General features: G+C 46.6%; 2 protein-coding genes across 3 annotated transcripts; one reads left to right on the top strand and one right to left on the bottom strand.

Annotated features, from left to right (window-relative positions):
- The first annotated feature begins 5,936 nt into the window (after nucleotides 1-5,936).
- SVOP (SV2 related protein) lies at nucleotides 5,937-71,141 on the top strand. The gene is made up of 16 exons (XM_014867806.3): nucleotides 5,937-6,217; nucleotides 24,827-24,987; nucleotides 27,491-27,576; nucleotides 28,651-28,749; nucleotides 32,163-32,234; nucleotides 39,052-39,176; nucleotides 47,040-47,103; nucleotides 48,944-49,069; nucleotides 51,176-51,304; nucleotides 53,509-53,582; nucleotides 55,595-55,671; nucleotides 59,279-59,386; nucleotides 61,951-62,062; nucleotides 62,973-63,054; nucleotides 68,019-68,108; nucleotides 69,504-71,141. The coding sequence occupies exons 1-16, from the start codon at nucleotides 6,183-6,185 to the stop codon at nucleotides 69,708-69,710; spliced, it is 1,647 nt and encodes a 548-aa protein (XP_014723292.1). The 5' UTR covers nucleotides 5,937-6,182; the 3' UTR covers nucleotides 69,711-71,141.
- A 5,195-nt stretch (nucleotides 71,142-76,336) lies between these two features.
- DAO (D-amino acid oxidase) lies at nucleotides 76,337-93,622 on the bottom strand. Of its 2 annotated transcripts, none has more exons than XM_014867804.3 (11): nucleotides 92,943-93,622; nucleotides 88,330-88,531; nucleotides 87,131-87,245; nucleotides 85,788-85,864; nucleotides 85,059-85,124; nucleotides 83,310-83,364; nucleotides 81,984-82,088; nucleotides 81,011-81,093; nucleotides 79,636-79,753; nucleotides 78,426-78,524; nucleotides 76,337-77,241 (listed from the first exon to the last, which is right to left on the bottom strand). In XM_014867804.3, exons 2-11 carry the CDS (start codon nucleotides 88,521-88,523, stop codon nucleotides 77,110-77,112), a joined length of 1,044 nt encoding a protein of 347 aa, XP_014723290.3. In that variant the 5' UTR covers nucleotides 88,524-88,531; nucleotides 92,943-93,622; the 3' UTR covers nucleotides 76,337-77,109. The 2 variants fall into 2 exon arrangements, with proteins under 2 accessions (XP_014723290.3, XP_070372334.1); XM_070516233.1 differs by having other exon boundaries at nucleotides 78,426-78,521; nucleotides 92,943-93,352.
- Nucleotides 93,623-107,872: the final 14,250 nt, after the last annotated feature.

The following is a 107,872-nucleotide window of genomic DNA, read 5'->3' as shown; positions in this document are numbered from 1 at the left end:
AGATTGGCAACAGATGTTAGCTCAAGACCAATCGTCAAAAAAAAAAAAAAGGAAAAGAAGAATGAATGGAGAACCTCAGAGATCAGTGGGACGCCATCAAACATACCAACATATGCATAATAGGAATCCCCGAAGAGAGGAGAAAGAAAAGGCAGAAAGAATATTTGAAAAAGTAATGGCTAAAAACTACCAAAATTTGATGGGAAACAATAATCTATACATCCAAGAAGCTTGGTGAACTCTAAGGAGGATAAATTCAGAGATCCACACTCCAACACATCATAATTAAATAGTTGAAAGACAAAGACAATTCTGAAAGCAGAGAGAGAGAGGTGACTCTCACAGGAAAGAAATCTCAATAAGGCTAACAGCTGATTCATCAGCAGAAACCACAGGGGTCAGAGGAAATAGGATGACATATTCAAAGTTCTAAAATGAAAAAAACCTGTCAACCAAGAATTCTATATCTGGCAAAACTGTCCTTCAAGAATGAAAGAGAAATTAAGCCACTCCCAGATAAGCAAAAACTGAGATTTGTCCCTAGCAGCCTTGCCCTACGATAAATACTAAAGGGAATCCTTCAGATTATGATGAAAGCACACTAGACAGTAACTCATACCCACATGAAGAAATGAAGAGTATGAGTAAAAGTGTGTATATAGGTAAATATAAAAGATGGAAAAAAAATGCATATTTTGTTTGTAACTCCTTTTTGCCTCCTGCCTGATTTAAAAGATAACTACATAAAGCAATAATTATAAATCTATGTTGGGATGGGCACACAATGCATAAAGATGTAATTTGTGACAATAACAGCTTAACAGAGGAAAAACAGAGAGATACCGAAGTAAAGTTTTTGTCTACTACTGAAACTAAGTTGGTATTAATCCAAATTAGATTGTTATAAATGAGATGTTAATGGTAATCTCCAGGGCAACCACTAGGAAAATAGCTAAAAAATAGATAGTAAAAGAAATGACAAGGCAGTGGTGGGGGGAAGCCCCAGTAGTGCAATGGTTAAGTTTGCATGTTCTGCTTTGGTGGCCCGGGGTTTGCCAGTTCCGATCCTGGGTGCAGACATGGCACCACTTGTCAAGCCATGCTCTGGTAAGCATCCTACATATAAAATAGAGGAAGATAGTCATGGATGTTAGCTCAGGGCCAGTCTTCCTCAGCAAAAAAGAGAAGGATTGGTGGCACATGTTAGCTCAGGGCTAATCTTCCTTAAAAAAATAAATAAGAAAAAAGAAATGTGAAGGGAATTAAAACGATACACTAGAAAATATATATTTAACACCAAACAAGGCAGTAATGGAGGAATTGAGGAAGAAAATAGACATAAAATATATTGAAAACAAATAGCAATTTTTTTTCTACGTGATCTGTGATTATACTAAATTTAAATGGATTAAACTCTTTGATTAAAAGTCAGAGATTGGCAAAATGGAAAAAACAACATTATCCAACTATATGCTGTCTACAAGAGTCTCATTTTAGATTCAAAGACACAAATAGGTTGAAAGTAAAAGGATGGAAAAAGCCCTGCCAGGCAAACAGTAACTGAAAGAAAGCTAGAGTAACTATGCTAATATCAGACAAAATAGACTTTAAGACAAAAACTGTTACAAGAGACAAGGAAAGGCATTTTATAAAGACAAAGAGTTGAGCCATCAAGAAGACATAACAATTGTAAGCACACATGCACTTAACAAGAGAGCCCCAAAATACATAAAGAAAAGTAGGACAGAAGTGAAGAGAGAAATAGACAATTCGAGAATAGTGTTGGAGACTTCAATACGCCACTTTCATTAGTGGATGGAACAACCAGACAGAAGATCAGCAAAGATGGAGAAGACTTGAGCGACTCTGCAAACCAACTAGGTCTAACAGACATCCGTAGAGCGCTCTACCCAACGACAGCGGAACACACTTTCTTCTCAAGGGCACATGGAACATTCTCCAAGATAGACCACATGTTAGGCCATCAAACAAATCTCAGAAAATGTTAAAAGATTGAAGTCATATCAAGTATGCTCTCCAACCACAATAGAATAAAATTAGAAACCAATAACAGAAGCAATTTTGCAAAATTCGTAAATATGTGGAAATTAACACATTCTGAAATAGTCAAGGGTAAAAGGAAAATTAAGGAGGGAAATTGGGAAATGCTTTGAACGAATGAAAGTGAAAACGCAGCCATGAGTCATAATATTCTGGAGAGAAGACCACCTTTCTTCGGTGACTACTCAGACGCCTTGAACTGCTTCTGCTTGATAACCTCTGCCCTAGGTCTGGACGGGTGTTTTGGCTGCTGATTCACCTCTCCCTCTAGTTTATTTTACATCCCTCTGGAAACACATCATCTGAGGACTGACGGTTGTATTAGGAGAGTTTCAGAGTTTGCGTTTCGAGCCAGCTGCACAGATGTTCTCTCTGCGCTCTTCAGACCTCTCTAGTCCTAGATTAGACTACCTTGTATTTCATGGCAGAATGGGACATGTGACCAAGGAACTCTTTGAAGTTGCAAACCTTTATATTTTTTAACAAGGGCTTAACTTCCTAGCCAACCCTCCCCTTTCTGATGACTCCTATGACAAAGGCAGGAGGTACTTAGTGCCTCCCAGCATGATGCCAGGGACCTGGGAGTGACTCCAGGTGAAGGTGCCATCCCACAGGCATGGTAGGCAGAGCAGGGGTCTACCATCAAAGGTTTATTTTCCTCTTTCAGTTTTTTATCCAATTTCAGTTTCCAAGAAAAAAAAAAGACAAATATCTTTGTGAATTTAAACCCATGGACTTCCTTTTTTAAATTAAGTGCCATTTTTATAACTAGTAGAATATCGTCTTGATAAAAATAGAGTTTAGAACACAGTTGATTAGAGAACCACTCATATATAGCACATTCCTTTTATATTCAGGCTAACGGGCAGCTTGTCAGTCCCTATTACAGCGTCTATTTTAAAATAAGCACTTTTGTTTTAATAATCTGTGGAAGGAAATCATGATGTATTACTGTGATGTGAAATACAACCCATGTGGCTTTTGGCATGCCCCCATTTCCCAGACAGATGGATAATGTGGTTAGCTGGAGGCAACTGCCTTTATAATATTCCTAACTGCCCAAGGATGTCTCAAAGATCAGAGGTAGAAACATATATGAGCCATATTTGTCTTGGCTGATAATCTCATCCAGATACAACTTCATAACAGGGATTCTCAGTGTGGTCCCCATACCAGCAGGATCGGCATCACCTGGGAACCTGTTAGAAATGCAAACGGTCAAGCATCACCCCAGATCTGCTGAATTAGAAACACTGGGGGTGGGGCCCAGCCATCTGTGTGTTAAAGAGCCTCCTGGGGGATGGTGACCATCACACAAAGGTGAAAACCACTGCTTTAGAAAAAGATATCCATATTTCTAAGAAAGAAGAGAAAGCATGAGAGCAATTAATTAATTCTCTAAGATTTTTTTTCAATGCCTGTTATGTACTAAGTACTGTTCTCCTAGTTTTTAGGGGGTGCACCTCAAAAGTCTCAAGAAAGCAGCCAGGGAATAGAAATGTGTGAAGCATGCTATGGCCTGGCTGCGTCCCGGACAGCACCAAGCAGACTGCTTTGTGACCCCACTTGCTGGTGGCGCGAGAGAAAGTTAGACCTAATGGAGGCACACTGCCCCTTCCTCTTCCCAAGCTGATAATCCTATTATGTGAAATCTCTCTATTTAAATGTTGGAAAAAATTGGAAACCAATTTTAAAGTAATTATTTTTTAAAAAAGAACTTTGAGATATAATTCACATACCACACAATTTGCCCTTTTAAAGTATACAATTCAATGTTTTTTAGTGTATTCACAGGGTTGTGTAACTATCACATCTAATTTTAGAACATTTTTGTCCTCCCTAAAAGAAAGCTCATGTGTAGTCAATCCCCAGTCCTTGCTCCCCACTCTTACTCCTAGACAACCACTGATCTCCTCTCTGTCTCTATAGATTTACCTATTCCGGATATTTCATATAAATGAAGTTATACAGTATGTGGCCTTTTGTGTCTGGATTGTTTCAGTCAGCATAAGTTTTCAAAGTTCTTTCATATTATATGTGAATCAGCACTTCATTTCTTTTTGTTGCTGAATATTATTCCATCGTATGGATAGACCACATTTTGCTTATCTACTCATCAGTTGATGGACTTTTAGGTTGTTTCCACTTTTGAGCTATTACGAATAACGTTGCTATGAATACTGATGCACAAGTTTTTGTGTGCATGTATATTTTCAGTTCTCTTGGGTGGATATCTCGGAATAGTATTGCTGGGTCATGTGGTAACTCTGTTTAAATTTTTAAGGAACTGCCAAAAAGTTTCCCACAGTGGCTGCACCATTTTACATTCCCACCAACATTGCATGAGGGTTCCAATTTCTCCACATCCTCGCCAACACTAGTTATTGCATCTTTTTGATTCTAGCCCTTCTGGTGGGTGTGAAATGGTACCTCGTTGTAGTTTTGCTTTGCATTTCCCTAACAGCTAGTGATGTTGAGCATCTTTTCAAGTACTTATTGGCTATTTATATGTCTTCTTTGAAGAAATGTCTATTCATATCCTTTGACTATTTTAAAATTGGGTTGTCTTTGTATTATTGAGTTGTAAGAGCTCTTTATATTTTTTGAATGTAAGTCTCTTATTAGATATATGATTTGCAAATATTTTCTCCCATTCAGTGGGCCTTGACTTTTCGCTTTCTTGATAGTATCATTTGCAACATAGAAGCTTTTAACTTTGATACAGTCCAATGTATGTATTTTTTTCTTTTGTCACTTGAGCTTTTGATGTCATGTCTAAGAAACCATTGCCTCAAGGCTGTCATGAAGATTTACTCCTACACTTTGTTCTAAGAGTTTTATAGTTTTAAATGTTACTCTTTAAAGTATTCTTTTTAACCCTTCAGGCTACTCAAAACACATCTCTGTGTTGGGTCTGGCTTATGGTTGTAGAGTAATCAACTGTCAAGTCTTGCTTGGGACTCATGACTTCCCAGGGCATGGAACTTTCAGTGCTAAAACTCAAAGTCCTGGGCAAATCAGGATGAGCTGGACATCCTACCAACAGACCTCCAACCTGCCACTTCTGATATAAACCATTGTCTCCGCTCTCCATTTAAAATAGATATCGAATCTCTCCTCACGTGAATGGAAGATCAGTTTGTTTTCAGTCTAACAAGCATTTATGGAGTGGCCACAATGCAAAGCCCTGGCGATGAGTATAGTGAGAGACGTTAGACTCCAATTTCAGTGTCTGTAAACAAAGTTTTATTGTTCTAGGCCCTGAGGGCACATCCACAAACCTTTGTGGAGCTTAAGTTGTAAGGGGGGCAGACATTCTAGTGGGAGGTGGATGGGGGAACTGTTGAACTAGATGAGGAGGATTTTGAAGGCAGGGATATGTGGTTTTACTAATCCTTGATTCCCCAGCATCGGGGCTGTAGAAATCAGTCAGTAATGCTTGCTGAATGAATGAATGACTGATCTTTGGCTTTCTCACACTTACATTTTTTCTTGATTCATTCCACTAGACCTTCAGCTCTGTGATGACAATGACATGTCTGACTTGTTCTCTGTCCTATGCCCAATGCCTGTGACAGTGCCTGGCACACAGTAGGTACTCCGTAAACAGTACTTTAGTGCATGATTACATTCTTAAATTTTTCATTCCCTGCATTTGTTAGAGCAGCCTGGGTTTCAAGACTATTATACCCATAACAACATTAATGATTCCCTACAGATAAGCATTTAGAGAGGCATCTTCAAGCCAAGAGCGCTCATTGGTACCTCGACAGCCATTTCACAGGCTGGTGTGCCCTTACAGGCGTCCCAGTAAAACACCACCAGCCACAGAGAGCCTGTGAGTTCCTCTAACCAGAAGGGCTCTCCCCGCCCCCTCTCCCGCGCAGCTTGCTCTGCCCTCCGCCTCCTCCTCTCCGCCCACTCTCGCCGCGGTCTCCTGGCGGCGGCGGCTTTGTCTCGTGGGCTGGTCCCTGGCGGCTGCCTCCCCCGAGCAGCTGCCGCCGGAGGGAGGACTCGGCGCGGGAGCTGTCCAGCACCCCGGTGCTGAAACCCCCAGAGCTCGTCTTCCACCACCACCATGTAAGGGCCATGAAAAGGGCTCGTCCTGGCGCAGCGCGGACATGGAGGAGGACTTATTCCAGCTAAGGCAGCTGCCGTGAGTATTATGGGGGCGAGTGAAAGGCAGACAGGCTTTCCTTTAAAAAAAAAAATGAAACCCGCAGGAAGGCATCTCTGCATGGCTTCTTGAATTTAACGGGAACTGTTTCGGAGGAGAGAATTGGGCCTGGAGGAGACAAGCCATTTTCTTACCCCAGCAGCCCAGCCTCTGTATCTCCGACTCAGTTCGATTTTTCAGATCTGTCAGAATCTTATGGGGACCGACCCGTGTTATGTTTTCCCTTTTAATTGCTCTCAATCCTAAAGGGATTTTGTGGTCTGTGTTTTAAGAAAGCATTAGCTGCTGTTTTGAAATGTGGACTGAATTCATGAGTCCATGCGATGACATTGGTCCTTTCCAGCTCTTCTCCTATGCTGTGAAATTCCTAATTTTTCTGCAAGGTCTTTTGGAAGGGAATGATACTGATGTTGCAAATTGATTTCTAAAAAGTCGGGATTCCTGCCTAGAGGGGAGGCTTGGGCAAAGTCCTGTTGTTTATGAAGTGTGTGAATGAGAGGGCCGTGCATCATCACTGAAGCCTCTTGCCTTCTTCTGAATGAAAGATTTTTGTAACAGCTGGCTAGAGTGAGACTCACTGTCAACAGCCATCCTTGGGAATAGCAGGAATACACTGCTTAGAAGATGGGAATTTTTGAGGGATACTAAATTGGCTTTGAGAATCTTGGGGGAATACAACCAAGCAATGGAAAGGACAGAGGCCCTATGGAGGGGTTTACAAATTTCTCCTACCACAAGCCAATGCTGATTTGTCAAGCAAATTCCAAGAGTATGAGATGGGGCATTAAAAAGAACATTAATGGGGATTTTTGTTTTAATTTTTAGAAGCACTAGCCATTTGGGTGGTAAAAGGAGACACCATTTGGATTTGTTGGAAAGGGTACCTTACTGTTAGTATGTGTGTATTTTCTTGCCTTAATTTTTTTCTCTAAGCTACTAAGGAATTCTCCCAAGTGACTTTTAGTGTGACTGATAGAGCTCTCTGAGGCTCTGAGTACTGAAGGGTATTGTAATGTTCACTTCTTGATCACTGTAGAATGAATTTTCATTGAAAAATTTAATTAATTTAAAGTTTACTTTTAAGCTTTTATTAATTGATCAACAAATAGCATATCTTATGTAAGAGAGCACTATTTCACAAATGCAAAAGGATGCTCGGTTGTAATATCCAGAGGTCGATGCATGAGTACATAAAAATGTAAATATCTGAATGTAAATCTCTCAGGGAAGACATACCACTTTCCTTGAAAGCAAATATGTTCAAACACCAACCTATTATTTAAAAATAAAAAATAATTCAGAAACTGAAGTATAAAATTTGGTACTTAGAATAAGAATACAATACATATTGGAATTGCGGTTTTGCTTGGATAAATTTTCAAATAATGTCAGAGCATGTGAACTTTGCAAATTACTCAAAGATTCATGTATATTTAATCCACCTATATATGGACATGACACTATTGTGACAATTCCTTCTTTAATTAAAAAAAAGTAAAAATAATAAGAGGTTTTTGCTTACTTAAATTTAAAAATTGATTTATTTTTCTCACTAAATATATAATATAATGTTTTCATGTAATATATATATAGGGTAAATAAGTTCAAAAAGAAGGACAAGAATGAAAATTGTCTCTCTCTTTCCAAACCTCAGTGTTAAGTTTCTTGATCATTCTCTCTGATGTTTTAAACACATAAATACATATAATATCTATTAGAGAGTCCAAATTGTGTACTGGTTAGCATTGAGTAAGACAAACTTGAGTTCAAATCTTGACTTTGCCACTTCCTGGCTGTGTGATTTTGAGCAAGTAACTTACCCTTTCTGAGACTCAATCTCTCTAGCCATAAAATGGGGATTATGATAGTACTTAATTCATAGGCTTATTGTGAAGATCAAATGAGATAACGCATGCCAAATGGCTGGCAGATCAAAAGTGCTCAACACGTATAAGCTATTATTATTACATCTGAAAAATCATTTATAAAAACAGAATATGTAGGCTTCCTATGCTGGGCTCCCCAATATTGTAATCTACAAACCCAAAATTACATTTAAATGAAGTCAAAATTAGCCCTGTAACGTGATGACCTCGATTTATAAAAGCAAGTAAAGTAAAAGAAACAGCCACGTGAATCTGAGTGGGTTACAAATCACGACTTAGATGTTTTTTAAACCACACTCTGCATATATATGCACAGATTGCAGGCAGCAGACTTCCTGAGAGCAATATGGTTTAAAAAATATCAGAGTGCCGTGGAGAGGGTTGGCAAGAGCAGACTTTGGAACAGGCTCAGACCCGTGGGAGGTCAAGTGTTAATAGATTGTAAGCCACTAAGTCGTTTCCAGGGTCAGGGAAGGGGGAAAGGGCATGAGCGTGCCTAAGAAAACAGTCTTTCCTTGCACTTGGGGGCACCTTCACACAGCTCTAGGATGGTTCATTTGAGACCACAGACACGCTCTGCCTTTCACCTGCTGTGCACTCAGGCACGGCAATGATGCAGGAGGCTGAGATTTTGTATCTAGTTCTGTCTTATTGTGCGACTTGGCGCAGGTCAGACTTTTCTGGGTCTCTCCTTTCTAGGATGATTTCTTGAAACTAAGTTTTGCAGCCACATTGATTGATTGATTCATTCATTCATTGATTCTTTGAATCATTCATTCACTGATTTACTTGGGCACCATTCTAGGTACAAGTGATCCTCAAGTGAATAAGATGGCCGTGGTCCTCGTTCTCAAGGATCTCACAATCTAGAGCTGAAGTGTCCAATCAGTAGCCACCAGCCACTTGTGGCTAGTTAAATTTAAACTTAAATTATGTAATTTGTATATGGAATAATTTATATAGTATGAGATAGAATAAAAATATAACATAAGTTAAAATATGTCAAATTTGAAAAGCCAGTTGCACTAACCACATTTCAAGGGCTCACTAGCTACATGTGGCTAGCGGCTACCACACCAGACAGCCTAGATCTAAGACATTGCCATCACTGCAGAAAGTTCTCTTGGACAGCCCTGGTCTGGTGGAGGAGGTGGACATTGAGCAGATATTTGCACAATAATTGGGAGAATTGTCTTAAGGGCTGCAAAGGACATGTGCAGGGTATGACGTGACTAGTTCTAGATGAGGGAGGAAGAGGATCAGAGAAGCTTCCTTGAGGAAATGACATTGGAGCTGAGCCCCCGGAGATGCGTAAGAGTCGCCCAGGAAAAGAGACGGGATGAGAGCATTCCAGGCAGAGGCGACTGTGTGGTTAAAAGCCCCAAAGTGGACAAAAGCTTGGTGTGTCTCCAAATCAGGCTAGTGGAGCATAATGAACAAGAGGCTCAAGGGAGGGATGCAGAGGATGGCAGGGACCAGGCCATACAGAGCCCTGTAGTATGTGACAAGGAGGTGGAATTCATCCTGTGTTTGCTCAATCTGCTCTCTCTCTCCTTTCTTACAAACCCTGTCTTTCTTTTCTCTTTTTTTTTCCCCCGAGGAAGATTAGCCCTGCTGCTGCCAATCCTCCTCTTTTTGCTGAGGAAGACTGGCCCTGAGCTAACATCCATGCCCATCTTCTTCTACTTTATATGTGGGACGCCTACCACAACATGGCTTGCCAAGCGGTGCCATGTCTGCAACCCGGGATCTGAACCGGGGAACCCCAGGCCGCCGAAGCAGAACGTGTGCACTTAACCACTGCGCCACGGGGCAGGCCCCCAAAACCCTATCTTTCAAGATTGAGCTTGAGTCCATCATCTCAGTGACTCTTCCCCTGACTTCTCCTAGGCTTGATCAGCGGCAGGGGTGAAAGTGTAGGCTCTGAGTGAGGCAGACCTGAGTTCAAACATCTGGGCGGCCTTAGGCCGGTGACTTCATCTCCCCAAGGCTGGTGCTCATCTGGAAAGTTGGAATAATGACAGTACCTGCATGGCAGGGCTGTCGTGAGGATCAGAGGGATCATCATTGGGATGATCAGCTCAGCGCCGGGTTCCAAGTAAGGGCTCAGTTAAGGGGGCTGGTGGTGTTTGTCTTCCTCCCCTCTGGGTTCGTTTCCCTTATCCTCCAACTTGTTCAGACAGCAAAGCACTTTGAAGCCGTGGTCTCCTTTCGAGAACACTAAGAAAATGTCCATAATGAAAGCACGTGTCCTGATCTTTCCCCCACTCTGCTCCTCTTCCAGCCTCACCCATCTCGGTTAATGGCACCTCCATCCATCCTATTGGGCCCAAAACTTTGGAGTCAACTTTGACTCCTCTTTCTCTCGTATTTCGCTTCAACCCATCAGAAAATCCTAGCGGTCCTACCTTTAAGCTACATCCAGACTCCATCCACTTCTCTCCCCTCCACTGCTGCTACCCCCTGGTTCAAGTCCCCATCATCTGTCATCTGGTTTGGTCGCGGTGTTCACCTTATTGGTCTCCCTGCTCCTGCCCTTGCCTCCCTACAGCCCGTCCTCAACACAGAGAATGATGAGCAGCCCGAGGGGTTGTCTAAAAGTCAGATCTGTCCCTCCTCTGCTCAAAATCTTCCCACGGCTCCCCGTCTCACCTCACCCCTTCCACTCTCCCACCCACCCACGCTGCTGCAGCCACTCTGGTCTCCTTGCTGTTCCTCACACATGCCAGGCAGGCTTCTGCCTCGGGACCCTCTCTGCCCAGAAAGCTCTTCTCCAAGGCATCAGCTTCACCTTCATCAAGTCTCAAACGCCGCTATCACCAAAGCCCACCCTGATCACCCGCTTTAAAATTCCAGCCATTAGGATGGATACTATCAAATAAATAAATAAATAAAAATAACAAGCATTGGCGAAGATTTGGAGAAATTGTATTCTTGTACATTGCTGGTGAGAATGTAAAGTGGTGCAGCTCCTATGGAAAACAGTCTGGTGGCTCCTCAAAAAATATGAAATGGAACTACCATATGATCCAGCAATTCTGCTTCTGGGATAGACCCAAAAGAATTGAAAGCAGGGCCTTGAGAAATATTTGTACACCCACGTTCATAGTCACGTCATTGGTAATAGCCAAAAGGTGGAAGCAACCCACGCGTCCAATGACAGATGAGTGGATAAACAAATGTGGTCGATCCATACAATGGAATATTATGCAGCCTTAAAAAAGAAAGAAATTCTGACACTTGCTACAACATGGATCAACCTTGAGGACATTACGCTAAGTGAAATAAGCCAGTCACAAAAGGACAAATACTATATGATTCTACTTATATGAGGTCCCTAGAATAGTCAAATCCATGGAAACAGAAAGTAGAATGGTGGCTGGGGACTGGGAGGAGGGAACAGGGAGTTGCTGTTTCGTGGGTGCAGAGTTTTAATTTCCCAAGGGGAAAAGAGTTCTGGAGACGGATGGTGGTGACGGTTGCACCACATTGTGAAGGTCCTTAATGCCACTGAACCGTACACTTAAAAATGGCTAAAATGGCCAATTTGATCTTACGTGTATTTTACCAAAATTGCAGCCCCTTCCCCTCCCCTCCAGCATCATGTTCTACTTTTTCTTTTTTTTCATAGCACTTAGCACCTGCCGACATACCGCACAATTTACTTATTTATTGTTTAGTGTCTGTCGTCCCTCACTAGAGGGAAAGCTCCACACGGCAGTGTAGCCCAAGTATGGGGACACATGGCTGTAGATTTCATCCAATACTGCGTTCCAGTGTAGACCGGTAGACACAGGCCAAAGGATTAAAAAATCTTTATGAATGAAAAGCCAGAAAAATCTGGCCATCAGCTTAGTCGTTCTCCTTGACAGGAGGGGCCACCGTCATTACCTCTTAGCAGCTAAACACCTGAATCCACCTGGAAAGGTCAGCCATAGCCTTGTTTCGTCACATTTGCCCTCTGCGCCCCCATCCCCTTCCATTAAACCAGAGGTTGGGAGAATGCAGTTTGACACTCGGATGACATGACCATGTTCTCGAAATTGTCCCAGGCAAATTCTTTGGGTCCATAGTTACCTTGGGAAAGGATTCGTTTTCGAGTTCCTCTAAGTGAGGAGACCTCTGCGCAAAGGCACAGACCAGAGTAGGTGGCTAGGGTCCACATGGGACTTCATGCTGGCTCCCATCCTCCTGAGACTCATGGGGGTGAAGGAGGAAGATTCCTGGTCAAGGAGGGGAGATGAGGGTTCATTGTCACCCATTTCAGGTGAGAAGTAGGGAGTTATTGCCATAGCCTAGGGAGCCTCAAGGTTGGCCCACCAAAGCCTCTTAAACCCTCAAGCTCCAAGCCACTCACACCCCATCATTTCAAGCATGTGCCAGCCAGCTCCATGCTGAGGGGTGTGTGTTTCTGGGGCTTAAGGGGAACAGTCCGGAGGACAAGGCAAGAAGGTCTCCTTGCAAAGAGGTCATTGTCTGGGTGGTCTTAGGTCTTAGGGAGGATTGTTCCAGGGCCTCCTGGCCCAGACAGTGGCTTTACAGCCCAGCCAAACTCTTCTCTGGGCTTAACGAATTATACAGATGTGTACATGAGTCATTGTATGATCTTGGCCAGTTCATTTAACTTCCCTGAGATGTAAGAGGGTGCCTGGGCCACGTTTAAGGGCATTTTCAGCTTCAAAAGACTGTGATTCTAACCTCTCTAGATGGGTGTGCCTGGTACCATCCTGGCTGCCGGCGACTGTTCTGTTGTGATGGTTGACAGCATCTCTTTCACTCTTTAATAAGAGTTTCTCAAGCTTGGCACTATTCACATTTTAGACCAGATAGTACTTTGTGGTGAAGGGCTGGCCTATGCATTATAGGATGTTTAGCAGCATCCCTGGCCTTTATCCACAAGATGTCACAGCCACTCCCTGCCAAGTTGTGACCATCAACACTGTCTCCAGACATTGCTAATGTCCCCTAGGGGACTAAATCACCCCCCCACTGAGAATACTTCTCTAAAGTATCCTAGTTTAGACAATAAATTATTCAGTCTTTTTTTCCCCAAAGCATCTTCAGATCGCTCTTTAAGCCTCACTCTCTGACCTTAGTCATGTAGGGACCCTCGTGTGGGTTCCGCCAGCAACTTGTACATCCTCCTTGAGGCTGAGTTTACCTTTAATAAGACTGTGAACTCCACAACGGCCAGAGTTCAGTCTGACACATGGAACGGGCTCTCTGCATGCTTGCTGAATGAGTGAGTGAATAAATAAGTTACAAAGACAAACTACCTGGAAAGCCGTAGCACAGGCCGTCTGTTCCCGCAGTCAGAAGTTACCCACGCTCTCCACTGAGGCCTTGTCACAGAATCTTTAAGGACGTGGGCTCTCTACTCACGCAGACCTGATCCAAATCTTGCCCTTCCTGCTAGCTTGCAAGTAACCCTGGGCAAGTTACTTTTCTTCTCCAGGCCTTAGTTTCATCATCTGTAAAGTGGGGATAGCAATGGCATCCATCTCATAGGCACAAGGTTAATAAAGTGCTCGGCAGATACTAGCACGCGGCAAGGGCTTAATGAATGCTAACTATTATTTATGTGTGATCATTACCTTTTGTCCAGAATATAAGCTACTGGTCCACTATCCAGGGAACAAGCTCAATGCCATTTGGGTTGATGGGGGTGGCAGGAAAATACAAATAAATAAAATCCACAGAGAACTAAAATTTCCATTGATTATAGACTTCTAGACATTCAGGAACACAGGTGCGTTGGAGCCCATCATATCTGACCCTTCATACCTCCTCTTCCCAATTCTGGGACGCTTCCAGACGTCTGTGGCCACCATCAACATCTTATGAAAATTCAGATTCCTGGGTCCTACTCTGCAGCGATGCAAAAGCATTCGGTCTGGAGAATGGCCTAGGAATTGGTATTTTAATGAGTTCCATGGGGGTGTTCTTGGCCTCAGTTAGAGAAACATCAGCTGACTGGGTAAGATTATGGGTTCTGGAGCCACTCAGGCCGAGGACGTGGTACACTGCATACTATCTAGGGGACCTGATTTTAACCTCTCTGAGCCTTGGTTTACTTGTCTGTAAACTGGGGATATTAATGACGCCTCCCTCCTAGGGTTGTTGAAGAGATCATATAAGATAGTCAGTATAGGGGCCGGCCTGGTGGCACAGGGCTTAAGCGCACACGTTCCACTTCGGCGGCCCAGGGTTTGCCGGTTTGGATCCCGGGTGCGGACATGGCACCGTTTATCAAGCCATGCTGTGGCAGGCGTCCCACATATAAAGTAGAGGAAGATGGGCACGGCTGTTAGCTCAGGACCAGTCTTCCTCAGCAAAAAGAGGAGGACTGGCAGATGTTAGCTCAGGGCTAATCTTCCTCAAAAAAAAAAAAAAAAAAGATAGTATGTACAGGACTTCGGTTTGCCCCTGGCGTGCTGAAGAGCTGCATGTTGAATATCATTACTCCCGAGTCCACTCACGTGGATGGCTGCCTCTCCTGGACCACCTCTCTTGAAGGGGGCCCCAGTGCCTCCTAAGGCAGACTCTTTCCTCTCTGGACTTCTCTGCCTGAGAAAGTTCCTTATACTGAGTTGAAATCTGCTTCCCTCTTCTTTATACTCAGAAGTTCAAGCTGTGTTCTCAGGGTCCACGTTGAACAAGGACCTTCTTCCAGATACTAGAACATCAAATATTTGAAGACAGAGGTCCAGCCTCTGAGAAGACTCCTCCCAAATCACGCCGATCAGGGAGCGCCCAGGTCTTGTCTCAAAGGAGACAAAGCAAGACCATTTTGTCAGTGACCCTGGCAGTTTCTGCTGCTCTGGGTCCACAGTGCTTAACCCCATTTGCCAATAGCTTTCAGATTCCCAAGAATCCCCAGTGGGGCATAGCTGTGTACCCGGGACAAAGCTGAGGGGTGCTGGTGGTCAGTGTTGATGACTGAGTTCCCCCAAAATGGGGACTCTTGTTAAAAGCCGGCTCTTTGCTGGTTAGCCTTGCAGATGGGCCTCCCTGTGCAGATGTCTTCCTCTACTGATTGGAAGAGGGGTGCTGGGAGGAGGGGATGAATAATAAAAGCTTCAACCCCGCCCACCTTCCGTAGCTTCCCTCGTCCTAGCCACCATCACGTCTCCACCAGCGGACCACACAGCCACCTCTGGGGTCTCCCTGCTTCCTCTTTGTCATCTTTCTGGGTTAACCCTGCCTCTTATTTTCTGTATTCTGATGCCTTGCCATCTTGGAGCCTTGCTGACCGTGAGGGCCTGCCCCTCCCAGGATTAAGTAGTAAATGACCTGCCTGCCAGTGCGCCTTTCCTATGCTAACTAACCAACCCAGAGCCCCGGTGCCCTGCCCTAATCACCCCAGGGCCAGGCTCCAGACAACCGGGGGCAGCCCTGTGCCCAAGGCCCGTGAAATTATCTGAACTAGCCCATCTTCAGCCTGCTTACCCTACTGCTCCTGTTCCCTCCCGTGGCAATAAGCACTCTAGCCCACGTTTTCCCCTCTCCCTCTGCCTCCTGACCAGCCCTGGTGCTTCCCCGTGTGGCCCCTCCAGGTGTTACCTGCCCCTCCCCTTGTGATCTGTGAGTGTAACAGAGTATCTCTTCAATGGCAGTCATCTCCTGGTCTATCGGCCTTGCCATACTAAATAATAATAAAACTTATATTTTAAAACACTCTGCACAATCTATTCCTCCTCTTGTGGGAAAATGTGCCTGAGCGGTCTTTTCAAAACTCAACCCTGATCATTTCCACCCCCTCACCCCTACCTGAAACCTTGCAGTGGCATCCCGTTGGTCTCAGGATCACAGGAAAAGTCCTCACCATGGTCTCCAGAGCACTGCGTGACCCAGCCTGTCTCTCTGACCTCCACTCCTTGGTCCTGCCACTGGGCCTTTGCACTAGCTGTTCTCTCTACTCCTCCTCCCATCTGTATGCGACTCTCCTTGTCCTCTTAACCTCAGCCTCCTCCCGAAGGTCTACCCCGAGCACGCCTTCCTCTGATTGCTCTATATCTTGGCACCCTGTTTGTTTCCTTCTCGAGATGCACTCATTTGCAAACGTAGAATGATTTCTTTGTTGACTTGTATATTAACCATCTCCCCTACGGGAGCATCCGCTTCATGAGGGCAGGGACCACATCTGTTTTGTCCCCCTTTGTGTACCAGCGCTCAGCACATAGTCAGCACTCAATAAATGCTTGTTGAAATACTGAACGATTGTGCCAGGCTCTGCGAGATGCTGTCTCTTTATGGATTCCTTTCATCTCCATGGCAACCCGAGGAGGTAGGAATTACCATCTCCATTCTACCAGGGAGGGAACCAAGACTCAGAGAGGTAAGATAACCGACCTGGGGTCACACAGCTGCTGCATGGCGTGGGCAGGGGATTCAAACCCAGGCCAGTCTGTTGGCCAGAGCTGGGCTCTCTTCTTCCCTATGGCAGGCCACCTCTCTCCACGCAAGACACTAAATGCCACCTTGTACTAATCACAGTTAGGTTTAAGCTTCCGTTTCAGTCTAATAGATTTGTGAACTCAGGGGATAAAAATCCAGAAGCTCAGATGAAAAGAGAAAAAGCTTCCTTATCTAAAATACCCTAATGGAGTCCCAGACCCCAATTTAAGGCACAAAGGTGACTTACATGGGGGTACAAACAAGATCTTTAAGTTGATGACTATTTCCTCAAGCCCTTCTCTTCTTTCAACAGCAAAATTATGTAAAATAAATGTTCCCTGCTATTTTGGTAAATGATATGCTATATATACACAACAAATGCCAACCCGTTTGAAACGAGCCAGCCCGTTTCAAAGCCCTCATATATTTAACATATGCCAGTGCTATTTTCTTCCTTCGTATTACATTTTTTTTCCTTGGGAAATCTTGGCTCATGGAGTTGATAAATACTTTTAGGAACCCAACTGATTCAAAATGCAGTCTGGCTTTCTGAGTATAATTTAATGTCAGAGGTCTCTCTTTATGTCTGTCTTAAAACAAGTTTTCATAAATAAGGATGCCCTGGCTTCCCGCGGGTTGCTAGAGAAAGAATGTGAACGGATCTTAGTTTAAAACTGCAGAGAGTTAAGCTGCTTTGTCAAAGTCACATTTCACAAAGGTCAGTGTCCTCCATGCTCAAGGCAGCAAGGTGACGTGAACGAGGCTGGGTGGGAGGGAGGCCAATATTTGCTCAATGCCCGTAAGTTTCCGGTTCATCAACCTCAGTTAATCTTCACGACAGTCCTGCAAGCCTGTTGTCCCCATTTGGCAGATGAAAGCATCCGTGACATGCCCAGCACATGCTGCATGCTCAACAATACCTCTGGAAACAGTCGCTGTCGTTATTTATATTTATTATTAAAGTAATAGACGCGCAGGTTAAAAATTGCAAACGTTACAGCAGGGTCCAAAATGAAAGTTAAAAAAAAATTCCTTTCCCTCAAAAGTCCCCATTGCCACCCAATCCTCTTCCCAGAAGCAGCCAGTCTTAAGGGGCTTCTTATGTATCTTTCCAGAACGTCTGTGACTGTTGAAGCATAAAGACGAGAGCAGACCTTAAAGCGCGCACGAATTGCCTGAGGACCTGAGTAAAATGCAGATGCTGATTCAGTCGGGCTGGGTCATGGCCCGAGACTCTGCACATCTAGCAAGCTCCTAGGGGATGCTGAGGCCCCTGGTTCGGGATCACCCTTAATCTTAGTAGCAAGGCCTTAGATCGTGGGACCATATTCTAGCACATTTAATGATGAGCCCCAACGATCTTTTCCTATTGGATCAACTTGTGTGTGTGTTTATTGTGGTAAAATATACATAACATGAAATTTACCATTTCTACAATTTAAAGCGTACAGTTGGTGACATTAAGGACATTCACAGTGTTGTGCAACCATCGCCACCATCCAACTGCAGAACTTTTTCATCTTCTCCAACTGAAATTCTGTCCCCATTGTATGCTAGCTCCCCATGTCCTGCCCCTGTCAGCACCTGGGGACCCGCATTCTACTGTCTCTCTCTGTGAATGTGACCGCTGTAGGTCTACTCACATAGGTGGACTCAAACAATATTTGTCCTTTCCTGTTGGGCTTATTGCACTTAGCATAACGTCTTCAAAGTTCATCCATGTTGTAGCAGGTGTCAGAATTTCCTTCCTTTTTAAAGCCAAATAACATTCCATTGTGTGGATATACCACACTTTGTTTATCCATTCGTCCACTGATGGACACTTGTGTTATAATGTTGCGATACAGATCAACTTAAATTTTTTTCCGCATTTTTCTTAGGCGGGTGTGCCATAATCTATTCAATTTCGCCTCTTCTGATGATTGTTTCTAGTTTTGTAATCTCCCAGCCAAGCTGCAAACAGCAGGCCAGCACCAGAAGAGAACATAGCAGAGTGGCAGCCAGTGGGGACTCTGAAGTCAGGTGGCTTTGCCAGAGGCTGGCTTAGACACCTACTGTGTGACCTTGGCAAGCTCCCAGCCCCTCTGTGCTCGAGCGTCCTCATCTGTAAAGTGGGGATAGTGAAAGTGGACGTTAAATAAGATGATTGATGCAAAGCACAAACGTTGGACCCACACAAGGCAAGCTGACCATCCACATCAGTGACTTGCTTGGAAAATCGTTGTCCACTTGTGTCTGTCCCCACCGTGAATGCCAGCAGGAGAATTCTGGGTGGGAACACAGAGCATTTAAAATTTTGAAAGATAGCACAGATTACCTTCCGAAGAGGTTGCAATGCTCACTATTAGTCACAGAAAGAAGAAAGAAGTATGGAGCCCCAGAAGGTCCTTGAGGAGAAGATGTTATAAAAGCAGAATTCAAAGGAGATTATCCGGCCATGTAGTCAATTTCCTCTGCGATGTTACCCTCAGAGTCAAGGGTGGTCCACTGACGCTCCCTTCATCCCTGAAATGAAGGGACGACGCACATAAACATTCATTTCCTTCCTGCGCCTCATAATTCTCTATGTTTCTATCTTCTATAAATACTTTGGGGACCATTTATATTTTTGATTTGGAGGTTGCTTCTTGGGGACAGGGAGCCCTACTCTCTTGCCATTCCCTCCCTGGAACCCATGTCACACCACCCCCTACTCAGTGGGCAGCAGAGTTGAAACGTCACCCCCCTGGCTAGCTTCCACTGCGCCCAGTTTATTTTATTTGCAGCATTTCTCACAATGTGCAAGACGTCTATGTAGAGATAGATATGTATAAATTTCTAATGCCTGCCCCCGCCCCAGTAGACCAGGAGCACTGTAGGGAGGAGCCTGAGTCCGTTCGGCTCACCTTTGAAATCCCAGAAGCACCTTGGACCTGGTACAAGACAGGTGCTCAATAAATATTTGTTGAATAAATGAATAACTGGATTTCTGTAACATCCATGGCAGTGCTAAGGATGGAGGGTTTTTTTTGGGGGGGTGGGGATGGCAAAATACACATAACATAAAGTTTACCGTCTTAACCATTTTTCAGAGTGCGGTTCTGTGGCATTAAGTACATTCACGTTGTGTAACGATCACTGCCATCCACCTCCAGAACTTTTCTCATCTTCTCAGACGGAAGCTCTGGATCCATTAAACATTCACTCCCCATCTGCCTTCCCCCAGCCCCTGGTGACCACCATTTTACTTTCTGTCTCTGTGGATCTGACTCCTCTAGGGACCACATCTAAGTGGAATCATACAGGATTTGTCCTTTTGTGACTGGCTTATTTCACTCAGCATAATGTCTTCAAGGTTCATCCATATTCTAGCACGTGTCAGAGTTTCCTTCCCTTCCTTTTTAAGGCTGAATAATGTTCCACTGCCTGGCTAGACCGCGTTTTGTTTATCCATCCATTCATCTATGTGTGGACACCTGGGTTGTTTTCACCTTTGGGCTATTGTGAATAACGCAGCAGCGAACGTGGGTGCCCATTCACAATGTTGTGCAACTAACGCTTCTGTCTAGTTCCAGAGTCTTGTCATCACCCCAAAAGGAACCCCTTAGGGAAATGCAAATCAAAACTACACTAAGATATCACCTTACATCCATTAGAATGACAAAAATATCTAAATATCTAAAAATATCTAAAACTAATAGCAACAAATGTTGGAGAGGTTGCGGAGAAAAAGGAACCCTCATACACTGCTGGTGGGAATGCAAACTGGTGCAGCCACTATGGAAAACAGTATGGAGATTCCTCAAAAAATTAAAAATAGAACTACCATACGATCCAGCCATCCCACTACTGGGTATTTATCCAAAGAGCCTGAAGTCAGCAATCCCAAAAGTCCTGTGCACCCCAATGTTTATTGCAGCACTGTTTACAATAGCCAAGACGTGGAAGCAACCTAAGTGTCCAGCAACAGACGAATGGATAAAGAAGATGTGGTACATATATACAATGGAATACTACTCAGCTGCAAAACAGAACAAAATCATTCCATTTGCAATAACATGGATGGACCTTGAGAGAATTATGTTAAGTGAAATAAGCCAGCGAGAGAAAGATAATCTGTGTATGACTCCACTCATATGAGGAATTTAAAACTATGGACCAAGAACAGTTTAGTGGATACCAGGGGAAAGGTGGGGTGGGGGGTGGGCACAAAGGGTGAAGTGGTGCACCTACAACATGACTGACAAACATTAATGTACAACTGAAATTTCACAAGCTTGTAACCTATCAATAACTCAATAAAAAAAAAAAATATATATATATATAAAAAGGAACCCCTTAGGAGTCACTTCTCATTCCTCCCTCCCCCGGCCCCTGACGACCGCCCATCTGCTTTCTGTCTCCGTGAAGTTGTCTGTTCTGGATCCTTCGCGGAAGTAGAGTCCTACACTCTGTGACCTTTCGTGACTGGCTTCTCTCACGCAGCACAGTGTTTCAAGGGTCCTCTGTGTTGTGGTATGGGTCAGTGGTTTGAGGATTTTTTTACAGTGGCATGCCAGAGACCGCTCATACCAGCTCTAGAAAGGAGATTGTTAAATATTCAGGAATTTGGGGAGCCTGTTATTTAACCCTCAGAAGCTTGATATTGGTTGTAGTGGGAGCATTTACCCCATGGATACTGGCAAATGCTACACATTGGTATGGCTTTGTGGGTTTTTTTAATAATTTTTTTTTTTTGAGGAAGATTGACCCTGAGCTAACATCTGATGCCAATCCTCCTCTTTTTGCTGAGGAAGACTGGCCCTGAGCTAACATCCATGCCCATCTTCCTCTACCTTATACGTGGGATGCCTACCACAGCATGGCTTGACAAGCGGTGCCATGCCCACACCTGGGATCTGAACCGGCGAACCCCGGGCTGCTGAAGCAGAACGTGCGAACCTAACCGCTGCGCCACCAGGCCGGCCCCTATCAAATGATTCTTGATGAGGGAGCCAAGACGACTCAATGTGGAAAGGAGAGTCTTTTCAACAAATGGGGCCGGGAAAGCTGAATATCCACACGCAAAGGATGGAGTTGCACCCCCACCTGTAGAACGTCATAAACAAAAGTGAACTCAAAATGGATCAAAGACCTAAGCCTGTAAAGCTCTTGGAGGAAAATGTAGGGGAAGGGATTCATGACTAGATTTGGCGATGTGTTCTTGGACATGACACCGAAAGTCCAGGCAAAAAGGAAAAATGCGTAAGTTGGACTGTATCAAAATTCAAAACTTCCGTGCATCAAAGGCCACAGTCAACAGAGTGAAAAGGCAAGAAAGAGAAAATATTTGCAAATCATATATCTGATAAGGGATTGATATCCAGAATATATAAAGAATTTCTACAACTCTGCAACAACAAAAACAACCCAAACAACCTAATTAAAAAAACGGACAAAGGGCTTGAATGGACGTTTCCCAAAGAAGATGTGCAAATGGCCAACAAACACATGAGAAGATGCTCAATATTAGGGAAATGCAAATCAAAAACACAATGAGATACCGTTCCACATGCGTTAGGATGGGTATTATCAAAAAATGGAAAATAATAAGTGTTAGCAAGGATGTAGAAAAATTGGAACCCTTGTTCATTGCTGGTGGGAATGTAAAATGGTGCAGCTGCCGCGGAAAAGCATATGAAGGTTGCTCAAAAAATTAAACATAGAAGTACCATATGATCCAGCAATTCCCCTTCTGGGTGGATACACAAAAGATGTGAGAGCAGGAACTCTAACAGATATCTGTACATCCGCGTTCATAGCAGCACATGATAGCCAAACATGGAAGCAGCCAAAGTGTCCCCTGATGGATGGACAGGTAAGAGAATGTGGTCTATCCACACAATGGAATATTATTTAGTCTTGAAAAGGAAGGAAATTCTGACCCCTGCTACAACATGCATGACCCTCGAGGACATTCTGCTAAGTGAAATAAGCCAGTCACAAAAGGACAAGTACTGTGCAGGGCCACTTCTATGGGGTCCCTAGACGAGTCAAATTCATAGAGACAGAAAGTAGAATGGTGTCGCCAGGGGCTGGGGGAGGGGAGGATGGAGAGTTAGTTTTTAACGGGTACAGAGTTTCAGTTTGGGAAGAAGAAAAATTTCTGGAAGTAGATGGTGGTGATGGTTATATTACAATATTGTCGATGTGCTTAATGCCATGGAACTGTACACTTAAAAATGGTTCAAATGCCAAATTTTATGTTACGTATATATTACCGCAATTGAAAAAAAAAAAGAATCCCATCTTAGGGAAGCTGACCTATGACACAATTATTCTGCCCAATTTATAGGTAAACTGAGGCTCAGAGTGACTAGCTGTCTTCTCCAGTGGGGATGATGATAGCCACCACCTCTCAGGGTTGCTGTGAGGATGAAATCGAATCATGATGCCTGGAAAGAGCCCTGATCAAGCAGATGGGGAAGGAGACACTGTGGCTTCAGCTGAATTATGGCTGAATATTGCAGCTTCTGTGGGCCGACCTCACAGTGTGGTCCTTAAGCAGGACGGTAGAAGCAAAGATATTTCTCTCATTGTTATCTATACAATTTTATCTGCTTTAACTATCTCAAAGTATGACGTTTTTATGAAAAAAGTTAGAGTAAATGGGGAGCAGTGGAGGGTTTGGAGGGAGAGTGTCCTGTGTTCGGCCAGGAACACAAGGTTTTGATCAGACAGAACTGAAGTCGCAGCCTGGCTCCGTGCCTCTTGGGCTGTGTGACCGTGGGCAAGTCCCGCCACTTCTGGGGCCTCAGTTTTCCTGTCTGTAAAATGGTGATAATAATACCAACCTCCTAGGACTGTTGTGCGGATGGAGTGCATGGACGACGACACCTAGAATGAGGCACAGAGTACCAGCCCTTGGTGCTACTGGACGTGGGTGGTGGTGGCGGGCGGAGGGGGCGTCAGCTCCACGCTCCAACCCCAGCCCGTCCGCCTGCCGGCCCCGTGCTCTGTGCTCCGCCCCACGTTTCCAGCCCATGAGAAGCTTGACAGCTCAGGCTTTGCAAGCCCGCCTGGCCAACCAGTGGCCTCTCAGATCATTTTCATCTGCCTTTTCTCTCCAACTTCCCAAGCACGGCATGGTGCCCATGCTTCTGAAATCTGAAGACGTCCCCTTTCTAGGCCAGAGCACCAGCTATTCTTCAGTGAAATAGATGAAAGAATGCAATAGTTAATTCAAATAATAATGCTAATAAAAGCACTATTTCTCACTTAGAAATTTTTCCGTTTTTACCTATTTGAGCGTTGCCTAATTTGCCCTCCGGTCCCCCATGTCTTCATGCCCGTGACAGCCCGGACTTCTTTTCTTGATGCCCTGATAGAAATCAGCATTAATCATTTGATATGTCTCTCTCCTGTGAGACTGGGAGGGCAGGAACACTTCTGTCCCCTCCCTGCAGTGAGCCCGGAACCCACCATAGAGCGAGGAAGCTGGAAGGACACAGGTAACTTTGCCTCTGAGTGCCAGCTGAAGAAACTGCTGCTCAGAGGGACCAGGGTGTTTCCCAGAGTGACAAGAAACGGCGTGGTTTGACGGAGGGTATCGCACAGAGAATGATGGAGGCCATGGGGTCTCAAACTCAAATGCCAGCAAGGCCAGACACGTGGGCCAAAGTGCCCAGGGAGAGGAACACAGAGCAAGGGTAAGGCCCTGGGAAAAGACCTCAGGGCCGGACGTAATTTGGAGAAGAGGAGACTGTGGTTAACCGTGGAGTCAGTGTCCCATCTACAGGGGCACACCACCCAGATCTAGCCACACTGTTCTCTTAGAGGAATGTGGGCCCCAGATGGAATGTGTCCCTTTTTAAGAGACGTCAGGAATCTGGCTTTTAATCTGAATGCTCCCAATTTTAAAACTTTGGCATCCACTTAAAAAAATACCGTGTGGGCAACTGTTTGTGGGCATAATGCAACCCTCAGGCGATCAAATTGTTACCTCTGTTACAGAGCGATGAGTCTAAATTCTGAAACACATGTTCTTCCAAATAGTATTCAGGTCTAGAACAAAAATATCCTCATTTGAATAGCTTACCATGTGAATAGGGTCCCCCTGGAGTTGTGCAGTGCCCAACCTGTACAACTGTATGTGGCAGCCCTGATACATAACTCTTGAAGTTGTCACCCCCCACAGTCCAACTCAACAGAAATGCCAACCCCTTACCCATGCAACTGTCCACACCATGAGAAAAAGCCTTTCACCTGTCTTGGGCACAAGAGCTGTAAAGCAAGGACATCGAAGGGGAGTTCTAACCATCATGACCTGATTTGCTCTGTCCTCTAGGGTGGTGAAATTCCGTCGCACGGGTGAGAGTGCAAGATCAGAGGATGACACGGCTTCGGGAGAGCATGAGGTCCAGATTGAAGGGGTCCGCACGGGCCTAGAGGCTGTTGAGCTGGACGATGGGGCGGCTGTGCCCAAGGAGTTTGCCAATCCCACCGACGGTGAGGGGCCCTGCAGTTGGAGCATCAGCCTGGGCCACAGTCAGGGGCTCTCAGGGTTGCCTCCCCAGGTGGTGCTCTCAGAGGGATCTCGTGAAGGGGTGGGTAGGAGGGCCAAGAGGGCCCAGGGGTGACACTGGAAATGTGGGTTGAACCAACATGGCTTACTTCAGTAGGCAAGGTTATATCACCATCGCTGCCAGTCAGCATCACTGTGTAACACCTGGCTGGGGATGGGAGCAACAATGATGATGATGACGATGATGATGATGGTGGTGATGACAGTGATGATGGTGACAATGATGGTGATGATGATAGTGTGATGATGGTGGTGGTGATGATGACGGCGGTAGTGATGACAACAATAGTGAAGGGAGCAGCTGACATTGGCCGAGGACTTAGTCCGTGCCAGGCATTGTCCTAAGCACTTTACGCTTATTACCCATTTAATCTTCACAACAGTTCCAACTGGAACTATTAAAATCATCTCCCCCATTTTGCAGAAGAGGAAACTGAAGCACAGAAAGGTTAAGTATCTTGCCCAGGGTCACACAGCTAGAAATTAGCTGGATTTACACCCGGGCGATCTGACCTCAGAGCCCACGTACTTACTCATGACCTTGCGCTGCCTCTGAGTAGAGCTGGTCAACAAGAGACCTGAGGCAGTGCCGTGGGGGGACCGCCTCTCAGTCTCCCCTCACCACACGATGCTGATGGACGAGAACATGCCATGCACTCCCGAAGGCCCCAGATTCCCAGCATGGGAGAGGATTAATTGAACCCAAGGTCTGTTGCTGACAGACCCAGGGAGGCGGTGACTGGAGGGGTGGGCAGTGGCTAGAGCAGTGGCTTTATTCCACAGTGTGCCAGCTGTGTGACACTGGGCAAGTCCGTGTCCTCCTCTGTGCATTGGGGCTGCGACTAGGCCTTAACTAACAGTTTTGACAGGGACTAAATGAGAGAGTGCACACTGAGCTCTTAGCGCAGCGCCTGGCTCTCAATAAATGCACCATCATATTATTATTATTACGGTTCTCGTTATCGATGATGTTGTAAGGCTCACTCCGCCTTCTCCTCAATATTTTTGCTGGAAGAAACTAGAACCTGCTGGTGTGACAAACACCAGCTCAAACTTCTGGAGAAAATTATGAATGGCAGAAGAGACCCATGATTGACATTCCAAAAAGATGACAACTCCTGGCAGTGGCTGATGACATCCTCAGGGGCAGCATACAGAAGGCCGCCCAGCACACTCCTTTTGTATTTTTATTTTTTAATTAACTTTTTATTTTGGAATCGTTTTAGATTTACAGAAAAGTTGCAAAAATAGTACAGAGAATTCCCACATACCCTTCCTGCAGCTTCCCTGATGTCAATCTCTTACCTAACCCCAGTACATTTGTCAAACTAAGAAATGAACAATACTGGTGCAATGCTGTGTGCTAAATCCCAGACTTTATTCCCATTTTACCAGTTTTTCCAGCAGTGCTGTGACAAGAGCCGATCCACCATACCACCGTGTGTTTAGTCTTTTAGTATTTTTCCAAACACTTATGAGCTTATAATTTAGATCCTTGTTTTTTTCTGAGCATACAAATAACACGTTTATTTGGAAAGCATTCAGATATAGAAATGTAAAAAGTAGGAAAGTGAGTGCTGTTCCCAAAGAGGACCCTGTTAACAGTTTGTGGACACTTAATCTTACTTCTTTTTTTTTTCTTGGTGAGGATGATTGGCCCTGAGCTAACATCTGTGACAACCTTCCTCTATTTTGTATGTGGGATGCTGCTACAGCATGGCTTGATGAGTGGTGTCCGTGCCCAGGATCCGAACCTGTGAACCCTGGGCCACTGAAGCGCAGCATGCAAACCTAACTACTGTACCACCGGGCTGGCCCTTATCTTATTTCTCTTGGTCCATCTTGCTTTGCTTTAAAAAATTAATTAACAATATGTTGTATGCATCTTTCTACATCTGCGCATTCTTTTTTTTGTTTTTTTTGAGGTAATTGGTAATTTTGAGCTAATTGCTGCCAATCCTCCTCTTTTTGCTGAAGAAGATTGGCCCTGAGCTAACATCCGTGCCCATCTTCCTCTACTTTATATGTGGGACGCTTACCACAGCATGGCGTGCCAAGTGGTGCCATGTCCGCACCCAGGATCTGAACCAGTGAACCCCGGGCCGCCAAAGTGGAATGTGCAAACTTAACCTCTGCGCCACTGGGCCAGCCCCTGCACATTCTTTTTAACAGTTGAGCTGTATTTCATAAAGTGGACATATAAAAATTTATGTATAATATATAAAATAGTTTATTTAACCAATTCCCTATTGGTAGACATTCTGGGTTTTCCAGTTTTCCCTTTTGTAAACAATGTTGCAGTGGGCTTTGTAGCAAGTTATCTCTTCATACTTGCTGGAATGTTTTTCTAGGCTAAGTTCTAGGACACACTAGGACAACGCTAAGATGCCCTAACTCCTTCCTCCCCTCCCCCTTTCTCCTTCCCAGATACTTTCATGGTGGAAGATGCGGTGGAAGCCATTGGGTTTGGAAAATTCCAATGGAAGCTGTCTGTTCTCACCGGCTTGGCTTGGGCAAGTATTCCTGGGGGCAGTGACCTCACCTTCAGTCTCCAAGGAACCCCCATCATGGTGCTCAACTGGGTTTCCATGGGCTACAGGGAAGGACGCAGTTCCCTCCACATAGACCCTGTGCTTGAATGAACAAAGTCTATGTTGAGTGACCCTGGTGATGAGGAAAGTCTGTGCTTGCGGGAGCCGGGTGCGTTTGGCGACTGCCCTCAACAAGGAGTTGAAGCTTCTGGCTGATTAAGTGATCCTCAACCCTCTGGGGCTCAGGGTTACTATGGAATTAGGATGTCATCTGTGGAGCTCTCCCCAGACAAACATGCACAGATGAAAACACGCCTTCTGCTTCAAGAGGCTCTTGCTCTCTTGTCAAAATTCTCTAAGCTGCCTAGAGCAAAGAATGCGTGTAGACTTTTAATGCTACTGGTAACGGATTTTTGTGGGTGCGAGGCCGTGACCACACCACATCTTTTTCTAAACGGATCGTCAATTTCCGCACCTCATTTCCCCACCATTTTGAAAGGCCACCTATATCGTCCACCACAGTCCCATGGCCACATGGGTCTCCTTCTGGACTCTCATTTCTGTCCCGTGGTTCTGTCTGTCTAGTCCCACGAAGGTGCCACGATGTTTAATTGCCAGAGCTTCCTAATATGTTTTAATATGTTAAAAGGTCGCACTTGTTTTAAATATACTGACAGTTCTACGTGAACAATGACCTATAAACCAAAGACCAACTAGACTCTCATTGATCCTTGTCTCTTGACTTCCATAAAAATATTTTCCTCGGATTTTAGAAATATGATGCTTTCCTACTTCGTTTGGGGAGTGCCCTTATGTTTTTAAACATGCAACACACACACACACAGAATGTCAAAGCCTGTTTGTCGATTCCCGCCTGGTCCCACGCTGTTTTGACCCCTGGAGTCAGTGTGTTTTCAGGTGTGGTGGGGCACTCAGCAGGCAGTAGAAGAGGGGCTTTCCACACGCTCTCTCTGGGGTCGTGGACTCAGCGAGGGCCCAGGGGTCCCCGGCCCCAGGCAGCATCCCGGCCTCCTGACGTTTGCTTCCTCCCCGCAGATGGCCGATGCCATGGAAATGATGATCCTCAGCATCCTGGCTCCGCAGCTGCACTGTGAGTGGCGGCTCCCCAGCTGGCAGGTTGCATTGCTGACCTCGGTAGGCAGCCCAGCAGCTCTCTCCTGTTGCGCACACTTCTGGTCCCTTGGGGTCTCCTGTGGGGTGTCCCCCTCCCCCTGCTGCTGCCGAGGGCTCAGCAGAAAATAATTAAGCCCCGGATGAAAACACCATGACCTGAACTTTCTTTGCTCCCTTCCCTACTCCACCTATCCTGGCAGGTTTGCAGCCCACTTTACTCCATGCAGGGGTCCAGCTACCTGGGGGTCTCAGACGTTGGGCTCCATTGCTAGAGGCTGGAGCCCACCTGGGCATAGCACTTAAACCTTATAAGCCTGGCTTATCTTGACGGCAGAAAGGAGATGCCACTTCCCCCCACATGAGTGAGATTTGAGGATTAGAAACCACAGAATGCCTGATCTATAGTAGATGGTCCATAAACGGTAGGGAGCCACTGCTCCCTGGAATTAAGGCTTGAAGGAGAGTGAGGCAGAACCCTCAATTTTTGTTACGGGGCGTTCAGCAGCAACCTTCTAAAAGAGAAAGGAATGGCCAGGCTGGGTAAGAGGATAACAATAATGATACACGCAAAAGCTAATATTTATGGAGCACTGACTGCGCAAAGGGCTTCACTATATATGATGTATACAATACAGTCATAATATACATTGTGCTCTTTAAGCCTCACAACCCACTGAGGTGGATGCTATTATTAGCTGAGGAAAAAGGAGGCACAGAGAGGTGAAGTCACTCATGAAAGGTCACACAGCCTAGCTAGTGGCAGAGTCCTTGCTAACTAGGAACACCTCCCAGAATGCTGTTTTTCTATGGATAAGTGTTCTGGAATGGGCTGAGTGTCTTTAGCAATCAGGCCTGGTCTGATATTGGCAAAAAGGTCGTGTAGCTCAGTGGGAGGAGTTCCGTAGGCACATACACGGGTATTTACGTGGTCTAATCACCTCATAGATGTGTGGCCTTGAGTGAGGCACTTTACAGCTCTATTTCATCACCCGCAAAAAGCAGGTGACAAGCCATGTTTTTCTGAGTATAGACAACAGGATACACACAGTGCCTGGCACACGGTGGGAGGTGAGTCAACGGCATTTCTTCCTTCTGCCTCTCCCCCGGCACCCCGGAAAGGGTAACCACAGGTCTGTATGGTCACAATGAAGGGCCTTGCTGGTCTCTTCGTTGGCTCATAACGACCACGGTTGACTGAGCTCACGATGCGCCAGGCCCTGTGCTAAGGGTTTTGCATTCATCACCTCTTTAACCCTCTCGGCCTGTGAAAGAGGAGCTGTTATTACTTCCATTTCTACAGAGGAGGCATCCAGGGCTCAGAGAGGTGCAACGACTCACCCAAGCTCACACAGCCTGTAAGAGGCAGAGTCCCCGCTGAAATCCAGCTCTGCAGACTCAGAGCCTGTTCCCAGCCACTGCCCTGGACTACTTCCTTCTGGCGGAAAGTTTGGACTGGGGGGCTAGGGAAAGCCGTGAAGTTCCACGGCCAAGTTTTCTGTGGACAAGTTAAAGGACTGCAGGAGTTGCTTTAACTGCATAACGTCGGTAAAGAGGGGAAGAAGGACGGTCATTGTTGTCACAGGAAAGCCTGTGGGAGATTACCGTAATTACTGTGTGAAATTACCGTAATTATTGTGATATAGGACTAGTGCTCCACCGTGCCTTCATCTCTCCCTTACCGGGAGAGAGAATGGGGAAGACGCGTCTTTGCGAGATGATTAACCCTCTCAGGATGAAAGGATGTCACTTAGTGTGTGACTAAGGCAACACTTTACCCCAAGACAGTACTCTCCAACACTTTGTTCTAGGTAATCTAGAAAAGAATTGTGCAAGCCCCAAGTTTTAAAGTGGACTTTAAATGTTTTTAAATGGTAGGTTGCACATTATATAATTTCCAGTGTATTGAAATATAAGAAATTTAAATAAAATTTCATATCACTTTCTAAAATATGTCCATTGGAAATGAAATACTTATTGGATATCTACCATCCTCTGTTTAAAATAACATGCATGAGCTCTTCTGAAGAATTTGGGAATTATGCCCTGTCTTGTTCTCATCTTGGACTGGTATTTCCACTCCCTTTCTCCATATCCTCTTATCTAAATGTAGTGTTTTACTATGCTTCACAGTATTTCATTTACCACCCTATCATCATTTTCTGGGATAAAGTAGATAAATTTTCAATTATTGCTTTTCATTTCATAAGTCTCTAAGTATCAAAAATTTTCTCCTGCACCGAGCCATCATTATAATTTTTAGTAATACTCAATAGATCAAAACAATAAGATGTAATTAATTTTGATAAATAATTGTTAAACATAAGTAAGTTTTATCAGAATGTACTCTTAACAAGCAGTATGGAGTGTGTCCCACTTATGCCACATATTCTTGAATGATCACTTATTGCCAAAATGAGTCAGGGCTCAGCATCAGTTCTATCCCCATTTTTCACTTTTACTGAATGGATGTGACTATGAAAAGCTTTGTTCACAAATAGAAAGTTTTAGGGGAACTGAAGGAGTTGGATTATAATTCAATAAACTAATGCCACTTGATTTTTTCAACAACTTCCAGGTTATAAACCAATGTGCACACAGCAGTTACTTATGAAAAATCATTTTTAGTGATCTAATTTACTGACAGCTTGATTAGGCTCTCCTTTGATTAAAATAATTAAAAGGAATTAATAAATAATAAATAATAAATAAATCATAATAAAAATAATAAAAAGGAATTAGAAATGAGTGACTTGCAAAAGGATTTGTAACCGTGTCACTGGTGTCCCTTTTGAAGGACGTCATCCTGAAGGGCGTCACCTCAAAGCAATCCACTGTGAGCTGCATCAGGAGGACGGGGGCAGAGAGGTGGGGGAGAGTCTGTTGAGGAAGGGAGAGAGGGACAGTGACCAGGTGGCCCCTAACCTGTTCTCAGCAAGATTCCGTGTGGACGCTGAGGGTTCATGAATGCCTTCTCTTACTAACAGCGTCCAGTTCCCATCCCAGCCTCCTGTCTCCTGTTTTGTCTACCCTTCAAACTCTACCTTGCAACCTTTGATACTTTCTTACAATAGGACAAGACTTCTTTGGCGTGGTGAAAAATTGGTAAAATGCTAGCTCCGTGGTCAGATGGGCTGATTCCAGCCCAGACGGCACCACCTGCACCTGTGTCCCTCTGGCCGAGTGACTGACCCTCTCTGAGCCTCAGTTTCCTCATCTGTAAAATGGGGATAATCATAGCATCCACCCCATAGGATTGTCGTGAGGCTTAAACGGTAACACGAAGCACTTAGAATGGGTTTGCGCCTTAGCAGGATCTCAGTGAATGCTGCCTCGTTCTTATTACTAGGGTGTGACGTCACAGGTTCAATCCATCGGTCCCTTTCTCTGAGATGCTCTACGTCACTGTCTAACAGAAACTGTCTTTCCACCCACAGGTGGTCTTTGTCGGCATGATGTCCAGCTCCACCCTCTGGGGAAACATCTCCGACCAGTACGGCAGGAAAACAGTAAGGCGACCTCCCCTAAGCGCGTGTCCCCTGGGTTTCTCTGGGCTCATGTTCACGGGTAGCAGAGTCTGTGCCACTCGAGCACCTGGGAGGCCTAATTAGGAGGGAGGTTGACCAGCAGGGAGAAGACGTCACTCTGAGGCCACTGTGGACCCTTGAAATCACACATTCCCACTGGGTCCCAAGCACGTGCATTTCAGAGTGGAGGAGGGGGCGCCCACCCCATCCCTTTGGCCCTCACAAGCCCCTTACCCGAGGCTGGGGCCAGCCCAGTGGTGGTAGAGACGGACATCGTCTGTCTTCCTCTAAAGTGGATCCTTTCTCCATCCAGCAAGATGGTGTCCCGGGGCCCACCGTGGGAGCCCGCTCATTGAGGCGCCCTGAATTGTCTGCCTTCCCCGCCCCTCCTGGGACCTCCAGCTAAATGAACCATTTGGACTAGAATCCTTGTCTCAGGGTCTGCTTTTGGGGAAGCCCAGCCTAAGATATGACGTGAAATGGGTTTGCAAACAAAAAGGGAGCTGACAGGTCTGGAACCGCCTTGTGCTCTTACTGTTTTATTTGTTATTTCACGGCTTGGAGGGTCCCCTTTGTATTTTGTGTTGCTCTGGTTTCGTTAGACTGCGCTTGGACTCTGACTCTTTTGGCATGTGAAGTTACAGCCCCCCATCTACCAGCCTGGGGCTTTCGGGAGAAAGGCTTTACAGACCCAGGCAAGCTTCCCTTGATTCTGTGCCTGGCTCAGGAAAAACCGCCACTCCATTTGTGCACATTCGGAGCTGTTGCGCTCCCTGACAGCTTTACCCTTCTCTTTCGTGGGCTCTCCTCATCAGCCTGCAGTTTCTCCAGAGGCGGGGGGGTGTCGTGGTTATGTTCTGAGGCTCTGAAGTCAGGTGGACCTGGGCTCACTCTTGGCTCTGCCACTCCTCGCTGTGTGACCTTGGCAAAGTGAATTGACCTCTCTGAGTATTAATTTCCTCATATGTCTAAAGAAGAAAATAACATGGGAGGGTTCTCCATTGGAGAATCTACAAGGGAGGGTGAATCAAGATCATGGGTGTGAATGACTTTATATGACGCTGGCTGCATCACAGGCACAGGACGCATGTGAGCTGCCATTGCAATGATGGCATTTTTAACAAGTTGCCAGGGGATGCTGATGCTGCTGGTCCGGGGACCACATTTTGAGAACTGTTGGCTTAGACTAATAAAAATCTACTCCTGGAGCTGGGAATGGAGTGGATATCTAAATAAACTTAGAATTCTGTCAGGAAGGAAGAAGAGCATAGGGACACTGGGTGGGTAACAGGCGAGGTCCGCCACAACCAGCATGCCGTGGACCGAAAATGCAACAGCGCCTCGCATAGCAGTCACGGTACCAGGCATGACCCATGCATTAGCTCACCCACCCCTTCAAAACCACTGAAGTAGGTACTATTATTACTCTGATTTTACAGAAGAGGAAACTGAGGCACAAAGAGCGGGCAGCTTGCCCGAGGCCACACAGCTTGTCTGACACAGAGCCAGGTCTCACTCCTTCTAAGTCTAGGCCCATCTTAACCGTGATGCTAGTGGCTCGAATCAGAGATGCTCAATAAATGAGGATGTGTTGGCTCAATAAACGAAGCAATGTTTGAACAGTACTGGAGCTCATTCTTCCTCGTCTCGCTGCATTGCCTGGGACTGCCCCGCCCTGATTTCAGTATTTACCTGAGGGGTTCAGCCAGACAAATGCAACATTAACATAAGATCATTGCGAAAAGCATCAGCTCCGAGGCCAGACCACTTGGGTTCAAATCCCAGCTCCTTCACTAATTGGCTGCGTGACTTTGGGCAAGTTACTCAACCTCTCTGTGCCTCAGTGTCTTCATCTGTAAACGGGATCATAATAGTCTCTCCCATTGGGCTGTTACAAGGAGCAAATGAGTCCTTGTACAGAAAGCTCTTGGCACAGGGGAAGCTTTGCATAAATGTCCATTTTTATTTCTATCATTTGCCAAGCTCATGGTGCCCATAAATGGCAATGCCGGTATTAAAATGTGGTGTGTCTGGCTCCCGAGTCCACATCCTTCACCCTGACCTTGGCTGCTGGGAGACGTAACTGATTGATCCCCCAGAATTCAGTTGATCAGTAGGACATTCATCAATCCCAAATAGATGGAGCTTGGGGGCTGCCTATAGAGCGCTCTTCCTGCTCTCCAGACCAGCTGCTAAATTCCGCAGCCAACATAAGGCTGGCGCGACCGGAGAGAGAGGAGAGAAAGAGCCCCCGGATCCAGAGCCTCCTCCTGCCCAGCGTGGCATTCTGGCCCAGCCACAGGGAGGGGGATGAGGAGCCAATGACGAGGCTTGCCCAGAGCTCCTCCAGAAACAGCGGGCGAGCCGGGCAGCTGGAGAGCTCTGGCAAGCGCGGAGCATCTCCTCTCAGCTCCTTGATCTGCCTTCGCCCAGCTGGGAGGTTTCTGTGAGGGCGTCCGCTGCCTGACTTTGCAGGGCAGTCACAGATGGGGTTAGGACTCGGTGGGCCACTTCGATTCCTGCAGAAGTTTCTACAGCTTCTAGGGCTTGTTGCAGCTACAGAAAGAAAGGGCAGCTGGGGGGAGGCGGCCTTGTAGGGATGGACATACACACTGGGACATTGGGTTCATGGCCCATTGCCCCCCGTCGGGCAAGGTAACCTTGGGCAAGTTGCTTCGTCTCTCTGAGCCTCAGTTTCCCCATCTGCACAGTAGGGTTGATAAAAGTAGGAGCTCATAGGGCTGTTGGAGAATTAAATAAGAAAATGGATGTCATGCACTTGGGATAGTATTTACGGATGCATGGTTAGTCTGCGGTCAGTGGTAACTGTTATTGGTTGGAATTCAGGGGAAAAAACTTCAGAAGATGATCAGGTCACTATCTAGGTCAATGGCTATAGGTCCGTGTCATCTGTAAGGAGGAAGGGAAGGTAGCTGGCAGGCACAAGGCCTCTCATCGCAATATTTTGAAGATCCTGGGTCCCCTTGCCCTGGGACTGTTTTCCTTGGACTTGAGCCTGACTGGAGAATACCAGGGGGCTGAGTCAGACGGCCCCGCAGGTGCCTGAGTGATGCTCGCGATGATGATATGGGCCCGCTCCTCTTGGGGTTGCAGGTCTGGCACCCAGGAGGCAGCAAGACTGTCAGCTTCTTGGAGCAGGAGCTGGAAGCCTTCCAGCCTGCAGGTTGCAAACTGGTGAGCCCTGAGCCAAACCTGGCCCACGGCTGTGTTTTATTTATCCCATACAATGCTTTATAGGATTTTGAATCAGTTGCCTCCATTTCAAAAGTGACATATTTTGCATAAAAATAAAAAGCTATGGGTTTGTTTTTTTTTAAGCTGAATTGTTTGGCAGCCTGGGATCCACATTCTGTGGTGGTAACTTTTGGGTAGAGCAGAGTAGAGGCTGACAAGGGCAAGTCCACTTCCGTTCACGCGGGCCCACCTGTCCTTGCTGCGTGACACCTGCGTCATGCACGTATGTTGGCTGCCAGAGGTAATGGGGAACCATCTGGGGCCCCGGCAGAGGGGAGTGGCTCGTTCAAAGTATGGCATTTGGGGTTGGAAATCCTGGCTCCAGTTTTGACTCAGCTGATCTTAAACAAATCACTCAACTACTTCGATCAGCTGTGCTGATTTGTAAAGTGGAAATGAAAATAACAACTTAATTCTACATGCCACTGTGGGGATCCGGTGTAATGATGTGAGCGCGATTTAAAAATGCAAATGAAAGTTCCACGAAGTCAGAGACTCTGGCTGTCATGTTGCCTGCCGTAGCCCAGGACAAAGCTGAGTACCCAGCAAACAGCAGGCGTTCAATAGATGCGTAGTGAATGGATGAATGAATGAATAATATATATTAGTACCGCAACTGTCAGGTATACAGCAGGTACTCAATACATACAGAGTGAACAAATGAGTGAATGAATGAATGATACATATCAGTACCTGTAGTGCTGGGCACACCCAAGATGTTCAATGCATGTATGTTGAATGAATGAATGAATAATATATATCAGTTCTCTAGTGTCTGGCATACAGCAGGCACTCAATACATGCTTATTGTTGAATGAACAAATTAATGAACGTATAATGGCTATACATCCATCTCTAAAGCCTGGCATACAGGGGATGCTCAATAAATAAATATGGAAGGAAAGAAGGAAGGGAGGGGCTAACAATCTTAAAGGCAGGACAGATGTTGGACAGAACGACAAATGTAGTTAGTGAGGAGCCCAAAGGACATTTCTGCAGAGTCCCCGAGCAGCGCTTAGATGGGGCTTGCTGGCAATGCCCGTGCCTTTGCAATAGCTGTGACCTTACTTACAAACGGTTGCTGAGTCCTCATTTTCTGGGCAGCTGGAAAGCCCTGGCATCAGTGGGCAAATGCAGAGCCAGCTGCACTGTGACCCAACAGGACAGGTCAGCATGCCTGCCTTTGCTGCCTGGCATGCGGTCATGGGTGACCTCACCCAGCTAACACAGGTCTCAGGCAGCCCCGGGGGAAGCTCAGCGGCCACGCCCCAGCCTGGGCACCCTCTTCTCCCCCCTTCCCCTCCTCCTGCTCCGTCTCCTTCTCTGCTTCTATTTTTTCTGCTGCTAATGATATCCTGTTTCTGATTCAAGACTCCTTGGGCTCCGAGGAAGAAAATCTCTACTAGGTTAGCTTCAGCCAAAAGCAAGGAATTAAGTAGATGTGTGGTGGGTACCAATTTCATAGCCGTGGGTTTAGGGCTGCAGAAATGTTGCCGCTTTATTATTGCAATAGATCCAGGGTTTCCTAGACTTTAATCCTTCCTGTCCCTTGTTCTCTTATATGCTTAATGACTTTCTTTATATCAACTTTTTTTTTTTTAACTTTAAATGCCTCGTTTTGGAAAAGGAAACTTCATAGAGAGTCTTAAATGGGAGATCAGTAACAATTGCCCTTTGGAGAAAATGTCTGCAAAAAGAAATACAACGAAAACAGTACAATGTTGTTAAATTCTAGCTGGTATGGTTGCCCCACTGCCCTCTCTGGTACAAAGAGAGATTCCTAGTTGTTTTAAAAAGGCCTTAAAGACAGACTGGTACTACACGGACACTTTCTCTTGGACGTAATTGGAAGAATGAAGATTGAAATGAGAAAGAAATAACTTTCTTATGAGATGATGCAAAGTTATTTAAAATGTTCTCTCTACCACCTAAAATCATTTTCCAAAAGACCTGACCTCATCTGGTAGACCTCCAAATTTCCTCTCTAGTCCTTTTAACTCAGTTTAAGATTTGGAAGCTAAAATCATACCTTCACACGCCCACCCCTCCCCCACATCGAGGTGGCCCCAGGGGGTCTGGTGAGTGAACTCAACCCTGGAGATGTGGGAGGGTGGCTCCAAAGAGAGGTGCGGGACCTCATGTCGCAATCTGAAATTCACGTGAAATTGACATTCTACTCCATAATAGGTCTCTTGTCGGTTGCCATATAAAAGTGATACTTTAAATTATGTTCCCCCTTACTTTTTTTCCCAATCTCTAAGGGGAATTAACATTAAGAACATGCACCATGTTTATCTTGCCAGCACTGTGTCCCTCAGTGGTTCTCAACCCCATCAAATACAATGTCCCCTTTGTTTAAAAAAAAGTTACAAAAATATTTAATAATGCCCCTCATTATCCAGAAACAATTTCAAAGATAAAATAACCTAGACCCGCACATAATTTAAAAAAGAACTCAGTTATAACGTCCTAACTATGAAATGGAGAATTTTTAAAAGGAGGCAATTCATAAAACAAGATTTATTTTCAATATGCAAATATTCACACACAACTCTGCCGAGATCATAAAAGGAAGTCGTTAATATTTGCCCCGATTATAAATAAGCTTGGATTTAATGGAATATTCTTGATGCTTTTTCTATATATTTGACATTTTGCAATAAGGTTCAGATCAGTCTATTCATAGATACCCACAGAAGCCCTGTGAATGCAGATGGACGTTGAAGTTCTCACTCCCTGACTCAAACACCACGCGCAGCGTTGCCATTGGCAACATGGTTTGCTGAAATGATGAACAATTTTGTAAAGTTCTGGATGAAACAAAGTACGATTTTCTTTTGATTGATCTGGAAGTTGCATTCCTGAAAAATCGTGTGTATTTAAACTATACCCCTCAAAAATCCTGTTTAGGGGCCGGCTCTGTGGCTGAGTGGTTAAGTTCGCGCGCTCCGCTGCGGCGGCCCAGGGTTCGGATCCTGGGCGCGGACATGGCACCGCTCGTCAGGCCACATTGAGGCAGCGTCCCACATCCCACAACCAGAAGGACCTGCAACTAAGATATACAACTGTGTACACGTGGGGGTTGGGAGAGATAAAGCAGGTAAAAAAAAATATTGGCAACAGTTGTTAGCCCAGGTGCCAATCTTTAAAAAAAAAAATCCTGTTTATATGTAAAATTGAGTGGAGGTCTAGATGCAAAGAATCATAAACGGAGTTTTCGGCTGCCTGACAGTTGAGTGGAAAGTTCAATTCGAGATGGTGCAGGACGCAGGACAAGTTTTTATTGGATCTCATGCCTGTGGGTCATCTAACATCTCTGGGCCCTGTCTATGAAATGCCAATCACTGGGACAATCACGGCTGCCCCGCCATTTTCCTGCACATCCCCTGGGATTGGCAACACCCACACAGAGAACCCTGGCATCCCCTTGGCTGTGGGGGCGACCCTTTAACACGACCCTGTTGGTGACTTTAAACATGTGCAGGGGCCACGTGACCCGGAGGTGCTGAGAAGCCTTGTGACTTGATGTCTTTCTTCTCTGCAGGGGCTGAAAATCAGCGTGCTGTGGACCCTGTACTACGGCGTCCTCAGTGCCTTCGCGCCCGTGTACAGCTGGATCCTGGTGCTCCGGGGCCTGGTGGGCTTCGGGATCGGAGGGGTACCCCAGTCGTAAGTAAATCGCCGGCTCTGGCCATCCAGCCAGAGCAGGTCAGCTGTGTTCATGGCCTCTGGGAGATGCAAAGACAGCTCCACCAGGCTTCTGGTGTCAAGGAGCCGAGACGTAGCCAGAGAATAGCATCGTTATCAGTATCGCAATGACTAACAAAGGCAAAAGCAACACATTAGCTGGAAGATCGTAAATGGGAAATAATAACAAAAATAATAGATGTAGCACGGATGGAACATTTCTCTTTGACGCATCATAGCAGCCCCAGGAAGGGTGTGTTAGCAAATTACTGTAATCTCCGTTCCACAGTGGAGGAAACTGAGATCCGGTGGGCAGAGTCATTCGCCCAAGTCTCTCAGTGTGTGGGTGGAACTAAGAGCCTGAATGTGTCACAACACCGTGCTCGTCTCCACCGCGCGCTCTCACCCTCCTCTAGCCTGAACACGAGGCAGGGGTTGGGGCTCACCACGTGCGAGCCGAGTGTCATTTTGTCGTTGCTGTTGTGGAGGTGCTGAGAGGAGTTGAAGTTGTAGGAAGAAGCCCCTCTCTCCTGGTGAATCCTAAAGCGGAGATTGGCAGGTGATGACACGTGGGCCGATTCTGACCTGCCGACTGGTTGTGTAAATAAAGTTTTATCGGAACACAACCTCGCCGTTCATTTACTATTCTCTGTGCCTGTTTCATGCCACGGCAGCAGAGTCGGGTGGTCTCAGGAGAGACTCAGACTTGCAAAGCCTGAAATATTTACTATCTGGCCCTTTCTGGAAAAAAGTGTGTTGACCCCACCCTAAAGGAGGAGGATGAACACCCAGTATGTAGCGTTTGCTGAGAAGCAGGTGCTGTTCTAAACGAGTACCCCAGATCATCTTATTTAATCCCCCAAATTTCCCAATGAGGTAAATCTTATTATTAATCCCATTTGACAGGTAAAGAAACTGAGGCACAGAGAGGTAAAGTAACTTGGCCCAGGTGACACAACTAGGAGAAAGCAGGGCTGGAATCTGAACCCAGAGCCTCTAACTCCAGAGCTTGGGATCAAACCTTTGCGTTTTACTGCCTTGCTATTAAGGACGTAAAGGATTTAGAAAGACCCAGAAGGGGGATGGGGAAGATGTGGGGCGTTTCATAGGAAAGGATCTACATGAAAAGAGGAAGCTGTGGCTGAGTCTGAGGGAGGCTAATGTCCAGTTTGGCTACCTTGTCAGGCTGCAATATGAGAATTGAAAGCTGACGTTGGACAGATAGACCAAGGCAAGCTTGTTAAAGGCCTTGACTGCCACGCCAAAGGGATTGTCTATAGGCAGTGGGGAGCCACTGAGAGTTCTTGAGCAGGGGAGGTATTTTAGAAGTATTAATCTAGCAATGGTGGGTAGGATGAGTTGGAGGTAAGAAATCCTATTGGAATAATTTATGGAAATTTTGCACAAGGACCAGGTAGTTCCCTTCCAGTTTCTTTGTTCACTCAACCAATATTCTCGAGCACTTGCTATGGCACAGGCCTGTGCTCGGTGCTGGGGATACAGCAGTGAGCAACCAGACACGGTCCCTCTTATGGGTTGGGGTCCTGGGAGACAGACTCTGAGATAGGGATTTGTGTGCAAGTGGTTTTGGGGATCAACACCTGGAAGGGAGCGAAAAAAGCATGAACGGGCAGAGGGAGAAGCTGAGTCGTGAACCAATTGTGACAGAGGCCTCCGCTGGTCCCATAGGGGTTCAGAAGCTGGGATGGCCCTTTGGGGCTGTTCCAGAATGAGGCCTGGGGGCTGGACCTTTGTACTCTCGCATCAGCCACATTGCATGTGGGCTTCCCTCCAGGTGGGAGCATGACCTTGGCCAAGGAGCGTGCAGGGGACTCAGTTATGAGCTCTTAGCAGGTCACACTATTGCTCATTCCAGAAGGACGGTGTGCCTCGGTCCTGAAGGCTGAGTCCAGGTGGTGTGTCACAGCATCCGCTACCGCCCGCCCCTTGCACCTCTTGGATGCACTTGCTTCATAAAAGTTCACCCATATGGATTATCTCCCTCCTCTGCTTCCCCTTCCAGAACCCCTTCACCCTTGGCTAGCACTTCTGCTGATCGAGATGGTTTGCCTGACAGGGTGACCTAGATTCCACGCACGGGGCTGCCTGGTCACCATGCCCTTCTCAGGCCGTTGCTGCTGCTTGTCCATTTAACACCAGTACTGGGCAGAGGACTGCCAAGAGATGTCCAGTGTGCAACCTTGGTGCCCCATTAGATAGCAGTAGCCTGACCACCTCCTGATGCTCAGGATCGATTCCTCAGACAGAATGCTCACTCTCTTTCTTGCCTGCTCATTTTTTGACACGAGGAACCCAAAGTCACATGTGGCAGGTGTTGCTTAAAGTCTAATGGCACTCTTGCTGGGTCCCCTGGGGGAAGCATGCCCATTCTGGCAACCAAGACCTCTAAACCCCAGAGCCTGGAAGTTGAAGGATGGAGGAAACACAAATTCCCCCAAGTGGGTCACTGGGAATGATGACATGAACGCCACTCCTACTCAACCCTTTGATATGTCCTTTCTACACAGCACCATATAATGGTCATTGATTTCAGTGTGTATGGTGTCCTGGAAGACAGCACCCCTTCCTCACAGGGGTGACACCCCCACAGCATCTTCAAAAGGCTGTTCAACACTCTCTCGGGCCAGCAGCTCAGAGTAGCATGGTGTGCGATGGGACCAGTGGATTCCGTGGTCCTATGCCCATTGCTGCATCTCCTTTGTTATATAGCTCGGCTCCCTTGGTCCCATGCACTGTCGTGCAGGGTCCCGTGTCAGAGGTCAAATACCCTGAATGCTCTCGGGTAATGGCTGCCTGAGACCCTGAAGGCAGGAGAGGAAAACCAACACCCAGAATATGTGCCAATTCCAGTCAGGATGAACCACTGCTCCTTCCAAAATGGAAGGAGTCCATTGTAAACAACCTGCCACTGATGCCAGGGGATGGTTTCGTCCTGGGGTCTCCGCATTGGTCCCTGTGCAGGCAGATTGGCTCTTCGGCAGGAGAAATAGCAAGAGCGGCCTTGACAGGCGAGGATCTGGGCGTTGTGCCGCTGTAGTCCCTGCTCCCCAAGGGTTGACAGTCCAGTGACTGACTCCTAGAGCCTGTGAGTGTCGCGACCGGGGCAGACTGGGAGGGCTGATCTAGAAGCAGTGTGGTGAGACTCTGACATCGGATTACCTGGGTTCGAATCTTGGCTCTGTCACCTAATCTCTGTGTGACCTTAGGCAAGGCACTAAACCTTTCTACACCTCAGTTTCTTCACCTCTAAAATGGGGGTGCTAACATACCTACCTCTTGAAGTCCCTTAGAATATTAAATGACAACATATGTGCAGTGCCCAGGATGGAGCCTGGCAGAGCGAACACACGTCAGCACGAAGGCTTTGGTCAGGAGCTCAGGCATCCGTGTGATGGATGACGGACTCAGTCTGTGATCGTGGAAAGGACAGGTGGGCAGGGGAGGGGCTGTGACCACGTGGCTTTAACACAGGAACCAATCCCCAGGCTGTTACTGCCACTTAGCGTCTGGAAGGCCAGCGAGTGGCTCTCCATTCTCCTCAGTCCTTCCCTCCCTCACTCATTACTGATCCCTCCCGGGCTCTGCAGAGTAAGCATGACATCTGCTCCTGGATCTGGGATGGGCTAAAAAGCCACTGGAGCTTGAAGCAGAGACCATTAAGCCAAGCCCATAAATCTGGGCTGGCAGGGGCTTGTGGCCAACGCGCTCCACTTCTGGCCCGACTCCAGGAATCCGTGCAGACACAGCCACTGCCCCATTCATGAGCCGTTCATTGACAGGGGACAGGTTTGCCCTAGTGGCTGGAAGTACACATCAAATTCCTTTCCCAGAGATGCTCAGGCAGACGACAGCAGAACCACCCTTCCAGCAGCCACCTGGAGTTTGTTCCCATAGGAAGGAAGGAAGAGGAGCTAAGCATTCTGAATGGCCACCGTGATCCTTGTTCAGGGTGGTGGCAAGACAAGTGCTATTGTCTACTTCTTCCTCCAGATTTTCTGGCAATGACATAAAAGGTATAAGAAATAGAATAAATCGTTGACAGTGCTGGAAAGCAAGAAGTGGGCCATCAGAGGACCAGGCATTTTGAGGAAGCTTTGGAAAATTGTAAGCAGATGGCATCGCAACGGCAGAGTAACTAGAGCGGAGAAAAGATAGCTCTTAAAACTGCAAAGGGGAGAGATCTTCACGGAGAGCGGACAGGACACCAGAGGAAGAAAGTAAAGGACGCAGAGCAGCCAGGAGGGCCTTTGTTCCTACCTTTATGTCATGAGGGTCTTCAGCTGGCCTGCCTGCCCCCTCCTCCCACACACAAAATCTCACACCTCCCTAGCTTAGCTGTGCATTTCTTGAACCCCACCGTAGCCCTTCTGTCTGTTTCTTGAGCTGTTACTACATTCCAGCCTCTGGACCATGCGCTTTATACACGTGACCATTTTAAAACTCACAAAACCTGAGGACACAGATACTATTATCTCCATTTGACAGGTAAGAAAACTGAGGCTTTAAAGAAGTTGAGTAACACGCCCAAGGTCACACAGCTAGTAAATGGCAGAGTTGAGATTTAAATATCATTTGACCCTCCAAACATATTCTCTTACCCCCTCTGCTCTGTAGCTCTTTTTTCCATAAGGAGAGCGGATACAAACCACAAACAAAATTACAGAAGAAACATTTAGCCCCCCAGAGAGCTGCTGGCTCCCCGGCACTTCCATGCAAGCCATTTACATAAAAATACTCATGTCTTGGTTATGCAATGTTCCTATCTAGTTATAAAAATAGCTCCCCTAAGTTCATTATTTGAAACATTTAGTCGAAGGTATTTTTCTGTAACTAAGAGTTTCCATTCACATAGAATAGCTTTACCCCATTGAACGACCTCACCACGAATCAGCTTCTACTGTATAATTTTTAAAAGCTCAACAATCAGAAGTCCTCATAACGTATTCTGAAGTTTTAGTATAAATACAAATTATGTAAATCAGGGGTCCAGCTGTTGCCTTTCTGTGTCCCTCCTTCTCTTCCTCCCTTCCTTCTTTTCTTTCTTCCTTCCCCCAAAGTAGGGGTTCACATTGGTTCTGGTGACAACAACAAAAGTAGTTATTAATAGTGATGATGATCATAGTGTCCACTTAGTGCTTACTGAGCACTAGGCGCCGTGCTGAGTGCTGTCTTCACACTACCTCACCTAGTCCATTGAACCACCTTACTATCCCCATTTTACAGATGAGAAAACGGGCTCAGAGGTCATAAATGACTTGCTTAAGGTCAGATGGTCATTAAGTGGAGTGCAGAGTGACCTTTTGCTTTGTAACAAACCCACCCCAACCCTTATGGCTTCAAACAATGATTTATTTAACCCACGATTCTACGGTTGGACAGTTTGGCTGTTCTGGTCTTAGTGGGACTTACTCATGCGTCTTTAGTCAACTGGCTGGTCTAGCACGGCCACACGGTCTCACCCATGCTCCACACGCCACTCTTCCTCCAGTGGGCTAGACCCGGCCACCTGGTCCCAGGGCACCTGGGCAGGGCTCCAAGAGAGCAAGCAGAAGCCACAAAGCCTCTTGAGGTGCAGGCTTGGAGCGGGCACAACATCACTTCTACAACATTCTATTGATCAAAGCAAGTTGCAAGGCCCAGAGTCAAGGGACAGGGAACGAGACTCTGGGTGGAGTGAGATCCTAAGTCACCGGGCAAGGGAGCGTCGACACAGGGAGAGAAAACAAGGGGGCAGCTTCTGCAAACTGTCTACCACATGGAGAAACTGCGTTCACGTCCAGTCTGGCTGATGCTGACGCTCTTACGTTTGAACAAATATCGTGAAAGCCTTCTGAGCTTGTCGAGTCGGAAGGTCCTGGTAAATCGTTAATCCGCTGGGTCCGTGGTTCTGATTTGGAGATGATTCCGGGAATGCAGGACTGCTGGGTGTGAGCAGGTTCCCGACCCTTTAATTAAGGCAGGAAAGAGGAATCACATTTAGGATGCCAAATAATTACATTTTCTGTCTGCGGCGGAGCATCAAGAAGGAAGAGAGAGACTTTAATTCAAGCAAGGCAGTTAAATTTAACTTTATTTTTATCATTACAAACAATACATTTTTTGCTTTAGGAAATTTAGAAAATGCAAGTAAGCACCAAAAAAATGATAATCACCTCTAATTGTGCGCATCGCCTCACAAAAATAAACAATGTCCCGGCTGGCACCCAGGTAGGTGGCTTATTGGTTCCAGTAGAGGGCGCTGTGGACTTCAGCAGAAACGCCACCTCCCCAAGATGCTGAGATGGAAAGCTGCCTTAACTGGCACCCGAGCTGTGTCTTAGCCGCTCTTGAAGATTAATACCCAGCCAGCTGCCCGCCTGTTCTACCTTGAAACCTGCCTCAGAAGGTTCTTCAGATCGGTCTCCAATGAGCTAGCTCACAAACCTGTTGTTGGCACTGCTCTTTCCCCGGAGATCAAGCAGAAATGCCAGATGGAGCTCACAGGTCATTTCTTTCCAAGCCTGTGATGCACATGGCAAATCTCTAATTGCCAAGTGCTGTAAAGGCAATTAGTTGCCGTGGGAATTTATTTACGCCAGTATCAGCTGCTTCTCATCATCGCTAATTCTTCACCGCTCATTCTTTTATTCTTCAGTGTGATTGTAATGATCACCACACTGGGCGAAGGACAAGCAGCTCGTCTTCATAATGCACTGGCTACAAATAACGGTCAAATGCGGGGCACCACAGTTACAGGAAAACATGTTTCTTGTGGCACAGGTTGCAAAAACAGGAAATGGAAACAATCTATTCATCAACAGGGCTGCAGCTGTTCAGAAATGATGTGGTGGATCTATGTTATTAATATGGAAAGATTTCCAAACTGTCCAGACATGGGACAGTCGGAGCATCGAAAGAATAATGGCAGTAATGGATTACAACCCATGAAATAAAATAGGAATCCACAAGTGTGTACTGATTAGAGGAATGGACAGATAGATAAAGGGGAGAAGAAAGGAAGTCTCTTCCTTACACTAGAATGTCAACTAATAAACGTAGAAATAATTATGGAAATAGAAAATACCGTTTGTCACCATCATAGTGGTGGTTGATTCAGGCAGAAATAGTCAACGCATGGGATGCTCAAGCTGGTGACGAGAGGTTCTGTGGGGAACAGGACATTGGCATAATCTCTGAATGCTCCCCCCGGAAGTACTCATTAATCACAAATGGAAAAACGATCATGCCAGAGTGGAGGTGTCTGTCAGACAGCTGGATCAGTGATGGAAGCTGGCATCACCAGTGACAGGAGGGATTGACACCACGTCCCCGACGTGAGGCACTGGGAAGAGTTCAGCATCGTTTCTGTGGGGTTCCGGCCAGGAAAACATGGCCTGCATCTGGTCACAGGGAGACATCAGATGGACCCAGGATGAGGGGCGTGCGACAGAAGGGAAAGCCCTTCCTCTGAGACCATTGGAGACTTGAGCAAGAGAGAAAACCTGAGGAACTGTTCTAGCTTGAAGTTGCCCATCAAACCGCCACCCTATTTTCCCCTAGACTCACTGGGTTGTGGGGAAGTAACAGCAGCCGTTACTAAATTCGAGAATCACATGGGGAGTCAGTTAAAAATGCAGATGCCACGGACCTACCCCTGAGACCTCTTTCTGAAGGCCTGGAGTGGGGCCTGGGCACCTGCATATTGAGCCGTTATCCTCGGAAATCCTGACGTCAGTGGTCCACAGACCACCCTTGGAGGAGCGTTGGCCCAGAACTGCAGAAAGCTTTAGCAATGTTCCCGCTCAGTGCTGACCGTAACCCCCTTTCCGTCTTTCGCTTTCACAGGGTCACGCTGTACGCCGAGTTCCTTCCCATGAAAGCCAGAGCTAAGTGCATCTTGCTGATTGAGGTAAGGAAGCAGGTTGGGGCTTCTGGAGAGCGCTCATTCTCCGGGCAGGCAGCTCTCAGGTGTCCTGAGCCTCAGAATAAGGGAAAGGTTTAAGAAAAATGTAACAGACTCAGTATGCAAAGACTTCAACAGATCAGTTACATTGATTCCGACATAGTTGTTTCGCATTATGGGCAAGTTCTTCGATTGAAAAGAAAATTCAATCTGCCATCCCTTTAAAAAAATGGTGGCAGGTGGGCGGTACGTTCTTCTTGACCTGGCTTTTATCTGAGAGAGGGTGCTGCATGGTGCAGCTTGAGTGGCCCGAACTCCTGCTCCCTGCCCCTATCATCACCCTCCCCCATTTGTACCCAGGACCACCGTGTCTTATGTGACGCTGCCTTAACACTCTCTCTGTCCAGCCAGTCCCTCTCAAGACTCCTTCTGCCAGGGTCCTGAGACCCATCTCCAACCACAGGCTGGCAGATCTCAGGGCAGATACACAGCTGCCCAGTGGCCCCTGCTCCATGCAGCGGCAGTAACGTTCATTTGTCCCTGCCGGACACCGAGGTCCACAGTGGATGCCCCTGAACTCCTTAGTCACCATGACAATATTGATCGCATTGACCCCACAGCCTTCCTGACAGCGTCCACCTCTGACCGATCAGGATGGAGTCAGCTGGTCCCCACTGGTATGGATGAACCAGCTATCTAAATATTGAGATATATCCGTCTGTGCCAGCTGATCCTGAACCCTGACTTCCACTGGTCACCTGACACCATGTCCTCTCTTAGGACCCCTAGAGCTCCCCATGATCCAGCAAGTAAAGAGTTAACTCCGGGCACATTGGAGGGAGTGTACGACCGGGGTCCAGCGTCCATTCTGACTGGTCAATGCGGCAGGAGTTAGACATTCTGACTGTCACCCTGATTGTCAGCAACAGAAATGGACTGTGGTTAATTTACGCAAAAGGGGATTTAAGGAGGGTTCTTGGGGACCCCAGACCCCAGGACCCCAGAACTGCTGGGGTAGCTGAAGGACCACGTTTTGAAATGGATGATAGTTGTAGGTTCACGCTGCAGCGGGAAACAGCATACTCAAACCAGGACGATCTGAAGAGGGTTTCATTAAAAGGGGCTATTTACAAAGTTCCTGCAGGAGAGTTACCATCCCAGGCCTGCAGGGGCAGGGGGAGGGAGAGAGAGAGCGATGTGGCCGGGCTGGTGGATGGGAGCTGTGACCTTCAACGGGGGGATGCGGCCAGCCCAGGACCGCCCTGCAGAGAGGGAGCCAGAGGAATAAGCTGAAGAACCGCTTTTCCTCCCTGCCTCCCTCCCTCTCTTCTCCTCTGGGGCTCCCCAGTGGCTGCCCCCAGCGGGAAGCCAGAGCACAGGCTGTGGACACAGTCCACACAAAGAGCAAGGTGGGAAAGGAGGGAGAGGGACTCGGAGAGGAAACAGACGCGATTCAGCCCCGCAGGGAAGAGGCAATTCTGGCAAAGGACACAGGGGCAGGGTTCGGCAAGGGAGATGGATGTCAGGAGACAAAAACCGATGTGTCCACTAGCATATTGACCTCACATGATATGGATCCTATTCATCTCCTTAACCAGAGCTCCCTTACCGCACAGTCTGGTGGGCGCCACACAAATATTACACAGTGTGATGGCACCCTCGGGAGACGGACCATGTGAAGACTCTGGTCCAACCACGTGGACCACGGGAAAAGTCATGCCCATTCCGACCTTGCTGACCCCAAGGACCCTGATCCCCATCGACAGCCTTGTCCCCAATCACCCTGAAATTGCTCTCTGTGTTGACCACGCTGCCCCCATCACTGACGCCCGTTCTCCCATGCCAGGTCTTCTGGGCCATCGGGACGGTGTTTGAGGTCGTCCTGGCTGTGTTTGTGATGCCCAGCCTGGGCTGGCGCTGGCTGCTCATCCTCTCGGCTGTCCCGCTCCTCCTCTTTGCTGTCCTGTGTTTCGTAGGTATCTTTTAAGAGAGCTCGGGCTTTGCACTTGGCCTCCTGCTGTTCTCTATATTTTGGTGGGGAGCGGGTGGAGGAGGGCACCAAAGTCACATTTTTAAAGATTATTTTTATTTAATTAATTAATTAATTTTTTTTTTTTTTTGCGGAAGATTAGCCCTGAGCTAACGGCTGCCAGTCCTCCTCTTTTTGCTGAGGAAGACTGGCCCTGAGCTAACATCCGTGCCCATCTGCCTCTACTTTATATGTGGGACGCCTACTACAGCATGGCATGCCAAGTGGTGCCATGTCCGCACCCGGGATCCAAACCGGCGCAGCCCGGGCCACCAAAGTGGAACGTGCACACTTAACCGCTGCGCCACTGGGCAGGCCCCCTAAGATTATTTTTTTAATCAGGAAACGAGACAAAGGAACACGGCCTGGGGTAGACCCAGGATGGGGTGTTGGGTTTCCTCCAGACAGACACTCCTGGGATGTTCTTTAGGGATATAGCAGAGGATAAGGGTATACCTTGGCCCCACCACTGCAAAATCTCCAGGGAAGGTGATTGTATGTGGAATAGCTGGGACCCTTAAGTTGCAAGTGACAAACATCCAGTTCAAACTGGCTTGAGTAAAAGAGAGATAGACACATGACAGAGGATTAAATATCCAGCTTCAGGCATGGCTGGATCCAGGAGCTCAAACAATCTCTCCATCTTAGTTCTATGTAAACTACATCCCCCAGCAAGATCACACCACACACATCGTTTCATATGTAGACCACACAACTGAAACCCTTTATAGCCAGTGGGCCCCGAAGTAAACCAGTAGGTGGGTAGGTCTCGTCTATGGTAAATAACATAATTGTTCCGGGTAGTGACCATAGGTATTGATAACTACTGAGCATAACTGAGTAGCAGGCTCTGTGCTAGTCTCTTTCTATGCATTATCATATTTGTTCCTCCCAATGACTGTATCAGGTAGGACTATGGTGAACCCCGTATTAATTAGGATGACACCAGCTCCTGCAAATAAAATCCACACATTCAGTAACTAAACACAATAGGAATTTATTTCTCACTCACATAACAGGCCAGAGGGAGTGCTCCTGTGTGGGAGACCCAGGTTCCTTCCAGCTTGCAGCTCTGCCATCCTCTAAGACTTTGAAGTCTTCTTCATGCAGACTGGGGAAGGGCAGACGGAGGCACACACTCACTTGTTAAATACCTTGGTCTGGAATATTCTACTCCTATGCCATTGGTGAAAGCATGTCACATGACCTCACCTAGCTGCAAGAGGAGCTGGGAAATGTAGTTCCCGCCTGGGCAGCCATGTTCAAGGACAACTCTATACTAGGAAAGGGAAGCACGAATGTTAATGGATGTTAGCAATCTCTGCTACATTCTCATTTTACTGATGAGGAAACTGAGGCCCAGAGAGGTTGATTGACTTATCAGAGCCCACACAGCAAATAAACAACAGAATTTGAACCACATCTTCTGACTCCAAGTCTCATGCTCTTTCTAACATACCTGCTATTTAACAGATTGTTGTTGCTTTGTTTTACAGAAATAGATTTATCGAGTCACTTGGGGATGGGACTCTATTGGGCCGAAAGGTCCGTCTGATTTCTTTTTGGCTCAGACTGAGTCTGCAAGGTGATGCTGAGCACAGGTGGGGTATAATGTCTTGAGAGATGGGGGTAAGATTTCTGATGACGGCGAGAGTGGCAGGGTTAATTTAATTCGACCTTCACCCAGAACTCTGACAGCAGCACAAAATAATAGTAATAGCAAGGCAACAACAATGAGCACATTAACCCATTCTAGGCACTGTGCTAAGCACTTTGGATTATCCCCTTCAATCCTCTCAACAACCCTAAGAGGTAGGACATATTATTGTCCCCATTTGATGGATGAGGAAATGGAGGCACAGAGAGGTCACGTAATTGCTCAAGGGCACACAGCTAATATAATCAACGGCAGAGCCAGGATCTGAAGCCAGGCCTGTGGCTCCAGCGCCCCCACCCTTAAAGACTCCACACACAGGTGAGAGTGTGTGGCTGGAACCCGGCCTTCCCTTCCGCCCTAACCAGCCACGCCTGGGTCTCCTGTCCCCACAGTGGCTGCCGGAGAGCGCCAGGTACGATGTGCTGTCTGGGAACCAGGAGAAGGCCATCGCCACCTTAAAGAGGATAGCGACAGAAAACGGAGCCCCCATGCCGCTGGGGAAACTCATCGTCTCCAGACAGGTCAGTGCCCGGCCGGCCTGCGGCGCGCGCGTCTGTGCGCTCCCGGGTGCACGTGGAGCGGGTGGGGGCGCAGTGGGCGGGACCTGCGAGGGGGTGTGACGACTCCAAGCCGTGTATTTTCACTGCCGAGTCCTAAAAGTGCCACCTGGAGAATTTAGCCAGTGATTGGAGAAATGTAATGTCGCTGAGGGGTCCCGTAGCTACTCCTGCGCCAGTTTCACCTTTCAGCGGCGAGGAAGTCGGATCAGCAAAAGTGATGGATCCGCAGCAGCCGGACAGAACCGCATTAGAAAGTGCCGCGGGAGGCTTAGATCCGGGGCCAAAGCGCGCCTGTGTAGACGTCCTTAACGGACGGTGCATCACCGCCCCTGGTGACACCAAGCGGCATGTAGAAAACCTGACAGATTATCCCTAAGCAAACAACAGACCCTACAAGGCAATTATCTTTTAAAATAAAATTATGTTTCTGCTTGTGTCTGTATTATGCAAAAAGAACTGCATGGACTTTCCCAAGAGTGAGAAGGGGTGTTGGCAGGGTCTGACAACCTAGAGGCCAGGAGACGTACCCCGAATCCACTTTGGGAACCGCAGAGGCGGGGCAGGGGCCGTCCCAAAGAGCCTGGGGTGCGGGAGCCTCGGTTAGTTGCCTCTGGGGAGACCCCTGTTTCCCCGGCCCACCCCGCCCCCTCCTCCCGTGTGAAGATGCTCTGGATGGAGAAAGTACACAGTGGTTTCAAATGTGTCCCAAAGCGAAAGCGCGGGGGAGTGGATGCTCCGGTTGGGGGCTCCGCTTTGGAAAGGAGCTGCTGCCCTTGGGACATCTCTGTCTGACCTGGCAGCAGGGTCTGTTTTTTGGATGGCCGTCGCTGGGGCAGGTGCACAGCCGATGGAGGCCCATGGAGAGAGAGCTCGCTTCCCCTAGGATGGTCCAGGAAGGCTCCAAGGAGGCGGGGAATCCTCAGACAAGCAAAAAGAGGAGAGAAGGACTTTCCAGAAGTCCAATTCCCCAAAAGCCAATTTTCCTGAATTAAGTTCGGCAATGTATCAATTTACCAAAAAAATGTATTTTAAGAATTATTAAATAGGAATATATTTTTCCTATGTATATATTAATAATCTATTCATTAATATAGTCTTTCTACTATTATATTTTTTTTCTGCTTTTTTTTCTCCCCAAATCCCCCCAGTACATAGTTGCATATTCCAGTTGTGGGTCCTTCCAGTTGTGGCATGTGGGACACCCCCTCAGCGTGGCCTAATGAGCTGTGCCATGTCGGCGCCCAGGATCCGAACCAGTGAAACCCTGGGCCACTGAAGCAGAGCACGCAAACTTAACAACTCGGCCACAGGGCCGGCCCCATTCTTATATATTTCTATATATTAATGAATTTATTCCAAAATATATTCAATAAATACAAACATTCTCATATATTCAATAAATATGATTAATGAATATTGTCTTTTTATTCAAGAATGTATTACAAAAACGTTTTTATTCTTGAAGACGATACTCGTCGGAAGACAATCACCTATAACCCATAATCTTGTTTTTTTAAACTTTAGCCTGTTTAAATAACCAAAAATTTCTCGAACTGCTAAGAAAAATACATTCATTAAGTACATCTAAAGAAGAATATAATCACAGTAATAGAATATCTATTTTTAAAAGAACATTGTAAAGCAAAGATTTGATAAATTAGTAAATTATATGAAATTGGCAAATGGGTCATTTAGCTAATCAATCTTTTGATAAATTGGCTTTTGGCGAATTGATTTTCAGCACATTGATTTTTGTCACCTTGACCTAGAGCAGGCTTTGAGTGAGGGGGCCGTGAAATAGCTGGACACCCCTTGGACTGGTTTTCTGGTCTCTGCGTCCATGGGACCACCCGAGAGGCCTCCGAGGGGCCAAGCCTGAGGGGTCTGCTTCCTGCTCTAGGATTCCAGGCAGGGGCTTGGGGCTGCAGAACCTCTCCATCCTTTGGGAATCGAGCCTCTGGATGTTGCTGGGTCCTGGCTGGAGGCCCAGATCGGCCTTCTGGGCTTGGGGCCTGAGTGCTATGCATTTGAATCCTGGATTCTCATAGCCTGAGCCCACCAGAAACCTCCCCCCAGCCGTGGCTGTCCACAGGTCTCAGGCCACGGCCAGTGCCCACACATCTGGAGCGGAGGAGAGTAAACAGTGCATCTTTGTCTTGAAACAGGAAGACCGAGGCAAAATGAGGGACCTCTTCACGCCCCATTTTAGATGGACAACCTTGTTGCTGTGGTTTATATGGTAAGAACTATCTGCTGATGCTTTGATCCCCTTCCACCTGCCCTGTTTAGGGTTTTGTTTCAACTCGAAGCACAGAGAACTCTTTGATCTCAGGCAGCATTTGCAAAATTCAGAGGTTTGGGCATCCTTGTCCTAACTTCCATCTTTTCCACATATCACCTGTGCTATTATTTCCTTCGTTTTTTTCTTTAGTTTGACTCACATTTTACTCAGATAAATGTCTTTTAAAAGGAAACTTTATATGTCTGCTTTAAAAGAAAAAAGTCTTAATTTCAGGCCATCGATAGAAAGCACTCTTAAAGATAAATTCAGTAAAAAGTAGCCGGGTTGATGGTTTTTGAGGCACTGAGCCACTGTCTGTAAGAGAGAGAGCGGAGGTGTTAAGGATTCACGAGCACACAAGCGAGACTGGGATGTAAGCAAAATCATTGAAAGGAAACTTACAAGGGAATTTTTTTTCACAATGAGATTTAATAATTTTTCTATATTCAGTCCTCCTCTCCGCCCATATGGCCTTCGGTACCACCAGTGACACAGAGCCCATATTTTGGGAACACGGCATTCTTATAACTTTCAGTTCTGATCCTCAACTTTTTTTTTTTTTGGAAGATTTGCCCTGAGCTAACTCTGCCAATCCTCCTCTTTTTGCTGAGGAAGACTGGCCCTGAGCTAACATCGTGCCCATCTTCTTCTACTTTATATGTGGGAAGCCTACCACAGCATGGCTTGCCAAGCAGTGCCATGTCCGCACCCGGGATCTGAACCGGCGAACCCCAGGCTGCCGAGAAGCAGAATGTGCGAACTTAACGGCTGCGCCATTTCTTAAATAATAGCCATTGGCGGTGCCCCGAGGAGGGCATTTGCAGACAGTAGTTACCTTAAACTCCACAACTAGTCAAATTTCAGCTATTCTTTGATCTCTCTACCAAACCGTGTACACAGCATGGACATTTCACAAAGCTGGCGTGGCTAAAGCTTTGTGTTCTGTTCTAACCAATTCTCGCTTTCCTAGCCCCCTTTCAGCAGAGATGCTGATGAGCAGAGGAGCGTCCTAAAAGTGGTCGGTGGCAGGGAAGAGGAGGGAAAAGCTTTGATAACGTGCAAAACTGGCCTCCAGCTCTGCCCCTGCATTCTTGAGAGCTGAATCAACTCACCAAGCATTTATTAAACACCGGCTGTGTGCCCAGCACAAGCGTGGAGACTGCAGCATTTTTAAAAGGAGAGCGGAGGGGGTGGGGTGAGGACAGAGTGGAGGGTCTGTATCTTTGAGAGCGTGCGATTTTGTTGAGCTGACACTACTTGAACAGTGTGAATTAGAGACTGATTTTAGTGCACTGCAGAAATCACTAAATTTGCTGGCGTGTGTTGTAATCCAAGGAAATTGATCATCAGCGTCTGATTATGACTGAGTTCCCACATAACTGTACTACAGCACAAGAATGTTCTGGTCCTACAGACTCCAGTCTTCTGGTTCCTGGGACAGTGGGGAATTAATTAACTGTGTCATTCTGATCTGAAATTCTAGTGAAGTCTCCAGACTCCACACTTGTACTGGGCACACAGCAGGTGTTTAATAAATGCTTGGTGAGTTGATTTAGCTCTCAGGAATGCCGGGGCAGAGCTGGAGCCCGGTTCCGTATATTATCAAAGCTTTTCTCTCCTCTCCTCTATCTACGTTGACCAACTTGACCCAGAAGCCCTGACAGACATCAACAATGATTGTTTTGTTCCAAAGTTTGGTCCCCCAAACTCTTTTCCCCTTCAATTGCCAGCTGGGTAAAGAGGCTTTGGGGTGGCATGTCTCTGTCACATAGTACAGTTCTTTGTCTTTCAAAGGACACAGAATCAGTTTCCTTTATCTCAGTGCTATGCCATCTTCTGCTCGAGGGCCCCAGGAGAGCCCCCAGAGGCCCAAGGTGGCCAATGCCCTAAGACTGGTCCCCAAGGGGATGGGGAAAGGGGCCTTGCACCTCTCTCATCATTCCTAACCTTTCTTGCTTCCTCCCTGGCAGGTTTTCCAATGCATTTTCTTACTATGGATTAGTTCTGCTCACCACTGAGCTCTTCCAGGCAGGAGACGTATGCAGTAGTAAGTATCCAGACCTCTGGACCAGTCAACGACCCCTCTCCCAATACCACAGTCACACGCACACTCCCACCCCAGGTTCTGCCCGGACACGGCCTGGCCTTGCACCAATTCCAGTGACTCCACCCCACAAACTCCAAAGAGAAAGTTTCTGCAAAATCTGAGCATAGAGGGTCTGGGCTGTGGTTTCTAAGATGCTGAGCAATCTTGTCCTGATGGAACTGATGTTCCAGCAGAGTCACCTCTTATGTCCCCCAGAGGTCCATGAGGTGCAGCCCTGCGTGTGATGGCTATCACCCCGCGCAGCAGCTCTCAGGTGCGCATTAAGTCTGAGAACCGGGACGGATCTCAACCCCGGCCACACAGCAGAATCACCTGGGGTAGCTTTGAAACAATGCCCAGGCCAATTTAATCAGCATCTCTGGGTGTGGGGTCCAGGCATTAGTGGGTTTTAAAAGCTCTCCAGGTGATCCTATGGTGCAGCTGGTGGTGGGAACCGCTGGACAAAAGGAATAAATAAAAAGCAAAGTCCGTGTGTAGATGTCTGGGCTTTCAAAGCCTTCTGTCTTTTAGAGAACACTAGATTCCTAGCATTGAACCCAGGATGGAGAGAAATCGATGAAGTTCTTGCTTGTCTGCAGGACTTGCCCAATTATCTTTTTCATATTAAGCCTCTATAATCTTAGTTAATAGTTTTGTTTATTGGAATAAGGATTTAACGAGATAGTGGAGTCGTATCTCACTGGGGGGGGTCTGAGAGATTCTGAATTGACGCTCTGAGCAAGCAGCTCAGTTGTAAATTCGGGGTTTGGCGTTGACTGAGCATGAATTGCATGCCCCGGACAGTGGGCCTGCTTACGCAAAACAGGAGCTCCGGTGGAAAGTTATAAAGCAGGCGTCAGCAAACTTTTTCTATAAAGGTCCAGATAGTAAATATTTTAGGCTTTGGAGCCACACAGCTCTGCCGTTGTAGCAGAAAAGCAGCTATGGACAATACGTAAAGGGACAAGCATTTCTTATGTTCCAGTAAAACCTTATCTGTGAACATAAATTTGAATTTCATATCATTTTTATGTCATGAAATCTTATTCTCCTTTTGATTTAAAAAATGTAAAAAAGAGTCTTAGCCTGGAGGCCAGACAGAAACAAGCAGGAGACCAGATTTGGCCTGTAGGCGATAGTTTGCCAAACCCTGTTAAAAGCTCTCTCATATCCGGGTGGGAAAGGGGTGCGATGCTGTGGACAAGCCCATGGCTGGAAACCAGGGAGCCTGAGTTCTAGCACCGACTAGCTGTGCGACCTTGGGCGAGTCATTCATTCATTCAGTATTTCCTACATGCCAGGTACTGGTTCAGGTGTTAGGATATATCAGAGAATACAGAAGACAAACATCCCTGCCTTGTAAGCTTACATTCTGGGGGAGAGAGAGAAAGAGAGAGAGAAAATAGCATAATAAGTAAGGAACTTATAAGATGTGTTAAAAGATGTGGATGCAAGTAATCAATACCCACTCTATAGATGAGAGAGAAATAAGGTGACCTTTCCTTGAGCCAGGCTGAGGACTATAATCCAGGAAGGCAGTCTCCACAAAGGAGGAAATCATTCTGGAGAAGCATGGTTTTCAGTACAGTTTTATACATTTTTAGAACAAAGAATGTACATTAGACACACCCAGCAGACATATTCATCAAAGTTTCAAAGAGATATTCACTTGCAAATTAGTAGGTCAACATGACCCTGATATCCAGGAAAGCGAACATTCTTCAGGAGCACTGATTTGGGCTACCAATACTGGCGTGTAGGAGGGGAAGTCTGTGTTCTTATCTTCAAGCAGTGTATTCTTTTACTTTGAGATAACGTTTGACGCACTCTTCACGTTAATGGCTAAAGCAGATGTAAAATGTATGTTTGAAAGGCCATAAATCAGGCTTCTCTAGTTTAAGCCGAATGAGTTTTAAACCAGACTAGTTACCCCATATGCCTCAATAAGTGAAAATCTCTTGTCAAAGGTGATAGGTGTATTCAAGGAAAAATTTTAACGAAAAGGTAAAATCATGCCTCTCATACACATATAAAATGAACATATGTCAAAGATTTATATTTTACTTAACTCATCAATTAAGGAATGGACCAGTTGCTAAGAACTGTGAAAAATCTGAAAGTTTACCCTTTGGCAAGCTAATGAGTTAGCCTTTCACAGTTTCTAGAGATGGTCTCTGAAGACATGACATTCCCGGGTCAGAGAGAAAGGATTTTCTTTCTCACAGGGACAGCAGTAGCCAGGGTGTCAGCTTTTTCTCACACCAGTTTCTCCAGCCCCACTTCCCACTGGGCAATGTGAAGAGAGCTGGTGATACCTGCAAAAGCAGTGGCTTCTGTGACAAGAGAGGACCCTGAGGCTAGGGCACCCAGATCTTTCCACTGGCTGGTAAGCCCACCTGTCCTTTGCATTGCAAGGAGACATTGTATCTTTGAAGGCCTTGAGCAAACCTGCCCTTCGCTCCAAAGGGAAATACTTTCTATCTTTTCAAGGCTGTTTGCTAAACAAAAGTCTTGAAAGGATAATCGGGAAGAAAGGCAGTCAGTGCCTCTGCTTGTAAAACAGGCAGCAGCATGAGACCCCGTGGAGAATTGTCTACGAAGCCCAGTAGGAGGTTACGACTGGTTCAAAGGAGGATTCAAAACACGCACATATATAGACAATCAGAAACGCTGAAATGGATTTACAGTTAGAGGCACAACTTGTCAGTATGCATAGGGGATAATCAACTACATTGCCACCAGTCGCAATTTGCTTTTTGACAGACAAGAATCGTTTGCATTAGTATCAGTATTCTATGATGTGCAGAGTTGTGAAATAGCTCAAAGATCATGCAAGGCAAGATAACCAATGAGAGTGCTCTAGGTAAGATATTTTTGTCCATTTCAGTCTTTCATGCTATTTCCTTACAAAGGATATGGGAGTAAAAAAAGATAGCAGAGCAGGGTAAGGGTCAGGAGTGTGGGGCAGAGCAAGGGGCTGTGGGTGGGTCGAAGTTTTAAATGGAGTGGTCTGGGTGGCCCCAATGAGAAGGTGAGATTTAAACAAAGACTTGAAGGAGGGGAGTGCAATGAAGTGCAATCCAGGAAGAGGGAGAAGCCAGTGCAAATGTCCTGAGGCAGGAACTTACTTGTTGAAGGAACAGCAAGGAGACCAGTGTGGTTGGGGTAGAGTGAACAGGTGAGGGAGAGAGAAATAGAAGGTGGGATCAAGGAGGTAAGGGGGGCCACATAATAAAGGTGGGGATCATTGGGGCCACCCTAGAATCTGTCTGCCACAAAAGCACCTAGTATGTGCCAGTTCTGAACTGAGCACATTCGTATCTCTCAACCAACTTGCTCAGTGGTTTCATTAGCCCCAGTTGTATGTGGAAACTGGGGCTCCAAGAGATGAAGCTATAGCACTGCTGGTTGGGATTCAAACCTGAGTCTGCCTGAGTCCTGAGTCTAGGGTCTTTTCCTGGCACCCCAGCTGAATGGTACCTAGGGGAGGCGGGGTGGGGAGCAGGAGGCTGTGATTCAAGCCTCTGGGCGCTGTTCTGCCTCTCTTTCTCTGACTCCCGCCTCCCAGTCTCCAGCCGGAAGAAGGCGGTAGAGGCCAAATGCAGCCTGGCCTGTGAGTACCTGAGCGAGGAGGATTACATGGACCTGCTGTGGACCACCCTCTCGGAGTTCCCAGGTGAGGGGCCGCTGCGAGGCGGGGCTGGAGCGTGGAAGCCTGAGAACGTGGCAGCTGTTCAGCGGGTGGCTGTACCTGATGCTGCCTGGAATCAAATCCCATTTCTAGAGGAGCTGGGGGTTATCTTTTCAGTCCTTAGCTACAAATTGTCAAGAACCGTGAAGGGACTGATATTTGATCGACTTGAAGGCTAACATGTTAAGCTGCCCAGTTTCATGCGTGCTGGCAGAAGACATGAGACTCCTGGGTCAGAGACAAAAGATTACTGCTCACGGCGCAGGAAGCAGCATGAGCAGTATATTAGCATCAGCTCCCCTGGCCCCCAAGTTCCACGGGGGTGATGAGAAAGGACCCGGGTGGATGCTATGCATGCAGTGGATTTGCAACCCAGCTGAGGAATCTCAAGCTTTAGGAACCCAAATCTTTTACAATGGGCTGCCAGGAACCTGTCCAGCCTTTGCCCCAGAGGGAGACATCATCCTTATTATATTGGATAACAGTAGACAGACCTGCCCTTTGCTCTCGGAGACTGTATCTCTGTCTTCCGAGGCTGTTTGCTATACAACCAACCTGGCAGTGATAGTCTGGAGCAAAATGTCAGCTAGTGCCTCTGCCCACAAGAGCTGCAGAAATATGAGACACCCACGGAGAACTGCGCACCAACACCGGTCGCACTGGAAAGGATCAGTGGGGTGTCAAAAATCCAAACCTGCACATAAAGCAAAGCTGATTATCTTTTTCCTTTAACATGAATAATGGTTATTATGACAGTAATAATATCTAGTAGTTACTGAGGGCTTACTGTGTCCCGGGCACTGTGCTAAATGTTTTACAGATACGGCTTCATTTAATCTTGTGAAGTAATATAATTAGTCCCATTTTCTAACTGAAGAGATTGAGGCTCAGAGAGGTGCAGCCGAAACTGTTCCCCGCACTTGTGGCAGCCAGCATCTGCATCTCTGTGCCCAGGGGCTGTCTCAGGAGGCATGGAAAGCTCAGTGTCTAAAAGCAAGCATGGTGGCTGGAAGTGCCAGGGAGCTAACAACCGGGAACAGCCTTCAAACAGTAACTGTGGGAGTTGGGGTATAAATACCCCAGCTTCCTTGCCCATCAGGCAGATTCTAAGGTGCACGTTCCACGCTGGCTCCCAGAGTCCCCCAGTGGAATTCGGCAGCATGGCCCACAGGGGCAACCTACCTGATGTGCCCCATTCTTAGCTGCTTCCCTTCCTCATTTCACTTCCTCACTTGGCTGCTGATGCTTCCTTGGATGTCTGCCCAGGTAAACACCTTGCCCTTGGATCCTTGTACCAGAGTCTGTTTCTGGGAAAATCCAACTAAGACCCTGAGCATCCTACAGCTGGCAGAGCTAAGAGCTGTGGTCCCACCCAAGGACCCAGAGTCTTCACTCCTGCACTACACTATCTTTTATCTAAAACCCTTTCCCCACATAGCCTGGTAGGTAAGATGAAAGGCTCTGGAAGTAAACTCAGTGTTGCCAGTGCCATTTCTGTGACTTCAAGCCCTTGTCATTTTCATGATGTGACCTTTCTGACACCCAGATTCTTCTTCCTGATGAATTACATTTATCGTTTTGTTGTTTTTGTTCACTGACACATCCCAAGCTCCCGGAACCATTCCTGACGCACACTAGCCACTTAATGTGTTGATTGAATAGATGTGGAAAATGGGGTTATTAATAGCATTTCTTTTACAGGGTCGTTGTGATGATTAAAAGAGATAATAGATAAAGTGCTGGCCCCAGATTTAATTATTATTAATAATAATAAGCACTGTGCTCTCCTGCCTCTACTGAGGTAGGGAGCGTTGTTTCTATTTAGTCCAGTTTTACAGATGAAGTAACTGAGGCTCAGAGAAGGCAAGAGACTAACCCAGGACCACATAGCAAGTTAGAGGAAAGATGAAGCCTTAGAACCCAGGTGTTTCTGATTTCCATCCCAGGCGCCCACTGCCTGGATTCAGTGACTGTATTAATCCCTTGGTGCCTGTATTAATTATCCCAATTTTGGTGGCTTAAGATAGCACGTATTTATGACTCACAGTATCTGTGGCTCAGGAGCCTGGGAGTGGATGACCGGGCTCCTCTGCTTCAGCGGATGCTGCAAGGCTGCAATGGAGGTGTTGGTCCAGGGTCTGCAGTCTCATCCGAAAGCTTAACTGGGGCAGGGTCTGCTTCCACAGTCACTCACGTGGTTGTTGGCAGGATCCGATTCCACGAGGATCATTGGACCAAAGGCCTCAGTTCCTCATTGGCTGTTGCCCAAAGGCCACCTCTAGTTCCTTGCCAGGTGGTCTTCTCCCTGAAGGCAAACGCATGAGAAGAGGCGGGGAGAGGGAGAATGCCAGCAAGACAGAAGTCACGGTCTTCTCTAAGCTCATCTCAGAAGTGACAGCCCCTCACTTTTGCTTTTTCATGAGAAGGGAGTCTCTAGGTCCCCCTGCTCTCGAGGGGTGGGGATTATGTAGCGTGTGTAGACCAGGAGGTGGGGGGCATTGGGAGCCACGTCAGAAGCTGCCAACCATGGTGCCCCCGATCCCTTCCAGGTGTCCTTGTGACTCTATGGATTATCGACCGCCTGGGCCGCAAGAAGACCATGGCCCTGTGCTTTGCCATCTTCTCCCTCTGCAGCCTCCTGCTGTTCATCTGTGTTGGAAGGTGGGTCATGACGCCGGCTCTGTCTGGCCAGCAGGCTTATTTCTCAGGTTGTGGTCCGTGGCTCTTTGGGCCTGCAGGCCAGGGATTATACCCCCTTGGGGGTCATCTGAGGGATCTCCCCAGCCTCTCACTAGGACGGAGGCACTTGGCTGCCTCATAACTGACCAAGAGATGGGGCTCAGAGTTGGGGCCTCTGATGGGGGTGGAGGTGGGAGGGCTGCTTAGTCCAGGCTCTGCTCCGACACGTCACATTGACACTTGGACATCGTCTCCCGGGGAGATCGTGCATTTAGCTGTTTAATTTGTGAATTGGTTAGAAGTCGTCATTTGTTCAATGGAAATATTTCAAGGTCCTGTTTTATAATCTCCTTTTGGCATTTCTCCATTTTTCCATCTATCAAGAGCCTCAAAATGTGGCCGTGGCCTGTGCCTCTCTTGACCTCTGAGAGGGCCCAGACCAAACCTGATGAGGAATCTGTGGAAGGTCTGGAGACGTGGCCTAGACCTTGAAATGTTGGTATTCTCACATGTTTATGGGAACAAGGGATCAGGATTATCCTAAAAATACTGAGTAGAGATTTACTTCCCCTGACTCAGCTGGTTCCTGGCTCAGTTCCTGCCCCCACAAGGTCCTGTCTGGCTTGTGGATGATTTCTATCATTTCTCCCCAACCTTGCCCCCAACCTGGGTACCGCAGATGTCTCCATCTCAGCCAGGAGCTTTGGAGAATGATCGACTTATAAAAGCAGACCTTTAGAGAGGCACTGCGATGTGCGCACATGAATGCGTGTCCGGGTAGGGCGGGCATGGCCAATTTCTAGGGTATAAACTCTGCCTGGGCACATAGGACTTTGCCGAAACAAGGTGACAAAAATACCCCTGCTCATCTACTTTTTCTTTCTCTCCCCAGAAATATGCTCACTCTCTTACTCTTCATTGCAAGAGCGTTTATTTCTGGAGGCTTCCAGGCAGCCTATGTTTACACACCTGAGGTAAGAGGGGGTGTCTGGGAGCAGCCAGAGCGGGGAGGGAGGGGGCTCCACCTCCAGAAATGCCCAGCCGGGCTCCTCAGAAGGAAGCTTGCCTTTGGGTCTGTGAAGCGCTTCTTTTCTTTTTCAATCATTTTTTTCTGCTTATAAAAGCTTATGTTCATGTAAAAGTTCCAAATGTCACAGAGGATAGAACCCAAAATTTAAGGACCCTGGATTCCTCCTTCCTAGGGGTGACCTTCGATAGTTCAAGTGTGTGTTTTTCCAGATTTTTAAAAATATACACTAATATATGTTAGCGCAGGTATCAAATTGGGTAATGAGCAGCTGGGAAGACTTTAATAAAGGGACTAATGACAGCAGTGTGGGGCAGGCCTTAGAGAAACCAAAAAGTGATACAGCCCCACAGCTTGCAATGGGTGGCGGTGGCTGGGGACCCTGCTGCCACCCAAGGCCAGTGGGGTGAGGAGAGGGAGGTGTTACGGGGTCCCAGGAGAGAGCCGTGTAGAGATAAGCTGTGACCTTTAGCTGAGGGACAGGTGGCCTGAGGCAACCTGGAAGGGAAGGAGCTGAGGAATAAATACCCCCGCCCCTCTCCCACTGGGGCTTCCCATTGGCCGAACCCGCGAGGAGCCAGAGGGCCAAGGAGCCCTTTGTGGTCCACATAGGCCAGCCCCCAGGGCAGAGCACGAGGAGAGGGAAGGTGGAGGGAGGTTCTGGATGGGAAGATGGAGAACAAGGCACACAGGACATGTGGACCTACTTTGTTCTTTTCAACAGCTGCTGTACCATACTGTACTATATAGCGTATATATACACTGTATGTGTTATATGCTGTATGTATGATATACTATATTTTACAATGCTATATATAGTATATTTATACATATGTAGAATATAGTATACTATATATGTTATAGTATATATAGTGAATGTACTTACATAGTATAGTATACTATACGTAATATACTATACTATATAATATGTTATATTTTATTACACTACATATACACACTATATATAGTGTATGTACTATATATTATATACTATACTTTACTATACTATGTATCATATGTAATACTATATTATACATAATATACTGTACTTGACTATATAATATATATTATACTTTATTATACTATATATATACACACTATATATAGTGTATGTACTATATATTATATACTATACTTTACTATACTATGTATCATATGTAATACTATATTATACATAATATACTGTACTTGACTATATAATATATATTATACTTTATTATACTATATATACACACTATATATATAGTGTATGTACTATATATATTTTATACTATACTATTCTATATAATATAGTATGGACAAATCATAATTTTATAACAATTCTGCTACTAATGGATATTTGGGTTGCTTTCTGACTTTTCACCATTGGAAACAGCGCCAAGGTGAACAGCTTTATATATATTCTTGTGCACACATGTGCTTCCTTTAGAATAAATGTCAAAATGTGCAATTGCTGAGTTAAAGCTTATAAACGTTACAAACATTGAGAGAAACTGAAAAATCGCCCTCTAAAATGTTGCACCAACTTCCAGTCCACACAGGAGCATCTGAGCATGTCCGTTTCCCACGCTCGGGGATTGTGAGTTATTTGTTTTGTGTGTATTGTATTTTCTTTCATCTTAGTTTAGATAGGAGAACAGGGAGGAAGAAATATTGTGTCCCAGAGGCTGTGCCCGGGGAGGGGGTTCTAAATTGCCCCTCATGCCCATGGGTCTGCATGGCACTCCAGAGCCCTCACTCTGAGTGGTCATCCTGAACCCCGCTTCCTCCACCAAACTTTCTAGGCCCAGCTCCAAGCCTGCCTCCTCCGGGAAGCCCTCCCAGATCCCCCTCTCCTGCTTCCTTTGCCCTCGGTATCTGTTCCCCTCTGTATTTTAGTCACCCCAGATAGCTCCTCCCGAGGAGGCTCCTCCTAAGGCTCCCTGTGGGCAGGGCCTGGGTCTCCTGCTGTTTGGTGCCTACGGCATCTGGCCTCCTCCAAAGGCTTGTGAGCCACTTGCTGGAGCCTCCCCGAAGGGCATCAGGAGATGCTAGAAGACTGCCTGCCCTGCCAGGACTGGGGGCCCAGGTCTACAACGGCACCGGCCAGGGCTCAGCGAGCAGTGGCCCGCAGCCGTGTCCAACCTGCCACCACTTCTAGACAGCCCAAGAGCTAAAAAGGCTGAAAGCAAAATTGAAAGAATATGAGTTCTTGACATGTGAAGATTATATGATACCCAGTTTCAGTGTTCACTAATAAAGCTTTATTGGTACACACCACAACCACTCCTTTCCTGCTATTGCCCGCGACAGCTTTTGTGTCACAGTGGCAGAGCTGAGTAGCTGCCAGAGACCCTATGGCTCACAAAGCCCAAATTATTTACTCCCTGGCCCTTTAAGAAAAGTTTGCTGAATCCTGATTTAAACTAAGTGAACTAGCTACGTGTAACGATGAAGAACTGCTTAAACAACTGATGGCTGATGCAAATAACAGAATTCTGTGCAGCCCTTAAAAAGCATGCTATTGTAGATGACCCAAATGGACATGGGAAAGGTCCACAATCTTTTTCTAAGAGGAAAAAAGCCTTCAAAGCAGCGTGTATGGAAACATCTAGTGGATGAAATTATATCAGCTCTGGGATTTGCTTCAGTATAATTCAGGAGGGGAAGGAAGTGAGAGGGTGTGACCGAGACAAACAAAGAGCGTTGAGCTTGGTACCAGAGAATTCATGATACCGTCCCACTCCAGTCTCTGCTCGCCGTGCTCCGTGACAGCAAGAACAAAATAGGATCCCACTACTCACTCACTGATCCAATTTGAAAAGTTAGAATGAGTGCCAACCATAGGCCAGGCAATTACATATAGGTATGTAACATAGTGTATATAGTTACATGCGTATGATCTATAATACAGACACAGCTACATGTAGTATACACGCATATATGTATATATGGCATGTATGCAATTGCATATATTATATTACATAGTGTATATAGTTACATGTATAATGTATATGCAATTAAAGATATACGTATCTAATATATATGTAATTGCCTAAGATGTGGTTGGCACTAAATATAACTCGTACTAAGAGATATTTTGATTGTTTTCCAATTTTTCAATGCCGAGGTGATCAGCTTTCTAAATTCTCGGGCACATGTGTGCTTTCTTTAAAATAAATTTCAAGATGTGTAATTGCTGAGTTATATATGATATTTATAGTTATATTTCAATATAAGATTAATATATTAGTATGTACTGTATTAATTATATGTTAATATCAATATGTTTATTTATTGATATATTAGCATATATAACTATATAAAATATACAGCTACATTCTATTATTATATAATAGAATATAGAGTTATATTATATATAATACACACACTCTTAATACAATGTCCATCCATCTCTATTGAACTGTAAACTGTGGAATATCCATTATGGAATACAATGCAGTGGTTAGAAAGAATGAGGTGCGTGTCTATGTACTGATGTGAATAGGATTTTAAGACATATTGCTGAGTGGAAAAAGCGAGTTGCAGGCTGATATGTATGGTATGATACCATTTCTATTTCAGAAACAATGCTATATATTTTATACACACGTATTTTTGAACACCTCTGGGAGGATATGTTCCTAACTTCATAATAGTGGGGTCCTGTGGGTAGAATTTTCCTGGAAGGGGGAGTGGATCGAAAGGGAATTTAGGTGTTGTGATTTTTTACAAGGAGAATGTATTTACATATGGCTTGTGTCATTGAGTGAATTAAATATATATAAATACATACGGTATGCATTCAAAAACTATTCATTGAATGAACAAATAGACGAACATATATCTGAGTATAATCATAGGAAAAGCTAGAGGACTATACATGAGAATGTGGCAGTGGTTATGTCCGAGAGTTGGGGTCCTGGTGAGTTCTGTTTTTCCCCTTTACGTTTTTCCTTCTTTCCCGGCTTTCTGCACTGAGCACTGTATTTGTTAGGGGCGTGCTCGCTGCTGTAACAAATAGCTCCCCAAATGGAATGTATTGACACAACAGGGGTTTCTCACTTATGAAACCATCCGGGTTGGCAAAGCTTTCATCCCCACAGTGATTCAAGGACCCAAGATCCTTGCATCTTGCTACTTCCTCACCCGATAATTATTAACTAAGGATGATGTTCACCCCAGAGGACATTTGGCAAGGTCTGGAGGTATTTAGGGTTGTCACAACTGGAATGGCAGGTACAGAAGTGCCACTGGCATCTAGTGGGTGGAAGCCAGGGATGCTACTAAACATCCTACAGTGCACAGGATGGTGGCCCCTCATTACAAACAATGACCTGTTCCAGAACACCCACAGTACCCAGATTGAGAAGCTCTGCCCCCAGGCCTCCATGCCCTCCTTTCAGCCAGCGGACTGGGCAAGGGTGTGGAGGAGACGTGCCCCCTTCTTAAGGACCCTGGCCTGGAAGATGCACAGCCCCTTCTCACTTTGCCTAAGGGAGCACTAAGCACGGGGCCACTCCTGGGTACCAACTGAGAAGCTATGTAAATATTTCCATCTCTGTCGTTATGAAAGTCCATGACCAGTGCTTCAAGGTAAACCAAAGACAAGTGGCAGGTAGAACAGTGTCTGGATCCCGAATGCACAGCAGTTCCTGGTGGAGTCTTCGGGGACCACCCCGGGCAGGCAGGACCTCCTTACTGGGTTCCCACCCACGGCTTGGCCTCTTGCCCTCTTTCTCAGTTGAACTTCCTATCCCGTATGGCGCGAGAATCCCCACCCTGGTTTCCCACCCCTTAATAGGGTCCTCAACACCTGAGGGATCACCCTAACTTCAGGCCCGCCTGTGGGGGTCAGTCCCATCATCCCTGAGCTGGAGAGGAGGGAGCCACGCGCATCTTCTCAAGCGCATGTTGGTGGCTGTGTTTCAGGTCTACCCCACGGCGACGCGAGCGCTGGGCCTAGGAAGCTGCAGTGGCATGGCGAGAGTGGGCGCTCTCATCACTCCGTTCATTGCTCAGGTAGGGGTCGCCCCCAAACCTAGAGGGGTGGGCATGACAAGAGCCAGTGCATGGCAAGTGGTCACTATACGCCGAGCCTCTGCAGAACCCTCTGTGTGCATTATCTTGTGTGCATTATCTTCCTATGGAAGAAGTGTTGCTTGCAGATGAGAAAACTGAGGCTCAGAAGGGTTAAAGACACTTGCCCAAGGTCACACAGCTGGGAAGGCTGGAAGCTGGAATCAAACCCAGATCTTTCCCATGCAGAAGACCCTGGGGAGTGTCATATGATTTGGCACAAAACAATTTGGATGAAAACAAGGAGGCCAACATGATTTAGTGGGAAACAAATGTCCAGTTCCTGGTTTCTGAGTTGGATAATTAGATGCAGTTGCAGGATTTTGCAGCCATTTTTGTGTCTTGAAGCATTTCTATCCATTTTGAGGGATCTTATTTTGAAGTCTTTTTTTAAATATCCAATTCATTTTTTTCTGTTTTTATCACTTTTTTTTATCAAGATAAAAGTCACATAACATAAATTAACCATTTTAAGGTGAACAATTCAGTGGCACTTAGCACATTCACAATGTCCTACAACTGCCACTTCTATCTGGTTCCGAAACATTTTCATCCCCCCCAAAATAAAACTCCGTATCGTTTAGCCACGAATCTGCCTTCCGTCTGCATGAATTTACCTATCCTGGATATTTCATATAAACAGAACCCCAGCACATGTTTTCACCAAGTATTTCTGTTCTGGGCTGTGGTGTTTGGCCATTGTATGCACTACTGACTCCTATTGGCTGAGAGCTCGCCGTGTGCCCGCGTGGTCCAAAGTGCTCCAGGGTGAGGCCCTCATTAGGGGTGGACACTGACCTCATGCCCGTTCGGCTGATGAGGAAGTGAGTTTTGCGGCACGCCGTAAAGCTAGCAAGTCGGCAGAGGCGCTGTCCCAGGGGAGAGTGTAGTTATAAGGAATACAGACTCACGAGCCTGATGGACTTGCCCATCAAGACCAAAGGCCCAGGACTGCAGGAGTCCAGCCACCAGGAGTGGGGCCAGGAGATGGTCAGCTAAGGGACACACAGCACAAGAGTCAACCTCTGGCTCTCAGGAGTATCGACCGCTGGGGGCGCTGAGCTGGTCTTTGAGCGTGGGTTCAAATAGGTTCAAGCCCCAGCCCCATCCTGAGTGTCTATGAACTTGGGGATGCTACTTAACCGTCCTTGAGCCTCAGTTGTTCCCTCTGTAAAATGGGGACAAGTACCTACCTCACAGAGCTGCTGTGAGGACTAAGCGGTTCACTCACACAGAGTGCTCACAGGGTGACCTGGCGGTATCAGTCTTATCTGGGTGGCCGGTGGAGCCCGTGCTTCAGAAAGGATGCTCTCACCAGCGGGCGTCTCCCTCCCCCAGGTGATGCTGGAATCCTCCGTGTACCTGACGCTGGCTGTGTACAGTGGCTGCTGCCTCCTGGCTGCCCTGGCCTCCTGCTTTCTGCCCATCGAGACCAAAGGCCGCGGACTACAGGAGTCCAGCCACCGGGAGTGGGGCCAGGAGATGGTCGGCCGAGGGACGCTCGGCACAGGCGTCACCAGGTCGAACTCTGGCTCTCAGGAGTAGCGACTGATGGGGGACTGTGCTGGTCTTGGAGGCTGTGGAGCGCGGGGAGCTGGCGGAGCCCAGCTGGGGCACCGACTGTCACTGCCGACATCAAGAACTCACCCTGGAGGACGACCTGGGCCAACAGGGTTTTGTGTCTTGACTTCGTTTGCTCATATTCATCGAGATCCACCCCAGGACGGGGAGGTGTTTGCTCCAGGGTTCTCTGTATGTGTGGGGGGAGGTTTGTTAATAACCTGTGGATCTGCATGGGAAAACTGCCACATTAAGAGTGCCAGGTGGCACGGGTTGGCTACCACAGTCAGCCGGTCACAGCCTCAGTGAACAACAGCCCAAAGATCTCTGTAGATACAGTCCAGGCCCAGACCCCTGGGAGACCAGCCGCCCGGGGAGTCGACACCTGCCACCCACCATCTGGACCTGTTCAGGAGGTTTCTCCTCCACCCACGGCCCCAAGCTTTCTTCTTTGAAATTGCGGGTGACCCAGGTGTGGCCTGAGCAGATTTTTCTTGAGTCTGAGAAACGCTCCCTCACAAGGGGCCCCTCCGATCCCCTGCCCAGGGCCTGGGCAGTGGAGACTCTGGCAGATGGACATACATTTGAACTTGAGCCACACGCCCCCCACCTGGCCCCCTCTGGAGTTGCTGTCCTTGACTCCAAGGCATCCAAATGTGTCTGTGGGCACAGCTGGGCTGGCGCCAGATGACAACCTCAGAAAGTGGTTCGCCCGGGGTGTTGGGGACGGAGGCCGAAGGGAGGTGAGCATCAAGCCCAAAGCCCGAGCAGGGGCCTCCCCTTCAGAAGCAGCGGAGGGCACGTCGGGGCTTCTTCTCTGGCCCCCTCCTCGGCCAGGCTGATTGATGGCTCTTGGGAAAGAAAACAGTTAACTCAGGTTTCAGCGCTTTGGATTCTGACTGTGGGCGGGTGGCTCAATGGGTAGAGAAACCGAAAGGATGCTACACCAACCACCTGCTCCCGTGGGCGTCAGGGGACCAGGACTCCTTCCTCCCTGGTTTCTCGGCAGCCTCTTGCTGTCAGGGGCTGGCTTGGTCCTCACATAGAGGCAGCTCCTGGGGTTCAGCATTGGAACCCATGGCAGGGACGCTGTGGGCTGGGGAGGCACAGGAGGGCCTGGATGTGTGAAACGTGTACATTTTCAAAGGAAGAGCAGGGAGGGCGGTTGGGTGTGGGGTTGGCCTTGGGAAGAAGGGCTGGCGCCATGTCTCAGCAGACAACGTCCACCTCCAGGATCTGCTTTCCATGAGCCTCTTCCCCATCATGAAGGCAGGGAATCTAGAGAAGGAGGGAAGAAGGTGCTGGATGCCAGCAAAAGCTGGAGAAGACTGACCCTCTGCTTGAGGGAAACATGGCGAGGAAAACGAATGTCTCCGTTCATCTCTTATTAAAACATGTTGGTGATGGACATTGCAAGGGTCCAAGTTTGTTCGTTTGTCACAATGTCCTAGTGACAGTTCAACAGAATGGTCTTGCCCACTGTCCAGCCAGGGTAGTCTCAATGCTTTAATACGATGATCTTTCCCACAATGATGATCCAAATATGATAAATATGATAATCCAAATATTATTTCCAAATATGATAATCTTTCCAATAGGGGGAAAAAGTTGCACAGTTGGCTGCCAACGTTGTGACTTTGAGTCTGTGGGAGACAACACTTTCTTCTAATGGTGTGGAGCGGGCAACTTCTTCGGGCTCAGGTCCTGGGTCGACTGCAAACAATTCCACATCCCTGAACTATGGGCTGCAGTGCCCTGGGCCCAGGCTGTCCCAGGGGAGGTGGCTTGGCAGACCCGCCTGTCCCTGACACCCACATCTCCCTGAAGCCTGAGTGACTAGAGCTCTAATTACTTCTGGTCTGCTGAGCTCTCCTGGGGAACACAGAAGCTTTGCTGTCCTTTTTGCCTTCCAGCTGGCCGGCTACTGCTGGATGAGCGAATCCACTCCTTTTACCCTCAAATAACCTGGAGGAGCTGGGGGCCGCGGCGAGAGAGGAGCGCTTGCCGGGCAGAAATGTTCTCCAGGGGCTGGGGTAAAGGGGTTTACAGTTGAGGCTTTCTCTTCTCGAGATAATGAAAGTTTAAAACTGTGCCTTCTCAATTGCCTGCCTTTCTAAAAAATCAATGTTATTGAACGATACAAGAGCTGCCACAAACGTTGCCCGAGCCTCTGAAATACACGGGGCCTTTAGCTGAAAACGCTTGTAGCTAATTTTGAACTACCCAAAATCTCCTGTTTCCATTAATGGAAATGTCATCCGTTTCTGCCAGTGTTAGGAAAGATTTCAGAAAATGCCCAAGGATGTTCATTGTAGCCGGGGTTATCTGGTTTCTTTCTTTCCCTTACTTCAAGTATTCTCAGGAAGACGTAAACGGCTGTGTTGGCAATGAGATGAAAGTGCACCTTAGCCATGCGCTTTGAAATGAGTATGGACATTCATTATTTTTAAATGACATTAAGCAACAGAGAGCCTTGAAGGATGAGATCAAGAGTCTCCTTTGGTTACTACTAACAAACCAGGGATATCTGGTGCTGCAAGCAGCAGCAAAAACAATCAATGGTAGCTTAAACCATTAGAATATTAATTGTTCATTTAACAACAAGCCCAGAGTCAGGCAGTTCCAGGGAAGATTCATCCAGAACCCAGCTTCTTTTTGCCTTTCCTCTCCACCATCCTCTGTTATGTTGGCCATTTGACCCTATGCGTGAAACCTCATGGTTGCAAGATGGCTGCTGAAGTGCTGGGCATCACATTTTTTTTCAAAGGAGGTAGAATGGAGAAGGAGCAGTCACAAGTTTTCTTTCTAAGGGGTCTGTTTTCGGTTGGGAAGGGAAGTCTTCCAGCAGATCCACCCCTGCTTCACCTTGGTCAGACCTGGGCCACAAGCCCATCCCAGCAGAGTCCTCCCTAGGGCTGGAGAAAGAAGGGCCTACCTCCCACAGGTTCAAGGGATACCCACAGCCTCTGGAATGCAAAATTGGGGTTCTGTTCACACGAAGAGGGAAGTGATGGTTGTTGGATGGGGGATGGATGAGAAGAGCCTTGCCACAGAGTTCCCATCAATGCTTTTTTAGCTGCAAGGAACAGAAATCATACTCTGACTAGTTCAAATGAGGAAGTACTGCTTTATTATAAGACCAGGGTAGGTAGTTATTTCCCAGAGGGGACAGCCAGGAATCATTTCACAAATGAGTGAAACGAGGCGAAGGAACCGCAGGAAGAGGGAAGAACTGTGGTAGAGTAAAAAGCCTCGGCCCTGGCCGGTGGAAGGGGGACTGCTACTCAGCTCCAGCTGATTTTGTTGCACCGGAGGGGGGGATCCCCTGATTTTCAAGACAGGAATCTGGACTTTTATACAAAATCTCCAAATTTTGGTATGTTAGATCAAAAATGTTTCAACGATGTGTAAGCCAAATAAAACTCATGTGCAGGCCAGTTTGGGTTGATGGGCTGCCAGTGGGAAGCCTCTGAAAGGTTAGAAAGATCTCATGGAAGTCAAGTCCAGCCTGGCCTCACACATTGGAATGGGGAACTGGAGAGCCTCCAGGGTCCGAGGCAGCCCCTCTCTGTATCTGTAGCTCTCGTTTCCACCCCTCTCTGCAGACTGGATTCCTTCTGCCTCCTCCTGGCTGCTGGATGTGCCTAACCGTGCATACGGCTTCCGCTCACCAGGCTCCGTGGCCTCATAACTCAGCTCTGCAAACATATCTGACTCAGCTGTTCAGTGTCACGCTTCCAAATTCTCAGGATGAGAAGAAACTGATTGGCCAAGTTGGTTCCAGTCCTGGTCCAATTAAGTTAGGTCATGGAGGGGTGGGGTCAAGAGGTACAAACATGGTGGTTTGGGCTGCCCCGTTCAACAGGGTGGCACAGACAATTACTGCCTTGTCTGTAACCCACAGCAACATATATGTAAACTCTCAAGTCTGTTCATCATGACTCTCTATCATGGATCATGCCACGCCATGTGGTCAGTAAGCATGGGGTAGCTACTGGGTATCAGGCATGATATTCAACATGGAGGATGCAAAAAAAAGAATAAGACACGGCCCCTATGTTCACACATTCACGGTATTGTCTGGGGAACAGGCGTAAACAGATCCTTGCGATGCAGAGTGATCTGGGCACTAATGGCGGATGCAGAGGGTTGTGGGAGGCACACAGGGTGCCAGAGCCGAAGTTCTAGGACATCCTGAAGCCCTTTCAGCTCCTTGAAGATCCAGTGATTTCCGTCAGCCTTTAGTCACAGGTGGTACCTGACCGTATGCTGATTCTTTGCCATTGGAACAGCCAGATAGATCACTAGAGTCATTCTCGATTAATCGAGAATATTTGATAATGAACCACTTCAATACCCCTACCCCCACCCCGCCCGAGGACACAGTGCTTTCTAACTTCATCAAGAAGAAAACAATTCCACTCACAATAGCATCGCAAAGAATAACACGCTTAGGAATAAATGGAACAAAACGAGCGTAAGACTTTTACAAACTACAAGACATTGCCTGGAGAAATGGAAGATCGAAATAAACGGAGAAATAGTCCATGAGCATGGATCAGGAAACTTACTGTTGTTAAGGTGTCACTCAATAGTCCCCACGTTGATGTATTAATTCAACAGAATCCCTATTAAAACCCCAGCTGGCTTTTTGTGCAGAAATTGACAAGTTCATTGTAAAATTCGTAGGTAAATGCGAAAGACCCGGAATAGCCAAAAAATTTTTAAAAATCTTGAAGCAGAAGACTAAAGTTGGAAGACCCACACTTTCTGATTTTAAACTTATCACTAAGCTACAGCCATCAAGACAGAGTGGTACTTGCGTAAGGATAGACATCCAGGTCAACAGGATAGAATTGAGAGTCCAAAAATTCATACATTTATGGTCCATTGATTTTTGACAAACGTGCCAAGACAATTCAATGGGGAAAAATAACCTCTTCTAAATTCAGCAAACTGCCGAGAAGTCATTGAAAATACGGTTGGAGGTCATCTTCAGGGAAGCGACAGGAAGGTTAGGCGAAGGGAGAGTGACGAATTCTAGCCTCACCATGTCTACAGGGCCGTGTGGGTCGCAGAATTTCCCCCATGCTGCTTCTATTCTGAATTTCAGGACAGAGTTAAGAAGAAGCCCCATTGGAAAATTTCCTACCGTTTACAGAAAGAGCAGGAGGGCCACTTTGGGTCTGAATGTGGACTTTTCTGGCCCCGTAGAATTTTGCGAGTCCACTGTGTTCTGAGTCCTATAGGGTTCCTGCGGACAACTAACCTTGACCGGTGGGAGTTGCTCTCCCTGGGAAGTCTTAGATTAGATAAAGTAACCACTTTGGTCAAAAACTAAATGCTGTGTGCCATCCCGAGCACCAAGAAGTGGCCCCCCCAATCTTGTGAGAGTCCCCCAGTCTTAGTCCAAAGGCGGCAAGGAGGAGGAGAGAAGTAGTCTCTTTTCAATGTGTTTGCAGAGTGAGTTGGGGAAGAGGCCCAACCCAGTCCCTCACAACTGTGTATTTTCCCTGCCACCCAGGATTCAGTCGTGTGCAGTGGTTGAAAATGAGGCCCTGAAATCACATCATTTCTGGCCCTGAATCTCCATTCTACTCCTTCCCAGCTGTTGACCTCGTACTCTCTCTCTGCGCCTCAGTCTTCTCATCTATGAAATGGGAATAATAGCAATTGCACTGCGGGGTGGGGTGGGGTGAGGATTAAATGAGTAATACGTGCAAGACTTTAGCACAGAGCCTGGTTAGAATGCAACAAATTTTAGCTATAATAATAATTATAATTATTAAATATTATTATGATTAGAACAGGAACTCTTAGATCTTGGCTCTCTCACTTAGCTTACGGCCAGCCACAATCATGGCAGATGCTTCGTTGAAGAAGCCATCAGGTGAGACGGCACGGGAGGGAACAGACAGTAAAGGCACAGGCGTGGCCATGGCAGGGGCCAGTCGAGGCCTCCTGACACCACATAGGGCGCCACTGGTCCCAGATACATGAAGACTTCTAGGCTCTGGTCTTTCACAGATGAAAATTCAGCCTCAGAGGCTAAGGCAGACAATTTGGGATAAAGATGCTAAAGTGCCTTCTCGGCTCATTCAAGGCTTTCCAAAACATCTGGAAGCCTGTTTGCCATCTCAGAGGGTGCCGGCCAGAAGATAAGACACATTAAATCTGTCCTGTAAACAAGGAGTATGCTTGGTGAGCGCAATTCTCTGTGAAGGGGTTCCCTGTGGGATGATCCCTCTGGTGGCCATGGGACCACTCAGTGGGCAGCTGATGCCATTTGGGATCCTGGACATGGAATGAGCATCATATGTTGCTAGTTCAATGCCTCGCCTCTTCTTCCTCCTCCACACTCCAGTTCTACACATAACTTCCTGCAACAAAATCCATTCCAGCCTTCCCTCAAGTGTGTTCCGTGGCATTGGTGCTCTGGGCAAAAGGATTCCATAGCCAGACAGGGTTAGGAAGCCTGGATGAAACATCGGTTACGGGTCTTTGCTGCGGGACTTTTCAGAACCTTCAACATGTTAGAGTAACTTGTCATCAAGTTACTTAACCTCAGCTGTCCTCAATTTTCTGCTTGCCTCTGATTTTCTGAGCTTCCCTTTCTTTTTTTTTTTTTTTTTGAGGAGGATTAGCCCTGAGCTAACTACTGCCAGTCCTCCTCTTTTTGCTGAGGAAGGCTGGCCCTGAGCTAACATCCGTGCCCATCTTCCTCTGCTTTATATGTGGGATGCCTACCGCAGCATGGCGTGCCAAGCGGTGCCATGTCTGCACCCGGTATCCGAACCAACGAACCCGGGGCCGCCGAGAAGCAGAACGTGCGAACTTAACTGCTGCACCACCGGGCCGGCCCCCTAAGCTTCCTTTTCTGCTGAGGACTCATGGAATAACACCCTCCAGCTGTTCTTCATAACATCGGGCCCCGAAAGGGTGGAGAGACCTCAGCCATCAGAGGGGGGCCCCAGTGATGCTGAATTCACCTCCAGGAATCAACCTGGTGGTTTCCTCCCATCTTGTGCTTCTTTTTTTTTGTTTTTTTGTTTTTCTCCCCAAATCCCCTCCCATAGGTAGTTGTATACTTTTAGTAGTGGGTCCCTCTAGTTGTGGCATGTGGGATGCTGCCTCATCGTGGCCTGACGAGAGGTGCCATGTCCGCGCCCAGGATCCAAACCAGTGAAACCCTGGGCCGCCGAAGTAGAGCGTGCGAACTTAACCACTCGGCCACGGGGCTGGCCCCCCATCTCGTGCTTTTAATGGAAATGAGTAGCTGCGGGAGGTGGGGCAGTGAGTGATGGCTTAGAGAGGAGCACACTGATCAGCTGGCCCAGGGCAGCGGGAGGAGTCCTTGTCCGGGAGGCGGTGGCCACTGATGTCTTCAGAGGTGGGATGGTGGCATCCTGAGCAACTTCCTTTCTTCCAGGACTTCCCCAAAGAGCTTGGCCGCCTCCAGGGCACAGCCCCAGTGGATGGTGAGCCCATAGCCTCCATGGCCATAGTTGTGGATGAGCTGGGAGAGGCGGGAGAGAAGGTACAGGTCTGCCCTGCAAAGCCAGGCAGCACCCAGCTCCTCCCAGCACCCTGGTGGGACGGCAGGGCCCCGGGAACAGCACGAAGGGGGACTGTTTGAGGAGCTGAAGGATGCCACCCTAGACTCCTCTTCTGCTTAGGAGAGGGCCCTGCTGTATGCACTGAGCACAGGAAAAGTAGAACCATCTAGAACTTGAGGTCAGAGACTCCCCCGGCATCAAATTGTTGGAAGTTCTCTAAATCATCTTCCTCTTTCCCACCCGGCTCCGGACTGATGAACGTCTGCATTAAAAGAGTCTTCTACCCACCTCGGGACGGAAGAAAAGCAGGGCATGGTCTGGGTGGACTCTGGATAACGTGTTAATTCATCCCGGGGACAGAGGCGAGACCCCCAGGCCTTTTTCAAAGCTAAAGTCATCAGCAGGAGTTACACTCCATATATGACTCTCCCTTCTACAATTACACACACACACATGACCTCTCTACACACAGCCCTCTACATACACACACACGCGCGCGCCCGCACACACTCCATGCCTGGGATAAGGGAGGAAGGGAGACCTAGTTAGGGAGATGGCTCTCCTGGCGCGAGCTCAGCCACCACCTACTCAGGTCAGTTCCTTCAGCCCAGGACAACCCCTGCTGTTTCAGTTCCCACCCCAGGAGAGGGGACCCCAGAGAGAGGATGGGCAGCCACAAAACGGACCTCTGGAAGTGACTCTGGAGTCCAAATCAAACCGAATCCCCGCCTTGCCCCTCACCAGTGGTCTGATTTAGGCAAGTGACGTCACCTCTTGGAGCCCCAGTTTGCTCATCCGAAGCATGGGGAGAAGAGTTCTTATCCCGGAGAGCCATAGGGGAGATTCAACAAGGCCGTTCGAGTCATGGGCACAAAGTCGATGTTCAGTAAGTACCCATTTCCTTCTACTCGACCACAGGCTTTAGCAAACCTCTCTGTAACCGCCCTCTGTGTAACCTTGAGCAGGTCCTTCACCATCACTGAGCCTCAGTTTCCCCGCTTAGAGGAGGGGTTATTAGCCACCACTGCTCCCGCCTGCCAGGAGGCTGTGTGGAGCTGGAGGTCAGGCAAGACTCTCCCCAGGAAATGCGGGCGCCCTCTTAGGAACGGGGGAGGGCATCGCTTTCCTTGCCAGGAGAGCATACCTCTGTGTTGGACGGTCCAAAGCGAAGCCGTTCTCTTTCTAGCCGAACCTGGGGGCGTACTGGTCGGAAGCCAGTGCATTCACTAACAATTTCTGCCTTCTGGAAAGAAAAGTGTTAGTAATTCATCTCGGCATTTTTTTTGCTGCTGCCATTTTTAGGTGATATAGAGTCGGCTTCAGGAAGCTCATTCCATGACCACCGCCACTAACACCATCCCTGTCACTCTTATTAATCACCATGACCATCATCCCCACCTTTATCAGTCACCAACATCATCACCATCACCGCCACCACCTCACCACCAGTTCTATCAACTGCCCCATCTTCATCAACCACCAGCTACCACCATGATACTATCAACAGTCACCACCTCATCTCCATCATTTTCACCACCCTCAGTGTTTTCATCTCCATCGACACCAATCATTACTTCTACTCTCTGATGGAGGAGGTCATCAAGAAGATGCAATCCCCAGTTTGACCCATGAGCTGGACCGGGGCAATTGGAGGCTCCTCGTTCCCTCCCCTGTCCTTGGAATGTGCATTCTGCTTGCCTTCCCTGCCTGCCGAAGCTGCCCCAAGGGTACAGCCTTGAGATGGTAATGTGGTGGCGAGACCGTCTGGACTGTATGTGTGACTGAGCCCGGTTAAGGCTCCATATAAACTTTTAAGATTCTGGTGGGCAGGTGCAGAGATCTACTCATCTTGCAGTCACCCCAGACAAGCCTTGTTAAGTTCCCTTGCTTATTACAACTGCTCCCCACCAATCTGGAGTGGTCTGCTCTATCTTGTTCTCTCCATGCCCCGCACGTGCAGGGGGCCAGTTTCAGATCACACCCAGGAAGTTCCTATGGAGGTTGTAAACAAACACCCCCACCTTCATCACCATCACTATGCTCGTTGCCACTAGCAGGCAAGGGTGAGAACTGAGATTTCTGCAACAAATACATCTGCTCCTTGTGAAGACAGACTAAGTCGTTTGGGGGATATCACCTCAAGAGAGAGCAACTCTTAGGCATGGCCATGTAAGTTTCATTAGCCCACAGCAGGACTTCCCTGTGTGGTATCAAATTCTGGTGTATTCTACAGACCCTTGCTAGAATGAATTTGCCCAGTTGTCCCAGTAGTGGTATCTTCCCATCCTCAAAGGCCTTCATGATCAAGCTGCCAGGACCCCTGTCTAAGGCATGGATACCCCTCCCCATCTTACCTTCAGTGTGGGCTCCAGTCTGCAGCAGCCTTCCCAAATGCTCTTGTGGTCCTGGATATTGTTTACTTCACTCCAGTTCCCCAGCTGGAAGATGCCTCCAAGAGTCACTTCCCGGATCCTAGATAAAAGTGCGGAGGGTGAAGGATGAAGGCAAACGAAGGCTTTGAGATGAATACGGGTCATCTCCATGCTCACCCTTACCACCATGTCTACCTTAATCACTACTACCATTAACGTTGTCATCCCTGCTAACAATTCCATCAACACCACTGCAATTGCCCTGTCAACATCAACCACCATCTCTACTGCCACCATGAACATCGCTGCCAACGTTGTCATCTCTTGTAATGTACAGCATGGTGACCATAGTTAACAATACTGTATTATATACTTGAAAGTTGCTAAGAGAGTAGACCTTAAATGTTCTCACCATACACACAAAAGTTATAATTATGTGAGTTAATGGATGTGTTAACTAACCTTATTTTGGTAATTGTTTCGGAATATATGCATATATCAAATCATCATGTTGTACATCTTAAATGTACACAATGTTATACATCAATCATATCTCAGTAAAGCTGGAAATACATTGTCATCTCCATCAACAATGTCATCTTCACTACTGCCTCCCTTGCTACCATTAATATGTCATCACCATCAACCCTATTCACCATTTCCATAACCACCATTAACATCACCATTGATATTGTCATCTCCACCATGCCACTAGCATCGCCATTGAGGTAGTCAGCACAGGCACACTATTAACATTGCCTTTGAGACTGTCCTCTCTGCCACACTATTAACATTGTCATTGATAGTGTCATCTCCATCAGCATCAACTACCACCTCACTCCCAATCACCACCATCATCAACATTGATCTCCTCATCAACACCACACCACTCCCATTAATGTCACCACTATACCATCTTTGTCCCACCACCCCTATCAACGGTGACTTCCCCATCAATGACAATACTATCTCTACTACCACCATTCTACTGTCAACAATATTGTCATCTCATCAACACTGCCACAATCTTCACTAATATCATCACCTCTACCATTAATAGCATCATCACCACCAACCAAATCACTACTCCCATTATTGCCATTCACATCACTTGTACTGTCACTGCCATCACATCCACTACCTTTGTCTCCAGTTATCACCATGACTGTCATCAAAAACATGTTCAAGATAGAGCCCAATCCAGGCTGAGTCCTGCCTTCCCATTTAATGGCTCAATCTCACTTGAAAAACAAACAAAAAACCTGCAGGGACTAAGCCAGAGGTCTGGGGTAGGCAGCATAGGCATGAAGAGGACAGGAAAGACCCCCTCTTCTGCCCTGGGATGTCGGGTTTTTACCCTGGGATGATGTATGGGGACCTGTAGATGCCTCTCTCTGGGTCGTGGGTGACAATGAAGTGCTTCATCCAGGGGGCATCCACCTGTTGATGGAGGACGGAGACGTCTCGTCAGGGGAGTTGGACCAGCAGGCTCCTCTACCCTCAGATGTTCTGACAAGAGGGGCCAGGCTGATTCCTTAGCCCTCCCATGACCCCTCGGCCCCAGTCTGCACCTGACTGCTTGGTCTGATGGAGAGCCACCCCTGCTCCCTAAAGCATTGCACATTCTCACCCACGTGTCCAGCACACGTGTAAACACACATACACATCAGCCCACGTCAGGAACACACACGCTCACCCATACATGCTTATGAATGCACATACGTATACACAAATACGCACACACATGCACACGTGCCCACGAATAGGCATGCTTCACTCACATGCACACATGCACAGTGGGAGGCGGCACGGAACAATGCTTACACACCTAGGCTCGTAAACCAGGTTTCCCAGGTTCTAATCCTAATTCCCCCACTTACTACTGTGTCAACTTGTGCATTTTACATAATTCCTCCATGCCTCAGTTTCCCCATCTGTAAAGGGCAATGGTGATATGACAGACCTCATCTCAAAGGGTTGTGGTAAGGATTAAACTAATCAACATAATAAAGTGCTCAGGCCTGTCCTGGCATTTGGTAAACACTCCATGAAGGTTTGTCCTTTTCATTACAACCTGGTGTATGCAGCTCCCACGTATGCTCACACAGATACACACTTGCTTGGCTATGAAGAAAAACCCCAAAAGAGAATGTTTGGGAGGGTCGTGCTGGTCCTCGTTCCTCTAACATGTCAATTCCCTGAAGTCTGGGGGGCTTTTCTAAGGGATGTCCCCAGCATGTCCTCTGTCTTTAGAGATGAAATAAGCAGGCAGCTACACTCTTCCTATCAACAAAAGCAAGAGGTCTCCCCCCCGTCACCTTCACACTCACCTTAATGATCTGCCCCCGGCCGGGCTGCAGCATGGGGTCTGGTTGCAGCTCCCCGGCCCGCACCCCGGTGCAGTTGATAATCACGTCTGCGCCTCCTCTTGCCACCTGCCAGCAACCAGCAGAGCAGGTGGGGCGGGAGGGGGTGAGGACCCTGGTATGCCCCTCCTTACCCCTCCACCCATCCTGCAGCTCTCTGCTCCCGGTGGAACAGCAGGGAGAGGACTCAATGTGGAATCCGTGAGCCTGGTTCCAAACCTCTGTGTGACCTCAGAAATGTCCTGTCACCTCCTCAAGGCTCAGCTGCCTTAGCTGTAAGGTGAGGCTGGTAATATCTGTTCATAGACTGCTGTGAGGCTCCAGAGTACTCCGGATACAAAAGTACTTGGAAAGGAGTACCGTGGGAGGGGGGAATCTTCTTGGAACCTTCCAGAAGAAGTCAGAAAGGCCACAGAGATAGTTCTCTTCCACCTTCTGACTCCTTTTTATTCCATTCTCTTGCTTTCTGCTCTGCCAAGACACCTGCGGAAGGCACGTTGGAGCCCCTAGCTCCGTGTACGTAGGACACTCGACAGCTCAAGGATGTAGCGGGATGGGCACGCGAGCTCCCAGCCCAGCTCCAGTGACTCCCCTCACAGGTCAGTCATGGGCCACACCCCTCACAAGGCATCACTATTGTTCACGAGACAGGGTTTGCTACACTGGACCATAAGCTCCTTGGGAGTGAGGGCTGTGCCTGAGTCAACCATGTCACCCAAGTGCCCATCAGGGCTTGACCCAGAGCAGATGCTCCTTATGTATGTTAGTAGCTGCATGTACCGAGAGCCTTCCACGTGCCAAACGCCATTCCAGGTGCTGCAGCTGAGTGAAGTCACACAGCAAAGCTCCTGGTACATAGCAGGTGCGTGGTGATGGGAGCTGCTACTGTCACTGTTGTTGATGGTGGTGTCACCCTGGAGGTGAGTCTGCCGAGGGCCGTGACTTTGTAGAAGCACCAACCCAGATGTCAGTAGGAAGCAGCCAAGTGTCTGGAACTTGGGTTGGGATGCAGCCGATACTGGGAAGGGGCAGCCACTCTCTGGCCCTGAAACTCACTGAGGCTCAGATATAGATTAGCCCCTAACAGCCACTATGATGCCACTGTCCCTTTGCTCCTGCCACCAACATGAAGGCAGAACGAGTCCTTCTGGGACTGAGAAAAAGCCTCAAGTCTGGGATAGGCTTCAGTGGGATTCCAGAAGGTTGAGAAGGGGACCCCAACCCAGAAACAGGAAGCAGAGCCCTACTTCTTGCTCCCACATCCAGCCCCTTCCAGCCCTGAAAGCTCACCTCCTCCAAAGACTCCACCTTCCTCTGGGAGAATTTCACTCCCCGCTCAGTTAACCTAGGATGATCAGACACATCAAAGAGCAGTATTCAGTTCTCTATCCCACTCCTCCAAAGAGGATGGCAGGAGGGACGTTTCCCAAAGAAACTTCTGTGGACCTTAGTCCCACAGGATGCTCCTTGAGAAATGGCCATGTAGTCATATCAGTTCATGAGCACCCTGATGGACTAGAGGTCAGTGAATTGTCCCTTGGTAAACCTGAGATGGTCCAAGCCCCTCGTCAGGCAAATGGGGATGCTGAAGGTCATACGGTGAGTCAAGGATGGGACTGGGACTCAAACCCAGGTCTCTTAGTTCAAAACGCTTCCTACTACCACCACATTGCTTTGTATCATCAAAAGGGATGAGATGTGGGGTAAAAGAGGGGCAGAGTTGGACAAATGATAAGTGGCCCTTTGTCAGAAGCAGAGCATGAGAATGGAGGTGGGCTGGGGGTACCCTCCCCTCCCTCTAAATGTTCCGGAGGAAAAATATCTGTCACTACTAGAAATATAGTAAAGGGGGCCAGCCCTGTAGCTGAGTGGTTAAGTTCGTGCACTCTGCTTCAGCGGCCCAGGATTTTGCTGGTTTGGATCCTGGGCACAGATATGGCACCGCTCATCAACCATGCTGAGGCGGCATCCCACATAGCAGAGCCACAGGGGCCCACAACTAAAATATACAACTAGGTACTGGGGGGCTTTGGGGAGAGGAAGAAGAAAAGAAGATTGGCAACAGATGTTAGCTCAGGCGCCAACCTTAAGGGAAAAAAAAGAAATATAGTGGAAATATCAAAAGAACAGGAATAAACCATATGAAGGCTGAAGCACAGCCTCAGGAGTATTTTATCTACATAGTTTCCTCAATAAAGAAAAAAACGGGAGCATTCTTTTCTGGAAGAGCCTGGACAGGAGTCATAAGTGTCCCAAAGTTAGGAGAAATAATCACGTTTTAGTACAACGGTTTCCAAACCTGGCTAATAATTAGAATCACCCGCATACTTCTTAAAATACAAATTTCTGAGCCCCACCCCAGAGGATCTGATTCAGTAGATATAAAGTGGTGTCTTGAAATCTATGTTTTTAAAAACCTCCCCAGGTCATTCGGTAAAAGCCACCATCCATTCCAGATTTTTTAAAAATCTTAATAAATTAGTAGCATACAGAAAATGTATAGAATCTTCCTTAATATGAATGTATCTGAATATAAATACAATTGTATCTCTCAAGCTAATTTTGCTAATTTAGAACACTATAAGATTCCTATTAATGTCAATAACAAGACAAGGACGTCCAATATCACCTGTGTTAATTAACATTGTTCTGGAGATACTGGCCACAGCAGTTAGACAAGAAAAAAACTGAGGTATAAAAATAAAAGGCAACTTATGTTTTGTAGATGATGTAAATATATCTGGAAAACTTAAGAGAATCCATTTTAAACTATTACACAAACATTACAGATTTCAGTGAGGTCAATAGTAAATATTACATGTAAAAAGTTACCCAGGTGGTTCTGATGCCCAACCAGGTGTGGGAACCATTGTCTTGGTGCAGAGAAGTGATCAGGCCCAAGGATAGCTCCCACTGAGCCAAAAGGTTTTCGTCAGCATTTGGGGTTGGTCAACACAAAGATGAATCCCAGGAACGATCGCCTGCTACAGCTCTGGCCCCTGGGCAGTGCTTGTCTCAAACTGAAGCCGAAAATCTCACCTCTCAGTCAGCCACTGCAGATACCTCTTGCCCTCCAGGATCAGGCTCGTGTTGAACCAGCCATAGCTAGAGTGTCACGGCAGGCAAAAGGTAGGAATAAAGGATCAGAATCAGAGCTGTATTTGAAGGCTGTCAAATGGAGGTGGGAGCTGTCTCATTCTTTGGGCCCCCAAAGGTAGAGCCAGGACCACCGGGTGAAGTTCAAGGAGGGAGTGGTTTTCAGCTCAATGCAAGGAAAAATTTTCTATCAGACAAAACCATCCCTGATACCTGGATGTGCAAGTGGAGATCGGGCATGTGTAGAGGGGATTCAGACAGGGGTGGGGTGAGGAGAGGACCAGAGGGGCATCAGGCTGATGAGAAAGGAACAGAGGGGTTTGGAACCACACAGACTGGGTTGGAATCTCATTTTCATCACCAGGCTGTGTGATCTGAGTAAGTGACTTAGCGTCTCTGAAGCTCGGTTTCCTCATCTACAAAAGAGGATAGTGATCTGGAGCTTCTGGGCTTGAGATCTGTGATTCAACATCCCCCACCTCCCTAGCTCAAGGACCAGTTTGGGTGGGCAGCCTTTCTGAAGGAGCTGGACAGACACCAGGAGACCAGGGTACCAGTGGCTCTAGACCTGGGGTGGGACAGGAAATCTGATGCCTACACCTCCTGTTGCCTCTGGACAGGTCTGTCTGAATTGTGGGGCCTCAACCTCTTTTCCCGTGATAGTAACCTTACCTATAATCAGGGAACATGTCCAGCTCTCTGGGGGTCAGCTTCCGAAATCCCAGAACTATGTCCTTCCAGGAAGGGTCCTGCAGAGGAAGGAGAGAAGCAGGCAAAGGGATGGGTGAAAGTCAATAATAATGGTAATAACAAAACTTACATAAGGTTCGCTGGGTGTAAGGAGCTGTTCCAAGCATTTTATGTATACCAGTCCATTTAATCTTCACAACAATCCAGTAAGGTATATAAAATTCTTATCCTCATTTTCCAGATGGACCAGTTGAGGCTCAGAAAAGTTAAGTAACTTATCTAAGGTCACACAGGTTATAAATGGTGGAGCTGAGATTTGAACTCACACAATTGGGCTTCACAGCCCATGTTCTTGACCATTATGCTATACCAAGGAGGACAGTAAGACTGAAGGTGAGTGACAGGATAAGGGTCATAGACAGGGGAGAAAAAAGGGTTGACCGTGAGAGTCACCAAGGGGTGAGAGTCAGAGGCAGCAGAGTATAGGGTCAGATAACCTGGGTGGAGAACCTCACCACTGACCATGTTGGATTCTCTGAGACTCAGTTTTCTCGTCTGTATAATGGACTTAATAACCACTGTGGGTCCCATGGAGGGTAACAGATCATGTGGTTAATGCCCTCAGCACATGCGAAACATTAAACAAACCTCGGAGAGCTGGCTTGGGGTTCTGGGCACCCAGCCAGACCACCCTCTCCAAGCAACCTGAGACCATCCCCCAAGCCTGTGCCCTTCTCAACACATTGGGAGCCTTGTGGTTACAGCCCACCTGGGTTCAAACCCCAGCTCTGCCACTTAAAGCCTTGTGAGCTCAGGTAAGCTACTCATTTCCCTGAGCCTCTATTTTCTCATCTGCAAGGAAGAGTAATGATAGCATTTACTTCCAGGTTATTATGAGAATTAAATGAGTCACTGTTCATAAAGTAGTTAGGACAACGCCTGGCACATAGTAAGTGCTTTAGAAGTTGGTGCCACAATGAGCGCAGGAATCCCTCTTGCTGAAAAGCCCTGGGCCCTCCAGGGGTTCATGAAAACTTTTGGCTTCAGTGCCATGTGCCACCACTACGGGACGTGTCCGAGTTTTAATTCTCATACCAGTCAAAGGCTAGTAGTCCCCATGGCTCAGAAGATTCGTTGGTCTCTACCAATTTAACAGCAAAATTGGAAACAAAAATAATTTTAAAAGCAAAAATAGAGTTTAAAGTAAACCTGTTTTGAACACAGGAGTCTGTGGCCTAAGAGGCTGCAAGTACTCCCCCAGACTCGGGGCCCCAGCCCTGGTCTGTGATCAAGGTTCGGCCCCACATCAAGGACTCATCACTCACCGGAACAGCTTCATGGAAGAGGTTGTAGCCTGAGATCAGGGCCAGGCCCATGTCTGCAGCGTTGGGAGAATGGAGGTGGCTCAGGAGATAGTCGAAGGTCTGCTGGTTCCAATGCCTGGAAGGATCCCCCACAGTCTCGTCACCTAAGACCCCGAGCTGGACAAGAGAGCTCCGAGGGTCGGCTTGCACAGGGTGTGGTCAGGCTGGAGGTGATGTGTCCAGATCCAGAAACCCACCACATTCACTCCTGCAGCTCCTAATGCCTCCAGGTCCTCCCCGACCCTGAACTTCCAGTGTTTCCCCGTTAATAGGATAGAGAAGGGGGGGGGAGGATGTCCCATCAGAACCATTTGGAGCCCGCCTCCAGCTTGGCTGCTGGGTTTAAATGAAGGCTCTGATCTCCTCTTGGAACTGTGAGCCACACGGTTCAGGATCACTCCGGGCACCTCCCCTCCCCCACTATAAATGCTAGCAGCAGGCATCAGCTTGCTGGCCCAAATGCTTTCCTCTTCTCCCTGGACACACAGCTCAGCTACATTTCCTAGACTCCCTTGCAGCTAGTTGCGGCCATGTGACTGCATTCAGGCCCACAGACCCTGGAGACCTGGCACACGAGGTCCCCATGCTGTTCTCCGTCCACAGGTGCTGGCCCGTGAGAATGGCAATGTCAGAAGCCACGAGGAGGACGGCAGAGCCGTGAGATGGAAGGAGCCTGGGCCTCTGAATCGCTACCCGCCAATGAGGAACATTGGTTTGAGAATGACGGGAATGAGAATGACACTTTCGCTTGAGCTGTTATCCATTTGAAGGTGTCTTTGTTGAAGGAGCTGGCAGTTTCTAAACTAACATAACGACCTTTGTAGGTCCTTAGCTAAGCCAGAGCATTGGTTCACCCGCTTAGAAGGGTTCCTGATTCACAGATGCACGTGGCACGGACAGCCCCCTGTCTAGGGGAGGAATGAAGACGAAGGCTCCCTCTGTTGGGCTCACATCACCTCTCGGCTTTTTTGTAAGATCAAGTGTAGCGTCTGTCTGGTACAAGTAGGGGCTTAATATTTATGAGTATTTTCTCCATATCAGGCCAGGCCAGAGCCTCCACAAAAGGCTTGTTCTTGGTGACAGGAACCCTGAGAGGGGGCGTCCTCTCTGCAGACTCAGCGCCCCCAGCACCCCAGCCACCCTCTGGGACCGGCACTCACGTCTCCTGCGGGTTGCTGGGGTTGGAGAGGTAGGGCTGCCAGAGGCCGGCAGCCACGTCGGTGTTGGTGAGCGGGGTGAAGCGGTCTGCGTACACCCTCACATCCAGCGACTGCAGCACTGGCTGGTAGCGGTCGTGGATGCAGAGGGCTGTGGACAGCCCAATGACCCCCGCTCCGATCACCACTACGCGCATCGTGCCACCTGCAGGAAGGACGGGTCGAGGCGTGCCATCCTCACCATCATCTCCATCACCATCTCCACCGTCTCCACCGCCCACTGAAGGCTTAGAAAGTGTCATACCCCTCCAAGCCCTTTTATCCTTGATCCTCTCGAGGGCCCTCACAAAGCAAAAGACTGACACATGGAGAGGCAGAGCAACACGCTCATGGTCACACAGCGGGTAAGGGCTCCCCACCCCAGTATCCTGTCTCCAGACTGGGAATAGAAAAAGGGCCTAGCAGAGGCCCTGGTCAGCTGTGGGCTGGAGAGTCTAGCGGTTAGGACAATGGGCTCTGGCTTCAAATCTCAAATCGCACCTCTGCCTCCTACTGGCCATTGACCTTGGTCAAGATGCTTCATGAGCCTCAACTTCTTCTTCTGGAAAATGGGAAAAATAACTCATGCCTCGGAGAGTAGATGGGAGATTGAACAAGATGGCAAATGTAAAGAGCTTAGCACAGTGTCTAGTGTAAAAAAAGCGATTTACTGACATTTCTGGAGCCCCTCCTACGTGCCAGCCCCACAGTGCTAAGATGCATCATTTCATCTAAGTCTCCCACCGTTGCTATGAGGTAGGGACTGGTGTTATTGGCCCCATTTTACAGATGGGGCTCAGAGAGCTGAAGTAACTTACCCGAGGTCACACAGCCAGTAAGTGCTACTGCTTGGACTTAATTTCAATTCAAGTACACTCGACACTCACTTATTGCACACCTACTATGTGCCAAGCTGGCAGCTAGCAGATGCAGCTGTGAGCACATTAGATGCAACATCTGGCCTCAGAACTCTGGTCTTCCAGCGTACCCCCTCAGGGCCTGCCTTGGGGTGCTGGGCTGGCTGGTCCTCAGAAGTTTAGAAGGCCCAGCAGCTTTTGACTTTGAAGCTGCTTGGGCCCGCACAGCAGGGAAACATTCTGCCGGCTCCTGCTGAGGCAGAACAAGGGGACTTTTTGTGCCCGGAAGGGCCAAATTCAACTTTCCCTCCTCTTTCCTCAGGACTCTCCTGCCGCAGCCCTCGGCTCCTGGCAACTGGGGCCCGTGGCCCTGCATGGCAGGACATTCTCAATATGGCCTAGTTTTGTGAAGGGGGAAAATGGCTCCAGCCCACAAGAACTGGACTCCGTTGGGGTTTCAGCAGCCAAGTTGGAGGTGAAACTGAAAAATGGCAAGGCATTTCTGGATGATTCTGCCTCCGGCCGTGAGTCCGGGCTTGGTTGCATGGGCAGACCCTCTCAGGGACCCCTAGGCTCCTCCCACCCCTCCTCCCCCATATTTGCCTCAGGAGACACAATCTCATCTGTGAAATAGGAGTAACCCCGATGCCAGAGGGTCATCCCGGAGGTTAAATGACCAGCTTGGTGACAGTTCTTGATATGGTGCCTGGCACAGAGTAAGCCCTCAGTCTATAGTGGCCTCCTTCTGTCCCCCAGCACCTTGAAATAACAATGGAAAGAACATTGGATGTAGAGGAGGAGAAAGGAAAAAGGGAGGGTCAGATCTGGCTTCACTTCCGGCTTGCTGTGTGACATTGGCCAAGTTACTTGCCCTCTCTGGGCCTTTGGATTGTCTGTATAACCTCTGGGGAGTTGACCACTTTCATCCATCAACAATAAGAAAGCAGAAACAGAGAGTTTTCCTATATTTTCCAAATTCCCCGTAACAAATCCAGGAGGTGGCCCAGCATGGGGAGATGGTAGCGACAGCCCATGCTGGGGCTCAGATATGCCCAGGCTCACAGCCTGGCTCTGGCACACGCCAGCTGTGTGACCGAGCGAAGGTGACCAACCTCCCCGATTTGCCAGGACTGGGCGGGGTTCCAGCATGTGGATTTTGAGTGCTAAAACCAGGAGAGTCCTGGGCAAACCGGGATGACTTGGTCATCCTAACTGAGCCTCGGTTTCCTCTTCTGGAAACTTTTAAGGGTTAACAAAGCTTCCTGCCTATTATCTCCCCACCGGAATATCAGCTCCAGCAGGGCAGAGACTTCTGTCTACTGCTCTATCCCCAGGCCCTAGCATAGTGCCTGGCCCACAGCAGGGACTCATGAAGAAATGAATGAATGAATGAATGAATGAATGGAGCTCTTATGAGGCTCAAAAGAGAAAACACTCATAAAGTGCTAGGGAGCTCATAAATGACAGCAGTGATTGTCATCGTCCCCACTTTACAGATGAGGGAGCTGACACTGGAAGAAAGCAAGGTCCATTATTTGAGTCATAGCAAGAGCGGGAGGGAGGGTGAGGGTGTGACTCCAGCTCTGCCTTCTCCAGGGCCCCTGCTTTCTCCATTCTCACACCACCTAGAAAACCAGCAAAGCGTGCAGGAGAAATGGAGCTGCTTGCATGATAGAGATGTGTGAGGTGAGAGAGGGAGAGTGTTTGAAAACCCTTAGGAGGTCTCTGGGCAGGGAGAAAGCGGCTTTGGACTGAAGCAGAGCCGGCACACGGTCTCCGAGAACAGGGCTGGTCAGGTGTGGCAAAGCCTCTGGTTGGGAGCAGTGGCACCTGCCCAACAGCACAGCATGAGGGAGGACCCAGAGCAGCTTCTGGGACCAGCTGGCTGAGATAAAGAGGGACAAGTAACAGTGTGGGGCTCAGTTTCTCCAATGTGTACAATTCTAGAGATAAGCTAGGTATCATCATGCAGATGGGGAAACTGAGGCCCAGAGAAGAGGAACGGCTCAGCCAAAGTCACACGTTTGTGATAAAAGGGTTTGTGGGTCTCGGGGTTACAAAGTCTCTGTGAAAGATAGAAATAGATTGAGTCACGAAAACAACTGGCAATGTGGAGGTAACAGTAACAGTGGCTAGTTTCTCAGCTCCTACTGTGTGTCAGTCGTTGTGCTGAGAACTATACAAGCATTATCTAGTTTAATCTTCTAATAACCTTTGGGCTAATCATTATGCCCATTTTACAGAGGAGGCAGCTGAGGCTTGGACACCCAGCTGGTGAGAAGCAGAGCCCAGGCCAGCCTGACTCGCCAGACCGTGTGCTTCAACACCACGCCATGCTGGCGAGTCACACGACTGGAAAAATCTGAGAGTCAAGCAGGTGAAGGGAAGCAGCCAATGTTTCAGGGTCTGTGCATTGGAAGAAACATAAAATAGACAATTGCAGGAATTTTTAGTGTGTTGGTGATCGGAATAGAACTGAAAAGGAAAAAATGTGTGTCCTAAGTCAATTATCTTAATAAACTCTTGGAATCAAACTTGATACTGATTAAAGGCACTGTGCGCATGTGTATTAAAGTGCAATATAAATGCATGCGGCTCTTATCAGGAGTGGGAGCCAGGACCGGGCAGACGCAGCCTCAGGTGAAATCATTTGCGCCTGGGGGGGAAGAACTTCTGGACCCGTCCGCACGCAGCTCAGATATCGTCAGCTGTTTTCTCCCTGTTGCTAATGTTTTTATTTCTGTTGCAGTTTTATGCCATTACTTTAACCAAACAGGTAGTCGTGTGCATCCAGGAAGGTGCAAACACAATCTATGACACTGATCTGCGTGTGTGTGTGTGTGTGTGATGAAAACATCTACATAAACACAGAGCAGGAAGGGAACCAACGCACTTCACTACCTGCCACTTGCCAGGTTACACATGTCGACGCAGTACAGACCTCTTCTTACTTACCCCTCTCAGCTGTTCTAGGAGGTTCTACAGACATGGGGCTGAGGTTCAGGGAGAGGATGTCACCCTCTGAAAGACACCCAGCCAGTGTCGGGCAGCATTCAGATCTGGATCCAGTTCTATCTGAGCTTTCTTCCCCGTGCCATAAAACGATTCAGGCAGCTGGCGATGAGCTGGCACCTGACACATATTCTGCTGACCTTTTCCGTCTTGTTTCGGTTTGCATCTAACCTCCTTTGTCCCCAGAAAAGGAATTTGAGGGAGCTTATGCCTTTGATTGCCACGTGAGCCTCTCAAAGAAGAGGAAAGACCTGTTCTACAAGAATCAAGTCACCGGCGAGGTATTTGAATGAACAGAATCAGCTCTCCTGGCTTGCACCATATGGCTGCTTGTTATGAAGTTGATATTTTCACTGTTTGCCTTTAAAATGGAACAGATTCTATAAACACTTGACAACAAGGCTCCCAGCTCCCCGTCCCCAAAATAATAAGTACCATTTATTGAGCACTTGCTGCCTGCCCAGTTCTGTGCCAAGCTCTTTACATTCATCACCTCTTTTAATACTCAGGTTAACCCCGTAGGAGGTGAGTTATGACCCCTATCTTCCAGAGGAGGAAACTGAGGCTTAGGAAGGTGAAGGTTCTTACCTGAGGTCCCTGTCCCACTCCGAGGCTGCCACCTGCCACCTGTGGAGCCTTCTCTGTTGACACTGGGAAGACGCTGAGTCCCGCTGCGCACTTCTCCCCCGACCCCCCACACACACTCACCTGGCGTGCCAAACTGCTGCAGAAAAGAGGCAGCTACAAAGGACGCAGGGTCCTATCTCCGGAGGGGAGCCTCCTGATTCTGGCGCGTCCTGTCCTCAGCCCTCTGCCCACCAGCCGCACTGGAGCTCAGGGTCAAAGTCTGGAGTTACAGACAGGGTACAGCGAGGGGTGGGGCTGAGCGCTGTGCTGCTCCCGGGGGCTGAACCCTGGCCAGGCCGGGAGACCTCACTTCCCCTCACTCAGGCCCCTGAAAAGTTGCCTGACTTTTCTGGCTGAACTCAAGCCCCTGCGGACAGGCCTCAGGAGAGGGAGGGAGGCGGGGACGGAGGGCGGGAGTTCTTGGAGGGCTGATGGGCACAAGGAGGTCCGTCTCCCGGGCCAGCTGGAGACGTTCCTTTCTTCCTCTTCCTGCTGCCACCCTGGGGGAGGGGAGGGTCATTCCCTGAACCACTGTGGGCCTGCACAGTGGGAGTGGTCAGCCTGGCAGCCCCCGAGCGGAGGCCAGAGATAAAGGACAGGGGCTCGTGGGGCCAGCTGACCTGTCTAATGCCATTCTGGGATGCTGGGTGGATGAGGCCAAGGAGAGACTCAAGGCAACGCCTGTTTAGGTCATAAGGATGCGTGGGTCTTTGCTCCCGTATCCCAGAGACACAAGCGGCAGGACTCCAGGTCCCTCTTCTGCCAGGGCTAGACCTGGAGCAGGGATTTTTAGAGCCCAAAGATCATCAGGAGCCTCACTGATGGGGAACTGAGGCCCAGAGAGAGGGACCAACCAGCCCTGGCTGAGGCATCCTTTGGGTCAGTTTTGAAGGTCCAGCCTCCACTCCCCTACCTTCAGCATCATCAAATAAAAAGGAGCAGAAGAAATAAGAAAATGCATGCAAAATACTTGGTACACAGTATCTTTCTTTAATAATAAAAAAAAGGATGGCGTGAACTCCACCCTTTATGCTATATACTTCCATTACATTTGAATTTTTTTTACAATAGTCATGCATTATTTTTACATCACACAACCTTTGTAAAATCCTTGAGCCTCGAGTTCATCAAGAGAAGGGTTAAAAGTTAAAAGCTAGCTGGGTGTCTTCGTGGTCCCCCCACTCCCATCCTAGCAACGATTTCTGTTTTGTGAATTTCAATGTGCCAGTTTTAAATACTGAAATGTGTAGTTTTGATTTGCAGTTCCCTGATGATTAGTGATGATTGTCCCTGTAATTTTTTGAGATTACAAATATCCTGGATGTGTTTTTTGGCACACTTATCTAATTATCTCCTTAGGGCCAATTCCTAGAAATGGAATCATCGGGCCAAAGAGTTTACACATTTTAAATCTTGATCTGTTTTGCCAAATGGCCCCCCAGAAGGGCTCTATCGATTTGCAGATTTAAGGAGGCTCCCACCCCTCAGGTGCCCACCCTGTACTTGCACCATTCTGAGAGTAAGAGCCTCCTTAAATTTGGTACCCCTCCCCCCACTTGCCTCACCCTAGTTCCAGCCCTGCTAGAGAGACTGCAAATCTTTTCATCCATTGAGGGATCTTTCCGTTTATTTCTTTATAAAGTGCCTACTTCGGGGAGGCGGGGGGGCATTTTTCTCTTGAAGTGTGTTGGCTGTTTTTCATACATCGATGCAAATACTCAATAATCATTCTATTGTAAGAGGAAAGAGAGTTTTATTTGAGCCAAAACTGGGGACTGTAGCCCAGAAGCTGCAGCCTTTGGAAGGGGAGAAAGTGCTCCAGAGAAGAGTGATTTTCAGTACTATTATAAACCATTTCTAAACAAAGAGATACACATCAGGCACGACAGCGATACATTCTTTCAAAGGTTCAAGAAGTTAGTTACAGATTAGCACGTACACAGAGAGTGAATATGACCCTGGCATAAAGGGCAGGGAGCCTTATCTAGAGTCACAAGAAGAGAGGCGTTAATTCTTATCTTCCAAGAGTACATTCCTTACTTTAGGGTAATGATTAAAGCAGAAGTATAATGTCTGTTCCATAGGCCATAAGTCAGGCTTCTTTGATTCAGATAAAATTCAGGCCAAATTGAGTTTAAACCAGAACGGCTTTCCCATATACTTGAAAATATAAAAATTTCTTATATCATTTCTCCCTTTCGGTCAATAATCTCTCGATAGAAAGTACTGATGATCAAAATGTTGTCCCTTGATGGCAGGGAGGTTGCTTCCTGCCCTGGGTCTATCATGTCCCTTGGAGCTGGGCTTTATTTTAATTGACCTCCCCAGTTATCCACCTTGGGAGGAAACAGCCAAATATAATTGCCAATCATAGAGATATGCACTAAGAGGGGAAGTATTTTTACAGGTTATATATATTTTTTCAATTAAGTCGAATTATGTGAGCTTTTGTACAACCCTTTGTGATTACATTGTTTATAACATTTATAGAACAGATATAGTAACAATAATAAGAAACCAACCTGGGGCCGGCTTGGTGGCATAGCAGTTAAGTTCACATGCTCCACTTTGGCAGCCCAGGGTTCATGGGTTTGGAACCCCGGGCACGGACCTAGCCCCACTCATCAAACCACACTGTGGCATCGTCCCACATAAAACAGAGGAAGATTGGCACAGATGTTAGCTCAGCGACAATCTTCCTCAAACAAAAAGAGGAAGACTGACAACAGATGTTAGCTCAGGGCCAATCTCCCTCACCAAAAAAATAAGAAGAAGAAACCAATCAATAATATTTAAAGTAACCAATGTGGAGTAGGCGTGGAGTTAAAGAGACGAGAAGAAGCCAAAGAATCTGTCACAGGTATTTTGGTAATTTTCCACTAATTTAAGTATTTGCCTCCTGTATCCACCGTTGTGTACTTTATGATAAGTTTGGGCGGACTAATTTAATAGACTAATAAGATCTTCAGTTTCCACTTGCAATGATTTTTCAGGCCAGTTAGATTCCATCTAAATTAGCATATCTAAAAGCCCTGTTGAGTTAAAATATATGCTTTTTCCCCTTGTTAGGTATGGGCCTTTTCTGTCATAATACATTCAGTTTGTTCTAATCATTTTATTAATGCTAAATTATCAGCCCAAGCAGATTTCCATCTTTTACCTTCTTCTTAGAATAATAGTCTTTCTAGTTTACCTTTTCGTATTGGATTTTTTTTTTCTCTTGAATGTCTTTCTTCATTAAAAGGCAGGCTCATCCCGTCCAAGAATACCTAGTCCTGATCCTATAGCTCCTAAGGTTCACTTTCCCTCTGGGGCCAGTGCCAATCAACCCATCAAATATGTTGTTGCCATTGCAGGCTAATGGCTTTGTTTCAATTAGGATAAAGATTACCCAAAAGCGTTGAGTTCCTCAGACTAGTATTAAATGGGTAGTAGTAACACCTGAATATAACTTTGGCTGAGCCATAAAGCTTCCCATAGTCTCCCTGGTCTTACAGTAAGATTAAATTTAGGAGGAGGGGGATAGACAAGTGTGTCCAATATTGTCCAAAGTAGCAGGTATAATAAAATAGAGAAATAGTAAGAATAGAGGCCTGGTCCTGAGCATTGGGAGGAGCTCTCTGCCCCAGATATCAGTGGCTTCTCTTCCTAGTCAATTTGATGGGGAGGTCTCCAGCCTTTGTACAGGACCAGATGTCAGGTGGAGATCTCTTCAGTTGTGAGACGTATCTCCAAGGTTCAAGGCCTTCTAGTTCTGCGGCAGGGTCACTGGTTAAGAGCACTTGGTACGGTCCTGTCCAACGGAGCTCAAGGGCTGTCTTCTTCTCATGTCATTTCCAGAATACCCAATTACCAAGCTCTAGACTGTCTCCAACAGGATCCTTTAAATTGGAATCTGGGAAAGCTTCTTTATCCCGTTGATGGGGTTGAGTATTAGAGATTAGAGACTTATAGTAGCTGGTCATGTTAGCATAAGACAACAAGGGATCAGCAGAAGGTTGTGTACCAACAATGATCTGTTGGTGACCATCCCACATGGGGTCAGTTCATCTTTTCCAAGGAGGGCACTGCGAGCAGTTGGTGAGCCCAAAGGCAATAACTTAGGCCAGGGGAGTCCAGTCTACAGGTATATAAAAACCTCAAAGACAATTAACAGGCCTAGAATCCAACATCTACAAAGGGGTGACATAATTTTTCTCTCCACAATTACCTTGATTTTTGCCAAAGATAATCACAGCAAAAAGAATTAATTTATATTAAAAACTTGGCCTGATTATTTATACAAGTGAAAATAAGAAGACTCACCGAGAGCTTCTGAATTCCCAAGGGATCAGGTAGGGAGAAAAAGTAAATGTTCCATCTTTGTTCACAAAGGTATATCTTACCAAATTGTTGATAACTTAAAAGATTTCTTAAAATCTGGAAAAACAAAACAGTAGAGCATCCTCCTTGGTTATGGAGTCCTGTGTAATTAATATTTGATCTTGATCTTTTGTTAGCTGTTTTATGAAGCCATTGATTTCTCCGTTAGAGTTCTGTAATTTCTTACCCAGTTCAGTTTTATGATCTGAAAGTTTATCAGAAACCTGATTTCTAGAGTGTCAGAGGTCTTGGGATGAATTTCTCTGAAGATGAAACACATCTGCAAAAACATCAGAGTAAAACAACCACTCTCTATACTCTCTATAGATGACAAAAGATTTAACATTATAAGGCAATTCACAAGAAAATTTGGCTATTTCTGTGACAACATTTTAAGATAATAACTAGGATTATGATTGATAACCAGGACAGATCAGAATTTTAGGAATGTTATATAATTTTTAAAACACTTGCATTAATAACATTTATCCACACAACATAACCTAAGAAGATGTATCATCACTTATTTGACAATGCTTCCCATATAATTTAACATACCAAATAAGCCTAGTTAGTTTAATATCTCCCTCTTTAGATGAGGAGGGAATAAATTCTTTGAGAGGTCCCATGTCCCACTGGAAATTCCCAAAGTTACTTTTAGGTCAAAAGAAAGACTTAATTTGTGGTTTGAATTTGGGGAAGTTTGTCAAAAATATCAAAACGTTTAGAAACCTTGGTCAAATAGGATCAAAGGTCACTTTGAGGCAGTATTTAGTTATCCATTTAGCCAAAGTGACGACAGAAGATATTAAAGGCAAACAGAGAAAGTTAAAGAGTTAAAAAAAAAAACCAGCAACCCTTAGTTCTCCTAATAGAGAGGTGTCAGCTCTTTGAACATAGGAGATTATTTTGAAAAACATAGAATTTCTGACTTTGAGGTAAACATTCAAAAGTAAGAAAATTCTTTTATAATGTCTTTACCAAGAGCAGACTAAAAGTTCAAGAAAATTATCCTTTCAAATGGTTCAACATCCGCAAATCAATCAACATGATACACCACATCAACAAACTGAGGAATAAAAACCACATGATCATCTCAATAGATGCAGAGAAGGCATTTGACAAGATCCAACAGCCATTTATGATAAAAACTCTGAACAAAATGGGCATAGAAAGAAACTACCTCAACATAATAAAGGCCATATACGACAAACCCATAGCCAACATCATACTCAATGGGCAAAAACTGAACCCCATCCCCCTGAGAACAGGAAGGAGACAAGGATGCCCTCTATCACCACTCTTATTTAACATAGTACTAGAGGTCCTGGCCAGAGCAATCAGGCAAGAAAAAGGAATAAAAGGAATCCAAATAGGGAGGAAAGAAGTGAAACTCTCGCTGTTTGCAGACGACATGATCTTATATATAGAAAACCCCAAAGAATCCACTGGAAAACTGTTAGAAGTAATCAACAACTACAGCAAAGTTGCAGGGTATAAAATCAATTTGCATAAATCCGTAGCATTTCTATACTCCAGTAATGAACCAACAGAAAAAGAACTCAAGAATACAATACCATTCACAATCGCAGCAAAGAGAATAAAATACCTTGGGGTAAATTTAACTAAGGAAGTGAAGGACCTATATAATGAAAATTACAAGGCCTTTCTGAGAGAATTGGATGATGACATAAGGAGATGGAAAGACATTCCATGTACATGGATTGGAAGAATAAACATAGTTAAAATGTCCATTCTACCTAAAGCAATCTACAGATTCAATGCCATCCCAATCAGAATCCCAATGACATTCTTTACAGAATTAGAACAAAGAATCCTAAAATTCATATGGGGCAACAAAAGACCCAGAATTTCTAAAGCAATCCTGAGAAAAAAGAACAAAACGGGAGGCATCACAATCCCTGACTTCAAAACATACTACAAAGCTACAGTAATCAAAACAGCATGGTACTGGTACAAAAACAGGTGCACAGATCAATGGAACAGAATTGAAAGCCCAGAAATAAAACCACACATCTATGGACAGCTTATCTTTGACAAAGGAGCTGAGGGCATACAATGGAGAAAAGAAAGTCTTTTCAGCAAATGGTGCTGGGAGAACTGGAAAGCCACATGTAAAAGAATGAAAATTGACCATTCTTTCTCACCATTCACCAAACTAAACTCAAAATGGATCAAAGACCTAAAGGTGAGACCTGAAACCATAAGGTTTTTGGAAGAAAACCTAGGCAGTACACTCTTTGACATCAGTATTAAAAGGATCTTTTCGGACACCATGCCTTCTCAGAGAAGGGAAACAATAGAAAGAATAAACAAATGGGACTTCATCAGATTAAAGAGCTTCTTCAAGGCAAATGAAAACAGGATTGAAACAAAAAAACAACCCACTAACTGGGAAAAAATATTTGCAAGTCATATATCTGACAAAGGCTTAATATCCATAATATATAAAGAACTCTCCCAACTCAACCACAAAACATCAAACAACCCAATCAAAAAATGGGCTGGAGACGTGAACAGACATTTCTCCAAAGAAGATATACTGATGGCCAATAGGCACATGAAAAGATGCTCATCATCGCTGATCATCAGGGAAATGCAAATCAAAACTACACTAAGATATCACCTTACACCCGTTAGAATGACAAAAATATATAAAACTAATAGCAACAAATGTTGGAGAGGTTGCGGAGAAAAAGGAACCCTCATACACTGCTGGTGGGAATGCAAACTGGTGCAGCCACTGTGGAAAACAGTATGGAGATTCCTCAAAAAACTAAAAATAGAACTACCATATGATCCAGCCATCCCACTACTGGGTATTTATCCAAAGAGCTTGAAGTCAGCAATCCCAAAAGTCCTGTGCACCCCAATGTTTATTGCAGCACTGTTTACAATAGCCAAGAAGTGGAAGCAACCTAAGTGTCCAGCAACAGACGAATGGATGAAGAAGATGTGGTACATATATACAATGGAATACTACTCAGCTGCAAAACAGAACAAAATCATTCCATTTGCAATAACATGGATGGACCTTGAGAGAATTATGTTAAGTGAAATAAGCCAGCGAGAGAAAGATAATCTGTGTATGACTCCACTCATATGAGGAATTTAAAATTATGGACCAAGAACAGTTTAGTGGATACCAGGGGAAAGGTGGGGTGGGGGGTGGGCACAAAGGGTGAAGTGGTGCACCTACAACATGACTGACAAACATTAATGTACAATTGAAATTTCACAAGATTGTAACCTATCAATAACTCAATTAAAAAAAAGAAAAAAAAAGAAAATTATCCTTTCAAGATAGAAAAGAACAAAATTTTAATTTCGCACCAGCTTCCTTTTGATATTAAAACTCATTCATTTAATTAAATTCATTTTAATCTTAGCCAACTTGACCATGCTCAAAACTCTTTCCTCAGGGTTCCTCTTCCACACACCTTCTATAGCTTTATTTTTACATTCAGAAATTGTCTCATGCCTTCCCTCCTTCCTAGTACTTTAAGACAATTTACTTTCTTAACAGACACACAAAAATATCTCCATTTCTTATACCTTCTTTACTGAAAACATATATCCTACTTTCCTTGCATAAAGATATGTTCCCCCTATTAATTTTTAGTAGCTTTAATCACATATATTAATTAGAATTCTTTACCCTTAGAAGCCTTAATTTTTAGTGAAAACTAACAAGCAAGCAACTATGAATTTTCTTTTACATTAGCATTCTGTGAATTGGAAGAATTGGAAGTATTTATACACTTTCTAGAAACGTGCCTTTTCAAAGAAAATTTTTCAGCATGGCACAAAACATATTTATTAGTAAACCCAAATATTTTTCTAGTTTTTCTGAAATAGCAAACCAAAGGTAGATAAATCTATGTTTAGTAATTAATTCTAATGTTTTATCTTACGTGAAAATGACCTAGATACTCAATAAATTCCTACCATTTAACTTAATCTAGAAAAATTCTCAGTTTTTAAGTTATCAAAAGGTTTTGAAGTTATTTTAAAGAAATTGTTGTTAAAAAGTTTACCCAAAACCTTTTATCTTTTTTACATCTATTTAGTTTACTTGTTCCCAATAATTACGTTAAGATTGCTTACAAAAACCTCATAAGACATTAGATAAAATCAGCTATCATTCTAAGTTATTATTTTTACTGACAAATTTTGTAACAGAGATAACGTCTGCAACATATCTGATGTTCATAACTCTGAAAACATGCTTATTTCAATCAAACCAACAAACATAAATAAGCTTTCATTTACGGAAGCTTATTTTATTTTCCATTGATTTGAAAAACATTTGGGTTAGTTTCTATTAACATTTAGAAATAATTTATATAAGTGCTTACTTTAAGCCACTTGAATAGAGCTCTTTTAGAAATTATACCATCCAGAGGTAGAAAAAAATGTATATATATAAAACATATATATAGACAAACATAGATACATAGACAGATGCAAGCAGAGACTTCAAATAGTTTTTGTTAAATTTTTGCTATGAATCAGGTACAAAACAAAACTCACTAATTTATAAAAGAATATTTGGATCTAAATTATTTCTGATAGATAGACTAAATTAAGGATATCTGCTTAAGAATTGGTGGTGGTCTAGATAACAGTTCCCTGAGAGGTACAAGCTTCTGGAGACAAACATGGGAGGTCTTTGGGATTGGAGAACGGGAATGAGCGGAGTCTGAACTGCCGCTCGAGCTGCATTTCCAGTTTTGCAAAGATTTGTAAGATAAGGACAGGTGCCTTCAATTCCTCAGAAATTGGGTTGTGACTTAAACGACATCATAGGCTGATCTACCCGTCCAGCTGCATCATCCTTAATTTGCTTCTTTCCCTCTGGGGACATAGCTTTAGGGGGAAAAGCCTACACAAAAAATTCATACCAGCTTCCAATCTGGCCAAATTTCTGATCATAAGTTGCTAAATGCTTTTAAATATCTTGTCAGGTTTCACCAGGACAAACAGCAATATTTCTGGCAGTATAAACAACTCCATTAGTGTGTGTGTGTGTGTGTGTGTGTGTGTGTGTGTGTGTGTGTGAGGAAGATTGGCCCTGAGCTAACAATCTTCCTCTGCTTTGACTGTGGGATGTCACCACAGCATGGCTTGATGAGCAGTGTGTAGGGTCTGTGCCCAGGATCCGAGCCTGTGAACTCTGGGCCACTGAGGCAGAGCACACGAACTTAACCACTATGCCACCAGGCTGGCCTGCTGAAGTGCCCTTCTTAAGTGATCTTATATAATTAAGAGTTCCTTCTAATGGCCAATGTAATTCCCCTGAGGCTGGCAGCAGTTTGGTAGGACCCTGGCTGCAAATGACATTCAACCCACATTTCTGTCCAACCATATCTGACTGCAAATGGGGTGCAACCCACATTTCTGTCTGACTGTATTTTGGGGCCCCAAACCTGACGGTTACCAAGCCAAACTCTCCAGACACAAAACAATCTTTGTAAGATTTTTCTGTTCTTTGTAAATATTTACAACTTCTAGAACCATTAGTTTTTGAGCAGGGTGCTGGAAGGTGGTGCACTTGACTCTTAAGAGATTAAAGGTGGCATTTAATCTGTCTGTTCCACAGCTATCACCTCTAGTGCACAAAAAGACAAGTTTTGGAAGCTCAAAGGAGCCCCAAAGTGGCCACTGGAATTTTAAATTATCTCAAGTTCTTTTGATCTAAACATCCAACCATTACAGCTGTCCTCTCTCTATTTCTTATATCCGTATCCACCTGGAGCACCGAATGAGGCATTGCTGCCAAAGAGGACTTAGAGTAGGGGTTCCCCATTTTGGCCATCTAAGACTTTAATTATCTTTCGTTAAACTTTCCTGTTTCGTTAAGTACTTCCAAGCAGAGGCTCTGTAAGTATTGTACATAAAGCCAGCTGGAGTTCCAGTGGGTGACTGCCTCTCCAGGAGCTTGTCGGCTTTAGAAGTGTGGTTTCCCATTTCCGTTTAGTTTGTGTTAAATATGAAGGCCGAGCAATTCCCAAGGGCAGTGTAGTGGGTCAAAAGTGTGCCACTTGTGAGTGTTACTTCCTAAAAGGCTGTGAACACTCTCTTATATGTCTTGGTTTCTCCCCCCAGCAATCTAAAACTACCGTCGGGGCTCAGAGTACTGGACGACCAATCCTTACGTGTGGATCCCTGGATGAGCCGTTAATTATTTAACGTGAATGATCATGATGGAGTTCCCTATGGGCCCACTGCACATCACAAGGATCGACCCAGGACACTTCCACTAGGTTCTCAGTGGCCTGAGAACCCCTTGTGGCTAGAAGGAGCACACGTCCCTTGTCTTTGGAGCTGGATGAGTTCAGTCTCTCACTTTGCTGTCATACAATTTGTTCAGACTCTATAAATGTAAATCTTTTCCAACTTTGAAGGCAAATTAAAAGGTCAGCCAACCCAGTTTAGTCCAAATTTCCCCCTGGGTTCTCCTTACTCAGGCAAAGTACTGGGACATCCTTAAGATATTTAAGTCTTAAGACCTAAAACAGCTTAAAAAAAAAGTGAGGGAACTGTCAACTTAAATAAGGGGGTAGGGATTTCAGGAGAACTCACTGAAACATCTGAACAGGGCAGTGAGGCAAGGATGTCATGGACTCGAGCTGGTACCAAGTGCCAGTTCAGCGTAGGCTCCTCGTGGTCTCAGGTGAGTGTCTCGGAAAGCCTGCCGACTATGCCAAGAAATGTTGATGCCAATAATCAATAACCTTTCTATTGCCAAAGGAAAAGAGACTTTTATTTGAGCCAAAACTGAGGACTATAGCCCAAGAGCCACAGCCCTCAGAAAGGAAGAAAGTGCTCTAGTGAAGAGTGATTTTCAGCACGGTTATAAACCATTTCTAAAAAAAGAGATACACATCGGGCACAACAAGGATACATTCTTTCAAAGGTTCAAGGAGAAGTTTGTTACAGATTAGCACCTACACAGCAGGTCAACAATGACCCTGGCATCATGGGGAGGGAGCCTTTTCTAGAGTCACAAGAAAGGAGGCGTTCATTCTTCTCCTCAAAGCGTACATTCCTTGCTTTAGGGTAATGAGTAAAGCAGATGCGCAATGGAAGGGGTCTATCAGGCAGATTACTTAACTAGTGCTGATTAGGGTGATTCCTGATTGACTGGTTTAAAATTCCATTTCTGGAAGAGTTGAAACTATAATTAAGTCTCCATTCGGTGACATGGGGCTTAGCATACAGCTCCATTTGGGGCCTGTTGTCTTGTTTTTAACAATTGTCAGCTAGCTCAGTTATCTCTAATCATGATCACTTACACCTCAAAAAATCAGGTTGAGATTTTCATTAGAATTGCATTTAATTTAATTCAGAGAGATTGATAAATCTTCTATAATGAAACTTTCCAACCAAAAACAAAGGTTCTCCATCTTTCCATTTATGCCTTCTTTTTTGTTCCTTGATAGAATTTTAGAACTCTTCACATTTGACTTCCCAAACTGGATCCTATTATCATATACTGTTTGGTGGCTTACTTTATTTTTCCCCCCACTTAACATTTCATGAAAATCTCTTTGTAGTAGTGCACTGTTTTATAATATACTTCTATATGGCTGCTGTATTAGTTTTCTATTACTGCAGAATAAATTGCCTCAAAATCCAGCAGCTTAAAACAATAAACACATCATCTCCTACATTTTCTGTGGGTATGGAGTCTGGGAGCAGCTTGGCTAGGTGGTTCTGGCTCAGTGTCTCTCATAAGGCTGCAGTTAAGATGTTGGCTGTGGCTGCAGTCTCATCTGAAGGCTTGATCGGGGCTGGAGGATCCACTTTCAAGGTGGTTCACTCACATGGCTAGTAGGTTGGTGCTGGCTGTTGGCAGGAGGATCTCTCTCCAGAGGGCTGTTGAGTGTCCTCATGACTTGGCAGCTGGCTTCCCCCAGAGCGAGTGATCCAAGAGAGAGCAAGATGGAAGCCTCCGTATCTTGTATGACCTAGCCTCAGAAGCCACACACTGTCATATCTGCAGTATCCTAGTGATTACACGGGTCAGCCCTAATCATTGTGGAGAGGGCTCCACAAGAGCATGAATGCCAGCAGATGGGGATCACTGGGGGCCATTATATGCATGTATCCAAATTTATCTAACCAAGCCCCTGTCATGGGACATTTAATCACTCCATCTTATAAGTTGAGATTCCAAGGCCCAGCAAGGGTCGGTGTGTTGCCTGTGGTCACACAGCAAGTTAGAGGCAGAGTCAGGTTAGCCCAAGCGCTGTGAGGACACCCACTGGAGAGGTCAGGGGAGGCCTGGAGGGAGGCAGAGCCTCTCTACCTAGCAGAGAAAACCAACGAAACCAGGTTAAATCAGGGGGTGAGCAGGAGAAGGGAGACCCTAGCCAACTCCACATAGGAATGCAGAGCTCCAGCCTGCCTGGCTGCTGGTGGCCATCAACCTGCTCAGAGAGAAGCCTTGGCAGGAGCCCTGGGTACCAGCATCTGCCAGATCCATCCCTGGGCACCATGCCCAGTGGCCAAGCCTTTGAATTCTCGGAACACCATTCCCTGCATGTGGGAGCACATCCAAACGGTCACCTCTCAGGCTAGAAAGGTTGACAACCTGCACATGGGTCCCAGGGTCCGGTTCAAATACTAGCTCTGCTCTGAGCCTCAGTTTCTGCATCCAGGGAAATGATAATATTAGGTACATTCGTTCCCTAGAGCTGCTGTAACAAAATACCACAAACTGGGTGGTTTAAAAAGCAGAACTTTGTTGCCTCGCCATTCTGGAGGCCAGAAGTCTGAAATCAAGCTGTCGGCAAGGTTGGTTTCTTCTGAGGGCTATGAGCATCTGTCCCTTGCTTCTCTCCTAGCTGCTGGTGGTTTGACGGCAATCTTGGGTGTTCTTGGCTTGTGGCAACATAACTCCAATCTTCACAAGGTGATTTCCCTGGGCCTCTGTCTCTGTGTCCAAATTTCCCCTTTACGTAAGGACACACTCATATTGAACTAGGGCCCACCCTAATAACCTCATCTTAACCTGATCATTGGGACAGATCCTATTTCCAAAGGTCACATTCACACGTCCCAGGGGGTAAGGACTTCCACATTTTTTGGGGTGGACACAATTTGACCCATCACATTAAGTAACATTGATGAGTAAGACGGCACTATGACTTTCATGCACATTATTGTGTCCAACCCTCAAAACCAACCCACAAGATAAGCGTTCTTGTTCTTATTCTCATTTCACAGAGGAAGAAAGTGAGCCTCCAAAAAAGGAAGTCCCTGACCCGGCGCCTCATAGCTCCTAAATCTGGAGGCCAGCGTGAATCAGGGGCACCCCAGGGTCTCCACACCTCCCAAGTGTGGTTGTCATAGTGATTCCTCTGCTCAGTGTCACCTTGTCCAGAGGGTCCCCTGACCACTTGCCTAAACAGCTCCCTCCATTTCCCTCTCCCCTTAGCCTGCTTTGTTTTTCTCTCAAGCTCTTTTCACTGCTTGACATTATGTTTCATTTGTTTGTTTTTTTTAAAGATTGACACCTGAAGTAACATCTGTTGCCGATCTTCTCTTTCCTTCTTCTCCCCAAAGCCCCCCAGTACATAGTTGTATATTCTAGTTGTAGGTGCTTCTGGTTGTGCTATGTGGACACTGCCTCAGCATGGCCTGACCACTGGTGCTAGGTCCAGATCCAGGATCTGAACCAGCAAAACCCCAGGCTGCTGAAGCAGAATGTGCGAACTTCACCACTCGGCCACGAGGCTGGCCCTCTCATCTATTTGATGCTTATCTGTGCCTGTCGTGTTCTAAGAGCTTTACTGATATTAATTCATTTAAATACGATATTTAAATATGCATATATTCTATGCATGTATTATACTAAATCTATTCGCTTATATGTTGTTTGGCTATATCCTCCATTTGATTGGACGTCCTCCAAAGACAGTAACGCTATTTTGCTCACTGATGGACCCCAAATTCCTAGATTAGCACCCAGCAGAGCATAGGCACTCTATAAATGTTTGTTGAGTGAATGAGAAAATGATACAATGTCCAAGAAGTGTCTAGAACATATTGGCTTATGACATTATAATGATTTTTTTTTACAGTAAATGTGTATGTTGGTTTTTACATCCATTTTCTATGGCTGCTGTAACCAATTACCAGAAATGTAGTGGCTTAAAACAACAGGGATTAATTGTCTTGTAGTTCTAGAGGTCAGGAGTCTGAGATCAAGGTGATGGCAGGGCTGCATTCTTTCTGCAGGCTCTGAGAGAGAATTCACTCCCTTGTTGTTTTCTGCTTCTAGAGGCCACCTGCATTCCTTGGCTTGTGGCCGTCCTTGCATCACTCCAACCTCTTCTGTTGTCACATCTCCTACTCCTCCCTCTGATCCTTCTGCCTCCCCCTTATAAGGGCCCTTGGGATTATCTCGGGTCCACTTGGATCATCCAGGATAATTTCAACATCGTTAACTTAATCACATCTGCAAAATCTCTTTTACCCTGTCAAGTAACATACTCACAGGCCCCAGGGATTGGGATCCAGACATCTTTGCGGGCCGTTATTCAGCCTACCAGAGCGTTAGTGCCTCTGAACTTCATTTCAAATAGTTAAGGAAGAATTGCAAATTATTTGCTCTGAAA

This window comes from Equus asinus, chromosome 8, assembly GCF_041296235.1.
Source record: "Equus asinus isolate D_3611 breed Donkey chromosome 8, EquAss-T2T_v2, whole genome shotgun sequence".
NCBI lineage: Eukaryota > Metazoa > Chordata > Mammalia > Perissodactyla > Equidae > Equus > Equus asinus.
Note: the sequence above shows the minus strand (reverse complement) of the source record. Positions and strands in the feature narration are given on the sequence as shown.

Bases quoted from the DNA above. Each gene is read 5' to 3' on its own strand.
- SVOP (XM_014867806.3), top strand. From the start codon at position 6,183: ATGGAGGAGGACTTATTCCAGCTAAGGCAGCTGCC. The intron at 51,305-53,508 runs GTCAGTGCCCGG...GTCTTGAAACAG, and splicing joins AACTCATCGTCTCCAGACAG to GAAGACCGAGGCAAAATGAG. The intron at 62,063-62,972 runs GTGGGTCATGAC...TTCTCTCCCCAG, and splicing joins CTGTTCATCTGTGTTGGAAG to AAATATGCTCACTCTCTTAC.
- DAO (XM_014867804.3), bottom strand. From the start codon at position 88,523: ATGCGCGTAGTGGTGATCGGAGCGGGGGTCATTGGGCTGTCCACAGCC. The intron at 87,246-88,329 runs GTGAGTGCCGGT...GGATCCTTCCAG, and splicing joins CCCAGCAACCCGCAGGAGAC to GCATTGGAACCAGCAGACCT. The intron at 85,865-87,130 runs GTGAGTGATGAG...CTTCCTCTGCAG, and splicing joins TCTTCCATGAAGCTGTTCCG to GACCCTTCCTGGAAGGACAT.